Source organism: Prionailurus bengalensis, chromosome A2 (genome assembly GCF_016509475.1).
Source record: "Prionailurus bengalensis isolate Pbe53 chromosome A2, Fcat_Pben_1.1_paternal_pri, whole genome shotgun sequence".
NCBI classification, from domain to species: Eukaryota; Metazoa; Chordata; class Mammalia; order Carnivora; family Felidae; genus Prionailurus; species Prionailurus bengalensis.
The window spans coordinates 117,596,819-117,715,491 of NC_057348.1; the positions used below are offsets into that span (position 1 = coordinate 117,596,819).

General features: G+C 43.4%; 1 protein-coding gene across 4 annotated transcripts; it reads left to right on the forward strand.

Annotated features, from left to right (window-relative positions):
- The first annotated feature begins 1,340 nt into the window (after positions 1-1,340).
- SNX10 (sorting nexin 10) lies at positions 1,341-76,413 on the forward strand. Of its 4 annotated transcripts, XM_043589134.1 has the most exons (8): positions 1,426-1,629; positions 4,329-4,476; positions 44,133-44,179; positions 62,429-62,515; positions 66,107-66,207; positions 66,828-66,926; positions 74,341-74,553; positions 75,026-76,413. In XM_043589134.1, the coding sequence occupies exons 3-8, from the start codon at positions 44,156-44,158 to the stop codon at positions 75,105-75,107; spliced, it is 606 nt and encodes a 201-aa protein (XP_043445069.1). In that variant the 5' UTR covers positions 1,426-1,629; positions 4,329-4,476; positions 44,133-44,155; the 3' UTR covers positions 75,108-76,413. The 4 variants fall into 4 exon arrangements, with proteins under 4 accessions (XP_043445067.1, XP_043445068.1, XP_043445069.1 ...); XM_043589132.1 differs by lacking the exon at positions 4,329-4,476 and having other exon boundaries at positions 1,341-1,629; XM_043589133.1 differs by lacking the exon at positions 4,329-4,476 and having other exon boundaries at positions 1,403-1,675.
- The last annotated feature ends 42,260 nt before the right edge of the window (positions 76,414-118,673 follow it).

The following is a 118,673-nucleotide window of genomic DNA, read 5'->3' on the forward strand; positions in this document are numbered from 1 at the left end:
TGTGTATTATGACTTGGGTGCAGTTTTAAGAGATTAAATAGCAATATTAAAAACAAGACAACAGGCTGAAAATGGGCCCCACCTCACCAAACTAAGACTTCATTACAGTTTCAGGATCTTCCAGAAATGGACTCTTAAACCAGTCAATCAGGAATAACCTGGTCAGCACAGACTGGGTAATCTGCCTGATACACTCCTGCTAAACCCTCCAGGAAAATAACCTGGCCACAACCAACCTGCTTTTTCCTAGTATTACTTGTTCTGCTCCCTTCTGCCTATAAAATCTTTCATTGTCCAGCTCCTCAGAGCTCCTTTCTGTCTGCTACATGGGATGCTGCCAGATTCATGAATAGTTGAATAAAGCCAATTAAGATCTTTAAAATTTGATTCTGTTAAATTTTAACACCAGTAGCTTTAAGATTCAGAGCTTTAAGTTCAGGATCCAAGATGTTAAGACACTACCTTGTAGACTTGGAAGTTTTGTTATGCAAAGTTAGTTTAGGTGTGGAGGATAGACAGGCACAGTTTTTCCTTTTTTTTTTTTTAATGTTTATTTATTGTTGAGAGACAGAGAGACACAGAGGGTGAGCAGGGAAGGGGCAGAGAGAGGGAGACACAGAATCCGAAGCAGGCTCCAGGCTCTGAGCTGTAAGCACAGAGCCCAACGCAGGGCTCAAACTCACAAACTGCTAGATCATGACCTGAGCCCAAGTGGGTCGCCTAGCCAACTGAGCCACCCAGACGCCCCAAAGACAGGCACATTTTCAGGTGGGCCTGGAAAGGCCCTGAATGATAATCTGCTGCTGGCTGCGTCTAACGGGTAATTTCGTCCTGGGAAAATGAAGTATAAGGCTACGTTTATTATTCTGGCCTGTGGTCATCTAGGAGCTGCTTCAGCGAACCCTGGGGTATTCCGTGCAAACAGGTGGTTCAGGCGGAGCCCAAGATGTCATTGGGAAAGGATTCAGGTCCCTTGGCAGAAAAATTTCAAACATACAGCAAAGTTGAAAGAATTTTACAGCAAACACTCCATGTGCCCACCGCCTAGATTCTACCATGAACAATTTACCTTTCTTGTCGGTCACGCTATCTATCCCCTCTCTCCCCATTCATCAATCCTTCCATCACTAAGGGGGCAGGATTGGCAAACTCCAGGTGGCTTTCAGGTGGTGATTCCAAAGGATGCCGCTTGCACACCTTCAGCTTTAGAGCCCCGGCAAGCGCGGGTATTGCCTCCCCAACCGGGTTTGGCGGACTCGGGAAAGGGAACGCGGGCTCCGGGGCGCCGCGGCGCACCCGGGCGGCGGCACGGTTCGCTGCAGCCCAGCTGGCCGAGGGTGCGTCTCATCTTCCGCGGGCGGGAGGGCGGGGCTCCCTGACGGCGCCGGGCTGCACCTGGGCTGGGCGGTGCGGTGGCGCCCCGGGGCGGCGGAAGCGGGAGGCCCGGCGGCCCCACGAGGTCTGCGGGAGCTGAGCGCGGGCGCGGGCCGCTACGTGCGCGGGGCGCGCGGGGCTGCGCTCGGGTGCGCTCCTGGGCGCTCGCCGCCGCCGCCGCTGTGCCTTTGAGTCAGCAAACTCCGTCGCCTGCCAGCCAGCCCGCCGGCTTGGCCCTGCCCGGAGGAACCATCCGTAAGTGACAGGAGCCCTGCGGGGGAGGCCTCCTCGCGCCGCCGAGGTGGGGACCGCGGCCGTGGGCGAGCCGGCCACCCTTTTCTTTTCCTGAGGGGCCGATGCGCCCAGGTGCCGTTCCCTGCGGGCCGGGAAGAGCTTGGGTCTCCCGGGATTGGAGCGGGGAGCTGCCACCTTTCCAGCCGGGATGTGCAGGGGAGGAAGAAATGGTCGGCTTCTTTGCCAGGGGAGGGCATGGAGCGTATTACGTATCGATACAGGGGTTTATGGCTGAAGAGATACCCCGGCGAGAGGGTGGGGCGGAGATGGAATCCTGGATGCCCAAAAAAGTGCTGTAGCACCTTACTCCAGGCCGGGTTTGGGTGTTTTTTGTTTTTTGTTTTTTTAAACCCATGAAACGGTAGCTTTGAGTTTAGAAATTGGGAAGGATAGGTAGGGGTTTTCGTGGGATTGCGGGATTGAGGGAAGAGGCCCGAGAGAAAATCCACGTTGACTGGTGACCGGGTTTGGTACCACGGGAAAGCAACAGCCTGTTTTTCAGTTCTGATGCATCATACTTCTGTGAGATTATCGAGGGGAATGGTCACGGGGACGCAGGGCAGCGTGCTCTGCTTGAAAGGAAAGGCGTCTATTTCTGCAGGAAACGTTTTCTTGTAAGAATGATGGAATTAGAAATTTGAGCAGGAACGAGGCTTTCACGTGATCTCCTTCAAACCTTTCATTTTAAGGACGGGGAAACTAAGGCCCTGGGAGGGGAGTCCTTTAGCCGGATGGAAGCAGAAACAGGCCTAGATTCCAGTGGGCTTCTGACTCTGACCCTCGGGGGACGTGGAGGGGGGCAGGGGCGGGCTTGGAATGCAGAACTCCCTTTCCTTCCCCCCCACCCCCACCCCCACCCCCGCCCCGGGGGCGGGGGTGGGGGTGGGGGTGGGGGTGGGGGGCGGGTGAGCTGGGCTGCGGTGTAAGGTGGACGCCCGGGAGAGAGCCAGTGAGAACCCACCGGCTCCTCCATCCGTGTCCGGGAGGTACCAGGCACGTGAGGTGAGCACTCCTGCCATTTCTGCCATCACTTCCAGGGATGGCTGTTCCTAAGGCCATTTCTATTCTAAGGAATGGTAGATTTCAGGTTGATTACCGGGGGTGTTTTGGATAAAGGTACAAAAATAAAATACATTTAGAAGTAAATAGGGGAAGATGTGAAAAACGTGATTACAAGCACTGGCTTGTATTTAACTCATCGTCCTGTTTTCTTCTGCCGGAGTATTTCATTCTCAGTTCCCACCTTACCAGTTACCGGGTTCAGTGGTGAGCAAATTGGTGTTGAAAGAGTGGGGGCATGCTCAGGTGACAGTGCTCCACACCAGGGGTCTCTTGACTGGCACTCCACTTCTCTCCCCACCACTCTGGGCTGTGGTGAGAACTTCCTCTTATTTTACTTTAGGGGAAGGCCTCCTGGAGCATGGTATCCAAAAAATAGATCTGAATTGTCATTCTTTTCTAAATAAAAATGTATTCATTAACGGCTGCCGATTGTGTCCTAGACGCAGTTTTTCCGTGGCTTTGGAGCACTCTTAAGTATCTTCTTTCAGCCTTAGGGTCTCTGCTTTCATTTTAAAGGGTTCACTTTGTTAGTTAAACTAGTTTGTGAAATGGCCTCTTGTTTTTTTTTTTTTTTTTTTCCTCTTTTGGTGTCACTGCTGTGGTTTAACAACCAAGTTTGCAAAAGGCTTAGAACTGGTTGAGATGAGAGTCCAGCCTCTGTAGTCTTTCATTTCTAAGAGTGGCAAAGAAGGGCTTTTTGCCAAGTCAGGGCTGACTTCCATGGAGAATATCCCAAATTTTAGACTGTTAGCACCTACCTCTTTCTTTCTCTTGGTTAACGCAGTAACTATGAATCAGCATTTATGCTCTCTTAGCCCTGTTCAAATAAAAGATAGTACGGGGTAGTGGTTACAGATTATGGTCTCAGGCTCACCCACGTTGAAGTCTTGGCACAGTCATTTGCTAGCTGAGGTACTGTCAGTGGGGGCACTTAACCTGTCTGACTTATCCTTTATTCAGAAATTAAAACAAAAAAAGCAATGGTAATCCTTGCGTCCCAGAATTGTAAATAACAACAGCTGACATTTCTTGAGCATTTACTATGTGCTAGGCATTGTGAGAGACTTTTTATGTGACAGTCTCCTTAATCCTCACAACAAATTTACGAATCCGATCCTATTTACCTCTGGGGAAACTGTGCTCGCTTAGGCAGCACATATACCTCTGGGGAAACTAAGGCATCAAGGTATTTAAGACTTCCCTAAACTTCACAGCTCACAATTTTAACCACTCAGCAAATGTATCCCACCTTTCTATAATAGCTAATAATAATTTTGGGCTTCCTGTAGGCCAGGCCCTTTTTCAAATAATCTATGTATATATTAACAGTCCTTTCTACCCCTTCACACTTCTTTTTTTTTTTTTTTTTTAAGTTTTATTTAAGAGAGAGAGATAGAACACAAGCAGGGGAGGGGCAGAGAGAAGGAGAGACAGAACCCCAAGAAGGCTTCACACCATCAGCCCTATGTGGGCCCCAATGTGGGGCTCCAACTTGGAAACCACGAGATCATGGCCTGAGCTAAAACCAAGAGTCAGTCGGTCGCTTAACCAACTGCACCACCCAGGCACCCCACATCCTTCTTTTTTTTTGGTTATAGATGGAGAAACTGTGGTTCAGAGCCCAGGGCAGACAACTAGTAAATGATGGAGACAACATTTGACCTGGGCAGCCTGGCTCTGGAATGGGTGCTCTCACCCAGTCCCCCGTGAATGTATGTAAAGGGCTGAGCCAGGCCTCAATCAAAGGCAAGTCTTACTGGCACTTTCATTTATTCTTCCCTAAGTAACTACTTCCTCCTCCCAGTTATCTGCAGAGGAGATGCTTTTAGTTCTGCAAAGATTCAACTTTGCGTAAGGTTTTATGATTCTATATACGTTTATGGTATTCTCTGGTATTTTTAACAGTGTGTGGTAGGTCTCAGAGATCTTGATCCTAGGAATACAGAGATAGGCTTTTGGGGATCTGTGAACCCCCTGAAAATGTCTGATTTTATACTCATGTGCAAAAGTGCATTATTCTGGAGGAGAGAATCCACAGCTTACTTCCGATTCTTAAAGGGTCACCCATGGCGGAAAGAAAGGTTAGAAATGACTGTTCTATTCCCGACATCTCATTTTACAAATGGGGCAATGGAGACCCAGTGGAAAGGCAGAATAACTTAATCTGAACGACACCGCTAATTAGGAGTAGAAAGGGGACCAAAACTCGGGTTTCCTGGTCTCGTCTTCTTTCCATCGCACTCCCATGTTTCCCTTTGGAATAAGTGGTGTCAGGTGAATAAATTATGAGATGTCAAAAGACTCACTCCTCACCCGATAGGCTGCCACAGTGTGTGGGGCCCGCAAAGCTTCCTGGAAGTACCTATCAAAATACAGCATCTTTTGGCATATCGTGTTGTAAACTGAACCCCTTTACTGTGATTCAGGATGGGCATCAACAACTCTGAAAGGTATGAGCAGGAGCATAAAAATGGGGGAGAAGGTGAGGAAAGAGTCCTAACATGCACCGATTGAGTCGCAAGGAGGCCATTGAGGCCTCTTGGTAGAATTGTAGTGTTAGAAAATGTTTTGCTGAGACGTTTGTAAATTCAATCTAAATTCCGTGAAGTCTGAGAATTCTGTGTAGTCTGTGAGTCACTAGGAAGTAAGGCCACCTCCTGGCCAAAGGCTGATGCTCCAGTGACTAAGCAAGACTGAAAGGTCATGAGATCTTTATTAGTTTACGCCAGTCCTTTAACTTTGCTTCATTTTTACAAATTGATAAAGTTTACCTGGAAAAATAGATTTGTCCTAATAGGTAATACATTTTGAAATGTACCGTCCAGCCAGATTTCAAAATGTATCATGTAGGACCAGGGATGGGGAGTCCAGAAATGGTTCCATTGTGAAGACAGGAATTGAAAGTAACATAAAATCAACTACAGTTAAGTCTGTTGAGATGGTTGCCTCATACCATTCATAAAAGCACATTCCATTTAGAGTAAAGATTATATGTCAGAAACAAATTATAGACATTAAAATATACATACATGTGATGGTTTTCAAAAATAACTTTGGAGTAGGAAAGATCTTGCCAACTTTAATACTCAGAAGGCATAAAGGAAAATATTGATTTAACTTTATGAAACATTATACTAATATAAGAAAAAAGATGTAAACAAAGTTGAAAGGCAGATGACAGATTAGCAAAGTAAATAGTTGCAATATCTATAAAAGGCATGGAGTTTTCAAAGTCAATAGAGAAAAGAAAATAATCAATAAAAATACAGGTAAAGGTATTAACAGGTAATTCACACACACACACACACACACACACACACACACACACACAAATGTTTAACTTTGTTAATAATCAGATAAGTGATTTGTTGCCTTCCCTGTTCTTCCACTCTCCCACTGACCCCTCCATTTGGTGGCCCCTTGGCCTGTCCTGATCTTCTTTTATTATTTATTTATTTATTTATTTTATAAATTTTTTTAAATGTTTTTATTTTTGAGACAGAGAGAGACAGAGCATGAGCAGGGGAGGAGCAGAGAGAGGGACACACAGAATCAGAAGCAGGCTCCAGGCTCTGAGCTGGCAGCACAGAGCCTGACTCAGGGCTCGAACTCACGGACTGTGAGATCATGACCTGAGCCAAAGTCGGATGTCTAGCCAACTGAGCCACCCGGGTGCCCCCTGATCCTCTTTTATTTCTCCACACTCTCTCCGTATATCTGTGGTTTTCAAATGTTTTTGTGCATTAGAATTCTCTGGGAAATTTGTTAAAGCAGATTTCTGGGCCTTACTTTGAAATATTCTCATGCAGTAGGTCTGGGATGAGACCTGGGATTCTGTGTTTTGATTCCCACGTGATCCAGATGCAATGACAAACACTGGACAAGCTGGTTTAATTTGTTTCTGAGACTTTGAACCATTAATTCCTTGATGCAGATGGCTGGCTCTCTCGTGAGCCCCAGGATTATGTAGTTAACATCAAATCTGACTCCTTGGATGTGTCAGGGACATTTTAAGTGAACTTGCCCAACATTATTGACTCTCCCCTCCCCAGTTTTGCGGGGCCTGACACTCAAGCGGTGTGGGGTCCTCTTTACGAAAAAGAACGCAGCATTGTGAATGCAAAATGCAGTACAGGTCCGCAGAGGTGTCTGTGCAGATGCCGGCCCAGAAACTGGAGATTCTTTAACTTCTTGGTGATTCTTCCTCTGCTCCCCACTCTCACCCAACCCGTCCTCCTCCCTTGCCCATCTGAAGAAATCATTACTGCCGTCCGTCCATTCGTGTGTCCAGGCTAGCACCGGGAGCCATTTCTCCACCCCACCTCCCAGCCAGCTCAAGGTCTCGGTTCATTTTCCCATCTGTCTATGCTCCACCCCCTACCCCAGCTCCCCCCCTTAGCTCAGGCTGCTGCCACACACATTCATATCAGCGCTTGATCACACCTCTCGTTCCACTCGGCTCCCCTTGGATCCAGTTTCCTAAATCGGCCAGAGTAATCTTTTTAAGAACATACATTGAAACGTGTGGTCTCCTGGATTTGCCAGCCCCATGGTGTGGACTGGATTGTCCCTGCAGATGGCTGAGACTCCTGGCAGGGCCATGAATGTGGGGTGGGTGGGAGAGGGTGGGGCTGGGGTCACACTATACCAGCTTGACCTTTTTGGGGACTGGTTTCAAAGAAGTGGGGTGCATCTGGGGAGGCACGCCCGCATTGTTCACTAAGGCTTGTTGCTTTCCCTCCCAGTTTACCGCCTTTTCCTGTTAGAACTCCTGTGGAGTGCGAGCAAAGTCGGGGTGGATGTCCATTCTTTGCCTTTTGGTGCATTCCTGTGGTGATTAGATGTTATGTAGTAAAATCAGACTGTTTAATTCGTTTGGGGAAGAAAGGCACATTCTCTTCTAACCCAGGTGGCACCTGGGGGCCTCCTGTTCCTTAGAGAACTAATAAACCTCGGGGAGAACCCACCAGCCATAGTCCAGGGAATTCCACAGTTTTCCCAGGTTTTCTGCCAATTCCCTGGGGTGCAAGTGGGAGAAAGGCTCACCTGCTCTCTCTGTTTTACTTTGGTGTCAGCCCTGACATGCTGATAGAGCAGTCTGCCACCATGTGCTTTGCTGGGTCAGTGGACTTAACTAGGTTAGTGGGAGGTCAGCCGGTGGGGCCCCTGACCCGCCATCTTGTGTGTCCTTCCCTCTGCCTCTTAGTCCTTCCCTCCCTCCCTCCTCATTTTCCTCTGAACTCCAGTCTTTTCCCTCCATGACTCTGGATTCTTCCCAGGTCTTTCCTCAGACTTATAAACCCAAACAGTTCAAAGTGCAGAGCACAACAAGGGGCTTTGTATATTGGAGACTTGTGCTTCTTAGAAATTAGAAATATAAACACGTAAAGAAGAGAGTTTTCTATTAGGTGATAATTTTCTCCCCCCCCCCCTTTTTTTTTAATTAAAAGTTTTTTTTTGTTTGTTTGTTTTTGTTTTTGTTTTAATGTTTGAGAGACAGAGACAGAGCATGAGCTGGAGAGGGGCAGAGAGAGAGGGAGACACAGACTCTGAAGCAGGCTCCAGGCTCTGAACTGTCAGCACAGAGCCCTATGTGCGGCTTGAACCCATGAACCGCAAGATCATAACCTGAGCCGAAGTCAGATGCTTAACCGACTGAGCCACCCAGGCACCCCTCTTCCCCTTTCTTATTGACATAGCAGCTCTCCTTATTATAGAGTGGCATTTGGAAGAGCTGGGGAGAAGGGGGAAAAGGGGAGAAGGCAGTCGTCCTCGCAGCATTCCGGGGTCACCAGATGGGTTGGGGGATGGTGTTACCATAGCTCTGGGTTCTGGTATCTCAGCAGGAGACACAGAGACTTTTTGTCAGCGATCTATGGATGATCAGACTCTGAGAATCTGGGCTTCTGCTCAAACACGCATGAAAGCTCCTATGCCAGGAAATCAATGCAGTGATTTACAAGGAGGTGCAGACTAGATGCTGGTTTTTTCCTAGTCAGCTCATTTCCCTGACAGTTGAGAAACCTTGAAAAACTGACCTCTGTTTTGAGAACTTTGCTTAACCGAGTCGGTAAACAAACACACGTCAAAATGCCCTTGGATTACAGTCAGTGCTTTGGCAAGTAATTTAGGGAATAATAACTTTGGTATTTTACCCACTTGAAAAGGACTTTCTATGTGGCTTATCTTCGCCTTCTTGGATCAAAGTTGGGCATTGGACATCCCCGGGTAAATGATTTACTGCAGGCAATGGCCCAGGTATGCATTTCACACACGTGGGCTGAGTTTCAGAGCCGTATAAAGATCTAAGATTTTCTGCTTCTGTAAATATTACTGTTTCATCTGACAAAACAGATACTTGAAAAGAACATTTTTTTTTTTTAAAGGACATTTTTTAAAGGCACAGGTGCTCTGTGATATTGAGGGAGACTTCAGCATTTTTCCTCAGGGGTCTTGGAGAAGTCTAGGACCGTAATGAACAGGGACAGCAGCTGACACGGCAAATCCTTGGCATCATGTTTGTTCCTTCAGTCTTTGCAGCAGATCGACGAAGTAGGCAGGTGTCCTGTTTTTACAGATGAGGAAACTGAGGCACAGAAAGGTTATTTTCTCCTGGCAAAGGGCAGAATGAGAATTCACAGTCAGGCTGCTTGGCATTGAATAGCTCCACTGTTTTCCCATTCACTGTGTCCTTCCTACTCCTCTTAGGGGAAGTCAGAAGGGAAATCTTGCTCAAACATGAAATCTCCCTTCTTGCTTGTCCCTCATTTTAACTTGCGAGTTCTTCCTATCTGGACTGATGTCACTTTGGACAGATTTGAACTTGACCAGTAGGTCACAGTTCCTTGTGTTGCTCTTCTCACAAGTAACTGAAATTGCCTCCCTAGTTGCAGTTCTTTGCAACGGAGGCTGCGAGCTGTGGAAAGATTGTCATTTCCAGCGTGTTGTAATGCTTTTCCTTTTGAAAGAGAATTTATCACTGGTACTAAAGAGGGACATTTAGTGCTCACTTCTGTCTCTAATTTGCATCCCTGTACCCGTTTCTTATCTCACTCCCAACCTGTTCTCCAAAACAAGATTGTTTTGTGTGGATGTCCTACATCATCCCAGCTTGTTCCCACCCGACCTCATCTTTCTCTCTTAGCTCTCAAAACAGCGCCCTCCCCCCACCCCCACACCTTTCCAACTTCTTCATTCTGCCAGTGACCACAGTCTTTTTTCCGGTCACCTGATTGGTGAGTCATCACTGACTCCCTTTTCTCCATCATGCTCTTGTCCAAGTTTTTTTCATGATATATGTATTTTTAAATAGATTTTGTGTGTGTTTTTTAGAGCAGTTTTAGGTTCACAGCAGAATTCAGGGAAAGCACAGAGAGATTCTATATACTGTCTGCATCCCCTCCCCCATCATCACCCAGAGTCCACACTTGACATTAAGGTTCACTCACGGTGTTGTACTCTGTGGGTTTTGACACGAGTCAGACACGTGTCCACCATTAGAATATCCCACAGAATAGTTTCACTGCACCCAACACCCTCTGTGTTCTGCTTCTTGTTATTTTCTAGTGCTTTTCCATCCCCCCAGCCCACCTTGGGTCCATGATGTTTTCTGCTGGCTGGAGCATCCAAGCAGCCCCCTGATGAGGCTCATGGCCTTTAATTTCTCTCCCAGTCAATCCATCCTCCACCCCATCCTCGCATGAGTTGTTGCTATCATATCATGGCAATTTCCTCAGTCATCCCTGCCTTCCAGCAGGATCGAAGTTCAAATTCCTCCTCTTTTTTTAATATATAATCTAAAAAAATTTTTAAAATTTATTTTAGAGAGAGAGAGCAAGAGGCAGAGGGAGAGAGAGAGAGAATCCTAAACAGGCTGTACACTCAGCATAGAGCCCGACACAGGGCTTGATCTCATGACCTGAGGTGAAAGCAAAAGCTCAACCGACTTAGCCACCCCAGAGCCCCATCAAATCCTCCTCTTATCACGCAGGGACTTCCCCATCCTAGATGCCCTTTGGAGCCCTTCTAGACTTACCTCCTTGCAGTATTCTGCCCACACAGCTCTTCCACTCCTGGGGGGCTGGATTCCTGGCTCTCCAAACGTGGTACTGCTGCTTAATCACCTGGTCCCGTTTTCTGTGCTTGTCCTGATGCGAGCATCGAGGCCTCCTCACTCCCTGTCTTCTCTGTGAAGCCTCTGCCTCTCCATTCTTCCTGTGGCCTTGTTGTCAGTGCTATTTTGGGGGGAGACTGACACACAGTGAGTTCTGCATTACAAGCGGACTGTCTCATATCTGTGCCTGGGCATCTTTAGGCCGTGGAAGTGAGAAAGTGTTACTTAACCATTTAAAAAAATACCCGTCACCAGGACCAGACCTGTAACAATCAGACAGCAGAGGCTCAGTGATTACATATTGAATTGACTTGTCCTTGTCCCCCATAATGCTTAGAGGGTCCTTTATTGCCAGTGACACTAAAGAGGTCTGTCATGTGAATGCAGCACACCTCTCTCAGTATTCTTTCTTTCTGAGGAGAAAGTCACATCTAGATGTTTGGCTGCAGGCTTTCCCAGGTTCATATACAGACAGGACTCTGCCCCCAGCTCACCTCCTAAAGCATTTGAGACATTAATGAGCCAGTGTTATCGGTTGCTGTCTTTTAAGCATTTATTTCTAAGGAGATAGTGCAGGTGCCATGCTGGACATAGTGGGTCCCGTGTGGTGAGTAAGGAGGAGGCTGGTTACCTGGCTTTGGATCCTGGCTCCTTCACTTACTAGCTACACGACCTTGGGCGTGGTTTCCTTATTTGTAAAATGCAAGTAATGATACTTGGCCGTCTTGGGGATTAGATGAGATGATTCATCTTACAAGCTCTTCAGTATCTGACACATGGTTAGCAGTCTGCTATTTTTTATTTTGATTACAGTTTCTGATTATCAGTGGCATAACTGTAACATTATTCCTCATTCTCCTCTTTTACAGTCCAGTGGAGTTAGGTCAGGAGGAAAGACAGAAAACGACAGAGGAAGAGCTGGGTGGCTCAGATAGTCCCCTCTAGGCTGTTGCTGGCTGAAAGCTTTCTTTTCTTCCAAGGTGAATGATTAACGACCATGAGTGAGAAGGGTGAGGGCTGGGAGGAGAGGCAGGTGAAGTGTTTGTATGCCCCTCCTCTCAGCCCACGTGGTTAGGCCGCTTAGAAACTTGATGGTGGTGCAGACATGGAGAAAATTAGTTGGGAGTAATTCAGTCAAATTTAATTGACCCGATATTTATTGGGCACTTACTATATGCCAGGCACTCTGCTAAGTGCTGTTATAAAGCCTGAATGATTTGGACAAGGTCCCTGTCCTTGTGGGACCTTTGAGAGGACAGATAATAAACAACAAAATAGATTAGTAGATAAAACAATACAGATTGTGATAAATTCTAAAGAGAAAATAAAAGGGTAGAACATTACTGGGGGGAGTTTGCTTTAGTGGGTGATCAGGGGAGGCTCCTCTGAGGAGGTAGCATTGAAACCAAGAGCTGCAGGATGGGAAGGAGCCTCCATGGGGGTTAGGTGGGGAGGTCGGGGTGGGAGGGGCTTTAGAGGGAACAAGAGGCACAAAGGGACTGAGGTGGGAGTTTCAGAATTGACCTGTAGGGCAACTAGGCACCATGAGTGTGCAGAGTTGAGCCAAGGGGTTGGTCAGAGAACCAGAGCGCTGTGCTTTACAGGGGTTGTGCAGATATAGACTTTGTCCTCTGAAACAGTGGTTTTCAAAAATTGTCACCAGTACAGTTGAGGGAGCAGGCAGTGACCTTCTGGGGTGGGGTGTCGAGGGCTTGGTGATGAGGAAGTCTCGGGTCTGTGCGATTTGAAAAGAGCCCTCTGTGATTGGGATGTACCTCCTTCTCCCCTTTCCCAAATGGAGAAGCACTGTTCTTCAGGATCCACTCAGAAGCCGTGGGATCTGGGAACTTTTACGTCCCTTATTTTTCAATTAAATGTGTGAGGTTATATAGGCACACTATAGGACATGGAATTCTGTCAACTGGTGATAACATTGGCTTGGGCATTTGAGGATGAGTCACTGTTTAATTGGATTGCTGTGTGACCCACTTCAATACCTAACTGTTTTTGAATAGAAAAGTTACTTTTCACTTTCTTTTGAAATTATTTAGAAATGACTTTGGAGATGTCCTTTAAGATTCAATGCACGTGGATGTTGTCCTTGTGTTAGGAGAGGTGGTCGAGGGGAGAGGAGAGAAGAGCTTCTGGCATTTAGGAGCCTCAGTTTGAGTCTGCACCACAGAGTGTGGCTTTCAGTGGCCATTTATCCTCTCTGGGTATTGGTATCCTCTTGTGTGAAATGAGACACGTAAGTTGCCTGCCTCACCAACTGTCATGGGACAGTGCTTTTATAAACGTCAGAACGTCAGAAAATAAAAGTTAACTTTAAAAAGCTTAAATTCTGGGGGCACCTGGTGGCTCAGTTGGTTGAACATCTGACTTGATTTTGGCTCATCAGGTCACTATCCCAGGATCATGGGATCAAGCCTGCTTGATGCCTGCTTGGGATATTCTCTCTCTCTCTCTCTCTCTCTCTCTCTCTCTCTCTCAATCTTTCTCTCAATCTTTCTCTCTCTCCCCCTCCCTCCCTCCTCCTCTCCCTCTCCCCCTCCCCCCTGCTCATGCTCTCTTGCTCTCTCTCTCTCTCTCTTAAAAAAAACAAACAAAAACCCAAATAACTTAAATTCTGTTTGTGTACATTATGGTCAATAGGTCTTATGGCCCCGATATAATTTATGACATAGAAGGTAACTTTTCACTGCTTACAGATGATTGGTTTCTGGAATAATTTAAAGGAGAATATTTTTATAACTTTACACTAGGAGTAGGCTTTGTAAGTATGGGGCAAAACTTAAAAGCCATAAAGGAATTGACTGATAAAATTCATTACCTAAAAACAATTAGCACAGCAAAACCCCATAAGCGAAAAAAAAAAAAAAAGTTTACAAACCAGAAAAATACATTTGTATTTCATGTTATGTATTAAGGATTAATTTTCCTAATACATAGAGAACTCCTACAAATCAATAAGGAAAAGAACAAGAATACTATAGGAAAATGGTCAAAGGATATGAGCAAACAATTCATAGAAAATAACTTAGTGGCTCCTAAACACATAAAAATGCTGACCTCACAAATAATTTTTTAAATTCTAATTAAATTGCACTGAAATTTACAACATTTCACCTGTCTGGGATTCACAAAGAGAAAAACATTTTGAAAACCATCCGTGTTAGGGAGGCTGTGGGAAAACAGAACTCACATACTCGCTTGATGAATGTGTATTAGTTTCCTATAGAGGCTGTCTTGCTGGTATCTGTCAGAGTGGAAAATTCACATGGTCTTGCTTGACTCAGAAATTCCATGTGCAGAAATTTACCCTTCAGATAAATTCACGGGATTCACTGTTTCTAACAGCGAGAGTGCCTATCCATGCAAGCTGGTGAACACGAATTAGGGTACATTTGCACAATGGAGTTGTACACAGCCACAAAAAGAGAACAAGAATGGTCTATGAATATCTGTGGAGCAGTGTGTATTGTTAAGTACAGAGTGAAGTGTAGGAAGGGCCATATGTGAGTCTACGATTTACAGAAAAGGAAGTGGTGGGGTGTGGGGGAATCGTGTATGTACTTGCATATGCGTAAAATATCTCTGGAAGTTATATTAAAAATGATGAAGAGGTAGGGAAAAGAGGGAGAGTTTTTATTCTATACTCTTTCGTGTATTTTATATTTTGAAATAAGTTACATTTTAAAAATTAATAAATATGAAACAAAAAAATAGAACATAAAACTGTCGTTGAGGTAGGGATTGAACCTACGTATAGATTCAGCATTGTGTTTGATCCCCAGGTTATTAAACGTCTTTATGTGTTCACCACTATCACAGTTTGGGGTTGTGAAAAGGGAGGACACTCTTCAAAGAGCTGTTGGCCATTTTGGGGACACGAGACTAATGTACACCACAGTCAGAGGCCGGTGGAAGGACCATCTAATCAAACGTTCAGGGGCTGGTGCAGCTGATTTCTGATGGGGATTCGGTTCTCCACTAGTCAGGGGAACAGTGTGTTCAAAGTGTATATACAAAGCTTGTGGTAGAATAATGGCCCCCCAAAAGGTCCGTGTTCTCATCCCCACAAGCTGTGAATGTTTCCTTGTATTCAAGGGTGGATGTGATTAAATTAAGGCCCTGGAGATGAGATTATCCTGGGTTTTCTACGTGGGCCCAGTCGAATCACATGGATCCCTACAGGCAGAGAACTTTCTTGGCCGTGGTCAGGGGAGATGCTCCCCCAGAAGAAGGGTCAGAGAGATGATATGTTGCTGGCTTTGAAGATGGAGAAGAGGGCCAGGAGCCCAGGAATGCCGGCGGCCTCTAGAAGCTGGAAAAGGCAAGGGAGCAGTCTCTCCCTTAAAGCCTCCAGCCCTGTAGATGCCTTGATTTTAGCCGAGAGAGATCAGTGTTGGATTTCCGATCTACAGAGCTGTACAATAATAAGTTTGTGTTGTTTTAAGCCACGAAATTGATGGCAGTTTGTTATAGCAGCTATAGGAAATGCGTGCAAAGATGATGTAGAAATAGCCCCGAAGCTTTGCTCTCATGGGCTTTCGAGTCTAGGAGGGAAGAGAAGACAAGAATCTAGTCAATTACCATGCCAAGCAAACATGGAAAGTGGCATGAAGATTTGCAAGGAGCTGTCCACGAAGGAGCCAGGGAAGGCTCGGGGAAGAGGTGCAGGTGAGTTGTGCTGTGAGAGGCAGTGTGGCTTGCTGATTGGGAGGAGGGACTCTGGTGCGGATTGTGGGTTTGAATATTGGCTCTGCCTCTTCTTATTTATGGGGCCTGGAGAAAGTCAGTCTCTCTGTGCCTCAGTTTTCTCATCTGTAAAGTGGGGATACTTAATAACGCCTCTTCGAAAGGCTGTTGTGCAAAGTCAATAAGTTAACGTGTGTCGAGTGCTCGGAGTAGTTTCTGGCCATTCTAAGGGCTGTGGAGGTGTACGCTTTTGATATTTTGCCCTAACAGATGGGTAGGGCAGAGATAGGCAGAGAGATGTGATGGAGCATCTGGGGACACCGAGCCCACTGCTGGGGAGAGGAAGGCTCTCAGTTGAATGGTGGGATCGCCGGTGGGAAGAAGGAGCAGAAACTAAGACTGTTTCAGACCATAGAGCCAGATGATGGTGGCCTTGGAAGTTGGATGGAAGGACATCCACTTAGTGCCCTAGAGGTTTCAGCAGGTAGGATGACAATGAGTTCAGCGAGGGTGCTGATCAGGTTTCTCTAAGAGGGGAGGCAGGTGTGGTTTTTGAGCCCTGACTCCAGAGTCTTCTTCCCACTCACCTCTACTCCATCCCTTCACTCTGAGCAGCCTGACGTCTAACCAAGATGGTCACTCTTCATTCTCCTCTCTGCTACCAGGGCCACCCTGCAGGATTTGGATTCGGGGCCACCACCTAGTGTCTTGTCAGTACTGGATCACCAGGATTCCGTGTCTCTAGAGAACACTGTGGGATCTGTAGCTGGCTCTCATGTGTGTAGATGCTCAGAGTCACCTGCTTCTTCAAAGCCAGTTTTCAGCCTCTTCTGTGTCCCCACAGACAAAGGAGCAGAGACCTGAGCTGTGTGGCTTTAGCAAGTCCCCACAGGCTGATGGCTGGGCCCGGTGGTGAGCCTATCCCTGTTGCCTTTGAGAAGCCAGCTCTCTTCTGGCCATTTGGGGTCTGTGTCTTCTCAACATGTAGGGCTGGTTCTTGCACAGATGAGCCACCAGAACCTTCAGAGTTCTTGGAGAGAATGATCCTGAGGTGCAGCATTGTAAGCAGAAATGGGAATCTGGATTTTCCAGACCCGACTGCCTAGTCCTTGTGTCCTGTGTGTTCAACCTCTGCCTTTTGGAAATCCCTCTTTCCTCATAGCTGCTCAGATTCCTCTTGCTGACTCGGGGATGCCCAGGGCCTCTCAGGGAGCTGTCGCTGAAATACGGGATTCCCGCCTGGCCTTCCTCCCCATCCCCCCTCACCCCCCCAACTCTGTGCTCTTGGCTTATCTCATCCTTCTGCCCCTCCTCTCACTCCTGCTTTTGTCTCCTAAGAATTTACAAGCTGGAGTGTCAGTCTTCCAAGGCCTCTTCTCTACTACATTATCTGATAAGTGAGTGAACTTGTGCAAAGGGACAGGTAGGGGCTAATGAGTGGATTTATTATGATCATGTGAGGAAATGCCCAGGCCTGCCTGTCCTTGGATAAGTCATCACCTCCATTAGGTGTCTCTTCTTATCTGAGAAACAGACCATAATACTTGCCCCGCCTCAGAGGACTGTTGTGACTAGGATATCATTCATCCATTTGTTCATTCACTCATCCGTTCCATAGTGATCGAGTACCGACATCGTGGCTGATACTGTGCCAAGCAGCAGGTATAAATTAGTGATAGAACAGGTGCGATGCCTGCCCTACTCTTGTGGGGACAGATCACAAACAAGAGACAAAAGCATATGTATTCACAGCTTATGGGTACATGGTAATGCCCGTGACGGGGCCAAGCTGTGATTGGTTTTTTGTTTGTTTTTTTTTTTCATTTTTAATTTTTTTACATTTATTTATTTATTTTTGAGAGATGGAATGAGACAGAGCACAAGCGGGGGAGGAGCAGAGAGAGAAGGAGGCACAGAATCTGAAGCAGGCTCCAGGCTCCGAGCAAGCGGTCAGCACAAAGCCCGATGTGGGGCTTGAACCTACGAACCATGAGATCATGACCTGAGCTGAAGTTAGTTACTCAACCGACTGAGCCCCCCAGGCACCCTGGCCAAGCTGTGATTGTAAATGTCAGCCTTCAGTTTTACTAAGGTGGAGGCCTTCTAGTAACTCGGCAGTTTGGGCTCAAGGTCTCCTGGGTTTCTGGGTGATAGCGTGATGGGTTGGGAAATGTCTGAGAGTGCTTTGCTCTTCCTTTCCCTTAATCATGCCTTGGAGGTTCTCTTTCCTCTGCCGGGGCTTTCAGCTGGCATCTGGGCGGTGTTTGTATGGGTGCCTGGCCTTGCCAACTGCACTGCCTTCTCACTGCCTGGTAGGTGAGTGCACAGGTGTGCCCCCTGGACTCAGGGCTGCTTCCCAGTCCTGTGTGCAGGAAAGGAAAGAGGATCTTGGCTTCTGCAGCAAATGACAGAAGCTTTGGTCACTGTTGACTTCATGATAGTTGCCAGGAGGGGTCACTGGAGATTTAGGACTGTTGTGATAAAGAAGTTTGAGTTGCTTAAAATTAGATTCTGAGGAAGCTGCAGATGCCAATGGTCGTGCGTGAGTCTGGCTGTGGGTTACTTCATTCAGAGCAGAGGCTACACATAGTTCTTAAAACTGTCATGTTAGGGCTTGTACTGGGCCCTTGAGATCAGGATTGTAGTTTTTCATCCCTTCCTCTGCTGAGGAAACTGGCTTGGACTGAGTCTACTCCCAGGTAGTAGCACACTTGGGAACAGAACCTCTTTTTTTTTTTTTAATTTTTTTTAATGTTTATTTATTTTTGACAGAGAGAGAGAGTGAGCGAGTGCGCGCGCGCGCACACACACACACACACACACACACACACACACGAGCGAGCAGGGGAGGGGCAGAGAGGGAGGAAGACACAGAATCCGAAGCAGGCTCCAGGCTCCGAGCTGTCAGCACAGAGCCCAACGCGGGGCTTGAACCCACGAACCGTGAGATCATGACCTGAGCGGAAGACAGACACTTAACCGACTGAGCCACCCAGGCGCCCCTCTGTTTCTTCTTTTATACACCGTGCTGCATCTTGGGAAAGGGCCTAGTATTTATATTAAAAAGATACGTGAAGCACACATAGGAATCAAGATGTAGAAGTTAACTGGCAAAAGGAGGAAGAAGCTAGTTGTGTGTGTGTGTGTGTGCATGCGCACATGCACAGAAGAGGCGTGAAGAACCTCCATGCATGGGGCATTTTGGGGACCCTGCAGTTTCTCTCTCTCAGCCTTCATGTGTGGCTAACTAGAAAACCACTTAGCAGATACCTGATCATTTTTTTTTTATTGTAGTAAGAACATTTAATATGAGATCTACCCTCTTAACAGATTTTTAAGTATGCTACACAGTATTGTTTTAAAAAAAATTTTTTTTTAACATTTATTTATTTTTGAGAGACAGAGAGAGATAGAGCACAAGCAGGGGAGGGGCAGAGAGAGAGAGGGAGACACAGAATCCAAAGCAGGCTCCAGGCTCCGAGCTGCCAGCACAGAGCCCAACGTGGGGCTCGAACTCATGGACCGTGAGATCATGACCCGAGCTGAAGTCGGCCACTCAACCAACTGAGCCACCCAGGTGCCACTGACACGCAGTATTGTTAACGATAAGTACATATCACACAGCAGCTCTCTAGAATTGGTCCTTCTAGTAGATACTGGATGGTGTTAGAACTTGTACACTGGTGTTTTGTCTCCTCAGGGCTATTGGTTCCCTCACAGGCAGCACTTTTCCTTGACTAAGACATTGCATAACTGGGCTCTTCACGGTTGGTTGTTCTGCCAGGCCCGGAGAACCTGCTGTACCTGTGAGTCTCTGAAAAGAATATTCGGGGGAATTCTATACCTGTAATGATTGCGTGTTTTTTTCTCTTACATTTATTTACATTTTAGTCAGCATACAGTGCAGTATTGGCTTCAGGAGTAGACTTCGTTGATTCATCCCTTACGAACAACACTCAGTGCTCATCCCAACAAGTGCCCTCCTTAATGCCCATCAGCCATCTAGCCCATCTCTCACCTCCCTCCTTCCATCAACCCTCAGTTTGTTCTCTATCATTAAGAATCTTTTGTGATTTGTTTCTCTCTCTCTTTTTTTTCCTGACCCATGTGTTCATCTGTTTTGTTTCTTAAATTCCACATATGAATGAAATCATATGACGTTTGTCTTTCTCTGATTGACTTATTTCGCTTAGCATAATACATTCTAGCTTCATCCACGTCATTGCAAATGGCAAGATTTCATTCCTTTTGATGGATGAGTAATATTCCGTAGTATGTATGTACCACATCTTCTGTATCCATTCATCAGTCAGTGGACATTTGAGTTCTCTCTGTAGTTTGGCTATTGTTGATAATGCTGCTATAAGCATCAGGGTGTATTTTTGTATCCTTTGGGTAAATACCTAGTAATGTAGTTGCTGGATCACAGGGTAAGATTGCATGTTAAAAAAGGGTTAGATCATGTAGACCTATCATGAATTTGGGGCTCTGCTAAGCCAGTGGGACTAAGTTAACCTTTTCCCCCTTTTTCCTGAGCATTTATGTAACAAAACCCCCTCTCTGGATTGTCTCCACCTCTTCCATACTCTTAAAGCTCAGCGTTCACCTGTGATATAAAACTAAAAAACATTACAAAGTTAGAACTATCATCAGACTGATAATCGGATCCTGAGCCCTTAAAAAACCTGATTTTTTGACAGGTAGCAAATGTAATTTTCTCTTTAAAAAAGTTACTCCTTTTTTATCTTATTGGACTAAAATAGCTTGCTCTGGATGTGTTTTCGAGTCTCGTGAAGGACTTAATGCTTCTGCCATTTAACATTTTAATATTATGAATGGAGTATAATATGGGATGGTGCTATATGATTTGCTTAAAAGATTTTGCTCAAGGGTGCCTGGCTGGCTCAGTCGGTAAAGCACGCGACTCTTGATCTTGGGGTCGTGAGTTTGAGCCCCATGTTGGGCGTGGAGCCTACTTAAAAAAAAAGACAAAAAAATTTTACTCTCAAACCATTGGGATTTTCCTTGTGACAGTGCCTTACAAAGAAATGCTGAGATTCAATAACTGCTTTTTGTTTTGTATATAGTTTCCTTTATTTCCAGTTGCTTTTGGTTTCGTAGCTGAGTGTTAAGAAACTAGCCTATGAATGGGATGTGATTCTGCTTCAAGTATTTGAGAAAAAAAGATATTCAAGGAAGGGAATAGAATGCAGATTAGAATGGGGGGGGCAAGAAAACAGAGGGGACGCCTGGCTGGAGCATGAGACTCTTGATCTCAAGGTTGTGAGTTTGAGCCCCACATTGAGTAGAGAGATTACTTAAAAGCAAAATCTTTAAGAATTTAATTAAAGAAGTGTCAAAACAGAATTAAGCCATATGCAGTGGAAAGAGTTGACCAGAATCAGAAGCATGATTTATTATTATTATTATTTTAAATGTTTTTATTTATTTTTGAGAGAGAGAGAGAGAGCAAGCAGGGGTGGACAGAGAGAGGGAGACACAGAAACTGAAGCAGGCTTCAGGCTCCGAGCTGTCAGCACAGAGCCCGACATGGGGTTTGAACCCGTGGACCGTGAGGTCACAACCTGAGCTGAAGTCGGACGCTTAACCGACTGAGCCACCCTGATTTATTATTAATAATCTCTTAATTGGGTTGATGAAGAGTCCCATTTCCTGTACTGCCCTCTTTCAGATGGGAAGATAGAACCATGTCTCACCCCTGGGAGGTTTTGTGCTTGAGATCCTCCAGTTCTGCTTATTCTGGTTCTTCCAGTTATCTTGTCCCTCAGAATGGGCAGGTGGCATTGTGGTGCCCACACACGGACAAACACTGAACTGCCTGTGCTTGGTGCAGTGCCCAAGCGGCTGGCTGATTTCTAAATACTGTTTTTCCCCCACTTTTTTGCACAATCAGTGTAAATGTCTGTAGAGAACCCATTATGTGCATGGTACTGGGGTAGGAGGTCAGGGACCCTAAGTCAACAAGCACAGCGAGGAGCTGTGCTATCCCTGAGCTTACAGTTTGGTGGGGAGACAGACATTAATTCAGTATTGACACAAGTAAGGGTACAAATATCACTGTGATCAGAATTTCAGAGGAAGACAATGGTGCAAGGGAAGTAGGGGATTTGACTTTGCTGGAGGGAGTCGGTGCGAGTGGAACCGAGATCTGAAAAGTGAGTAGTGATTAACTAGGCAGGTGGGTTTGAATTCCAGTGTTGCCCCTGGACAAGTTGGTGACCTTGAGCAAGCTGCTTCACCTCTCTAAGCCTTGACCTCTTCATCTATAAAATGGGTGATTTTAGGAATTAAACGGGGCAGTGCACATAATATACTCAGCACAATGCCAGCACATAGTTGACGCTCAGAAATGGTAGCTATTTTTATTACTATCTGTGTTTTCTGCTCATTTGGAGACTCTGAAAAGGTACCTGTTTACATCTTTTTTTTATCCTGGTTATCAAGAGCCACTGAATACCTGAGGATACTTAACTTGAAAATGGAAGCCTAAAGGGAGATTTATTGCTGGTCTTCAACCAGGCCAACTGTCCTTGGCACCTAAGATGTGGGAAATTCGGCTCATACAGAGCTGTTGGTGTGAAATCACATTCATAAGGGGGCTGCCTGGGAAGCATTTGTAATAGACTAGGATTTTAAGACACAGTAGTGTTAAATCACATCTCCATTTCTATTTCTCGTGACAGTCAATCACGAATAGCTAGGCTAATGCGTGTTTTCTGTACCAGTGCCATATTCTGTTTGGCCGTTGATTTTTGCTGCAGTTTATAGTTTTACATGGATATTTTTTATAGCTAAAGGTGCAGTGGTCTTGTGCATCCTTTGTGAATGGCAAGTTTTGCTTTTCTCTCTCTGTTCTGGGACATATACATGCATATGCAGCCATCCAATTGAGCTTTTTATTGAAAATATACAATTTTTTGCATCTTTCGTTGTTCTTAGATTTTGAAGAAAAAGGTGCCAAGAATTCAGCCATTGGTCACACTTAACTTTTATTGCATACTTGGTAAACGCAGTAAGTCATTATGTGATTTAATTCTCATCCTACGAAACCGGCACTATTAAGAATCCTTTCTTGGGGCGCCTGGGTGGCGCAGTTGGTTAAGCGTCCGACTTCAGCCAGGTCACGATCTCACGGTCCGTGAGTTCGAGCCCCGCGTCGGGCTCTGGGCTGACGGCTCAGAGCCTGGAGCCTGTTTCCGATTCTGTGTCTCCCTCTCTCTCTGCCCCTCCCCCGTTCATGCTCTGTCTCTCTCTGTCCCAAAAATAAATAAACGTTGAAAAAAAAAAAAAAAGAATCCTTTCTTTGCCCCTATAAGAAAATGGAGGACCAGAGAAGTTAAGTAACTCAGCCAAGGTCACACAGCCATGAGTGGAATGGTTGGGATTTGAATCCAGGTGTGAATGGCTCTAAGTATGAGCACTAAACACTTCCATGCTGCCTTTTGAGCTGGTTATCGAGGATTGTTAAGCTGCTGTGTCAGCAAGCTAGGTATGTGCCAGAAGTTCGATCAGACTTATATGAGAATTAAGACAAAGGCTTAGAAAAAGGCCCGTGTCCTCTGAAGAGCATGGGGAAGCTTGTTGAATTCAGATTCACTTACTGAGTCGGTAGAAGTGGAGAATGTAGTGCTCTCCTTCTGGATTATTTTCCTGATTGTTATATTCCCTGGTTTTACAGTACAGATCTTAAGGAGCCCTAGTGTATATCAACCCAAAATTAAATATGTTTCAACCCAAAATTAAATAAGTATTAGGAGTTTATACTTAAAATGACCTTTTTACTTTTTCCTCATTCTTACCGTATCTGTATCACAATTCCTATGTTAATAGCTTTACTGCCTTAACTATTTGGGGACTGCTTCCCATCCATTTGGAAGCAAGGGAAGGATGAATTAGAGATAAATGATATATTCAGAAATGGGTGTAGACCAGGTGGGTGGAGTTGGAAAGATGTACCCCTGAGACTTTGGCCAGTTAAGCTGTTGGCTGTCAGTGCCTGATACTGGCCACAGACTTAGATGGAGCCTGTTCGGGCCGGGCCGGGCTGGCTTTCAAACCATGTGGATTTGCTCTACAGTTCCTGTTTTGTGTTTCTGCTAATGCGAATCTTGCTTCAAAAATTAACTGTTGGGGCCCCTGGGTGGCTCAGTCAGTTGAGTTGTACGACTCTTGATTTTGGCTCAGGTCATGATCCCAGGGTCGTGGGATCGAATCCCTTGTCGGGGCTCAGTCAGCATAGAGTCTGCTTAAGATTCTCTCTCTCCCTTTCTTTCTGCCCCTTTCCTGCTCACTTTCTTTCTCTCTCTTAATTAAAAAAATAATAATTATTTTTTGATGAAGTTTTGGGGTGATGGGGGGTTCGTGGGGTCCGAAGCCGACTGCCAAGAAAGAATTCTTGAAGACGTTGTTGGTGCAGAAAGGTGATTTTAGTAAAGCATGGGGACAGGACCCGTTGGCAGGAAGAGTTGCACTGGGGTTGTGTGTGTGTTTGGGGGGGGGGGGTGACTGTTTAATGGAGTTGGGGGAGATAAAGTCTGAGGGGGAGTTTCCCAAAGAGACTTCTACATGCAAAAGACTTACTGGAAGCCTAGCTATTTATTGTCAAGCTAAGGTTGTTTTTCCCTCCAGTAAAGCATGAACATTAAGACAGTAGGGAGTTCCTGGACTTTAGGCTATGATGGGATTGCCTTTTTCTGGCAAACTGGTGGAGACTCTTACCAGTTTAACCATTTGTTTTGTTGTCCTTTCCAGGTTTGGGGTAGCCTGGAGTGTCCAAGGAATATCATACATGTCCCACCTGGGCGGGGGCGGGGTGGGGGTGGGGGTCCTAGCTTGTGCTTTGCCCCTCAGCCTGCCTCAGGCTCCCTCATCATTTCTGATGGATCGGAACTGAATACAAATCTGGCCTGATGTGTCAGCTAAAGGAGGGAGAAATATCTTACACACTTCTGGAGAAAGTGGTGTGTTCACTTCTCCAGGCCGTGTTTCCTTTCCTAGTAATTGGGATCTTCTGATTCAGCAAAAGAGGAATAGAGATGCCCAGGGGCTCCGGTTTATTTTATATATTTATATATATTTACATAAATACTTTCAAATCACAAAATCTCATTTTTAACAATGAGAGTTCTTAACAATCCAGGAGTGTATAAACTAAAAAAAAAAAAAAAAAGTGCTTCCCTCCCCCTCCTCATACACCTCCATTGCATTCACTTTGGCACATATCCTGTGGAATCTTTTTCAGTGCATCACTGGGCATTTAAGTGTATACACATGTATGTTGTTAAAAAATTAAATTCAACGGGTCAGCATCTCATTTAGCAGGTAGAGAGATGCTCCAAGGAACTGTACAAAATGGAAGGTTTCTGTAGGAAGGAGGGTAGGGCAGGGAAGTTGTTAGCAAAAGAAAAGAAAAAAATTGCTTCAGGCAAAGCCATTGTCCCTTGGGAAGAGTGGGGGTATTACCTGCAGATTATTTTACCTTCTTTCTGTGGGGAGAGTGGAGGAGTAGGACCAAGAGGCCCTTGTAACAGATTATCTCATTAGTGCTGACCAGAAAATTCCTGACTGACCGGTTAAGACTACTTTCTGGGGGAGGTTTAAACTGCATTTAGGTTAGTCATTAAGCCCCCCCCCCCCCCCCCCCCCCCCCCCGGCGGGTGGCGTGGCCTTGTGTAAGTGACTCCATTTTGGGCCTATGGTTTTCTTTTTGACAATGTACACGCTTGAACAATGGAATCACACTACATATCATTCTGCAGTTTGTTGTTCCCACTTTGTGGATCGTGGATAATCCCCTATCTCAGCACTTACAGATCCCATCCCCTCTTTTGGAACAACTGCATGGTATGCCATGAATGCGCCTTACTTTATTCAATCTGTCCTTTACTAACGGGCATTCACGCTGTCTCCGTTTCTCCAGTTAATAAACATGGCTACAGCCTCACAGATGGGACTTTGCAACTGGTGCCAGTTTTTCTCAGAAATCCCTTCCTAGAAGTAGGGATGCTGGGTTGGAGGGTGTGTGAGCTCTAGACTTTGAAGTCAGTAACCCTGTATTCTGGTCAGGGTCAAGGTGTAAATCCTGGCCTGAGTTGCATGGAGTCCTGTCTTATGTGCCCCTGAAGCATGCAGAGCAGTGCCCAGCCCAGAACCACGTGACAGGGCTAGTTAATGGGCATGATGATTCTCCCAGCTAGCTTACGCTTTTCAAATTTGTGAAGGTAACGATTTAACCAGTGTTAAATCTGGGCTTTTGCTTCAATCCAGATATATTCACAAAGAACCTGACTCTGTCAAGTCTGCTCCTAGAACAAAGCCAGTCTGAGTTTTCTTTCCCACTCCCCAGCCACCTGCATTTGTTTGCCTTCTTAGTATTTTGTTAATCTTTGGACTTCACAAGACCACAAGATCAGTGTTGTTTGGAAAACACTCCCTTTGGCTTTGTTTGATTTGGTCAGTTTTGTGAAAATCAATAGTTCTGCTTTGGTCAGTTTTGTGAGCCCTTGCCTAGCCAGACTCCCTGGGCCAAGGCTCCTTTCCGGATGTACAACACACCCTCGAGGTCACAGATCCAGCATTGACAGTTTGCTGTCAAGGTTATGCTGGGGCAGGAAGTGAATCACGTAAAAGGAGTGAGCGAGGCCAGCTGATTGCTGGGCACCCTAGTGACTTCCTGGCCCTCTACTTCTCTATGTTCAGCAGCAACTTACGTTAAGGGGCTCAACAAGTGACTTTAATTTTATACCTGTAGTTAAAATTTTTTTTTTAATATTTATTTTTGAGAGAGACAGAGACAGAATGCGAGTGGGTTAGGGGCAGAGAAAGAGGGTGCACTTGTAGTTTATTTAGCAGGTTTTAACGTTGGGCTCTGATGGGCTTGGGGCAGGGGTTATTTCTGTCAGACGCATTGCTCACGTCACCCTGCCTCTGCTTTATCTCCCATTCCCTCCCTGCTTGGTATTCCCATGGCAGAGGGCACTGAGTGATCTGGTCCTGCCCCTTTCCCTTGGAGCCAGATGAGCCCTCCGGAATATTTACTTTCAGAGGTCAGAGAACGTTTCTTTGGGTTCTTTCACTTAGTATTTATGTCTCTCCCCTTGACCATGAGGGATGACCATGTTGGTCTCCCACGAGTTGGGAGGCCTTGAAGCTGTGGTCATTGTTTGATCTCCTGGATCCTCATGAAGGAGGGAACCAGAGTAGCACTTACAGATTCCAAGGTGACCATTTCCAGTGACTGACGAGATTAGGAATCTGTAGGTCCATAGGGACCTAAGGGCTTGCTTAGATGGCTTGCAAGGCTGCTTCCCTTTTCTTTCCCGAAGCAGTTTTAGGGTGAAAGGTTAGCTTTAAGGTCTGCCTTTTAATGTTTTTCTACTAAAGTTTTCCTACTATAAATTTATATTTTATTTATTTTTATTTTAGAGAGTGCGCGTGTGCACACGTGAGCAGGGAGGAGGAGCAAAGAAAGAGGGAGAGAATCTTATATATTTCTTAATGTTTATTTATTTTTGAGAGAGAGCAAGCATGAGTAGGTGAAGGACACAGAGAGAGGGAGACCGGATCCAAAGCAGATTCTGTGCTGACAGCAGATGGCCTGATGTGGGGTTCAAACTCACTAACAGGGAGATCATGACCTGAGCCAAAGTCGGACCCTTAACCGACTGAGCTACCTTGTCGCCCCAGGAGAGAGAGACTCTTTTACTTTTAAGTTTTTTTAAATGTTTTATTTATTTTTGAGAGAGAGACAGAGTACGAGCAGGGGAGGGGCAGAGAAAGAGGGAGATACAGAATCCGAAGCAGGCTCCAGGCTCCAAGCTGCCATGGCGCACAGAGCCCAATGTGAGGCTTGAACTTACGAACTTCGAGATCATGACCTGAGCCGAAGTCGGACACTTAACCAACTGAGCCACCCAGGCGCCCCCGGAAAGAGAGAGTCTTTTTTTTTTTTTTTTTAGTTAAAAAATTAAAAAAAAAATTTTTTTTTTTTAATTTTTGAGAGAGAGAGAGAGAGAGAAAGAGAGAGAGAGACAGAGTACGAATGAGGGAGGGGCAGAGAGGAAAACACAGAATCTGAGCCAAGCTCCAGGCTCTGAGCTGTCAGCACAGAGCCTGTTGTGGGGCTCGAACTCATGAACCGTGAGATCATGACCTGAGCCAAAGTTGGATGCTTAACTGACTGAGCTACCCAGGCACCCTTCTAATATAAATTTATATTTGACTGACTTATATATAACTTCACAGTAGTGAGGTGTGAAGATGGCAATTTATTGGCTCACGTTTGAAGTACTATGAAACAAAATTAGAGATTTTTAAAAATACGTGTGATCTTTTCAAACTAATACTGTGTCAAAAATAAATGCTTGCAGGTTAGGGTGCCGATGATTACTTCCATGGACCTTGGGGCCGGTTGTACCATCTAGTTAACCGTAGGACCTTGAACAACTTAGCTCTTCCTTTGCCTTTTAGCTCTTCCACCTTGATATTCAGGAGAACTAAATACCGTGGTTAAGAAAACAGAGTGAACACGTTCCTCTGACAGTTCACTACCTTGTGAAAGTATGGAGGCACTTTACGTATCAAACAAGACTGGCCATTGGCCCTGGACCAGGTAACAGGAAGCTTTGTGTCTGACACCGTCTTTTCTCTGGGGCCTTACTTTCTACTCCCCCTTGATCCCAGCCACAGCAACCCCCCCTTCCTGTTGCCAGATTTGACTCCCACCTTCTTGCCTTGCTGCGTGTAATCGTACGTTCCCTCCACCTGGAACCTCCCTCTGCCATCTTCCCTCCATCATGAAGGCAGTATGCCAAAAGGTTAAAGGGACGACCAACGCAGATATTGGAGCCAGACTGTCTGGGTTCAAATCCCAATTCTGTCACTCAGTAGCTTTATGACCTTTGACAAATTGTTAACTTCTTGGTGACTCTGTTTCCTTAACTGTTAATATGGGGATCACATCCGTACCTGCCTCATAGGACTTTTGTGAGGGTGTATGCGAAGTTCTTAGAATGGTGACTCTATCAGAAGCACTCTCTGTGTGTTGGCTGTTACTATTACCTTTTGAAGTCCAGCCTGTCGTGTAAGCCTGTGACCATTAGCCATGATGGGATTTGGGGCCTGCAGACCTCAGTTTGAATAGAAACCCTGCTATGTATGAATCTAAACCCTGCCACCGTAGATCATTATTTAACTCCTTTGACTCCTTTGACATTATTTAACTCCTCCTTTAGACTTTATATTTCTTAGCTTTCTTTGTACACGGCATGCATTTATTCTTTTATTTATTCATTGATTTGATCACTCAATCATTCTGTTCACTCATGCATGCTCCCTCTCTTTTGTTTATTCAAAAATCATTTACTGAGCATCTGCTAAGGGTGTTGGGCCCTGGGAATCTCCAGTATTTCAGCTAGGGTTCAGTAGAGAAATGACAAGATCCTGAGCTAGTCCATTGACCCTGGAGGCCAGGAGAAGGGAATGGACGTAGGAGGTATTCAGAGAGAGAGGGCTTGCTTACCAGTTGGATTTGGAAAGTAAGGGAAAGGAAGGAATCAAGGACAGTTTCTGGGACTCCCATTTGAGTCACTGTGTGGATGTTGATGTGATTCATTATTAAAATGGGCAACATAGGAGGTGGTAGAATAGGCTAGGCCACAGAAGTGCAGGGAAAAGGTGACATGTGACAGCCAGCTTGGATTAGACACAGTAAGTTAGAGGTGCCTACAGATGTCTGGATGGAGATGTCCACTAGGAGGTGGCCAGGCTGTCCTCAAAGGCAGTTCTGATTCTGGACTCCTTCGCATGTGATAAGGGAGTGTTAGCCAAAACAGAATGGGTAGAGAGTGGAAGGAAAGAGGGCTGCCAGTGGCCCGTTTGGGAACTGCCCTGATTAAAGTGGAGGGTGACAGTGAGTACGTGGCTTCTGCTGAGAAGCCGTGTGTGGTGCCTCACCAGGGAACCTTTTCATGTCCCCACCAGGAACATACTGTCCCTTGTGTACTTCAAGGCCAGCCCGGGAGGTATCAGTGCAGAACTGGGGAGAAGAAGGCCCATTCCCCCATGGGAGCCTCACCAGGGAGTGCTGTTTCCCAAGACCGCCTTGTCACTGGCTCCCTCTTGGCCTTTCAGGTTTCAGTTCAGACGTCACTTCCTCAGAGAAGCCTTTCCGAATCACCCGAATGTGAAGTAGTCCCCACCAAGTACCCGGCATCACGCTCGATTACATCATCCTGTTGTTTTCTTCATTAAGCTTGTTCATTACCTTGTCTATTTGTTTACATGTCATCTTCCCGTCCCTTCCCACTATGATGTAAGCGAAATGAGGGACCTGGTGTCTTGCTTGTTGTCCTATCTCTGACATCTGCAGCAGTGCCTGGTCCTTAATAGGTTGAATGAATTAGCCAGTGTTGCCCATCTACACTGGGATAAGAGGCGCTTGAGCTCGTTTGTTGGAGAAGGAAGCAGTTGGAGTTAGTAAGGCTGAGGGGTACTTGAACCGACGTCTTGGAGGAGGTAGGAGAAATAAGATCACAAAGACAGGGGGAAATGTGACCCTTTTTCTCTGAGACTGAGGGAAGTGGGTGAGTATGTGGGTAGATTTCAAGGGGGCAGAGACCAGGATGAAGAATGTAAACCTGATGGTCTTACTGTTTTGATGAAATGGGAAATAAGAGTTATCAGATGATGGGGTGGGGTAGCAAACTGGGAGGAGGTAGGTGGCTGGCGGTGAGGGGTGAAGGTCTGAAGCTGCTGGCATGAGTGGAAGATTCCTGAACCCTGGAGGAGCCCACTGAAGTTGGAACTCATAACCTGGTGATGGAGGCAGTCATAGAAACGATGGCATTTTTTTTTAGCGGTAGGTGAAATGGAGGTGACAGAGGTTAAGTTGATCCGTGTTTGGAGGTTGACATATAGAGTGTGTCAATGGAACAGGAAATGAGGGGTACTGGAGGGAGACTATACGAGGAAGTGAGGCCCAGAGGGAGAATAGGAAGGGTAGGATCAAAGTTCTTGTGGTTTTCATTCAAATGGAGGAGCAAATTGGATGAGAATGAGGAAGTGAGAAAGAAGGGTAATCAGAGGAGACTTTTAGTTTTACACTTCAAAGAGAAGTTCCTGGTTAGGATGTGATATGGTCACATGGTAAACACATTGTTGGTAAGAGGTTAGGTCACAGGAATCAATAGGCTAAGGCAAGACCAAGAGGTTTTAGGTCATTACCGTGAATGAGGTCCTCCTTGGAGGGATCAGGAAAAAATGGGAAAGCACAGGGAAGGTTCCTAAAAATGTAGAAAGGAGAAGCAGGAAACTGGCGAGAAGGAAGTCATTCCAGGAAGTGAGGAGGAGGGAGTTGGCCACATTCCTAGGTTCTAGGCACTTGTTGGTAGGTTATTGTCTGGAGACTATAGTGACCTGGGGAATTTGGTTTTCTCCTGGTCCTTAGAAATGGGAGTGCTGACTTGGGAGGGTCACAAGGGAAGGGAAGAGTGGTCAGGGCCCAGCCAGAATCATGCCGCTGAGGTGGGTGTGAATGTGGGGCACTTGCTGGATCTAGGAATGAAGTTCCGAGGCATAGTGGGAGGAAGGGTTGGAAGACGGGATGGCAGAGCAAGGATGGGGTCAGAGCCAAGTTGGGGTGAGAGAACCCTAGGGGTACATGATGCCCACAGGGCTTTCAGTTTGGCACACATGGTGTTTTGTAGGATGAGGGACACCGGGGCTATGAATAAAATGGGTCAAACTCAGAGTTTCAGGTAACACTTAAAAAATAGCTTTCTTGGGGCGCCTGGGTGGCGCAGTCGGTTAAGCGTCCGTCTTCAGCCAGGTCACGATCTCGCGGTCCGTGATTTCCAGCCCCGCGTCGGGCTCTGGGCTGATGGCTCAGAGCCTGGAGCCTGTTTCCGATTCTGTGTCTCCCTCTCTCTCTGCCCCTCCCCCGTTCATGCTCTGTCTCTCTCTGTCCCAAAAATAAATAAACGTTGAAAAAAAAATTAAAAAAAAAAATAGCTTTCTTGAAATATCCACATACTATACAATTTACCCAGCTGAGTGTACTATTCACTGGTTTCAGTTTATTTACAGATATTTACAACTATTTTAGGATGTTTTTATCACCTCGTTTCATTGCTCTTTAGCTGTCACTTCCCTGAACCCCTACACTCCACCCTTTCACTCTCCACACCCCCCACCGAGCCCTAAGCAACCAGTAATCTATTTTCTGTCCTTAGTTCCCTATTCGGCACTTTCATATGAATGAAATTGTATAACAGGTGGACTCTTGTGGACCTTTTCTAACCTGATGTTTTCAAGCTTCATCCAAGTTGCAGGTGTATCAATACTTCATTCCTTTTTATTGTCAAATAACATTCCATTGGATGGACATACCACATTTTGTTTATCCATTTGTCCATTGCTGGACGTTTGGGTTATTTCCACCTTTTGGCTATTATGAATAATGCTGATATTTATATAGTAGTTTCTCTGTGGACATACATTTTCATTTCTTTTGGGTATCCACCTAGGAGACTTGCTGGGTCAAATGATGAGCCTGTGTTTGGTGGTTTGAAAAATTGCCAGATTGTCTTCTGAGGTGGCTGTACTACTTTACAAATCTACCAGCAGTGTATGAGGGTTCCGGTTTCTCTATATCCTTAGCCAAATTTGTTATAATTGGACTTTGTGATTCTAGCCAGCCTAGTGGAGTGCAGTGATATCTCATTGTGGTTTTGATGTGCTCTCCCCTGATGGCTAATGATATTGAGCATCTTTTCATATGCTTTTGGCCATTTCTCTGTTTTCCTTGGAGGAATGTCTGTTGAGGATCCTTTGCCTGGTTTTGAATTATCAGCTGTCAGTTATCTCTATAAGTTGTCAGTGGTCTTTTTATTATTCTATTTATATGTGTAATGTAATACAACATCTGTATTTTATTTTTATTATTTTTCCAGCTTTACCAAAGCATAATTGACAAAATTGTAAATTACTTAGAGTGTTCGATGTGATTTGATGGTATGTATACATTGTGAAAGGATTCCCCCATCAAGTTACTTAACACATCCATCACCCTACCTATTGATATCCCTCCCCTTTTTTGGTGAGAGTTCTACTCTTTTAGAAAATTTCAATTATACAATACAGTGTATTATAGTCACCAAGTTATATATTAGATTCTTAAGGTTTTTTTATTACTGAATTGTATGAACTCTATATATTCTAGGTCAAGTTTCTTATCAGATACATGATTTGTAAATACTTTCTCCCATTTCATTTATTGTCTTTTCACTTTCTTGATGGTGTCCTTTGAAGAATAACAGTTTTGATTTTCATGAAGTCTAATTTATCTGGGTTTTGTTTTTTTGATGTTGTTGTTACTCATGCTTTTGGTATATATCGAAGAATCCTTTGCTAAATCCCACGTCATGAAGATTTACCTCTGTATTTTCTTGTAAGAGTTTCATAATTTTTGCTCTTACATTTAGGTCTTTGATCCATTTCAAGGTAATTTCTCTAGCTGGTATGAAGTATGGGTCCAGCTTTATTTTGCTTGTGGATATCCACTTGTCCTGGCACCATTTGTTGAAAAGACTGGTTTTCTTCCCCCATTGAATTGTTTTGGCAGCCTTGTTGAAAATCAGGTAACCATAAAAGTATGGATTTATTTCTGGACTGTTAATTCTGTTCTGTTTATCTGCTTATCTTTGTGCCACTCTCTTACATACTGTGGCTTTGTAGTAAGTTTTGAAATCAGGAAGTGAGAGTCTTGCTACTATGTTCTTCTTTTTCAGGGTTGTTTTGTCTATACTGGGTCCCTTGCAACTAGATAGGAGTTTTAGAATCAGCTTGTAATTTGCACAAAGTCAGCTGCGATTCCGATAAAGATTGCATTGAATCTACAGATCAGTTTGAGCAGAGTTCCTGTCCTAACAATAACAATGTTAAGTCTTCCTGTCCATAAACAGGTTTTTTTCCCCACTTATTTAGATCTTTAATTTCTTTAAATGATATCTGGTAATTTTTAGAGTATATGCTTTGTACTTTTTTGTTAAATTTAATTCTAGATATTTTATTCTTTTGATTGCATTTTTAAGGTGTATTTTAATGGGAAGTTGTGGTTGTACTTCTGTAAAGTCCCCTGACCAGGGGATGGGGCTAGAATAAGTGACGTTGAAAAAAATGCCTTCTAATTGTTGGTAGGAAAGAAGAGCAGGGTGTTTTCTGCTGTTCCTCAGGGGGCTGTGGTCTCAGCCTTTCACGATTCTGTGGCAGGGTGCTGAGGGATGCATCAACCTCCAAAGAACTCCACACCCCCAAGTACCAATGGTTTCCCCTCTTTTCCCTCTTCGTCAAGACTCTGCATGGTGATGGGGGTGGGGGAGGGGAGTGAGTAGCTGTAGATAGCTTTTGGTTAATAGGAATGCTGTCTGATTGGACAAATTCACACTAATGTTTAGATTACTAATACCCCATCCCCCACCCCAAGACTTACCTGCTCTTCCAGAAGAGGAAAAGAAGTAGCCCAGACACATCACTAGTTAAGAGAACCTTAATAGCATAAAAAAAGGAAGGAGACCATTTGGGAAATGTGAAAAACATTGTTGGGTTTGATCTGAGAGGGTAGGGTTGTTTTGGGGAGAGCAGATGTCACAAGTTAGGAAGTCTAGTGTTACCTGCCTGTCTGCTCTAGTGTCCCCATCTCTCTCCTACATCTGCGTTTTATGGCTTCTTTCCTTCAATTCTGTTTCTTCTGGTCATGTGTTGCTATTCCCCAGTGTTGTCCTTAGTGTATAGATGAGGGGAGGTAGAGTCAGGCCCACAGTGTACATGGCTATGTGTCCAGGTAAGACCTTAAGTCTAAGGTAGCACGTTTCCTAAATGCCACCAAAATAATTGAGGTTAAAATTCGATGTATTTTTTTCTTGTTCCTGGATTTTAGAACCCATATTTGGCCCACCATCATTTCATGACCATAAAAGGAACCCATATGTTGTGGAGATTACCAAATCAGTGGTTTCATTGTTTTTTTGTACCGTGCACCAGTATTTTTTCAGACTGCTAATACACCTTAAAAAGAAATGCCGTATTCTCTTTGATTTTTTCTTTTGTGATAAATGGTGGCAAACTTAAGCAGTAATTTTATCTGTGTTTCCAGCTTTCACTGAATTTCAGCTTTCTGCTTGTGTTTCCATTTTGGTTGGTGTTTTTAAGTTCTAAGGTCAGACTGAGGAAGAACTTGGGCTGGCTTTACAGGTGGTTCTGCACACGCTGCTGGTCCTCCTCGAAAGGGCACAGCTGCCCCACATCAGTCCATTTTTCATGTTTTGGTGCCAGCTTGTTTGTCTTTTTCTTTTTGATTGCCCAAGCTGGGCTCTCCCTCAGGCCACCTTGAGTAAAGGGGTGCATGGGTACCCAGGAGACGCTGGACCCTTAAGCTACTGGACACTCTGGATGCTGGCTCCAGGCAGCTGTGTGGATGTCAGCAGCTGAAGCCAGTGCCGTAATTCAGCTTTTCTGGTGACCACTTTCTTTGATATCTCATGAGATCTTTTATCTTCAGCATGGCTTCTGTTTCAGTGCAAGCTCTGGTCCCTCAGACCTCTGGCTGCGACGTTGTAATCCCTCCTGTTTCTCTTTCATCATTTCCCAGCTTCGGGTCCCAGAGTACTGCCAAGTCTCTCAGTGTTTCCTGGGCCAAATGTGGGCAGGAGCAGGTGCCCAGCCCTTGTTTACTTGCCAGGCTGTGTCTTGGGCACCTGACTAACCTGTGGATTGGCTTCTCTGGAGTCTGATACTTTACCATTGATGCCATCACCTGTGTCTAGGAAGGGTCCCCTCAGGTGATACAAAACGGGGCTACCTGTAGAGCTGTCCCTTCAGCAGGACCTTGGCCCAGAGCTTCCCCCCTAGAGGAGGCTGGGGGGGGGTATGGCCTCACCCCCAGACCTGCCCAATGCATCGCAAAGGACATAGGTGGTACTGAGAAATGGGTATGTGGAAAACTGGCACTAAGTTAAACTTTGAATTTAAAACAACCTCACTGATGGCATATCTTTATGAGCTGAAAGTAAGAAGTCAGTAATTTTTGATTTATGTAGAAAAATTGCTGAACATCATAGGAGGAAGTAAAACACAAAGTGAAATTAACTTAGCTGTTTTCTTGGAAATGGTAACATAAAAGTAATTGAGCACATTAAGTTTTACTTAAAAAAAATTTCGCAGTGTTTTCAGACTTCAGAAGTAACAAATGCATTGTAAACTTCCTGAAAAATACAGAAAAGAACAGAGTAAAAAGCCATTAGAATCCCACCACTCAGAAATGACCACTGTTAACTCCTTGTATGTAGGCTCTGGTTCTTAAATATTATTATTTTTTTTTTAATTTAATTATTTTTAATTAATATTATTATTTTTTTATTTGTTTTTGAGAGAGAGAGAGAGAGAGAGAGAGACAGAGCACGAGCAGAGGAGGGGCAGAGAGAGAGGGAGACACAGAATCCGAAAAGCTCTAGGCTCTCAACTGTCAGCACAGAGCCTGTCGCAGGGCTCGAACTCATAAACTGTGAGATCGTGATCTGAGCTGACCTCAGCTGAAGTCGGACGCTCAACCGACTGAGCCACCCAGGCGCCCCTGGTTCTTAAATAAATAAGTAAAGAAATAAAAACATACATAAAAAATTCACTTGGCGATACTGTTACAGAAGGGTGGGAGAGACACTGGTCCTTGTCTCATGGAGTCGAAGAAGGAATCTTTGCGGACAACAGAGAGCGAGCAAAGCCATAGAGTTTATTGGGGGGAAGTGCAAAGCTCTCAAGAGTGAGAGGGGTCCCAACTGGGTAGCCACCGAGGATTTTTGTCCCTGACTTTTTATTGGGACCCTATCAGAAAGTTTGTGAGACTTCACGCACGGCCCCTAGTGCGGGCAGGTCCGGAACACGTTTATCTCTTCCTCTTCTTCCCCAAACTCTGCCACCCCTGCTGCCTCCTTAGCCTCCCGCTCTCTGATGCAGTCTGCCTCCTTGGAGGTCCCGTATCTTTCCCTGCCTGGTGTCAACGCGTTCCCTATTCAGAACTTCTTGAACAGTCCTTACGTTTAATATTCTTCTATAACATAATTTGTAGTGGCACAAGCTGGTTGGTGTGTTATGAAGCGCTGCCATAATTCATTCTGTCTAATCTACCGATGGACATTTATGTTTCCATTTTATTTGATACACGTTTTAAAAACACTGCATTGTGAACGTTCTTTCATATAAAAGAATTTTTTTTTGCACACGTCTGATTGATTCTTTTAGGTTGAGTTCCCAGATGTGGAATGATTGAGTCAAAGAACACGAGCAATTTAAAAATTCTTTTGAAACATATGGCTTGTCTTTCAGGAATGTTGAAACAGCTCACATTCCTGCCAGCAGCGATCAGTCCCATTTCTCATGATCTTTGCCAGTGTAGATATTATCATTAAAAAAATTCTAATTTAATAGACACAAAGATGGTATCTTATTTTTTATTTGCATTTCTGTTTATAGCAAGGTTAAACATTTTAAATAAATCATTGACCTTTCTCCTAAAACTTTTTTTTAACGTTTATTTATTTTGTGAGAGAGAGAGAGAGAGAGAGAGAGAGAGAGAACGCACGAGTGAGGAAAGGGCAGACAGAGAGGGAGAGAGAATCCCAAGCAGCTTCTGCGCAGGGCTCCATCCCACGAAGCACGACATCATGACCTGAGCGGAGATCAAGAGTCAGACACTTAAGCGACTGGGCCACACAGGCACCCCTAAAACTTTTTAATTGTGGTAAGAACATGTAAAATTGGCCATCTTGTCCAATTTAAGTGTCCAGTCCAGTAGTATTATGTATATTCACATTGTTGTGTAACAACATCTCCGGGTCTGTTTCGTCTGGCCCAACTGAAACTCTGTACCCATTAAACAAGAACTCTCCATTTTCCCCTTCCTCAGCCCCCGGCACCCACCATCCCATCTTCTGTTTCTGTGAATTTGGCTAGTTTAGAAACCTTACTTACCTCATGTAGGTAAGTGGAATCGTAAAGTACCTGGTTTCTGTGTATGAGACTGATCACTTCATTTAGAATAGTGTCCTCAGGGCTCATCCATGTGGTAGCATGTGTCACAATTTCCTTCCTTTTAAAAGGTGAATAATGTTCCCTTCTGCATATATACCACATCTTGCTCATTCGTTTGTTGATGGACATTTGGGTGGCTTCCTCTTCTTGGCTGTAGGAATCATGCTTCTATGAAGGTGGGTGTGCAATTTTTTGAGATACTGCTTTCAGTTCTTTCGGATATGTACCCAGCAGTAGAATTGCTGGACTCTAGAGTAGTTCTATTTTTAATTTTTTGAGGAACCTCCATACTGGTTTCTACAGGAGCGCCGTTTTACATTCCCTCCAGCACGCAGGTTCCAGTTTCTCCATAGCCTCACCAATACTTGTTTTCTGTGTGTTTTTTTTTTTTTTTTTTTTTGTTACTAGCCTTCCTAATGGACGCGGGGTGATAACTCACTGCGGCGTTGATTTCCATTTCCCTAATGACTAGTGACACTGACTGTCTTTTCATATGTTTTTTGGCCATTTATATATCATCTTTGGAGAAATGTCTACTCAAGTCTTTTCCCCAGTTTTTAATCAGGGTATTTGTTTTCTGTTGTTGAGTTTGACCTTTATTGTTTTCGTTTTATGAATTGATTATTGGTAACCTTTACCCCATGTTTCTACAGAAATGCTCTTTGGTATGGATTTACAAGAGCTTTTCATAAATTAAGAAATATTAATTCTTTGTTATGTATTACAAATATTAACATTTGTCTTCATATTCCTTTTGAAATGTACACTACAGCAGGTTTAAATTTCATGTGGCCACGTCTGTCACTGTTTTCTAAAAATTTTGTCCTATTTTTATGTGTGTATGAGGGTGGAGGGGTGTTTACTGACAGTAATATTCGTACCAGTTCCTTTGGGTATCTTAGAGGACTCTGTGGGGCCTTCAGCACCCCAGGGCATCTCACAGGGCAGCACAGTGGCCACAGCATAAATTCCCTGGCATGGTGAGCCTTTCCCCTGCTAGGTGGTGAGCTGCTGAGACACAGGTGTAGACAGAACACGTCTCCCTCCTCTGTGCACACTGCAGAGGCCATAGGCACAGGACTGGGTGTAGGTGGGAGGAGGTTCTCTCGAAAGGTAAGGAAATAAGCTTTTTAGAATCCTGAATCAACACATGTCCTGGGTGCCCCTGAAAGCAACCACCCCCCTCTTCCCACCTTTTTAGCTACCGCTGAGACTGACACAGGCTGTTCAGCCAACTCCTCACATGGGCCCTCTCCTCCAGTGCTCACACCCCTTCAATACCAAGGCTTTTGTCTGACTTTCTTCTAAAAGCCCTCTCTGAAGGCAGAATCGTAACAGGAAAGGAACTGGGTGACTTACGCCTTTCGCTAAGCCCCCCCTGGAGTGGAGTCTCTTCAACATTAAAAAGTAATATGTTGGTATGAAGGCTCTAAGACTTGGGTGAAAATGCGTTGGAAGAAGCAGTGTCAGGGCACCTGGGAGGCTCAGTCGATTGAGCATCTGACTCTTGATTTCAGCGCAAGTCATGATCCCAGATCATGAGATCAAGCCCCACATTGTGTTCTGTGCTGAGTGTGGAGCCTGCTTAAGATTCTCTCTGTCTCTCTGCCCCTGTCCCCCACTTGCTTTCTCTCTCTCTCTCACACATTCTTTAAAAAAAAAAAAAAAAAAAAAAAAAGAAGCAGTTTCAAGGTGAAATGGTGAGACATAACAGAAAGGTGAGGTGGTATCTTTGTTACTTGTTTGCTTCCTCCATGCACAGCTTGTGGGCCTGTCTCCAGGCTCAAGCCCCAGCTCTTGGAACCTGAGCACACCTGCAGAAGGGAGAAGAGGTTAAGTGTATTTTGTTTGAGGGTTGACGACTGCTTCTAACATAGCAAAATAAATAAATAAATAAAAAGAAAGAAAGAAAGAAAGAAAGAAAGAAAGAAAGAAAGAAAGAAAAGAAAAAGAAAGCTATAAAAGTTGTTTCCTAATAAAAAATATACCCTTGTCCCATTACTGCTAGAAGAGCCCTGCCCACCATGAGGTTAATTAAAAATCTACCTGTACTTTCTGCTAGGAGCACATGAGATTTCTCTTGGCTTCTGGGTGGGAAATATGGAAAAACATAACTATTTGGTTTACGAAATTGTATATTGTTACAGTGAGTCAATGACTCTGTGTAGATCTTCGATAAAACCAGTTTTGTTCTGTTTAGAATGTCCTTGTGCCTTTGATATAAATTCTGACCTAGTTCATGATTAACAAATTTGTTGGGTTAATCAGCCTTTGACAAGAGATGGTAAGAAAACCCAAAACTATGATACTAAAAGCTCACTCCCCCCCCCCCCCCATCTTCATTTTAGAGAATGACGTAAACCATACTTGTGTTGCTTATTTCACCATGGGGAAAAGTACGTAATCCCTTCTCTTTCCGGCCCCGTATATGGTCTACAGACTCTCGGTCAGTAGTTTGCTTGTCAGAGAGGAGACTGCCCATGGGTATACAGACCAAGCTTAACATTGTGAAGTTTTTTTCCTGTTTATCTAAGAGAGGGCTTCAGTAAGGTATAGAATTGAAAACACAATACTTAATTTCTCCATAGGTAGGGTCTGCAAACTACTGCTGCCTGTTTTTGTAGATAAAAGTTTTGTTCAACATAGCTGTGTGCGTTGGATTACTTAGCATCTGGGTGCTTTTTTCACTACAAATTTTAGACTCGAATAGTTATAACAGAGACTGTTTGACATGAAAAACCTCAAATATATACTATCTGGCCCTTTACAGAAAAGATTTGCCACCCCTGCTCTATAGAATTCTATCTTGGTTCCAGACATTTTGTATGTTATAGAAGAACTATTCCAAGGTGGAAAATGGAGGCAGTTTTCTCCTGAAGTTTCTGGTTTTGGCAAATCATACTCTCAAGGCAGTGATAGAGTTGTGAAGATACATTTTGAGTCTCTGAGATGAGTCTCCCTGGCTGCCATGTTTCCCAGTAGGGGGACAATCCATATCTCTGTCATCTCTGTGTACCTAATTCTAGCCTGAACAAGTTTGAGAAGTCATCCCTGTTGTTCAGAATAGTGGGGACAGTTAATAATTCTCTCTAGGAAGGTAAGTAGGAAAGATCATGGATCTCAGTGGGTGATTATCCAGATGTGCAGTGGTTCCCCATCGGTGGTGGGGAGGTCCAGTGCTCCGAAGACAGTCTTGTTGATGGTCAGCTGGAGGCAGACTTCCACAGTTGTTGGAATGAAAATCTTCCAGTGAGGCAAGAATTCCCTACATACAGTATTAAGAAAGACACATGGGCTAGTCTGGGGAATTTAGAAATCTAAACAAACCTAATAATATTATAGCCCACCAGGCGGGTGTCGTGTTTTCAGAGGACAGCTTCTCATTAGCGGCTTTGGTTTGCTAAGTTATAGACAACTGACCTTTTATCTCAAACCATACTATTGTGCTAGCAGTTAATTTCCTTCTCTTCATTAGTAAATGCCATGGCAAGGTCTAGTACCAGCTGATAGTTTCTGTTATAAAGATACTGTCTCTTTGTAATTCAAATCTGCTATTTATTTCACATGAAAGAAAAATCTTCCATAATTTATGTTAGAGTCACTACTTCTGACAGAATTATGGTGTTTGTTTTAAACCATCATTATTTCAAAAAGTATAAAATGAATTTGTGTTAACTGTAAAAATTCAAACAATATGGAAGTATATAGAGTAAAAAATGAAAGTCCTACCCCCCCCCCCCCACCTCTTTCCCTATTAAAGGTTGACTGTGTGGTTCTCTGTGAAGTTCTGGAACTGGTTTAAACATTCAGTTTCCTACTTCTGTGCTACTTGGTATGTAGCATCTCGGGGTGGCTGGCACCCTATTGGGGTTGCAGAGTCCTTCCATCTGGGTGGGAAAAGCTGAAGCCCTTTAAGGAGAATTAAGACCCAAACTTTGACCCATTGGTTCATATGACACAGTCATGGGTGCAGCCTTGGGCAATGGAAAGAACAGGGTCGGGAAGCAGACTGGCTTGAGTTGAAAGTAGACTGGAATTCTGTCACTGGCTGTGTGACCTTGGACAACTTGTTCCCTCTGACCTTCTGTTTTCTTACTTGTAAGGTGAGGATACTCACATCTCCCTTACAGAAGATTACACATTTCCTTTGATTACACAGGAAAACACAGATACACTCTGTTGGAGAAATTAACTCAATTGGGGTCATATAGATAGCATATATAAATATTATGATGCAGATGAGGGTCATGATGGCAGGGGACTGTAATGGCGCAGAGAGCTGGGGCAAGGAGAGGGGAAGTGGTTTCTGAGCAGAATCCTGGAAAAGGACTGGAGCTTTGCAGGGGGGTTCTGGAAGGGGTGAAGGCATGAGAGTAGAAGACCCACCTGGGCGGAGACTCAGCTGTGTGGTGCATTGCAGGGTGTGTAGGAAACGAGACCCGTCCTGAGATGGATGCAACTCTTGGTGTAAGTTTTATCCAATGCAGGAACCCCTTCAATGACCCGGCCCTCTAGCTGCTCCTCCCAGCCTCCACCCCTTTGCACATGCCAGTCCCTCTGCTCAGAATGTTTCTCCTTTTGCATTCCACGCTAAACCACACCATCCTTTAGGTCTCAGCTCAAGTGCCATTTTCTCAGTAAAGCCTTCCCAGCTCCCCACTCCACCCCCTATTCTTGAAACAGGTGTCCTTTCCTTTCCTTTCCCTTCCACATTATGGTTATAAAGTCATCTTTTGAGCTTCTGGTGTATGCTGTAGTCCCCTGTGTGCCCCACTTCTAACCCAGCACATGGCACATAGTAGGAGTGCCATAAATATTTGCCGAGTAAATATGCCGAGTAAATTTGCCGAGTGAATAAATGAATTCCTACCCCTTCCACAGTTACGACCCCAGCCTGTCTTTTCTATCTGATCCCCGCAGACCCTTTCTGTATCGGTTTCCTATGGCTGCCAAAAGGAGTTACCATAAACTTTGTGGCTTAAAACAAGAGAAATTTATTCTTTTGTAATTCTGGAGGTCAGATGTCTGAAATCAATGTGTTGGCAGGACTGTGCTCCCTCTGGAGTCTCTAGGGGGACATTTTTCCCCTGCCTCTGGTGACTCTGGGTGTCTGCCCCTCTGCAATTTCTGCCTCCATCTTCGCACGTCTTCCCCTCTGTGTGCGGGTTTTCTCCTCTTCTGTCTCTCCTAAAACACTTGTCATTGTATTCGGAACCCACAATAATTCAGGATGATCACATCTGAGATTCTTCTTTATGTCTGCAAAGACCCTTTTTCTAGATAGGTCCTGGAGGTTAGGACCTGGGCATATCTTTTTGGCAGCAACAGTGCAACCTGGCCCACCCCCGCCATCCCTTTCTCACAGTGGAACTGGCCTGCCCACCTTCTCTTGACTGTCCATCATGCTTTTCTTCCTCCTTTGTGCATGCTGCTACCACCCCTGTTCCTTGGAGGTCCCTCTTCCTTCCGTGAATGCTGACATTCCTGTGTTCTCCATGGGTCCTCCTGTGTTTCCCAGGTGACAGGAACTGCCTTCCCTTTGGAAACTCTCCAGCCACTCATGTGCGGTCCACTCTCCTCCTGCAGCAGGTCCTTGCCTCTGCCTGCTGTGCGGCATCTTATCAGCAACATCATGTGGGTCTGGAGGCTGAAGCTAGGGTTCTCGCTTCCTTTTATTCCCTGCATCCCAAGGATGTTAGTAGAGGCTCAGGGGATTTTTGTGGATGGTAAAAAGTATCCCGAAAGTGGACCCAGACACCTATGGTCAAAATAAAGACAGACAGTGATGACACAGTCATAGCCACCTTTCCGTCGTAAGAATACATGTGCAGGGATACAGCTAGGGGATTTTAATTTTCTTTGACAGAGAGCAGGTGTCAGATTCAATGAGCTTATGTAATAAATGGGGTTTAAAATCCAGCAGACAACCCCAGGGACCTTCAGGGCCTGGAATCACCCATCAGGTTGGTTGTACTGACTGGAATCAAGGTGCTGACCTTTATCCCTCTTGGGGCCCACACCGTTTCTCGTCTGAACACTGAAGTGGTTCAGATGTCACAGGAATGACCCGTTCCTTGAATGTCTGGTTGCCGGTGAAGCCATCAGAGCTGTTCTCAGCAGTGACTCTCTCTGGGCATCTCCATTGTCTCCATTTCTCTGCCAGTGGGCATCCTCTGCCGGCCCCCCATGGCCACCCTGCTCCCCCACCTCCAGGCTCTGACTTACCAAGGCTTCACCTGTAGCTACACTCTGCCTGGCCTTCGGGTTTGAGCGCCTGTCAGCATCCAACTGCCTCAGACTTGCCGTGTCCTAAACATCAGTCTGATGTTCACCTTGGTCTGGTCAGCAGTGGATAGGAGGGAGGAGGAGCAGAGGTTCATCTTTCAGGGACTGAGTAGGCAGAGAGATTTTCTCTTGGAGGATTTTGGTGGGAGGCCATGAGAGACATTTCTGCTTCCAAATCACTGACTGTTGGTATCTTATTTTTCAGATTGATTGTATCCTGTGCTGAAGATGTTTCCAGAACAACAGAAAGAGGTATGTCATCACAAATCCAAAGATAAATAATCCATGCATTTTGACTCACCGCGGATTAGTTCTTCATTCAGTAACCATCAATCTGTGGTGAAGAGTCAAGATACTTCAGGGCATCCTAGAGGAGGGCTAACGACAGAACAAAACACCTGCCCTCCTGTCCTCACTGCCCCCGCTGCCCCCATTTCCCAGCACTGATGCGTCCTCAGTCCTCATTCCTTGGTTCCAGTGACTGAGCTGGCTCCTTGCTCACTTCCACCCACTGCTTATAAAAATATCTTTTTCCATGACTCAGATTTCTCCCAGGCTCTGACTATCACCCTCTGCTTTGAACAGGCTCCCTCTTGCTTTCTTGGTTTTCTACTCTCTTGCCTCATGAGTGAATCCCCCCACCTCTGGTAATGACCCAGGGGAACTGTCCGCCATTAGTTTCACTTTCACTTGGCTTGTTACCTCTCAGATCTCTTGGCTTGTTTTCACACAGTTCAGAGAACGCTGTTCTTTCCTGAACCCAGTCTCACCTCCCAGGCCTCCAGTCCTGGCTTCTTGAGCTTTATCTGACTGGGCGGAGGGTAGGGTAACCACCACCCCAACCCTTTGCTGAGTGGTCCTCTCTTCACAGTACCCATTTGTCCTACCCTGCCTACTCCTGTATCACACACTTTGTCACTGGGGGAGCCTAATGAGACTGAACAGTGGCAGAGGGACTTGTTAGGGAGTACACAACACACACACACACACACACACACACACACACACACACAGAGACACACACACACACACACACACACGGCCACATGGTCCTTAGTTTGCCTTGCCCAAGTTTAAAGCACTAAACAATCTGAGAAATCCATTTCAGAGAATCTTTCCAGAAGCTTCTTTGCTAGATCTCACATCCTTACTTTCAGCCCTGTCTTTCGGTTCATATTCTCATTACTCCAGCTCACTTCTACCCTTTAATTCCAGGCTGGGCTCCCACATTTTCTTTTTATTATTTTTTTACATTTTTTTTTTTAATTTTTTTTTTTTCAAAGTTTATTTTTGGGACAGAGAGAGACAGAGCATGAACGGGGGAGGGGCAGAGAGAGAGAGGGAAACACAGAATCAGAAACAGGCTCCAGGCTCTGAGCCATCGGCCCAGAGCCCGACGCGGGGCTCGAACTCACGGACCGCGAGATCGTGACCTGGCTGAAGTTGGACGCTTAACCGACTGCGCCACCCAGGCGCCCCTACATTTTTTTTTTTTGTCTCTCCTGTTTTGTTTTGTTTTTTTTTTTTTAATTAAAAAAAAATTTTTTTTTAATGTTTATTTATTTTTGAGACAGAGATAGAGCATGAACGGGGGAGGGGCAGAGAGAGAGGGAGACACAGAATCCGAAGCAGGCTCCAGGCCCTGGGCCATCAGCCCAGAGCCCGACATGGGGCTCGAACTCACCGACCGTGAGATCGTGACCTGAGCTGAAGTCGGACGCTTAACTGACTGAGCCACCCAGGTGCCCCTTGGCTCTCCTGTTTTCAAAGACAGTGTTTTTTAACTTTTGGGGTATAACATATAAATAGTAAAATGCATAAAATTCCTTAATCTTATGTGTACAACAGATTATCCCTTATGTGTACACCTGTGTAACCACACTCAGCTATAGATGGTTCCAGCACCCCAGACAGTGCTGTGTGGCCCTTCCCATCAGTCCCCTCTATCTTCCCCACAGAGGTAACCTCACATAATACCAGGACTTCTCTCTCGTCTCTATATTAAACAACACTGGGATCAGGCTGCTTGTTTCAGGAAATACCTTCTCAGTGAAGTTGGCCAAACTACAAGTCCCCACATGACTTCTCTCACTTCCGACACCAGTTACAATTTCAGGGATTCCCAAAACCATCCTCAGTTTTGATAGTTCGTAAGGTCACAGAATTCACTGAGAGAGCTATGATACTCACAGTTACGGTTTATTACAGGGAAAGGACACAAATTAGAACCAGCCAAATGAAGGGATGCAGAGGACAGAGTTGGGGAGGCATCCAGATGTGGAGCTCCTGCTCGTCTTCTCTGTATGGAGTTGCTGGAGTTACACTCCCACCATTGATGTGTGAGGATATGTGCAGAGGAGCTCAGCAGGGCATTTGGTGTCCAGTTTTTACTGGGGCTCCGTCACATACTCCCTGTGTGGTTTTTTTTTTTAATTTTTTTAATGTTTATTTTTGAGAGAAAGAGAGAGATAGAGCGTGAGTGGGAGAGAAGAGGGGGAGAGAGAGAGAGATACAGAATCTTCATGAAGCAGGCTCCAGGCTCTAAGCTGTCAGCACAGAGCCCGATGTGGGGCTCGAACCCACGAACCGTGAGATCATGACCCGAACTAAAGTCGGACGCTTAACCGACTGAGCCACCCGGGCGTCCTCCTGTGTGGCTGCCTTTTAGTCTCCACTCCTCCTGGGGTCAGGCTAATATCTTTAGTCTCCATTTCCTCCAGAGGTTGCAGCTGGTACAACCGAACTCCCATCATATGCACATTGTTGGACTGTCTGGTGGCCAAAGCCCAGGCAGGCAAAGGTACTCCTGTCAGGCAGGATGTTCCAGGGGCCTAGAGATCACCTCCCAGTAGCTGAGGGCAGAGGCCAGACCTCACTCTGGGTGAGGTGAACTCTTCACTACACCACCTGCATTGTCCTGACCACTGGGCAGGCAGTGCCGAGAGAGTGAGACTATGCGATTGATGGCACATTCCAAAGGCACATTTTAAACCTTGTTCTCTTAGGGGAGAAGGGTGCCTGGGTGGCTCAGCTGGTTAAGCTTTTTACTCTTGGTTTTGGTTCAGATCATGATATAATGGTTCATGGGATTGAGCCCCAAGCCTCGTGTTGGGCTCTGCACAGACATCCTGGAGTCTTCTTGGGATTTTCTCTCCTCCCTGTCTCTCTGCCCCTCCTCCACTTGTGTGCACCTGTGCTCTCTCTCAAAAAAAAAAAAAAAAAAGTTCTCGTAGGGGGGAAAACTGCCAATGAAAGCAACAAAGACTGTTTTTCCAATTAGAGGGTTTACTTAAAAATTTCTTAATTTAAAAAAAAAATTTTTTTTTAACGTTTATTTATTTTTGAGACGGAGAGAGACAGAGCATGAACGGGGGAGGGGCAGAGAGAGAGGGAGACACAGAATCCGAAGCAGGCTCCAGGCTCTGAGCCATCAGCCCAGAGCCCGACGCGGGGCTCGAACTCACGGACTGCGAGATCATGACCTGAGTTGAAGTTGGACGTTTAACCGACTGAGCCACCCAGGCGCCCCCAAAATTTCTTAATTTTTAATTTTCTAAATTTTTTTACTTGGCTTAAGCACTTGATTTTGATTACAAACGCATTTCAATTAATAAAAACTACAACACGAAAAATAATTTAACCACCTACATAAAGAAAGTGTTTTATTGATCTTGCAAAAGTCCTTTATTATAAATAATTATATAATATTATAACATTGGGGTGCCTGGGTGGCTCAGTCGGTTAAACATCTGACTTTGTCTGTGCTCTTAGCACAGAAGCTGCTTTGGATCCTCTGTCCCTCTCTCTTTCTGCCCCTACCCTGCTCATGCTCACTCTATCTCAAAAATAAATAAACATAATAATAATAATAATAATATTATTATTATTATAATATTAAGGAATTTTAAAGTAATTTCTTAAAGTTTATTTTTTTTTGAGAGAGACTGAGACAGTGTGTGCAAATAAAGGAAGGGCAGGGAGAGAGGGGGAGAAAACTCCCAGCAGGCTCTGCCCTGTCAGCATGGAACCTGATGTGGGGCTCAAACTCATGAAACCATGAGATCATGACCTGAGCTGAAACCAACAGGAGGACGTTTAATCAACTGAGCCACCCAGGCGCCCCATAAAATTAAGGAATTTTAAACTAGAAAGTCCTTCAACTGAAAAGGAAAAAAGTATGATAAGAAGAGAGAGATTTAATGTTTGGAAATTTATGTTAGCCTCTGTCAGCAACAACTAAGCATAGCCGGGCCAGGTTCTGGATGTATTGTAATGTAGTGTTGCTCAGACAGTCCACTGTTTCCCTGTGGCCAGAATGATCTCCTGGCTTCTAATGGCATTGCTCTTAAACAAAGTTAAAACTCCTAAATGTGTGACTAAGACCCTCTATAATTGGACCCTGCTTCTTTCTCCAAGCTCATCTTCTGTGCCTCCCTTTGCCCTGATGCACTTCTCACTTCTTATTTTGGAGCTTATTTTGCAGACTCGAATGCTCTGTGTCCTCTGGGCCCCTGGGCTTTCACAGATGTTTTCCCCACTGCTTGGATAATCTCTCCTCCCCCAGACTTCACTCCATGTTGAGTGGAGTGGCTAACTCCTCCTTATCCTCAGGCCTCCGCTTAGAAGTCAAGAAGAGGCTTTCCTAAAGCCTCAATTATAAAAAGGTATTTTTACCTCACCACCTAACCTGTAGTCGGTGTGGTCAGAAGTGGAGAAGGTTTTGGCTGAGCTTTTCAATATCCTAGTGCCTGGTTGTTGTTCAGTGGAAATAATTCATTTCCCACCTGACTGCATATGTAAGGGCTGAATGTAGTATCACTGATTGCTCTAGAATCTAGACCAAGGAATCAGTGTGTGTGTAAGCACTTTCCACTCAGTGCCCATAGCAGACATTCCTAATTAGTCTTGACATTGGCACATGAAGTGAGACCTATTTACTACCTTTGTTTAAACTTCAGATGGCCTAAGAGGGACATGTTGGTTCTACCTAACTGATAGAGCCAGCCTAGAAGTTTGGTAAAAAAAAATTTTTTTATAGATGTGGGGGGTGGGTAACCAAATCTAGTCTCTCTTGTTAAAATAGCTTTATTATTGTAATAAATCTAGAGAGAGGAGAACAGGGAGCGAGAGTTTCCCTTGTTAGTTAAACATATTCCATTTGCACATTGGTTTGGATTCCCAGGAGAACAGTATGCAAGCTGATGGATCTTCCCCATAAAAAGGCCCTGGCATTGGGCCATTGTAAAATTAAAATGAATTCAGATTCATTCATGCATGCAACTTTAATTTACAATTAAAATATTATGGTTACATATTTTAATAAGAATAATTAGGTGGACTCAACTGAATCAACTCTTCTGTTTAATGAGACAGAACCCAGTACCCTAATGAAAAGGCAGGTGGCTGTGTCAGGAAACGTGTTTCAGATTGTCTTTCGTGGAGTCAGGCATTTTTGTTCTTTTTCTATTCTAATGTCCAGAGTGAGCAGTTTGGCTTTTCTGCGTCACTAAAGGCCCTTGCTCTCTGCCACGTTGAGCTCCTCTTCTGTGATGTGTGGATAAACAGTTCCCTCCTGCCGCACAGTGTTTCATGACGTCCCACATTCTGGTCCCTCCAGGGCACTGGGTTTGTTCCTCTGCCCAGGGCTCACGTGGTGTAAATGGAACAGTCCTGCCTCTGTGATATGGCTGGAAGGGTGGGCCAAAACCCCTTTTGTGGGTGTAGGTGTTGGGGACGGGATGTATATCTCCTCTGCTCTCCTGGATCATGATGACTGAATTCTACCTTGAGAAATGTATACCTTTAGGATGAGGGTTTTTCTTCCAAATGTACATACTTGATACTGGGTAGAGCGGCAACTACCAGTATTGACACCTAGTGGCAATAAATCCTCAGCTCTGTGGCAGTGGATACCCTGAATGGAACGGATCCAAGTGGGCCCAGGAGAGTTCCAGGGACCATGAGGACCCTGCCGCCGAGGGAGGAGACAGGGCCCTACAGGGACAGATGCCAGGGATGTGCTGCTCTTTTGGATGTGTTGCCTCAAAACATTTACATGCTCAGGATATGCTTTTGCTGACTGATGGTAACCTCTTGGGCTCGCTCTAGGAAAGCATACTTTTGTTATTGGGAAACTGATTGGAAACTGACTGGGCTGGAACCAGTGAATGTCATTAAAGAATATCCCATAAGCAGGCCTTCCACCTGGGTCCTGTGATGCTGGGGACTTTGAAGGCAAGTGACAAGACAAGACAATGCTCTCCTACTCTGCCAAACAAAATTTTTTTCCCTTCTTTGCCTGTGTGGTGTGATATAATAATAGGAAAAACTGGATGTGAGGTAAGGGGGGATTTTTCTGTATATCCAAAACTGTGCTAAAATTAACACTTTTATTTACTGTTTTTTAAAAATTTTATGTTTTTATTATGTATTTTTGAGAGAGAGAGAGACAAGCATGAGTAGGGCAGGGGCAGAGAGAGAGGGAGACACAGTATCCGAAGCAGGCTCCAGGCTCTGAGCTGTCAGCACAGAGCCCGACGCGGGGCTTGAAGCCACAGACCACGAGATCCCAACCTGATCTTAAGTCGGATGCTTAACCGACTGAGCCACCCAGGTGCCCCTAAAATTAACACTTTTGAAGCAAATTACATTGAATTATATATGCTCAACATATAAAGGTTTCTAAAAGATCATGCAGTAAATAAAGCTAGATACAAAACAGTATTTATATTATGATCCCATTTGTGTTAAAATTAAATATATATACATACACATGCCAATTCTATATATATAATATAAAAATTATAAAAGTCCTCACTAAATAGACAAGAAGCGGGGTGTCCAACATGTAGGGGACTTTATTTTCATGGTGTATTCATCTGTGTTTGAAATTTTATGTATCTCTCTTTAATTACATACATGTTTTATTTTTATAGGAATGAAAAACTCTTATTTTTTAAGGTAGATAAGTATTAGGCTATTATGTTAATGGTGTCAATAAATGTTGAGTAAATGGTTAACATTTATAGGTCTCTGTTTCTGACTTGCTTTCACTTTCAGGTGCCACATTTGTTCCTTTTCATAAAGCAGTCATCTTAGGATGACCCCCCCCCCCTTCCTCTCTCCCTTCTTCCCTTTCACTTTCTCTGATTGTAACTTTTCATTGTGAAATTTTAAACATACACAAAGCAGAGAGGTACACAGGGTTCATTACGTTATTCTAAGGATTCAACAATTAGCACATTGTTCATTCATGACCAAGCTATCCCCCACCCATATTCATTTTTTCGTAGGACCAGGCAGTGAATTACTTTGAAACAAATTCTAGACGTTGTGTATTTTCATCTGTAAATATTTCAGTATACATTTCTAACAAATGACCCTTCTTAGGAACAAACCAGATTATTACACCTTAACTAATTAATTAGCATTAATTCTTTCATACCATCAAATCTTCAGTCAGTGTTCAAGTTTTTTGGATTCTGTTGGGGAGGGGAATGTATATATTTAGTTCTCATTATGATCCAAATAGGGACCACACATTGCATTTAGTTACTGTTTTGCTTACAGTCTGTTATTCTGCCTTTTTCCCCTTTTGTAATTTGTTGAAGAAACTACATCTTTTTGTTCAGTAGAGATTTTCACAAACTGGATTTTCCTGATTGTGTCCTGTGGTATAGTTTAATACAGGTTGGCAATTACTTCTTACTGCAAAAGATGAGTTTTTTCCCACTGCACTTTTCCTAATGTATTACAAGATACAAAAGGCAACTCTCCTTAATTTTGAACCCTACTTGTATAAAAAAGCTTGCAACATCACAAACTGTTATAAGTCATACAAAAGGCAGGTCTAAGTGAATCTTATCCATGGTTATTTCTCCTAAAGTAATAAAAGCTTTCTTAAAAATCATCATTCAAAACTGCCAGAGCATGGCATTTAAACACCCTCCAAGCTATAAAGTAGAAAGTAACATCCCTTGTAGTATTCCTTTAGGTGATTTGTCATAACTGTTATTAGGAAATAGGAAGCTCACTTGATGCATTCCTTCTGCCTTTCAAGCTCGTTATTTGTAAAGAATGTAGTGTGCAAAATGGGTTAAATATTAGTTTTGAGATTGTTATGTGAGAGTCCTGACAGAACACTGGTGAATAAGACATTGGTTAAATTCTACAAGTTAGAACAGTGCCTAGCACAGAGTCCCATGTTCTTTAGTTGAATGAATGAATGAATGAATGAAAATATGAATGAATCCTTAGTTTAAACACATAAGCATGTAAAACATACTTTGGAATAGGAAAAAAAAAAAGTCCTGAGAAAGTGAACACATAATGAAACAAGTTTTCATTTTTGTGATAGAAAATTCTCATCAAGGCTATGAAAAATTACTCTTCATTAGCACTTAGAGGTTCTGATTTATTAGCTTTTGACCCTACTTGTCTTTTTGTACTCTGAGTAAATATTCTTACAATTAGCACAAGGTTATGCTTCCTGTACTACAAAGCTAGGCTACAGTGAAAATTAAAAAAAAAAAAAACAACCCACACCTATCAAAATGGCTAACATAAACTATAGGGATAACACCCCCAGAAACTGGTAGGTGCTGTGATGTCACATTATGGCGGTGATTTGCATTTCCTAGTGGCTAATGATGTTATACCACTTTTCATGTCCTTGTTTGCCATCTGTATGTCCTTGATGAAAGGTCTCTGTGTGTGTTTTGCCTATTTGCTAATCGAATTCTTAATTTTTTTTTAACGTTGAATTTTGTTTTTGTTTTTTTAAGTTTATTTATTTATTTTGAGAAAGACCGAGAGAGCTTGTGTGGGGAGGGACAGAGAGAGAGGAGAGGAAGAATCCCAAGCAGGCTCCTTGTGGTCAGTACAGAGCCTGATGTGAGGCTCAGACTCAGGAACCTGAGATCATGACCTGAGCTGAAATCAGGAGTCAGACGCTTAACCTACTGAGCCACCCAGGTGCCACATAAATGTTGAGTTTTGAGAGTTCTTTATATGTTCTAGGTACAAGTCCTTTGAAGGATGTGTGATTTGCAGATATTTTCTTCTAGTCTGTCATTTGTCTTTTCAACTTCTTTTCATGGTCTTTTGCAGAGGAAAGGTTTTTTAGTTTTGGTGAGGTCCACTGTATAACCATTTCCTTATGTGTATTATCCTTTTGGTATCGAGTCGATGAACTCTTCATCTACGCCTAGGACCCAAAGATTTTCTCATATTTTTTCCTAACTGTTTTATGGTTTTGTGTTTACATTTATTTATTTATTTTTAATTTTTTTTAATGTTTATTTATTTTTGAGACAGAGAGAGACAGAGCATGAACGGGGGAGGGGCAGAGAGAGGGAGACACAGAATCCGAAATGGTCTCCAGGCTCTGAGCTGTCAGCACAGAGCCCGACGCAGGGCTCGAACCTACAGACCGTGAGATCATGACCTGAGCGAAGTCGGACGCTTAACCGACTGAGCCACCCAGGCGCCCCTGTGTTTACATTTAAATATATGATCCGTTTGAATTAATTTATGTAGAAGGCGCAAGGGTCAGGTCAAAGTTCATCTTGGGCCTGTCGATGTCTAATTGCTGCAGAGCCACTTGTTTAAAGGCTGTCTATACTTCATTGGATTGTTTTTTTATTAAAAAAAATTTTTTTTTTTGTTTATTTATTATTGAGAAACAGAGAGAGACAGAGCATGAGCAGGGGAGGGGCAGAGAGAAGGGGAGACACAGAATCTGAAGCAGGCCCCAGGCTCCGGGCTGTCAGCACAGAGCCTGATGCAGGGCTCAAATTCACAAACCGCAAGATCATGACCTGAGCTGAAGTCGGATGCTTAACCGACTGAGCCACCCAGGCGCCCCCCTTCATTGAATTGTTTTTACACGTTTGTCAAAAGTTCGTTGGACATCCCTGTATAGGTCTATTTCGGGGTTTTCTGTTCTGTTCTGTCGATCTGTGTACCTCTCCCAATACTGTACTGTCTTGATTACTGCAGCAGGGGGATTCTTTTCACTCTTTTGTACTTTTTCAAAATTGTTTTGGCTGTTCTAGGGTCTGTCCCTTTCCATGTAAATTTTAGAAGAATCTCATCTGTGTCTTCAGAAAATCTTACTGGGATTTATACAAGAATTGCATTAAACCCATAGATCAGTTTGGAGAGAACTGATCTCTTTACTGTGTTGAGTCTTTCAATACATGAACGCAGTACAGACATATACTTATGTAGACATATACAGAGAAGTGTAGACTTCTTTGATTTCTTTCAACTGCATCGTGTAATTTTCAGCATACAGAATCTACATTCTTTGTTTTTGAGTCATCTCTGTAATCAGTTGTTTGATTAATTTTCAAACATTTCATGAGGACTTACTATGTGCTACTACTGTGCTTGGGGCTAGAAATATAAAAATGGAATAGAAAGCCTTTGAGAAGAGCATGTCGTTTGAACTGATATTGGCTAAGAGCAACAAAGATAATTTTTTCCCTCCAAAATAATTACAGAGAAGATGGAAATCATCTGAGATTTATCATTGCCAAAAGTACCGCTAGATAGAATGTTTGAGAGCACAAGCTTTGAGCTTGAATATTGAAATGGCCAATAGCTCAGCCTGTTGGCTGTTTGGCTTTGGGCCAGTTGCTTAAGCTTTAGAAGCCTTACTTCCCTTATCTGTAAAATGGGACAGATAATTAGTTGACCGCTTCCTTAGAATTGTTGTAAAGATTAAAGAAAAACATATGTAAAAAGCTTGTCACAGTGCTCTATATAATACAGTTATTTTTATTGTTAATTTCATCTCCTATCAGGGCTAAGGAAGAGAAGACAAGGTAGACGAGTAAATAGACAAAGGTTGAACCTGGGGCAGTGGTGGTGGGGGACAGGATGCATTACAATCAAAGAGCGATTATTATAAGAGAACACAGGAATTAGATTTTCAAAGAGTCTAGCAGTCTCTCTTTCTTCAGAAGCCTTTTCCCACACGGAGAACAGTAGGGATCAGTTAGTTTAAATTTTTAATTCTACTCTGCCTGGCTTCTTCCTCCACACTAGATACAGTCATTAGGCCCAAGAAGTCATTAAAGTGTTTAATAAGGTTATTAAATTGACTGACTGCTGCTGCTGAAGCAATTTTCAGAGGAAATCCATATGATTGTAGGTGTGGAACTCGGAACTGTCCTCTGCGGCTGACAAGCTGTCAACATTCCTTTGAAGGATGGTGGGCAGCATCGTGAGGGATGCGTCTAATTAAGAGATTATAGGTGAACCTTGGCTTCCTGGGTGTGCTATTCATAGCTGGAAGTATGGCGAAACTTCACTAATTCCTACTAATTGCGGGGTGGGGGAGGGGAGGCCCATCTGAATTATAGAATATTTTAAAATAAATGTACTTTTATTACTTTCAAGTACATATTTTAACTCCAACTAGGCAAACAAATTGTCGTCTGGCACAGGTCTTCGGGGACCCAAGTTATTGAAGCTATCAGAATGATTTTCAATTATTTCTATGTAAATAGGTGCTTCTAGAGTTCTTTAGGGTGCTCGAAAACAGTTTGTTCTCATAGATCTTAAACATTGCTCGCGTAGCCATATGCTGTTAATTGGCACACCCTTAGAGGAAGGGGTTTGGTAAATTAAGATAAACTTTAGACCAGCTGCTAAATAACTTCTCATTAATTCACGGAGTCCAAGAACACAAGCGGATGAGGATTTTATTCCAGTTCAGGTTGGATCTTGTTTTTTTCCCGAAGGCAGTTCATTCATTCCTGCAGGCATTCATTTATTCATTAGGTGATATTAATGGAATGCATTGGCTGTGCCAGGCGCCCAGGTCGGCTGTGACGGCCTGGGCTACCCTGAAGGACCTCAGTGTCCTACAGAGGGGACCTACAGGTATCACAGCACAGTAAGCTGTGGCAAGTAGGGACAGTGCCCAGGATGTGCCCGGAGGTGTTAGGGGCTCGGAGGCGGGTCAGATGAATCAGACTGAGTGAACTGCAGGATTTCCAGAGACTGAGTTGCATTTTGAAAGAAGAATTGGAGTTAGCAGACCATGAAGGCTAGAGGAAGATGATGATGAAGAAAGCGGAAAGTACGGTAGGGATCGAAGTCCAGGCAGAGGGAACAGTATGTTCAAAGGCATGGAGGGCTGGACTGGCATGTCATGTAGGCGACCTTTGTTTTGCCTTTGGCCATGAGTAGAGTGAAAATCATGTTGTGCTACCTAAGGAGTCTGAACTTGATCTTGAAAATTATGGCGCAGGTTTTGAAGGACTTTTAGCAGGAAAGTGACATCCCCAGATGTGTGCGTTGGGGCCATTCTTGTCTTAGTGTGGGGGATGAACTGGGTGCAGGCGAAGTCTGGCATAATTGCGTTTCGGGCGGGGTTGCTGGAGATGAGATGGGGGAGCAGGATGGGGTGTGTGGCAATGGTATAGACTCTGTGCTCGTGAGACTTCTAGGCAAGAGGCTGGAGATGTGGAGAGACGCCCAGGCTGGGCTGGGGATGGAATCATCAGCTCCTGCTGGGTGCTCGAAAGCATATGTTTGCATGAGATCATCCTGGAAGTGCATCTGGGTGTGAAAGACAGCAGCTGGGGGTGGCTCTCAGGGCCCTAGCGATGTTTAAGAGAGTGAGAAGGGAAGAGCTCACCATCCACAAAAGAATAGGGATATTTAGCCCTCCTACCAAGTTAAAAATTTCCAAGATTGAAAAAATATTTGGAGTTTTAGCACCATAGTTGACTTTAAATGTGCATTTAAAATGCATTGCTGTTCCTGGGGGGCCCGAGTGGCTCAGTAGGCTAAGTGTCTGATCCTTGATTTGCCCTCAAGTCATGATCTCACGGTTCATGGGTTCAAGCCCCATGTTGGGTTCCGCTCGGATTCCCTCTCTCCCTCTCTCTCTGCACCCTCCCCACCCCGGTCAAAAATAAATAAACATTAATGCATTGCTGCTCTTACAAGACTTTTTTTTCCCCCAGCAAAGTTTTAGAATATGTATTCAACATGTCCTTCCCTATGTAAAGAGTAGACTTTAATAAGTAACAATAATAGCAGAGTCTGAGAATTCCAACCCATTGAGATGAAGAAAAGACTTTTTTACTGTAATTTTTCATTATGCTGTCCATCCCTTCTATAAATATTATGAGGCACTTGCTCTGAGCAAGTACTGTGAAATCCTTAGGTCAGTCTGAGTTTTGCTGAAAAATTACAGTGTTAGCGTGTTTGCTGCTGGGTTCTTAAATTAATAATTTTTTGTACTTTAAGAAACACATACAATTGGTTTAGCTTAATTTTTTATTTCCAGTGTCTGTGGGAAGGTCTCAATGCTTTGGGTTTATTATAAGCATTTTCCTTTCTGTGTAATAATACTTTACCTTCATGTAGTACTTAATGAAAAACTTCCCAGGGTTTCCACTGGTGTTTTATAATTTGATACTCGTAACAAATAGCTGGGATATTGTTCGAACAGGCATTATTCCCATTTTCCAGATGTGGAAACAGAGGCTCAGTGAATAAGTTCATAATTTAGAATGCAGTGAACCAGAATTTATCCCTAGTCTTGTGACCATAAATTCAGTGCTCTTTCCATGAAACGGGACATGTTACTCAAAGCTTACATGTTAACGGTTGGGCTGTAGCAAGCAAATAGTGGGGGGAAATAAAAGCCCCCCCTTTTTTCCCCAGAACTATTTGTCATTGCTACCATCATCGATTAATAGAATGTTGAGTGGTCAGGGGCGTTGTGACACTGTAGTGACTGTGGGTTTTATAGTTTTAGTTTAGATTTTTTTAATCACAAGTTTGTAGCACATTGACAAATGGATTTCCTTTTCTTTTCATTTTTGTGTAGTCTGTGTAGAGACCCACTATTTCAGTAACAGGTGCATATCTTCTGCTATTAATATAGAACACTGAAGGGCACGTGGGTGGCTGAGTCAGCTAAGTGTCCGACTTCAGCTCAGGTCACGGTCTCACAGTTTGTGGATATGAGCCCCACAGCAGGCTCTCTGCTGTCAGTGCAGAGCCTGCTTTGATCCTCTGTCCGCCCCCCCCCTCTGCCCCTCCCTAGCTAGTGTGCATAGCGTGCTCTCTCTCTCTCTCTTTCTCAAAAATAAACATTTGAAAAAAAATACAGAACATTGAGCTGTTGGAAATATTTAATTCCCCTTTTGGTATATTCAAGAACTTCGGCCTCTCCAGTGGAAAAGTGGAGTTGCCAGCACCCTGTGAGTGCTCATGGCCCACATGTGACCTGATGACTGGGTGCCTTCTGGCTGTAGGGTGGTGGTGGGATGGAGTGGGGGCATGCACAATAACCTTGCCTGCTGTTATCAATGTCCTGCCTTGCTCAGTGTAGGCATAGTGGTGATCAAGGCCCACACTGCTTTTAGGGGTTTTCATTAAAACATGAAGACGTTTTAATTTTTTTTTTTAATTTACATCCAAGTTAGTTAGCGTATAGTGCAACAATGATTTCAGGGGTAGATTCCTTAATGCCCCTTACCCATTTAGCCCATCCCCCCCTCCCACAACCCCTCCAGTAAACCCTCTGTCTGTTCTCCATATTTAAGAGTCTCTTATGCTTTGTCCCCCTCCCTGTTTTTATATTATCTTTGCTTCCCTTCCCTTATGTTCTTCTGTTTGGTGTCTTAAAGTTCTCCTATGAGTGAGGTCGTATGATATTTGTCTTTCGCTGACTAATTTCGCTTAGCATAATACCCTCTAGGTCCATCCATGTAGTTGCGAATGGCAAGATTTCATTCTTTTTGATCGCTGAGTAATACCCCATTGTATATAGATAGATAGATAGATAGATAGATAGATAGATAGATAGATAAATAGATACCACCTCTTCTTTATCCATTCATCCATCGATGGACATTTGGGCTCTTTCCATACTTTGGCTATTGTCAATAGTGCTGCTATAAACATGGGGGTGCATGTGCCCCTTCGAAACAGCACACCTGTATCCCTTGGATAAATACCTACTAGTGCAATTACTGGGTCATAGGGTAGTTCTATTTTTAATTTATTGAGGAACCTCCATACTGTTTTCCAGAGTGGCTGCACCAGTTTGCATTCCCACCAGCAGTGCAAGAGAGATCCTTTCTCCGCATCCTCGCCAACATCTGTTGTTGCCTGAGTTGTTAATGTTAGCCATTCTGACAGCTGTCAGGGTGGTATCTCATTGTGGTTTGGACTTGTATTTCCCTGATGATGAGTGATGTGGAGCATTTTTTCATGTGTTGGTCGGCCACTGAAAATGTTTTAATTTCCTTTTAAACCAGAAAAATAAAATGAACTTTCAGGTCAAATGAAAGGTTTTAATATATAATATTAATATATTCCTCTTTATGTCAGTGTGGTTATAAAGTATGATTTTTGATTTTTTTTTTTTTTTTTTGGTGTATGTGGCAGAAAGGTCTCATGAAGGCAAAAGTCCCCAAGGCCCATGAAAGCCAGAATGCAGCCCTAAGTGTGTGTGGGGGGGAGGGGGGAGGTGCATGGTTTGGAAAGATAAATGTGGTCTGCTTTGGATTCTGGTCTTCTCTTCCTAACCTATTTTCCCTTCTGTTCATTGATTCATTGATGATTAGTCCATTAAGAGCTCTGGGTGTGTGAAAAGTACTGCAGGGAAATGAGTTACACACACACACACACACACTCACAGGAGACGGAAATGACAGTTAGACTAAGGGCAGGGTGCCTGGGTTTGTTTCAGTTTCCATCTCTGAACAGTTTCTCTTACAATTTAGAATGTACTTTTGAGAGGCGCCTGGGTGGCTCAGTTGGTTAAGTGTCTGACTCTTGATTTCAGTTTGGGTCATGAGCTCACGGTTGGTGAGTTTGCAACTCACGTCAGGCTCTGTGCTGACAGCATGAAGCCTGCTTGGGATTGTCTCCCTCACTCTCTGCCTCTCCCCCACTTGCTCTCTCTCTTAAAATAAATAAAAATAAACTTTAAAAAAGGGGGTTTGAGAAATAATGGCCAAAAGAGCATCACTATGTTGTCTTATTTTTATTATCTGTCTTCTAAATGACTTAATACATAAAGAAAAGCTTTTAAAGTAAGACTTTTGGGAAGATTAACTCATAATCCCTGTATCCTTTGGGCAGGCAGTGGGGCAGAAGTCTCAAATTCAAGAACAAAGTGTATGTTGCCTTAGAAGGTGAAATTTGAGGGGCACCTGGGTGGCTCAGTCGTTTGGGCGTCCCACTTCGGCTCAGGTCATGATCTTGCGGTCTGGACTGTGGGTTCAAGCCCCGGGTCGGGCTCTGTGCTGACAGCTCAGAGCCTGGAGCTGCTTTGGATTCTGCGTGTCCCTCTCTCTCTCCTCTTCCCCTGCTTGCACTCTCTCTCTCTGTGTCTCTCAAAAATGAATAAACGTTAACAAAAAATTTTAAAAAAGGTGAAACTTCATAGGTGTCAAAAGGGAATGTGAGCGGTTTTTCTTCGCCTTTTTAAAAAATGCCCTGGGCTGAAAAATGATCATTTTATGATCTGTGTAACAGAATAGAGGTACTCTGTCCAGAAAACACCATCATCTCTCTTCTGCTTCTGCTCTACAAACATTCAGAGCCTGCCTCTCAGATGTGCCAGCACAAAGCAGTAACAGAAGCCTAAGATTTCAGCTTTGATGCCCACCCTTTTTAGATAAAAAGTTGAAATATTTAAAATAAAATTAAATTTGGGGCACTTGGGTGGCACAGTCAGTTAAGCATCCAGCTTCGGCTCAGGTTATGATCTCACAGTCCGTGGGATGGAGCCCCACATTGGGCTTTGTGCTAACAGCATAGAGCTGCTTAGGATTCTCTCCCTTTCTCTCTGCCCCTCCCCACCTCACTCGTGTTTTCTCTCTCAAAATAAATACATAAACTTAAGAAAATTAAAAAAATAAATTGAATTGGGGTGCCTGGCTGGTTCAGTCGGTAGAGCATGCAACTCTTGATCTTGGGGTTGTGAGTTTGAGCTCTATGTTGGGTATAGAGATTATCTAAAAATAAGATCTTTAGAAAGAATTTGGGGCACCTGGCTGGCTGAATTGGAGCGTGCAACTCTTAATCTTCGGGTTGTGGGTTTGAGCCCCACATTCAGTGTAGAGCTTACTTAAAAATGAAATCTTTAAAAATAAGTAATAAGATTTAAAAATTCAGTTAGCAAATTTGTGATCACCAAGTGAATAAATTAATACTTTCAGGGGGCACCTGGGTGGCGCAGTCGGTTAAGCGTCCGACTTCAGCCAGGTCACGATCTCGCGGTCCGTGAGTTCGGGCCCCGCGTCAGGCTCTGGGCTGATGGCTCAGAGCCTGGAGCCTGTTTCCGATTCTGTGTCTCCCTCTCTCTCTGCCCCTCCCCCATTCATGCTCTGTCTCTCTCTGTCCCAAAAATAAATAAACGTTGAAAAAAAAAATTAAAAAAAAAAACTTTCAGATTTATCATGCCAAACATAATAATCATTTGTTGTATATGATGTCATATTTTTATACTAAGAATATTTAGTAAAGAGCACTTTTTGGAAAGCATTGTGTTTTAAATTTTACCCTGTATTTCCAATTTTTGTTATCTTTTGAAAGGAACAAGATTGTCTACTAGGTATTTTTTTTAACATCTCTTTTTACTTATAACATGAGGTTATTAAGAAGGGGAAATTATTTACTATATGGGAAAGTGTATTTAAAAAAATAGAAAAGTATTGGGTAAAAGGGGTTCATCTTTCTTTTTTTTTTTTTTTTTAAGGGGTTCATCTTTCTAAGTTATTGCTACTTATTCTCATGAAGGTGGGGTACGTAGAAAGTCATTTTCATCTTCCGTTGCTTGCTTATCACATGTCCTTTGCCACTCTTTTATTTTCTTCTAGGAAGTGATTTATCAGGTAGGGCCTATAGTTTTTTTATTTCACTTATTTGTTTTTATTTATATTTGGGGGGAGCGCAAGAGGGGGAGGGGCAGAGAGAGGGGTACAGAGGATCTGAAGCGGGCTCTATACTGACAGGCTGACAGCAGTGAGCCTGAATTTGAGGGCTCAAACTCACGAACTGCGAGATCATGACCTGAGCCGAAGTCAGACGCTCAACTGACTGAGTCACCCAGGTGCCCCAGGGCCTATGGTTTTAACGGAGGGAGATGAAAAAAGTAAGAAATGGCTGCTGTAAAGAAAGTGAAAAAAAAGAAAGAAAAGTAAGATTTGAGAAAAATCTGAACATATTTCACGATTCAAAATGACACATCAGTTACTTTCTTACGGTCTTCATTAACCTGTAAGACTCCCTAGAAGGACCCCCAGGTTGGATTTACACCATTTTAAAAATTCCATTTGTGGCAGAAATGCTCTTGGACTTCCCATAGTGCCTGATTCATTAGCTTTACTTCTTGTTTTTTAAAGAATGAACAACCACGCTCATTTCAGTTTTGTTCCAGTACTGTGTGCTTCTCTCTTCTTTCCAGCCCTGCTTGCGATTCTGAAACATATTCCTTTGTTTATGATGCCTTTACAGGAATTTGTAAGCGTCTGGGTTCGAGATCCTCGGATTCAGAAGGAGGACTTTTGGCATTCTTATATTGACTATGAGATATGTATTCATGTAAGTATTCAGTCAATAGTCTGCAGAAATCATGGCAGTTTTTAGGTATCATGCATTTGATGGGACACACTGTTATACTTCAAATTGATATTTGTAAAAATGTTCCTATCTCAAATAACTGACTTTGGATGATTATAACTAATGCCTGTGTCTCAAATGGAGTAGAAAGTTGGTTCCTTAAGTTGGAAAATTACTCATTAGAATTGCTTATTGTACCTTTGCTAATACTAATATTTTAAAGTTTATTGCCTTCATGTATGAATATGTGAATACATCTAAAATTCACAGTTAAAGTGTATTTATAGCTCATTAATGGTATTTCTTTATGATCTGTTATAGCATATTTCTGGGTAATAGATTGCCTGATAAATCTTAGGTTTTAAGAGGATATAGAGCTTTCTGGGAAACTGATGTGCAGTGGTTATATATGTAGAATAAGAAAGTGGAAAATAAATATGTGCAATTATTTTGCCTTAGTCTAGATTCGTAATTAACATACGTAAATAACTAGAAACGATGTACTTTATTTGGAAGTAATACTTTATCATAATCTCGAGCATTTTTGTGTGGTGTATGGCCTTCTGTAATCATCTTGAACAAGGGTCAGCAAACTTTTTTTGTAAACACTGAGGTAGTAAATGTCTTCATCTTTGGAGTGTACATTCTGTCTCAAAACTACTCAATTCCACTATTGTAGGGCGAAAGCAGTCCTAAACAATACACAAATGAATAGATGTAAGTGTATTCCAATAAAACTTTATTTGCAAAGCTAAGTGGCAGGCTGGATGTGGCCCACAGGCTATAGTTTACTGGACCTGATCGTGAAGATAGGTTCCTTTTCCCATCTGATTTAGTTCAGACTTCTCTTGGGAGCATAGACTCAGATTTTATCTGTGACTGTATGTAATGTGAAGTAAAATCTAGCCACCTTTAATCTTCCCATTGTAAATAGTTAAATTGATAGGTTAGACACCCAGGCATCAGCCATAAAACTTTTTTTTCTCTCCTTTCTTCCCTTTTTTTTCTTTCAAAGTTCTCCAACTTAGAAAATAAAAACTCAGAACTGCTTTTTTTTTTTTTTTTTTTAGAACTGCTTTTTTTGATGATTGTGTTGAAAACCACTGCCAGGGTATACCTTGTATTTCGATTTTGTTTTGGTTTTACTCATAAAATCCCACCAGATATGCGTTCTGTGTGGAAAATTATGAGTATGTAAGAGTAAGCATTTGGAAATGAAACGTAATTCTTTAGTTGCCTTTTTAACTTCTGAAAAATTTGTGTGTCCTTATCACACTTCATGGGAGACATGAAATTTAATTATCCTCAGAGAGTTAATGAAAGCGTAGATTTTTTTTCTCTGCTACATAAGTTGCATTAGGTGAATTCAGAAATGTCTGTCTCAAGCCAGAAATGATAGATTCCACAAATATTATTTGGTGGTGTTCTGGCATGTCTCTGAAATGCTAATACGTTGACAATGACTAAATCTTCTTGGCTTGGGAGATAACAGAATAAGCAAACAGATTTAGAGGAACTTAAAAATTAGTGATCTCAGCATAGTCTGGTCTTAACTATCCATACCTGTTTATGATTAGGAATGAGGTGGGGGGCTGGGTGGGGGGACTAGGGAGCTCTAGTCAGCCTCATTTAGGTGCTGTACCCATAGGGCTTTGCAGTAGAGAAGCCGGTAGTTAACCCATTTAAATGAACCTCAAGAGAAATGATACCAGGTGACTGTGGAATCTCAGCATTTATTTAGAATTGTAAACTAGTGAACTGTATATGCTCTCCTAACCTTGTCCTGCAAATGAAGGACTTACGGATGGACCTTTGTCTGGCATAGGTACCAGGTGGATCTCCAACTGACACCCACATTATTGACATCCACGATAATCCAGAACAGAGAAATGAAAGGGAGTTGAAATTGGTTCAGTCCTACCTGAGGTGTCAGGAGTCCCTGCAGTGGCCTGGTCCTCTAGAGGACACCTGCCCAGGCCTTGTTAGGACACTCGTCCTGGTGTGAACGGTCTGCTGACTCTGTCCCCAGGGGTCACTTTAGAGTGAGGCTGTAGTAGGCTTTGAAATTCACATACAGAATGTTACTGTGCTCCAGACTCCATCTTGTGTGTTTTGCTGCCGTGTTGTCAAAGGTGACAGGCTTTAGACCAGTAGCTCCTTTGGGGGGCAGATCTCTTCATCTGTTTGCATTCTGAGGTTTCCTGAACTTTATCAAGTTTAGGAGAACCAGGAGCTGTGCCATACCTTTCATGGGGGTGGGGGTGGGGGTGGTTTAAGAACTCAGGCACATAGTCACTCACGTTCGCCAAGGGAAACAACTGCTGGGTGCTTAGGTGCTAAGTGGTAGGATAATCCTGATTTTTGAAAGAATAAAAATCTTGGGGACCCAAAACACTCTCATTTGGCAAGGTAAAGATCATGAAATAGAAGTTTGAAATAAATGTAGAGAACAGAAATCTTACGAAACCATTAGTCAGGTATCTGCCAGTCTCTTGTTTTACACAGAGGAGAAAGGAGAAACATGTATTCACTGGTCTTGGGTTTACCCCGAGGAGAAGCATTGCTGTTCTGCTCAGGATGGGGACTCTGTAGGTGGCTTTTCCAAGTCTGCCTTAGGGTAGCTGGAAGCAAACCGACATCTCCTATCTAATAACAGTATTAATAGATGACATTTGTCAGGTACTTACCATCAATCCTTACGACCACCCAGTAAAATAGGTGTGTACTACTTCATCCCCCCATTTTACCACTCAGCAAACTGGAGTTTAAGTGACTTGCCATATGGCAGGGCCAGAACTGGCACGTGGGTTCCCCATGGGTATAATTGTCCCTGCGCACCACAAGCCTCTCTCTACCTTGGATCGCACTCTCTTGCACATCTAGTAGAGAAGGAGAATGCTCTTCTCTTGTTTAAAAGTGATAACAGGGGGCGCCTGGCTGGCTCAGTCAGTAGAGCGTGAGACTCTTGAGTTCAGGGTTGTGAGTTCAAGCCCCGCTCCGGGTGTGGAGCCTACTTAAAATAAACATTAAAAAAAAAAAAAAGTGATTTCAGGATGCCTGAAAACCACCAAACCTGGCGGTTTGTGTGATCTGTACTCATGGCCGTATCAAGGATATGATGGCTTCTCGTGGTGTCCTGTCAAGGGCCATAAGAAGGTGTCTCTAATTCCCAAAGGCTTCTCCAGCCTCGTGGGTGGACGGTGTTAAAATGGAAGGGATGACCCCGAGTTTTTATTGGCCATTTAGACTGCAGGATTTGTTTAATTTTTATGATTCATCTTTGAAAGCAGTACTAATAGGTGAGCAGGAGGCTACCTCAGGACTCAGGGGACGGCAGGGTCAGGCTTTGCCCCAGGACAACACTGCGCGTTGATGTCATCCCGGCTGTTTTTCTGGGATGTAATAGATAGTGGTGGGCTTTGTGCAAGATGGGAATCTGGCAAAAGTGCAACTGTGCTTTCGGTTTCTTTAAATCCTATGCAAATGAACATGGGCACATTTGGTGAGTTCGAGATGGAGGAAAAAACATTTTTTCCTTAAATGGGGCTTGTATTTTTCTTTTTCTTCAAACAGACCAATAGCATGTGTTTTACAATGAAAACATCCTGTGTGCGAAGAAGATACAGAGAATTTGTGTGGCTGAGGCAGAGACTCCAAAGTAATGCGTTGCTGGTGTAAGTGATTTAAATAAGTGATATTGGGGAGGCTTTATTATTATATTCAATATTTTAAAATTCGTCATGCATTAAGATACAGAAAACATGAAGGATTTGATAGGCTTCTTGATTGCCATCTATAGCTTTAGTTAGTTTTGTGGCTGCTACATCTGAATACAAAATTTATCGCTTGCATTTCACTAACCTGTTGAGTATTGACCATGAAAGCCCTCAAAAATTTTTAAAAATGGGTCTTTGGGGCGCCTGGGTGGCGCAGTAGGTTAAGCGTCCGACTTCAGCCAGGTCACGATCTCGCGGTCCGTGAGTTCGAGCCCCGCGTCGGGCTCTGGGCTGATGGCTCAGAGCCTGGAGCCTGTTTCTGATTCTGTGTCTCCCTCTCTCTCTGCCCCTCTCCCGTTCATGCTCTGTCTCTCTCTGTCCCAAAAATAAAAATAAACGTTGAAAAAAAAATGGGTTTTTCTTTAAGTTAATTAATTATCCTATACCCTTATTATATATACCCTATAATATATACAACTATATGATAATTATAACATAATTTGCTTTCGCTTGGAGAAATTTGTCACTAACCCACCTTGATTTGATTATTAAAAAAATTTTTTTTTCTTTTTCCTAAGGCAACTGCCAGAACTTCCATCTAAAAACCTGTTTTTCAACATGAATAATCGCCAGCATGTAGATCAGCGTCGTCAGGGTTTGGAAGATTTCCTCAGAAAGTAAGTGTGCAGAAACTCTTGCGGCCATACAGGAGTTGTAAGCAAAGTGCTTTGCAAAAGTTGAGTGTCCTATAATTATGTGGGGGAGAAGAATATCACTGTTCCAAATATTAATAATAATCTAGAGCCTAGCTCAGTAGTTCATTTCCTATATTAGAGCGCCATCTTGTGGCTGACATCTTATCGTGCACATCTGGGACCACATCTTCTAGAAGGAAAACAATGAGCTAATTGAGTCTGGTAATGAATAAATCTGTGGTCCTTGAAGCTGTAAAGCAGAGCCAAATTACTAAGGAGTTCAGCTGACAAAAGTAAAATGTGCGAGGAAGCAAACGTGCTTTATTAAAAAGGTGCTACTTAAAAACTATCTTTATTTACAACATTTCGGATCGACAGACCAAAATCCGTTCTCCAGTGCATTGGCTGCTAAGTGATACTGTTCTGGGCTCTTCTAAAGGAAGACTTTAACTCTCCTCTTTGGAGGGAATGTTTATAAGGGAGTATTTATTGGTGGTTGAATAGTCCCGGTGGGTTATTAACTCTGGATTGCTTGGTGATGGTAGGCAGTACAGTTAAAGCGACTTGAATTCTCACCGCTATAATTTCTTTATCTCTCCAGTCCAGAATGCTAGAATACCCATCCTGTGAGACAGCACATTGGTTTGCACACAGACGCTGAGGCCAGACTGTCTGGGTTCAAATCTTGGCTCTGCTACTTATGAGCTGAGGGGCTGGGAGCATTTTCTACCTCCTGTGTGCTTTTGTTTTTTTCCATCTATAAAATGGGGTTAATAATAGTATGTACTTCATATAGTTGTTGAGAGGATGAAGTGAGTTAATGAATAGAAAGCACTCACAATAGTGTGACATGTCATGTGTGGTATTGGCTGTTATTGTTTTGATCCACTTAGACATGAAACAGCTTTGAGCTAGTTTTTTAAACTTCCCATTTTATAGATAAGGAAATAGGCTGAGTCATAGGACTGCTGGTTAGTGGCAGGGCCCAGCTTCCTAAGCTGTCTTTCTTTTTCTCCTGACTTCAGGGTCTGCAGTAATCTCCTTTTGAGTTCATTCACTCCATGGGACCTTAGAGCCAGCCTGAAATAATATACTGCCTTCTCCCCATATGGCTCACTCATAAAGGGTTTGGATATTAAGTATGCACATGAATATTAATATTTATTTCCATTAAGTTGATATAGTGTCTTTCCTTGGAAGGGGTCATGGAGACATACAGAAATATCCGCGATTATAAATTGAAGGAGGGCCAGAAAGGAAAAAGAACAGAGGAATAAAAATGACAAGAGACCATAAGAACCCATTAACCAAGCCGAGTCCTCAGAAAACATTACAGTGGTATTCTTTTGGGTATCACAGGCATGACGGAACAAAGGCCTGGTCAACTTTTTTCTGCCCGTTTCCTTTGGAGACCGCTCTGCTTTTAATTGTTGTCTGTATGAGACCCAGGTGGCTGATGGCATCTCCCTTAAGATGTGGCCCCAGTTGTCCAAGTTGGCCGAATGGCCCGTCAGTGCAGATGCTGTTCAGGAAGCTGCAGACTGGCCATTGGCAGTGGGGCCTGGGTGGGGACAGCCAAATCCTGCAGTCCCTGTCAGCACTGGGAGGCCGCTTGTCTTCTGTAGAGAAGTCTCCTTTTTGGAGGTCAAAGAACAGCATGTGTCTCTGTCTTTACATTGAGTTAAGCTCAGGGCATGTGTTTTTGACCAGGAATCACTTCGCTGCTTTGAATACGACCGTTTTTCCACAGTTGATCTGCCAAATTAATGACTGAACGAATGTCATTTGGCTGCAGTGCGCTTAGGCTTGTGCTTGGTTATTTTTACATACTGTGTCGTTTGGCTGTTTGCGGATTGAATTTGATGCAGACGTCATAGCAGCAAGTATCCTGGATCAGGAGCTTGAAGAGCTGGGTTCCAGGTCTCCTATAAGTCGCAACTCCTAATTTTTTTCTGGCCATCCGACCTTGGAAGAGTCACTTAATTCTTGTGTGCCTTTGTTGTAAAGGGTATGATGATGTAGCACATTCACTGCTGCCCTAGTTGGTTGTGTCGTTAAGATGATGCATTGGTAAGGACTCTGGAAACCTATTTAGTAAGTGACTGCTTTGGACTGCGCACAATGGACACCAATCCTCATCCACTTGAAGCTTCCATTCTAGTGGGAAAGTCCTATGTACTTACCAGGGGATGGCTAGGTTCATTAAAATTGGGTCTGGGTTACCATCCAGAAGTCAAATCAGAGAAGAGACAGCAAGTTCGCTTGTGGTGTCTGTTCCACTGTGGTGTGTGAACATTAGTCTCCAAGCTGGTGAGTTTCACATTCAAAGTGAAGCTGGTGCTTCTACCTGGTTTGAACCTGAAGGAAGCAACGAGTCTATAATACCACACGGCCGGATTCACCCCCGACCTAAATGGCCTAAATACCGTGGCCCCTTCAGGTCCTCCTCACCCTCCGTTCTGTGCCCCTCGGATTCGGATGCGTAGCTTTGTCCAGTCTGTGTAGAAGTAGCAACCTTCCAGCTCTTTTCCCCTGGGATCCCCTGAGCCCAAGTCCATTTTGGGAAGCGGGATGTGACTTGCGACTCGGCGGTCTCAGTGCCATCTCAGCGCCGTGTCCTGACCCCAGCTTGACATCCCCTGAGGCTCCATGATGTACCTGCTAAGTAGTGGTCACTGTCAGTGGCCTGTATCTTGTTTTTTGTGTAGTACTTCTAGGAACTTGAGAGGGAAGATACCACAGCACTCAAATGTGATATATACTTGTGCTGTAGATTTATCGCACGTATTTCTTTTGATAATTTTATTTTTTTAAACTACATCCAAATTCGCATAAAGTGCAACAGTGATTTCAGGAGTAGATTCCTTAGTGCCCCTTACCCATTTAGCCCATCCCCCCTCCCACAACCCCTCCAGAAACCCTGTGTTTGTGCTCCATATTTAAGAGTCTCTTGGGGCGCCTGGGTGGCGCAGTCGGTTAAGCGTCCGACTTCAGCCAGGTCACGATCTCGCGGCCGGTGAGTTCGAGCCCCGCGTCAGGCTCTGGGCTGATGGCTCAGAGCCTGGAGCCTGCTTCCGATTCTGTGTCTCCCTCTCTCTCTGCCCCTCCCCCGTTCATGCTCTGTCTCTCTCTGTCCCAAAAATAAATAAATGTTGAAAAAAAAATTAAAAAAAAAAAAGAGTCTCTTATGTTTTGTCCCCCTCCCTGTTTTGATCATTGCATGTATTTTTTAAATCTGGTTTTTATGTAAGTTTTGAAGTTATGAACCAAGAAGAGTATATATGTTCAAACCCTTTAAAACCAAATTGCTGCTGTCTCTGTACATATGTGTGTATACTATATATATATTCATCTTAAGGTGGAATAATGCTTTTTTATTAAAAAATTTACGTTTATTTTTGAGAGAGGGAGAGAGGCAGACACAGAATCCGAAGCAGACTCCAGGCTCCGAGCTGTCAGCACAGAGCCCGACGCAGGGCTCAAACCCATGAACCGTGAGATCATGACCTGAGCCGAAGTCAGTTGCTTAACCCACTGAGCCACCCAGGCGCCTCAGTAATACATCTTTAATAACAAAGTACGCATCCAGGCCAGTCTTCATAAAGGAATTGGAAAGTTGTTCCTTTGACTAGGTGCCAAAGAATAATAATTTATACTGTTTATTGAACACTTGCTATGTGTCTAGCTTTTTGCATGTTTTAGCTCAGGTCCTACGATAATATTAGGAATTGGGTATCATCTCACTTTTATAAACAAGGAAGTTAGAGGAAAGGTGGAGGCATATTCATTCTAGGATCTGGCAGGTTTATAATTAGTAGAACTCTTACATGTAGTTAAATTTGGTCAGTATGAGTGTGAGATTTTTCAAATACATTCATTTTCCCTCAATCTTGGCTATACTCTCCCGTTTGGATTTGCCCTCCCTAGCTAATTATAAATTGTAAGTCACTTCTGCTAATAGTTATGGGAAAAGAAAGTTATGGACTAAAATGATAAACTGTGTTGGTAAGTCCCTAACTATAAACATGGCAGTCCTACTAATTTTTTGTTTGATTCATATCATGAATGGGAGCCAGCTTTCCTTTTTTGCTGAATTCATCCCATTAATATAACTACGTGTGCCTTACAGTGTAGACTTTTTATTACAGCTTTGTATTTCTTAAAAATTTAAGGAATATTAGTTTTTGTGAAAGGATACCATGGAAACACAAACACACACACACACACACACACACACACACACACACACACATACACACACACACACACACACAATATAAGTCTTTGTGTTCAATAGAGGGCACCATAGCACAGATCATGAATGTCTTCGGAGAAGATTTGTAGGTTGTTTTTTTTTTTTCCCTCATGGTAAGAGGTAAACAGGCTGACTTAAATTCTTTCTCCCCTACATCCAACTGCGAATCTTCCACACTATACACATGTGTATATATCATTATATTGGGTTCAGTAGACAGGGCATCCTTAGTTAGGATTAAATGGTTTTGCATAGCTATATATTGTTCCCAACTGAACTGGTATATAATACACCTAATAAAATCAGGTTGAGGAAAACCAGGTTTTCAACTGTGTCCAATTCAAGGGAAAAACAAGATTTGCTTTGTTTAGTTTAAATTTGTTATGGGGAAAGGAATAACGTTTGACTCATGTTGTAAATATCTTTTCAGAAATCCCTCTAAAATTCTAGAGGCTATTTGTTGCTCCTTTTGTAAAGGCTTGAAAATTGTATACATTTGTTTTTATGGAGGCTTATAAAGATGACATTTTATTGACCATTTTACAAAATACTCTTTATATTAAGTTTGAAGTTAATTTCTGCTGTTAGATTTGTTTGTGGAAAGTGTGGCACAAATATGACTAAGGTAAAAATAGGATTTAATACTATGATGATGGCAGTCACAACGTTCTCTGAAATACAGTAAACCAGGTGTTACTTAAAATGAACTGGTTACGCTCACTGAACCAGATGGGAAAATGCTTTCAAAATTTTGTATTTTTAATTGTGAAATGAATTATCTGAGTAAAAAAAAAAAATCATAAGTACATTAAAAAATTATTTTGCTTCTTTAAAGGCCATACCCATGGAGTATGGTAGCATAAATTTAGCCAGCCAGCGGGCATTCAGATGTACTGTCTTTGAACTCCAGGCCTGTGTGGTGTTCAGATCTTGCCTCCCCAGCCACATTCTCCCACTTGAGAATTGTGAGCTGGGTGTGTGCGGGCTCCCTCTCGCTTTTCACGGGCATGTCCTCCAGGTGGCAGTAGCGAGCAGAAGAGAAAACACTGGGAAATAATGAGTCTAATGTACAGTAAAATTGGAAATTGAATTATAGCTCAAGAAAAAGGACAGTAGCCTTGAGGTCCCGATCAACCTGGACTCTGATCACTTTTGTTTGCTGTACCCGTGTGTTAGGTTACCAGCAAGTTAATAACAGCGCGTGAGCAGTTCAAGGCTCAGTAGAATTGCTTTAGACGTGAAATAAAGCTAAAATGAATTTGTGTCCAATATCATTGGCATTAGTGCTCATTACTTTTGTGGTGTAATGCCTCGAACCATCTAAAATCAATTTTAAGGATTACCCATTATTTTATAAAGAAAATAAAACACATTTCCAACAGAAATAAAGCAGTAAGTATAATCTTGTGAGCAGTTACTTGTACCCTGGCTGGCAGAAAAACCACTGACAGACAGAAGGGCGCAGGAAACACTCCGTGCAAACTTTACAGTGGATGCAAGTTCATATTAATGGGCTGTTGCCACATAAATCTTCTCTTGATTTCAAGTATTTAAAACAAGAGTGGTAAACATTTGTAAATGTAGAAAATAAATCTCAAAGAGTAGTAAAAGGGATTTACTACTTTACTACTTGTACTTGGTAAATTAATCTTTACCATGTGACACGCTCATCTTCTGGGAGAAGCCAGGGCAGAAGACATGGAGGGAAGGGAAGTATTTAGCTGCTTTGCTTGAGAGTTTTGCCCTTTCAAAACGCACAAAGCTTTTCATTTTCCTTTTCGTAGGGCCAGTAAAGAATATTTTCCCAGGCTACATTTGGTAAGCCTGTCGAAGCTGCATTTTGGTTGTGATACTGTACGTGTTGAGACTTTTGCCTCTGTTTTATTTTGAAGAAAAGGAAATCTTGTAATGACCTTGGATTTTAAGTAAATTAATATGCATGGCCAGAAGAGATTCACTTTTCCTAATTATTTGTGTAAAAATGCAGACTATAAGGCAAGGTTCATTTGGCCTGACATACATAATCTGTTTTTCTTAGAGCTCTCTATGAAAAATCCCATGTTGGGCAAAATTATGCTCAGGTTTTAGTATTTTAGTTTTGTCCCTTCCATCTGGTCTGAGTGCCTTGTATTATATCTTTATTGTATTATATCTTGTATTATATCTTTGTATTATATCTTTATTGAACTATTTGTAGAGACTAAATTATCATACATCAAGATCTTTCCTGAAAATATGAAACGGGTTTTTATTTAAAAATAAGGGTGTACTCTGACTTCATTTCCCCTCCCAAGACATGCATTTCAGAAAGAAAACCCACATTCAGTAATAATATGAATTTGAGCATGGATGGATTTGTTAGAGTCGTTTTTAATTTTCCGTGTAGTTCTGATGCACTGGTTGAAATCTGTACTCGTTGTAAACTTTGACTTTGAATATGGGAAGGCTAGTATGTACTTACCACAGAATAATCATGGTTTAAGTATAGATATGGTAAAATTAGCTGGGAGCAATTTTATTTGATGGCTTATTTTAATAACATGGATACACAGTGCTACTGCAGAGTATGGAGAAATTTCTCGCCAATTTTAGGTATTCAAAACAAAGCCACCTCTCAACTTAGCTCTTGTAAACATGTACATAAGTATACTTGTAAAGTTTTAAAATGTAAAACATGCTGAGAAACGTATTGACTTTTTAATATAATTTTTAATGGCAGTGGAAAGTTTTGATGTTTGATGACAGCCTAGCCAATAAAGATCACAGAACAGACATGCTGGTTGGCAGTAAAAAAATTTTTTTAAGTAGACTAAATTTCTAGGACTATCAGCAGAATCTTTCCGTAATTAATCCACACGGTCATAACAGATGGTTAAATTGAAGAAACGTCCTTGAAGTTATTCTTTTAACAGATGTTGTTAACTATTAGCTTCGTGGTTTTACTCACCTAAATTTCCAAATAATTGAATAAAAGTTAACATATGCTTTCATCCTTTTAATAGGCAGAGTCTGTAATTGATGCAAAGTTTGCCATAGTAGAGAAATTATTGCGGTGGCACATTTCTAACGTTTCTCCTCTCTCCTACCCTCGAACTGTCCACCCCTGTTCACCGAGGATGTCTCCTTGTTTCTTTTGCCCAGGGTCCTACAGAACGCGCTTCTGCTCTCGGACAGCTGCCTTCACCTCTTCCTGCAGAGCCATTTGAATTCGGAAGACATTGAGGCCTGCGTCTCTGGGCAGACGAAGTACTCGGTAGAAGACGCAATTCACAAGTTTGCCTTGATGAACAGACGTTTCCCTGAAGAAGACGAAGAAGGAAAAAAAGAAAATGATATAGATTATGACTCAGAAAGGTATCGCCTTGCATTTTCGAGTTAACGTGTATGCGTCTGTATGATACAGAGCGCACGTGTGCGTGCGCATATACACATACGTGTGTGTATATGCATACGCACCTCACTGTTTTGTTGATGTAATACTAAGATAATGAAAAAATTAATTGACTGAGATTTTATTGAGCTGTGACAGCTCATCATAGTAGTCTTCACACACACCTCCACACTGAATTAATGAACGCAGTAGAAATTCAATTATCTGCATTCTGATTATGTGACTTTCATTTAGTCAGACTTGAATTATTCGCGTTTAAATTATCTAGCTAAAAAAATATCCAACTGCACTCCAAATGGCTAATTAAAAGTCCAAATTTCCTGTCTCTCTTTGTGACTGGAGATAATTAAAGTTCTCCTCTGTTACTCAGGCTTTGAGTGTGTTGTGAAAACCAATTTCCTCTTTTTATTATTTCCCCCCTCTCTTCTTTTCCAGTTCATCCTCTGGGCTCGGACATAGTAGCGATGACAGCAGTTCACACGGATGTAAAATGAACACAGCCCCGCAGGAATCCTGAACAAGAATTCTGATGTTGCCATCTTAGGAACAGTGAATTACGTCCAGTCGTGGAGAAGCAAGCTCACTAACAATAGCTTCTTACCTAAAGCTCCCTGTCATGATAGTAGGTATTTAATCAAAGACGTTGGGTTGTTTATTAGTGGTATTTTTATGTTGTTCTTATTTTGGATGAGCTCCTGTAAAAAGCTAAAGGCCCGCGAATGCAACTCTCCTTTTTAGGCAAACATTATCGGTAAAACTAGATCCTGCCCTGAACTGAAATGCCACGTACATTTAGAAGCACCGAGTTGGTTTTACTGAATTTGAAAAGATAGGTAAATAGGCAGCATTGAAAAGCCAGAGAGCGCCTTCCTTCTCATGTCAGTGGGACAGCGTCAGCATAAACCCAGCTTGTGTGATCTTAGCCAGTATGAAGACTGACGGCATCGACCGGACGGCCTCTTTCAGACATGTGGCTGATGTTTTGTGGGCACCTCCCCTGCACTGGCAAAACACTTCGCTTTGGGTGTTTGAAATATTTTAAGAAGCTTCGCCTTTCCAGTATTTTATTTCACACGTAGATGGAACATGTACCTTATGACTAGAGACATGGTAAAATAATGTTTACGTCTTACGTGAAAACAGAAATCGTGCTCGTAATTTGGCTCATACTTGCAATATATAGATTCAGAAATACATTGGCATTGTTCACATGCAGCTTTAACACCTGGTTTCTGGAAACAGGTACTGTGGTTTCATTACCGGCGTGTAATTAGAATTCCAGGTTGACTGTTTTCTGACTAAATGTGCAATTTCTTATCGCTAGATAACTTTCAGTGTCAGTGGTGGTTACTTGTTACTTATCTTTAAGTTACGAGTGGGATCTCATAAAAAGTAATACATTTAATGTTTTCAATAAACATTCCCATCATTTAGAAAAGAATGTCAACTTGCTAATTTAAGAATTACTCATTTTTCAAGAGCCTTTCTTTCAAGGCATCTGCCTGAGGACTGGCGCAATTTAATAAAATGTCTTCTTTGTTAGTGGCCCAAAGATAAAATGTCTTAGATAAACTACATTGAACTTCAAATTTCAGATGAGGCAGCGTTTTCTTGAGATAATTATCCAAGTTTCTTCTCTGTTGAATGGTGTGAAGTGTCTCTTAAACTACCAGGAAGACACTTTCACGTAACTGCGATAACTTGTTGCTTTAATTAAATGTTACCTCACCTCATTTTAACTGGGAGTTTAAGAGTGACTGTATTATTAAAAAGCCTTTGAAGTGCTCGTAACTAAGAACAGAAAATAAATTAAATTTAGAACAGGAATGATTCCCTTAAGTTTTCCTTTTTTGTTTTTGTTTGGTCTAAAACATTATCGAACTTTTGTAAATATTTTTACTTAATGTATCTTGGATCTTGTTATTTTATCATCTAAGACTCATTTTAACACGGGGGCGGAAAAGATGGAGCAATTTCTTTTTATCTCGCTAACCTGTGAAGTTTGCCATCTAGTCGTTTAAGAGCGATCCCCAGCTTGTTTGGCAATATGTGTCTGAATTCACATTATTTCTGTTTTACAGCAGTTCTCAACAGCATGTAATGTGCCACCAATTGTCATATTTTTAGATGATGTAACATAGCCATTAAAGTTGATATTAAGTAAATGCCTAATACTGTGGTATGTAACCTTCACAAGATCATCGTTTTCACATTAAACGTGAAAAAAATCAAGTTCAGTTTGTTGGATCACTTATTTTATAGAAGAGAATACATTTTCTTTTTGACTTCCACCTAATTTCAGGGTGTTTTTGAGCAAGCAGTAAATTTTAATGAGAAACTTTGGTAAGATTTGGTTTACTGCTCAGTACAGTTGTACACATTTGAGGTTTTTAGCCTTGGGTTTGGTTGTTTTGTAAGCACTGGCTTCTCATTTTCTGCAGCTGAGATATTTAGGTAAACTTCAGCCCCCAGTGGCCTTCTTGCTATGTTCAAGTCTCTTATTTTTCTCTGGCGTAATTTTATAAAGCTTTCTTTGGGAAAAGAAAGTAGTTACTAAGTAACTAAATTAAATCGATGTTTATTTAAAACTATTTTTAATGTAATCTTGGATGCTTTATGATTTACATACAGCAGAACTGTATTTCCCTGGCTAGTTCTTAAAGGGTAAATGATTCACCTATAAAGCCAGTTTGTGTGTTTTGTTTGAGAACTGGTTTTATATATAACCCGGAGGTGTCAACAAGGAAAGTCAACAACCTGTTACTTAGGGCTTCTTTAAAGTCTCACTTGGAAGAAAGTGACTTAGATTCTAGTTAAAATTACAAGTTTTAAAAATTACCAAGGAAAAGCAGAAATGTTTATCTTTAAATAGTTATGTCCCTTAAGATATTAAATATCTTGCAGGAGCTTTTCAAGCCTAATGCACATTTTATTGAATAATTAAATACAAACAAGTGATATGCAATAACCTTACTGTAGTAAGGTAAAAGAATAAAATTTCTTTTATGGCTATTGAGAACATAAACATATTCATTTAGCCTCGCCACAATTACAGTTATATCCAACAGTAAATTGAATGTTGTTTTGAACTCCGTTTTTTTGGTGCCTTAAGGATTCATCATTATGGAGCTACTGTGGTACAAATAAGGTTTTTAGTATTTCAGCTATAAATGGAAGACAGTTTTTTTTCACAAAAGGCCTCTACAGTTTTAAGACAAATATAACACAACAAAAGCTTATTCTCTTTCTAAATAGTTGCCCTCTTAATACTTAAATTGCTTAGTTGGTGTCCTGTAAATCCAAGGTAGCATCTTTTCAGTGGAGGAAAACCATTAATTTCAACACAATTTTCTGTTTTTGTTTGGAATATAGACCTTCTCTTCCTTTATTATATAGACACATTTTCAAGTACAAAACGCCGTCTGAAATTAATTACTGCAATTTGACATTCAAAGCATAGATACAATTTTCTTTGCAAATAAAGGTCATAAGAAATACATTTTAATAGAGGGAATTCGAAAATTTTAGAAGAATGTAGGTAAGCAACATTTTAAAATTTAAAAATATTTACTAAGGATTTTGACTCTGTTCTTTGCCGTATGCATCTCACAAACGAGTCACCATTGTCCCTTTAAGTCAGACACAATTGCTGTTCACTCTTGTTGGAAACTTTTCTGGATCATTGTTACGAACACTGCCTTGGACAGTCATTTATTTCAGCTGCGCCAACTCTGGTAATGATCATTTTCTCTTTCTCCAAAATTCCAAAGACTTCTTTTCAAACGATACAGAAGAAAAGAGGGGAAAAAATTCAGCCACGGTTTTCTGCTGAAAGTAAACTCTGGTCTAAAGACACTATGCAAATGGCTTATGCCAAAGAGGCACACACCCTTTCTCTCCCCCACGAGAAGTGTAGACTCATCCCCAAACCCCACACCGCTTGTCTTTGCTGCTGCAGAGGCACAGCACGGGCATAACTTGTGGTTGTGTTTTTGTTAGTTTCTTACCTCTGGGTCTTCTTTATAGCTTTGCCCCCACCCCACTGGCGGTGGCGCTCCCGCCGCTGCACCCTCGGCCGCCCGTTGGCTGCGGCGCCTTGGCGGCCCGCGCACACTCCCCCGCGCCGCGTCCCGCACACGCGCGCTCCCGCCTCCTCCCGCCCGGGCGCTCCGCCGGCGGCGGCTGCGGCGGCGACTGGGTGGCAGGTAGCGAGCCAGCCGGCCTCGGTCCGGTAACCCATGGCAACCGCCCTGGTAACCCATAGCAACTGCGCTGCGGAAAGAGAGAGAGAGAGAGAGAGAGAGAAAAAAAAAAGAAAACCCGGGTGGAGGGGGGCGGTGGGTGGCGAGTGGGAACAACGGCCGCAAAAAGACAGCGATTTACAGCACAAACCTGCAGCGCCCTCTCCCCTGCCCCACCTGCTGCCAACGTGGGCACCACGAGGCCCCCTTCCCAATGGGAAAATGACGACTCTGGCTGCTTGGAAAACAATAATAAAACATAAAAATGCAGAGGGGCCTCGGAGGGTGGGTTTGGTGTCGGAGGGGCGGGGGGAGCTTTGAATAGCGACGTCCCCACCGCGGGCCTCCGGGCTCAGTGGTCTCCTGGGGCCCCGCTGGGTTTGGGAGCGCGCGTGGAGCCGCAACCCCGTCGCTCCGGTGGGTTTGGGGATGGTTGGGTCGGGGTCTGCCGCGCCGGAGCCGGAGCCGGGGGAGGCGGCGGCGGCGGCGGCGGCGGCGCTGCCCCGTCTAGACCCGAGTCTTTGTTCTGCAAGATGCTCGCGGCGCTGCGGCCCCCGGCCCCGCCGGCCGGCCGGAGAGAGGGCGACGACGTGCCGCCCGGCCTGGAGGCGACGAGGCCTGGGGCCGGGCGGGGGCGGGGGGGGGGGGGCGGCGGTCCGGCGAGCGCCCCGGGGTCGCGGCGAGGCTGGGGCGAAGCCGGTGCGCTCCGAATGTCTGCGCACGCACCGCACCCGTTAGTTAACCCCTTTCCTCTCCAGTCTCCCCAGGACCTTAAAACCTGCCTAGCGGACGCGCCGTCGCCTTAAACTCGCCTCCTCCCGTTTGGAGAGGGAGGGGACGGTCGCGCCTGGTGGCGGGACTGGGCCTCGGGATAGAAGCGAGTGCCTCCGGGTCCAGAAACGGCCCTGGGTCAGAGTTTAATGTCTCTGTGTGCGGGGGTGGGGGTAGCGGGGTAGTTTAGGAACACGGATCCTCCACCGCTTTAGGCTGCGGGCCCAGAAGCGGGGCGGGGTGGGGGGTGTTCTTCGCCTGGAAAAAAGAGGCGCGCGCAGATGGCATACCCGGTGCAAGGCCGTCGGAGGACAGAGGGGGGCGCTGCGGGGCCAGGGCGGCGGAGAGAACACGCAGCCTCGGGTCTGGCTAGTTGTCCGCGTGGTGGAGTGAGCGGCGTTAGGGGCTCCAGGTCGGAGGAACCTGCGCCCCATGTTGATTTCACTTTGTGCTTGGTGGCATCGTCTGCTCGCTAGTGTATTCGCAGAACCCCCAGCCCTCGATGAGATGATGCAGGAAATACAACCAGGGACTGGGTCCTTTCAGTACAGAGCACCTAGGCACATAAAAGGCCATTTCACAAGGACATGTACCGGAGTGAAGACCGGCTGCCCTAGGAAGCTGGAAGTCCACAGTCTACGTCTAGTTCAAACGAGTTGTGATTCCAAGCTCATTTTGATGCTTTAGAAAGGAAAACGTTTGACCTGGACGATTTTTTAACTCCTTTGAGATCTTAATCCTCAGTTATTTTCCCTCTGTAGATGTGTCCCAGTTACAAACCCAAATAGCAAAGCCATCAGCAACATCTTTTTTTATGGCAAAGATCTACACACGTATAACACGCATTCGTTTGTACCATGTATGTTCCTGAAGAAGTGATTAGATCAACCGTGTTTTATATATCTAACTTTTGCTGGTAGACAAAAGGGAATCTGGCTATGTAAAGAATGCTATTTTAATCCTTTCATCAAGAAAAGACTCTCCCAAATATATATTTTTGCCGCCACGGATCCTCGGGAAACTTGGTTCATTTTCACAAATGTGCGCGTTCTGGGTTCCACTGCCTACTGGGCACCTGCTACAGAGAGACCCTGTGAACCTTTAGAGGTGAAAGGTAGCTCCTTGCACGCCTGGGGATCCATTCAGTACCACCCCAGCCCTCTGCATAGTGGTGTACTGGGAGCCCTGTGCTTTAATTTAATTTTTTTTTTTAACAAAAGCAATTACAGAAAAGTGCAAATTTAACGTGTGACATTTAACATTTTGCCGTGGCAGGCAGCCTCCACTTAAATGGGGCCTTTCTGCAGAACAACAGGAGCCAAAAGGCCTTGTGTCATGGAGTAATGTAAGACACAATCTGGGCTGCAAACGCACAATGAATCGGGAAGGATTTATGTAATTAATTGACCAGTCTTAACCTGTTATCGTGATGTAAGGAATTTGGAACTCATTAATTTGGGCTCTGACAGATTTCATATTAGAGCTGGCAAATATGGATTGAACCTCTTATTCTTGTAGCAGCTGGAATTTCCATGACAGTGAGGATTAGTGAGGAAGACCTATTGCTGGAGTCAAACTGCCTCTTTGTAATCAGTAGCCCTGCTCTGCATTAAAGGGATAATGGAAAAAAAAAAAAAAAAAAAAAAAAAAGGAAGAAGCGTATTACCTGGCTGAAGAAGCCGAAGGGGCTTCACTCTGCTGGTCTGTGTGTTAAGCTCAGGCATTTGCAGTGGAGCGAAAACATTAATTGCAATCATAAAGTTAGGTGGTTCCCTAAGCACCTTGAGAGAATGAGAAGGTAAGGGGTCTTAGGGTCGGGTTTGGTATTGTTGTCCAAGTTAAAAGGAGTTAAAAGACGGAGCCTTTGAATTTCCTCTATGTGAGCACAGGGACTGTATGAAGAAGGATCTAGAAGTCTTCTGAGGGGCAAATTGTGTTTCTTGTAATGTCATATCCACAAATGAGTAATTCAGAGCCTTGAAGGAGAGGCTGGCTTTCTCAGGAGTCACTCACTGTCTCCCGGTCAGAGCTCTTTCCCGGACCTCACGAAACCCAGAACTCACGTAATGAGCCTTCCATTGATAATCTAATCTCTGTCCTCTTCACAGCATATGATGTTTAATGAATCACCCATTTGGAAATGTCTGAAATGTCTGATTTCTTTTTTGAGATTTTAAGAAAACCCAGTAAAAACCTTACTTTCATTACCCCCTGCCCTTGACAATCAGAAAATTGCTAGGCTGAAAAAAGGGTCTCAAGATTAAACTAAATGCCTTTTCTTTTCCTTCCTTTCGCAATAGTTTTCCCCTATTGCTGTTCTATGTGATAAGGTTAATATAACAACTGCCGTAAGGATCATTAATACAGGAAGATAAGCAAAGTTGCACGTTTAAAACATTTTCAGGGTATCATTTGCCTCCTTCTGCTGATAAAGAAGCCTTTGGTAACAAATGCAGAATGCAGGCACCGAACATTTAACTGTTTAGACAGACAGCCCAACTGGCCTTTCCTAATCCATTATTATTCATAAATACTCTTCAAATTTGCACCCTGACTGCTCTTGAAATGTGTTCTTTAATTTGTGTATTACCTGTAAAATGTTTTCATTCAAACATAACTTAAATTTTAATATAATAGATACTGTTATAATAGAAATCTTCACACCCCAAAACCCAAAAAACAAAACAAAAAAAACCTTCCCTTCCTTTTTTGTGCTGTCTGGATTCCAACTGAATTCCAAAGTAAGACTTTTCCTTTTAGGTGGTGATGATGGGATTTGATCTCGCAACGAAGTACTTGGTGCAAAGATTTGTTTTGTGATTATCTTGTTAACAAGTGATTTCTTCAGCTTTGGTTCCGTTTAAATGAATGCATAAAGATAAACACTAGAAATTGCCATCGAAATATTAATGTTATCTTTCACACTGAGAGCAACGAGAGAGCTAGGAGTTGTTATTAGTATTATTATTTCGGTGGGAAGGCTGTGAAGATAAACAGTTGATATCAGCAAGAGTTGGATAACTAATATAAACCATGACAAGGGCGATTAATAGTGTATATAAACACACTTCAGATTTGTATACATGATCTCAGCTCTCACCTACGGATTTCTTTGTGTTTTTTTTTTAGAGGGGTAATTTGTTAAGTTGGCAATTACAAGGTTATCAACTCATGTGCTGTGTGTACTGTTTACATATTGGAAGTATGGAACGGACATATTGAAGCATGATTTGTCTGAGAGAATGTTGACTGGAAGGAAGTCTGATGAATTGAGTTCTGACTCTGCCATTAGCACATACCCAAAGGTAGCTCCCAACCCCTCTCCACTGCAGTTTCCTCATCACTGCAGTAAGAAAATTGGATACAGAATGTCTTTAAAGGTGTTAATAAGTGTTACTAAAAAAGGAAGGAAGGAAGGAAGGAAGGAAGGAAGGAAGGAAGGGGGTTGGGAAGGAAGGAAGGAAGAAAAGAAAAAGAAAGAGAAAAAGAAAGAAAGAAAGAAAAGAAGGAAGGAAAGGGGTTAAGTTGAAGGTTTCCATGGTCAGTTACATTTCAGACACATTGAGTTAAACAAAAGCTAACATTAATTTTTCTGCAGGACTTGTCAGTGCCTTTCATATGTTAATATGCACTGTGAGTGTCTTAAGTGTACGTGTGTGTGGGAGGGCGTGGGGGGGGCTTCTCTATGCAGCTTCCTTAAACTGATTTGAAGAAGAGAATCTAAAATTCCATGATATTTGATTCTGTAATACTTTGGATCTCTTCCCAGAATGAATGCACTTGCATTCACCCCAGGTGTCCCTGAGGTGTGGTGTGTGAGGAAAGTGTGAATATCACTAAGTAAAAAGGATTCCCCTTCAGAGAGCAAGTTCTATAAAGAGGCAGGGAATATGGTAACAAGTTTAAATCTTGGTTTCACTGCTTACAAGGCAAGTGGGAATAGGTCACTCAACCTTATGGAATTCGTTCCTTCATTTATAGCGTGAGGATAATAATACAACGAGAGGCTGGGTGTGAATTGCTGATGAAGTCACTGCGGGTTCCCTTGGTTCAGAAGGGTCTTTTCTTTTCCCCTCCCAATGCCTCATAGCTTGGCTAATTCCTACTAGTTATTCAGGACTCATGATACGTCTCCTATGCGCTGATGGCTGAGGTCTACTCTGAGGGCATCCACTACAAGTCAGGTGCCCTTTCGTGGTGTTTCTGTAGCAAGACCCACGTATCCCCTCGTGACTTTCTGGTAGCACTTCTCCCCCTGCTCTTCATGATTGGTCACCCGCCTGTCTGTTCCTCTGTTCAGGCAGAAGCTCCTGGACGGTGAGGAACGCATTTCATTTCTGCCTCCCATCCCCCTGCCACCCAGCACCAACCTACAGTTTAATACGGAGCACGTTCTGGAGTCGATGATGCCATGTGGTGGGCAAAAGGCCTGTGGACCCTCTTAAGGCTCCATTTCCTGTGGCAGAACCAGCAAAAATAGAAGAGCTTAGAGAATGCATCATGTAATGCAGAGATGTTTACCTCCTTGAACTTGGAGACTTTGGTCATCCTGACGGTGCATGAGAACCCTCATGCACAGTGCCTTGTTTCCCAGTTCTCTTTTGCAGTAGGCCTTGCGATGGTAATATAATTGTCCACTCGTGAGGTCTGCCTGGCGGGTCAATAAATGCCTGACTCGACATTACTTTTTTCGTTGATCAAAGAGACCACTCAATGAAACATTTTGATGAAATATTTCTTTTGGCCAACTCGGTTCTGACAAGACGCTGTGCCTAGTGCAGTGTGTCAACAATAGAGTGACATCCAAAACAGAGTTGATGATCGAGTTGAAATATTTGACTCTATGGGGCGCCTGGGTGGCTCAGTCGGTGAAGTGTCCGACTTCGGCTCAGGTCATGATCTCATGATCCGTGAGTTCGAGCCCCGCGTTGGGCTCTGTGCTGACAGCTCGGAGCCTGGAGCCTGTTTCGGATTCTGTGTCTCCCTCTCTCTCTGACCCTCCCCCGTTCATGCTCTGTCTCTCCCTATCTCAAAAATAAACGCTAAAAAAAAATAAATTAATTAAAAAAAGAAATATTTGACTCTGTGGACAGGTGAGCCTTTTCTCCAAATGTCTGCGGCTCTTGTCATATAACCCTACATAAAGCTGAAGCCCAGACGGAGTTTTAAAGTTTTACTAAATTCTCCTAAAACAAACACCAAAGGAATCTCATTTTAGCCCCCTACACTTTCTCTTTCTCTCTCTGTCTCTCCACACACACACACACACACACACACACGCACGCACCCCTCACATTCCTAGTCAGTTTCTTTCAAACTTCTGGCAACTTGGGCGTCTGTCGAGACTTCCAAATCCCAGCCCACACTGGCTCTCGTCTTTCTCCCCTTCTTTTCGAACCTGCCCTATCCATTCCTTGCTCTTGTGTAAGTTGGTGAAGACAATCTCTGATCCTCCCGGTTCCTACCCACACTACCACTGACTCCAGCCTGCACAGCCAGCCCTGGGGGGAGGGGGCTGGGGTGTATGTGTGTGGATGTGGGGGTGCGGGGGGGGGCAGAGGGCGGGAGCAGGCTGGCTATACTCGCCAGGTAATTCCCCCCCCCCCCCACCCCATCGCAGAAGTGAGCAGAGGAAACCCACAGTCTCACACTGCCAGGACAGCTTTCCTGAGACTCCCAATTTTTTTAGGTTCAATAACAACAAAGGGTAGTTCGCACCCCATTTCTATGTTCCTCTCTGTAGGTCTATCTATCAGTTTCATCCTCTGACCTTCAGGGGAATTCACCTAAAGCCACAAGTGTGAAAATCAACCTTATTTCTAAGGCCCATTGGGGAAAGAGCCTGTGTCCTTTGGTAAGGGGTAACAACTCCTTTTAGAAAATTAATTTTAGGGGCACTTGAGTGGCTCAGTCAAATTTAGCATCCCACTCTTGGTTTCGGCCCCGGTCATGATCTCACGGTTCATAAGTTCAAGCCCCCGCGTCGGGCTTTGCGCTGACAGTGTGAAGCCTGCTTGGGATTCTCTCTCTCTCACCCTCTCTGCCTCTCCCCTGCTCATTCTCTCTCTCTCAAAATAAATAAAAAACATTAAAAATTATTTTAAAAGAAAATTATTTTCAATCCGTGTGCCTCATGCTACACGTGAAGCCCAGTCTATGGCCAAATCCCTCAGGCTCCAGGGAAATGTGTAAGAAAGAAGACTGGAGGGAGTTGGGGGGGGGTGCGGCCCTGGAGCGTGTATGTCCTTGAAGTACAGAAATTCAGAAATCCTGCAAGTGGTGTTGGACTGTGCCAGATCCGGGGAGGGGAAGGCCAAACAGGTCCACGGGTTGGATGCAACCTACGGGATGGTTTCGAATACAACCATATTTTATGCAAAAAAAAAAAAAAAAAAAAAAATTAAACTTTTTCTTCACCTTTCATTCTCTCGTTGACATGTTCTCAACATCACTCTTTCATCCTAAGTTTTGCTGTAAGAATCTATGGTTCTTTTCGGAATCAAATTGGCCCATAACTGTAGCAAACGGTAGACCTGCAAAGTCAAACATGACATTTTTGTAAGGGTTTTGACAGTGAGCTGTGTCGTGGGCGATTTAAGGTCGTCTCAGAGCAATCTAGGTATCTGGGGGGCTTGTGGAGCCTGACCTGCAGAGGAGCAGAAAATGTACCCGTAGTAAACATGTATTGAGCTGTAGCACCCTTCTGACCACGAAGAGAACCAGAAAGCAGTAAGGGGATGGTGAAGGCAGGCGAATTATCCTGTCTGTTAGAGGAAAGCAGGCTGCTTCGAAATAGAACGTGAGTAAATGAGGAGCTGGAGTTGGGTGGAGAACACTAATTATAAGAGAGAGAGCCCAAAGTGCAATGGCTCCAATGAGTCAGAGATCAATTTCTCTTCCAGCCACTCTCCAACACAGACCAGCAAGCCCGGCTCCAGGAAGTCATTCAGGGACCCAGGCTGGTGGAGTAGCTCTGTCACCCTCCACACGTGCTTTCCAAGGTTGCCCCGTTCCTTCCTGTTTCTAGCCAGTCCGATGGAAAGGCTAGAACAACTGGGGTAAGAACAACTGGGGCGAGCACCTGTTAATTAATTAATTATGTTTTATTTTAATTTATTTGGATTCATCGGCCAATAGGAATTTCCAAACACACCCACAGGTAAGGATAATGTAGTATAATACCCCCCCCCCCCCCCCCCCCCGGCCGTGCCCGTCACTCTGTGATTAAGAAGCTATCTGAAAGTGGCAGCCGTCACCACACCCGTCGCTTGGCAAGAACTCAGTGACCCGGCCACATCTAGCTGTAAACAAAGCCGGGGCAGTCTCCAGTAGGCGGCTGTGTGCCCAGGAAAGTGGAGGAAAGTGCGTCACTTGAGGCCACAGGATTTGAGGGGTGTCCTTGAGAAAGGCCACAGAGATCGAAGTTAAGTTAGTCAAGGAAAGACTAAGGACATTTCCGCACTGCGGTGAAATCCAAATGATGACAACCGTGTACTGCTGATACCTTGCGAAAGGCCGAGTGTGAGTCTTCCGCCCTTGAGATTTTAGCAAGTGCAACATTTGCTGAACAAAAACAGAACAGCAAAACGAAGCGGCTTAGAGAGGCACCACCGAATCTTGCTTTTCTCTCACCTGCGTAAAATTAGCTGAGATAATGATTTTAGAGGAGAGTCAATATATATGTAAATTATGAAGATGGTTTATTTGCTTCTTGCCCCATCGGCGTTAAAAGGTGTGTGTGTGTGTTTGAGACTTTATGTACCCTCGTGTAATAAAAAGAGAACAAGACAGCACAGAATTTCAAAGGAGCACAAGAAGAACTAGTTGAAACTAGCGTCATGAATCAATTCGTGTCAAGAAACATTTACTGAACTTGTACTATATTCAAGGATTGTCCTGGGTCTTGGGGATACCATGGTAACAAACAAATAGCCCTTGTTCTCAGGGGCTCTCGATCGGAGGGCAGATACACATGGAAGCATCTGACCGTAATACGGGATAGAATGAACTAGGTGCCCCAGTCGAGGGTAGCAGGCAAACATTGCGCTACGTGCCTACTGCGCATTGTCTTCCTGCAAGCACCTTGATTTTCCTCGGGGGGCATCTCTCTTCGCTCTCGGTTCACGGTGGAGCTGATTCAACCTCCCTACCTAGAGGGGGCTGCCACCAGCCTGGCCAATCAGAGCAACGGTATTTCCCTGGCCCAAGTGATTGGTTCAGGGGTGGGCACATGACTCTACCAGGACCAGTGACTTTTGTGCAATTTATGGAGGAAAGAAACTCTCTTTCGCCTTCTGGAGTGGCTGGGTGAGGGTGTAAGCCCGGAACTCTGGGATGCCGTCTTGCCACCGTAAGGGGAGCCTGCCTGAGAATGAGGAGAGTGAGGCCACGCGAAACAGAACAGAGCTGGGAGACAAGAGAGTGGGCCCTGATGACGTCATGTAAATATCTTAAGTACTTCCCACCTCACGCACGGCAGGAAGCACACCATTCGCTGATTTATTCATTCATTAACGCACTTGCTCACTTTCCTGATATTGGTGCATTTAATCCCTGTAGCATTAATATGAGTAGGTACCATTATCCCCATTGAATAGATGAACCTGCTGCTCATTGATGGAGGAGATATAATTGAACACAGGTCTGTTTATAAACCCTTAATCATTTCCCTCTGTGATTTCCCCAGACACAGCTCTTAAGAAGAAAATAGGTCTTATTGACCAATGAATTCCCTTAGCACCCAGAATAGTGCATTTGCTTCAGAGGTCCTCCTGATACATTTATTGACTCAGGAGGTGCAGGAGGAAGAGGAGGAGAGGGTGAATGACTTCGGGGTGTGGGTACAGGAAGAGATGGTGTGTTTAGGAGTGCCAGCGTGGGGTTGGAATCAGGAGAGAGGTCAGATGTGGAAATTCAGAAATCGTCTGAGAGGAGAATCGCAGAGGTCACCTCTGCACAGATGTCTAGCCAGTGAGGCCTGCCTTGACCCCCCAAGTTGCAATCTCGTCTCAACTCCTGGACCCGGCCGCTCCCCTATCCTTCTCTGCTTTCTATTCTCCACAGCGCTCGCCACCTGTATCTCTTTTCCTTATCTATTTGTTTTTATCCGTTTTCTCTGCACCCACCCAACAGTATAAACTTTATTTGTGCAGGGAGATCGCTGGTGTGCGCTGTGCTATCCCATGGGACTAGACTGGGGTGTGGTATGTTGGAGACGCATAAGAAATAAATTGTTGAATGAATAAACGAAAGAACAGAAGCGGATGAGATTGCTCACTGCTGGCGGAAATTGAGAGGAGGGGACGGAAGTCCAAGGAAGAGGAAATCTTGGAAGAGACGGAGAAAGTCTGTGAGGCCGAAGGCCAATCAATAATGAGCGATTCCCGAGCATAATGAAGGCAGAGGGTTTCAAGAAGGCAGGAGAGAGCAGCAGGGCCAAATGTTGCTGGGAGGTAAAAAAGGGCCACTTCCATTACACTTGGAGTGAATTCTCTTTGTAATGTTGCTCAGCAGCTACCTGTGGTAGCACCCGGGGCTCGGTTGATCGTGAGAAGAGGAGTTCCAGTCCCATCATTTATTAGTGATGTGAATCTCTGAACATCAGAGCCTTGCTTTCTTTACCTGTAAAGTGAGTACAATACCGATCCTATCTCCAAGCATGATTGTGAAGGTGAGTGGAATTACTCCGTGTGAAATGCATATATATGGGTGAATTATTAATATTATTACTGATGTGCAGTGAGTAGAATGAATATATACAAAGAAGGTCATGAGAATTTCTATAACCATTATTATTTTTTTAAATTTATTTTTGAGAGAGAGAGAGAGCGAGCGCGAGCGAGCAGGGGAGGGGCAGAGAGGGAGACACAGAATCCGAAGCAGGCTCCACAGAGCTGCCAGCACAGAGCCTGACGCAGGGCTAGAACTCCTGAACTGTGAGATCATGACCTGAGCCGAAGTCAGACACTTACCCGACTGAGCCATCCAGGTGCCCCATTTCTATAACCATCATTATTTGGGACTAATCGGTTTCAAGACAAAGCAAAATGCATGGTGAGTCCCGCTGTCGTTTTTCAACCATCATGCATATTCATTTGAAAGGTAGTACATTGTATTTATGAATTTGAATTTGGGGCATTTTCTTCGTCATGCCTGTTTCCGGTTTTCCATGCCCCTTCTTGCTCGGGCTGCTTATGCAAATACACAACCCCAAGCCAAGAGGCAACATTTCAGTTCTCTGTCAATTGGGCTGGAGAGCTGCACGCTACCATTCTCTCCCCCTGCCCCCTCCCAGGGCGTATTGTTTCCCACCCTCTGTGGCCGGGAGGTTGAATATCTCATGTCTTTCCAGAAAATCACTGATTATATTTATGCATTAGCTTTTGACATGGTAGGCTTTGAGTTAGATTTAGTCCCGGTGGCTGAAGGTTCAACGTTTTCTCAATATTTTCCTCCAAAACCACAACCATAGTTGGCAGCAAAGAAGATGAGGGATGAATAGGCTTCCATGTTGCTTGGTTATAGATATGGAGATGCTGGCCGAAATTTGCAAGCATTTGCATATATACAATTGTCTGTCTGATGTTTGCTTCCATGCTTGCTCTCCTCCTCTGCCCCCTGTTCTCTTTGTGCAGTGAATTACTAATACAAATACAGATAATGCAATTTCTGATCCCAGCCTGCACAGCAGACGCACATTTTGGAAGGTATCTGGGGAAAACGGATAGGCTCTCCTGATCTTGTTGCTTTATCCAGACAAGGAAACGAAGAGGAGAAAGTAATTACAGGGACTTGTCTTTGAAGGCAGAGTGAGTGGCGCTGACAGGGTTTCTTTTCAGAGCATCTTGTAGAGATGCTATTTTCTTGTTAATACCAGTAGGTATTTCCCTGGAAATAGAGTTTACTTATTAAAATGTGTGTTCCGCAGATGGGACGCTGTCCACAGGAAGCCGAACAAGTTCTGTCCTCGGGGCTTCAGAACAGAGTGGGTCTAGGGGCGGGTGAAATTTGTCCCCAGGACAGCACAAATCCCGGGGGAAGGAAGAAAGTAGATTCACCCCTGAAACCATCTTTTGGCAAATCACTGCTCCTGCTCCCGCACACTCGGGAGCTACGAGTTTCTTGATGCAGCCGCGTGACTTTGTCGGGTAACTGGAGGTGGTATGGTTCAGGATCCCAGAGCAGGTGGCAGGGATATCGGGAATGCTCAGCTTGCCTGACCTCAGAATACGTGCCCATTAGCTATTAGAAAAATCCCCTGAAAGAAAGAGCTGAAAAGCAGCTTTCATTGGAAATATTTTAGGGTAACAACATTTTCGTAGACTTATCCCCGCGAGTGAACCCAAAGTCAATACTCTGGTAAGTGAGCAACTAAAATGAGGCCCGTGTTTTCTTAAATAAACAACCAAATGAATCAATAACGAAGTTCTAGTCGTCAGTGTGCTATATAATGTATGGCAGAACACGGCCACCTCCTGTTCCAAAAATGTGTTATCAACTCCATACTTCTTTTTAAATAATCTTTGATTTTACCTATCGTTGACCTTTTCTCATATGTCATGTATTAAACACAAATTCTGTTTGTGTGAACAGGTTTCTAAACAACCCAAGTTTGTGCTGACGGCTGTATGAAAAGAGCAAATATCTGCTTTTTATTTCGTGTAAATATGTGCATGCTGTAAACCAGACGGGATGAAAGACACTAAGATTTTGTCTTTCACCGCTCAGGAAGGGACAGCTAATCTATATCAGAAATAATTTTATTTTATTTTTTTATTAAAAAAAATTTTTTTTTTCAACGTTTATTTATTTTTGGGACAGAGAGAGACAGAGCATGAACGGGGGAGGGGCAGAGAGAGAGGGAGACACAGAATCGGAAACAGGCTCCAGGCTCTGAGCCATCAGCCCAGAGCCCGACGCGGGGCTCGAAGTCACGGACCGCGAGATCGTGACCTGGCTGAAGTCGGATGCTTAACCGACTGCGCCACCCAGGCGCCCCTATCAGAAATAATTTTAGATGTAGAACTGCAGTGTGAAAAATATAGACCCCCCCCACCCACCACTGGTTGAAATGGCACTAGTAGAAAAAAAAAATTCAGCTGAAAAGGGTTATGAAATGTTTATTTTGTCATATAACTTGAAATATGTTGGGAACAGAATTTTTAAAAGAGAGAAATGGTCTAGAAAACTGTTCTAACAGCTATTACTCTATTGGAAATTAGTTCAGTGGTATTATAACATTTTAAGTAGACATATATGAAATGATCGAACTTTACAGTAGACCGGGGTTAAGTAAAACACATTGATAGTATTATTTTAGATCGAGTAGGTTCATTCCTTGAAATTGCTGGTGTTAAGGAGCTCATTGGGCACTTGCTGGGTGTTTGCTTTTTTTTCCGTTCTTTGATGGCACAGCCTTTATAGCTCATGATGAGGTAGGTCGAGGTACACTCTTCCCACAGCAGTTTTGTGGTGGAGAGTAAATGAAAGAAAATTTCTCTTAAAAATGAAAACAGTGTTTATCCTCACGGTGCTGTTGGACTATACACTGTGGAGATTTAAGCGAGTGTGTGGAATTCATCTGGAGATATAATGGATACCAATCTGAGTATGAAATATTAATCATGTACCATATTGCTTCTGTTTGGATTCGTGCTGTCTGCCATTTTAGATGGGGTTGTGGACGGATTTCACCCCTGACTCATTTCCTGTTTCCTGATGCCTACGGTGCAGTATTGCTGGGATATGTCAGCCGAGGAGCTACCTCTTACGGGAATGACTTATCCCCACATTCCTTTACACAATGAAGAATTAACTGTTCAGGTACAGCCATCTGCCTTATACAACATATTTTATAACACAGAAGGAGAATTTTAATAAGACCTCCAACGGGTCTGCTGCCATTTTCAGAGGGAAAGTCTCCTACAAAGGAAGTGCATGGAAACGCTCAAGAGAAAGCCGTTGAAAACACCCCCAGTGAGAGGAACGGGTGTCATCCCATTTTATTGTCTACCTGTCACCACAGCCCTCGCATGATTCTGACAGGCTGCTCTTTTCCCTTGTAGCCGGTGCTGCTTAATGTCATTTTCTTGGTTGAACATCTTTATTTCTGACTTGTTACAAACCATTAACTAGTTTCCAGGTTTCAGTGTCCTGGATACTTTTGACTAGTAAGTCATTTGGCATAACAAGGTTTCCCTTTATCTTCTTGCTAAAGAAAATCTCTACATGAAATGATCAATGTTCCAATTTTTATGAAACCTAGCAGATAGGAAGTGCCTGTCATCGGATGCAAGGCGTCTTTTCTGAAAGCATATTCTACTTCATGTAATGGAACTTGACAGACACACTAGGTAACCGCTACTCTGTTTGTAGAAAGCTTCAAGCCGTTTAGGTGAACAGCAGAGAATTTTACAAATACACTTCGCTCGTGATGATTTCACATAAACATAACAATACTGGTTTTAATTAGATTTCGTGGATGAAATGTCTTTCAACGTAAAATTCTTTGAATATATTTTTGTAAAACATTCGATAGTTTAACAGTTGTCAATCTCTATAAACACACTTTAAGAGGGTTTGTTACATGTAGCGTTGCTAAAATGAAGACTGCCTGCTTTGAGTGTTGGTATTAAAAATAATACATGCAGGGGCGCCTGGGTGGCTCTGTCAGTTGAGCATCGGACTTCAGCTCAGCTCATGGTCTCAATGGGTTTGTGAGTTCGAGCCCCGCGTCAGGCTTGCTGCTGTCAGCGTGGAGCCTGCTTCAGATCTGCTGTCCCCCTCTCTCTCTGCCCCTTCCTTACTCACGCTCTCTCTCTCCCTCTCAAAAACAAATAAACATTTTTATTTTTTATTTTATTTTTAACATCTCTATTTTTGAGAGACAGAGAGAGACAGAGTGTGAGAGGGGGAGGGGCAGAGAGAGAGGGAGACACAGAATCCGAAGCAGGCTCCAGGCTCCGAGCTGTCAGCCCAGAGCCCGACGTGGGGCTCGACCCCACGAACCGTGAGATCATGACCTGAGCCGAAGTCTGATGCTTAACCGACTGAACCACCCAGGTGTCCCACGAATAAACATTTTTAAAAAATACATACAAATGTGTGGCCTGGTGGCATATTGTTAAGCATTAGGAACAACTTAGACTTTAGTTTGCTTTTGCATAAAGCTACTCAGGAATTAAAACTTTAGATGAACTTTTCCTAAATTACTTCATATTATTAACATTTTAAAACTATACTTTTAAGAAAATGTACTTAAATATTATGTACAAATCTATTAATGCAATGTTGTTGTCAGATCCTAAATAGGGACATTCATTTATTCTAGCCTTATGCACTTAATGGATTAAGGAGATTTTATTTTATTTTTGTAAGTAAGCTCTACACCCAATGTAGGCCTTGAACTCATGACCCTGAGATCAAGAGCCACATGTTCTACTGAAAAATCAGTCACTGACCTAGCAATTCCACTTCTAGGTCTCCATCTAAATGAAATAGTTGAGCAAGTGCATAAGCATATATGTTCAGTGTATGTGGCACTGTTTTTTCATTGTGAAAAATTGGAGACAGATTAACAATCTTTAATGAGGGAATGGATAGATGGACCATGGCACCTCTATAAAATGGAGCCCTATACTGTTGTTTAAAATACGAGCTACAAATGTACGTTGTGATACGGGGCAAGTCTTTGATATATTGTTGAGTGAAAAAAGCAAATCGCAGCACAGTAATGTAGAGTGTGATGCCATTTTTGAGGGCAGGGGGAACTCTTCCTCCCTATCTCCTCTGTCTTTATCTATTTATTTATTTAATTTATTTTTTAATGTTTATTTTTGAGAGAGAGAGACAGAGACAGAGAGTGAGCCGGGGAGGAGCAGAGAGAGAGAGACACACACACAGAATCCGAAGGAGGCTCCAGGCTCTGAGCTGTTAGCATAGAGCCCAATGTGGGGCTCGAAATCGTGAATCACAAGATCATGACCTGAGCTGAAGTGGTCCGCTTAATTGAGCCACCCAGGCGCCCATCTTCTCTGTCTTTAAATGAGCACAGAACAGTCTGGGAGGTTACTCATCAGACAACCTCTATGTGTAAAAGCATAGGGGAAATAAGAAGAAAGCCCTGATCTTTTGCTTTATATGCTTTCATATTCCTTGAATTTAGATTACCTGATGTTTTAAGATGCTATGAGTTCCCTTGGCAATCTAATTAAATAATTGACAAAGGAAATCTGATGTCATAGAAAGGATAGGACGGAAAGAGGTAAATGTAGCTACTTGAACTTTCTAACAAAGAAGCATGGCTTCCTTTTATCCAGTTAGCTCTGGCACTTAGAGCGTTTGTGTCTCCCCATGGACTTTAACGGAACCTCAAAATCTGGGTGCACATGCTGTCAGCCCTGGGTGTACGTCTTCCCAGGCAGTGGCACTGGTCCTCAGTCGGTTTCTTCGTGCCGTATTTCAAATCGGCTCATAAATTATTAATAGTACATGTGTAGGTCAGAAACACACTAACCCTGACAATCATCCCATAATATTCTCTCTTTAGCATCAGAAGAGAAGAGAAGGGAGAAATCAATATGCAACATCAGAGGTACATTTCACATAGATATGGTATATGCACTTAGAAAAAAAGAGTCAGATCTTTACAAAAACCTGTCAGCCTGGCATTAATCTTGTGTTATGAATAATGTGGCTATCTATGAATCTTTAATATTTTTTCAATGATGAAATTGTATGGTATGCTCTACCAAAGCAAATTTGATAAAATGTGAGAATGGTTTGATCAATGAAGATGTTGCTATACACGAATAAAAAAAATTGAAACCCAGCTCATCAAAGCAGAAAAAGCTATACTTTGACCTCAGAGTAAATTTTCAGCCCCAGTAAATTTAGTTCCACCATTATCCGTAATGCCCAGATATTATTCTTTAAACAACTGATAAAATAATTGTTTGGTTAAAACCACCAGCTCCCTGGAAACTAAGCTCTGGTAATATACTACCAGCTACTAATATGGGGCTGTCTCCTGGCTTATGATAAAATCCATATTTGAAAACTCCTAACAAACACACAGATTAATGTTTCATATATAAGAGAGAGCAGTGCTTGAGAAGGATTGTGAATCCAACGGCTTGTTAGAAATACTGTTACATTCCATTTTTTTGCCCATGAAGTAATCCTGGAATAATTTGCTCCAGGTTTAATTTTCAATGAAAGTAAGAAAAGTAGATCAAGAACTTTGCTTATGAAATTTGCCTAACGAAGAAATTTTCATCAGTGCTTGTTGAACTGAAGATGAAAATATAGTTTGTTTCTACAGATTCGAGGGGAATTAACATGTATCTGATTGTTAATATTTGATTCTTGTTTAATTATTTATGATATCAAGGAATGAATCTGTCAAGTAAATAATGAAATGCGTACATGCAGCATATGTAATTAGGTTAGGTGCATAAATCCAAAGTGTTCACTTTATAGTTGTCAGTGTAAAATTTATTAATAATGAGAACTGTTAAGTGAAGAAAATTCTTAACACAGTCTACCTCATTAGTGTGGATTATGGCAATTGTTGGTCAAAGGAGAGGAGGCAAGGGATAAAGAGGAGAAATATGGCTTCATTTTCTTAGTTGTGCCTCAATTGTTGAAAATATTAGTGAATTGGAGCTCCTTTTCCTTTCTGCTGCTTACAAATGTACAATATGGGGGCGCCTGGGTGGCTCCGTCGGTTAAGTGTCCCACTTGGGCTCAGGTCATGCTCTCAAGGCTCGTGAGTTTGAGCCGCGTGTCAGGTTCTGTGCTGACAGCTCAGAGCCTGGAGCCTGCTTAGGATTCTGTGTCTCCCTCGCTCTCTGCCCTCACCAAGCCCCCTCAAACATAAATAAACGTAAAAAAAAAAGAAATGTACGATATGAACAAATGAGTTGTAGGTTTGAGTGAATGCCGCCAATGGAATAATTCTATTATTCCATTCTGGAATAATTCCAAACAATTATTGAAGGGGGAAAATTCAGCTGACCTTGAGAAGTAAAAACCTACTTTCATGATTGAACTGAAAGACTCTATTCTTAAAATTTGGCTTCAAACTCACCGTGAGGGTGACGTGATGGCCAGCGATGCCTTGTAGCTGTGCTCTTCTGTTTGTCCCTTCTTGTGCCGAATGGGAGTGTGGGGGAGAAGCACCTTGTCAGGGACGCTTCTCGCACCCTGGGTTGGCCTGGACTGCTGGGACGTGTCATGAAAACAGGGATCTGAGGAGACCTGAGGTACCTGTGGGTCAGGATGTAGGTAGTGCTGGGCTGGTGGGGAGGACACCCAGAGGATAGAACCTACACCCTGCCCTCTCGGGGACCTGGCTGAGCGGGTGCCACCTATAAAGACTTTGACCTGATGACCTGGTTAGACTGAGTTCTGTCCTTAACGTCAATCATTAATGGCATTGTGTGGTGTAAAGGACACGTAACCAGAAAACAAGATGATGGGACCCTACTCTGCCACCGACTAGCCCGGCAACTTCCAAAAAGTTCTCCAAACGCAAGGGCCCTCCTGTTCTTCACTTACCAAATTAGAGGGCTGTCGTTCTGGATTTCGTGGTCTACGATTCACAGAGATGAGGTCGAAATACATCTGTTTTTGTGCAAGCAGTTCCACGAGCTTCTTGAAAAAAAAAATGGGGGAAAGAGGTAGTATTATTATACGGACATTCATCATCTGACTGGGTATTGTTAGAGAGGCGGTTATACATTTATTAGAAGATGGAAGATATCATCACAAAAGGAAGCCCATGTATTATTTTAGTAAATGATATGAATCTCACTGTAGCCGCCACTAAAGCATTTCTTGCCTCACACATATGGAAGTTAGAATTGGAAGGCCTATTTAGGGTAAGGCGGTGGCATTACAAAACAAAGAATATTAGGTTGCCATTTGCTACCTGCCCTGATTAAAATGAGAGGAATGGTTATTTAATAATTGTATCCTCAAAAGCTTCTGTGGTTTACAGGTTTTCAAAAGGGTAATACTCTGGTGGCAAATAGTCCAGTTACCAGATTATTTGCAAAACCAAAGGAATTATTTGTATCCTCCTGACCTCAATTCTCAGATGTCGACAACCTAAAAAATTTAGGGCAGAAATGGCTTAATTCAGCCAAGTGTTAATGTTACTGAAGGAAAACCCCTATGTGGAGTACCTAGCATGGCTACTTATTTAGGAGAAAACAATGCAAAAGAGCAAACATGATTCTGCCACCCGTGAAGAAAATTATCGGTTGAATTTAGCCAATCGGCTATTGATGCAATTAAAATATACCATTTAAAAATATTATTTAAAAGTTTATTTATTCATGTTGAGAGAGAGGGAGAGAGCGAGAATCCCAAGCGTGGAGCCCGACTCGGGGCTTGAACTCACAAACCGTGAGATCACGACCTGAGCCAAAATCAAGAGTCAGAGGCTTAACTGACTGAGCCACTCAGGAGCCCCTAATATATACCATTTTTAACACATTTTGTAGAAAGGACAACTACAAGAATAATCTAAGTGTGACTGTTTCTAACTTTCAAATAAACCATCATAATTTGCATGAAAGAGATGTTGTCACTTGCCCACCCAACCAAACCTCCCTGCTTGCTTGGGGTTCACCCCTTTCCTCACCCAGTCTAGAATATTGAGAAAAACAAGTTATTTTCTTAAGCCGGTAAATTTGGTATGGTCTGCATGCAGAAGAGATGACTGGCTAAAATTTGCCGTTTGTTCTGATGTTATCTGTCCTATCCCTTGCCTGCTCTCCCAATATAACCCAGGGATAAATCCCGGTTAGTCACCAGTGATGATGATCTCCTCTCCCTTGCCAGTAAAAGTTTGGAGATGTGATCCAATTCCGGCTAATGACATATGAAAAAAGATCTTCTGAGATGCGTCTGGTGTAATTTTCCTAACTCTTCAGAAGAAATGAAAGGTTAGAACAGTCCCACTTTTTTGGCTGGTCTTTAGCATGTCTTGAGGTGATGCCTGGAACTTTGGTAGCCATTTTGAGACCCCGAGGAGAACCAGCTAAGGACAATGTCAACAAGCTGAGGATGGTGTGGGTCCTTGACAACACTAAACATTATGGAGACACTGAATTAATCGGCCTCAGCACCTGCCACTTTGAGACTTCCTATGTGAGATGCTACATTTTCCTTGCTACTTGAACTAGTAGGGACAGCTTTTCTATTACTTACATTAAAGTTGTCCTAGTAAAGGGGCGCCTGGGTGGCTCAGTCGGATGAGCGTCCGACTTCGGCTCAGGTCATGATCTCACAGTCCGTGAGTTCCAGCCCCGCGTCGGGCTCTGTGCTGACGGCTCAGAGCCTGGAGCCTGTTTCAGATTCTGTGTCTCCCTCTCTCTCTGACCCTCCCCCGTTCATGCTCTGTCTCTCTCTGTCTCAAAAATAAATAAACGTTAAAAAAAAATTAAAAAAAAAAGTTGTCCTAGTAAGAACAAGAAGTGCAAGAAACTTTATCATATCTAAAAGAACATCCTTAAGTTGGGAGTGAGGTTTATACCTTCTGCTGGTAATATTTATAACCTATTTGATTTGTTTGCTTGAGGATATTTAAGGCTTACGCTATTTGGGCATGTACATTACTTTTAGAATACTGGGTGTCAATAAACTCAAAACATAGGCTAAATATTACTGAGAACAAATACTAGGCAACAAAAGTTTCTGTCATTAAATGTGAGGAAGGGGAAAGGATTTGGGGAGGAGGTCGTATTTAATCTGCACCTGAAAAGGGCAGTGGTATTTGAATAGTTGGAGATGGGGTTCGAGGGCTTTCTAGATAGCATGGGCAATGAACATACTAAAGTGTCTGTCATGGGAGAGAAAATGCAAGAGTACGATTTAGGGGTATATGATGTAGACAGATAAGGCGAGAGCTGCTTAGGTACCGATTGTGGCATGTCTTGAATGCCTTGCTAATGCATGAGGGCTTCTTTTCCTCAGTGGCGGGAAATATTAGAGATACTTGAGCTGTTCACCATACTTGATTCTGGATGGATTGTTAAAGCACATGGTATGTATTTTATGTAGTGTTTTTTTTGCACATTTTAATGAGAAGTGTGGATTTTGTTGTTTATTTATTTTGAGAGAGAGAGAGAGTGAGCGTGTAAGTGGGGGAGGGGCAGAGAGGAAGAGGGCGACAGAATCCCAAGCAGGCTCTGCGCTGCCAGCACAGAGCCCAACGCGGGGCTTGATCCCATGAACCGTGAGATCATGAGCTGAACCGACATCAAGAGTCAGACGATTAACCGCCTGAGCCACCCAGGCACCCCCAAAAGTGTGCGTGGTTTTAATGAAACAATAAAAATCAATTTTCCATCCTAATGTGGATTCTATATTTTAAAGCATCTGCCAAAGGAAACTACTAAGTGCCTGGTTACGTAGCCATCGTTTTTGAAAATGTCCCAAACCAGATACGCATTCTCTAAAGACACTACTTGAAGGCTAGTAAGCAACATTTCAAAGGGGGTCAAGCTCAGACACCTGCGTGTGTGTGTGTGTGTGTGTGTGTGCGGGACAGTTAGATGGAGGGTCTGATGCTGAGAGGGAAGAGACGCCTTGCCTGTGTAGACAGAGGAATGTCTTGAAGGAAAAAAGGGGGTTGGGGAAAAGCTGCCTAGTGCCTTGACACTGAATGAGGTTGGAGGTGAGTGTCCGGGAGGAGAATCTGGAAAGGCGAGGTCTCATTTGAAGCGCCTGGTGCAGACACTTCAGTCATTTTACTTCATTTTGCCGATGAAGACAGGGAAAGAGACCAGGGAAGAGACCTGACCAAATTTCTGGGGGGGGGGGGGGGTTCCCTTCTTTACTTCTTTATATTTTCTCTGGTTCCCAAACAGGCTTAACTTAAATATACCCCTGAATGAACATGAGGCAGCGTGATTTCACTGCTGGTAGACATGGGAATAGAATGAGGCTTGCCTAAACTTTAGCTCTCTCATTGTGTACTGATGAAGGGACTCCATTTTAGGAAGGCTCCATCTCTGCGTTTTTCTGCTAGAAACGATCTACTCATGTTCCACATTTTGCTTCTGAGTCAGCTCAAAAAGCTACGTTCCCAATTCAAGGGGGGAAGCAAGACAGTTAATCCTTCTCCGAGTTTTGTCATAGGCTTCACAACATGGAAGAAGAGAGAGCCAGATCGCTGACATGTCCCAGGACATTAGCTTCAAACAAACCTCGACCTCAATACCCCTACCTTCCATCGGTTAGGGAATAGCCCCTACTGTTCACCTGACACTAGCCTTTGATTGGCCGCTGCCCTGGATTCCTGAAGGAACACATACCCCAGACCCCTTTCCAGTATAAATTGGAAAAAGTGACAACGAGATTCACCCTCCTTCCCTTCCAGAGTTTCCCAGACACTCTGCTGTGCTCTGTCACTCACGCTATTCAATAAACTCTGCTTTCACTTTCTTTGGCTTGCATTGGAATTCTAGCCTGCGTGAAGCCAAGGACCCTCTTGGCTGGTCCTGTGGGACCCCCCTCCCCCCCTCCCTCCCTCCCCGGGGCCTTGGACTCCCTCTGCCCGCATTACTGCATCCTGCAGATCTGTCTCCACAAAAAGTAGTTTCGCTGGCTGGCACCCCCAAGGTTACCAGGTGGTAGACACTATCAAACTACACACAGCGCCAAGATATCATCCAACAGAAGAAACGGGAATCCCTTCTGTGTGTCCCTGTTTTAAGCACTTCCCAGAGCCCCCTAGCAGATGTCCCCTCCCATGACATTGGCCGGGACTGGTCACGTGTTCGTTTCTGAACCAAGCCCGGGACAAAGGAACGGGTTGACTGGAACAGATTTAGGACTTACTCCCGGGCCACAAGGGAGAGGACCCTGTGGGAGGGGGTTGGGGAGTCGAGAGGAGGGCGCCCAGCACAGCAGTGCCAGCGGGGCCCCGTAAAATGAACATTGCCGAGTGGTTGAGAGCAGACTTGCTGGCAGACAGGCCTGCTTCCCAACCCCTGCTCCATCCCTTCCTGCTGGGTTACTCTGGGCCCCTGGTAAGGCTTCCATAAGCCTGGGTTTCTAGGAGAGCGGTAGCGTTGTTGTGGCAAAGATAAAGTCATCTAGATAAAGGAGTGGGGATATATTTTGCGCATAAAAAGCTATCAGCAGATGTTAACTATTGCTGTTGATGTGATTAATAAAAATGACCTAACTCCTGCCCTAGAGGAGCTCCCAAGGAGTCCTCATGGAATAAGTGGAACTGTCACAAGGCGAGAGGTGACTTCTTGCCAGGGAGCGAGCCCTCCTCTCGTTCTACGTGCCAAAGGAAGGAGGGAGGCTCTGTAAGGGCTGTTTTTCCTTCCGCCCCAGACCTGCCTCTATTGCCATCTGGATTGGGAGAGGGGCTCTGCAGGGTGACGCGGCATCGTCCTGGGGGGCAGGTGCACCCTAAGGCCTGAGGAGCAGGGAGCAGCACGCTCGCTTCCCTGCTTGCTCAGTAGGCGCAAATGGGCGGTAGGGATGCTTTCGTCCAAATTAATCACCAGGCAGGGCGGCAGGGGACCAGTGGGGTCCAACCTCTTCCTTCAGGGTTCAAGGTTGCGAATCCCACGCACCGAGTACTCTGTTTTCCCGGCATTTCCATACATTAATTAGATGACAGTTAAGAGGCAGGGCATTTGCTTCACACTCACGAGCACATCTCAGTCGATCAGCAGTTCTCAGCCGCCCCCACCCCCATGTCTCTCCCGAAACCGGCCTCCCCCGCGGCCCTCAAAGCCCGCGCCGGGCGGGGGGTCCGGGGTCCCGGCGGCGCGCGGGGGCGCGGGAGGAGGCGCCGGCCCTGCCGCGGGCGGTTCGTCAGGTCGGGCGGCGGCGGCTCCCGGGGCCTCCGCCCGCAGCCGGCGGCAGAGCGGAGGCAGGCGGCTGAGACGGGCGAGCCATTTGCATTCGCCGGCAGTCATTTTTATACGCGGAGGTAATGAAGTTGTCAGCGGCGCCCGGAGTGTGCCAGAGCCTGATATTCAAATAGACCTGCCCGACTCGCCCAGCCTCCCGCCCCCGCCCCCCGCCGGGCTGCGAGTCCCCGGATGAGCGCGCGCCGCCCGCCCCCTCCCCGACGGCCGCGGGCGCTTTGTTTGCAGGGGCGCCGCTTCCCCGCGCCCCGCGCCCGCGCGGGCCGGCGCCCCGCCCTCGCCCTCTTCCCTTTCTCTCCCCGCGCCTTTGTCTCCGCCTCCCTCCCGCTTTGTGTCTCTGGAAGGCTCAGCCTCAGATACCAGCGACCCCACCCGGCTGGCCGCCGGTGGCCCCGCAGACCCCGAGACGCACGTCCCCGCTGCCCTGCGGACAGCACCCAGGGGGACGAAATTCGTGGCAGTGAGGCCACCACCCTCACACTTGGCACCCTTCCCTTCCCCCGGCAGCTCCCCCTGTTCCCCTTATCTCCATCTCTGAGAAGGAGGACCTAAATGCTGTCATTATCACTTTGGCTTGCAGTGGCTTTCTCCCCTTGCTGAATGCATGTTTGTGGTCATTTTTCTGATTACAAAACCAAAACATAGCCACCCACTCAGACTGCTAAGAAAAGGCTGTAGGTGCGGCAGCACTGGTAAGGAAACGACATGGAAAGACAGACACATACCTGCTTTGACATAGGTAGTTGCTGGTGAACCTTGAAGCTCGTGAGACTCATTTTCCTGGGCTTCTGGAGCTGTGCTGGCCACTGGAGCAGCCACTGGCCACATGTGGCTAGTGAGCACTTGAGATGTGGCTAGTCTAAATTGAGATGTGCTGTAAGTGCAAAATACGGGCTCTATGAAAAAAGGAATGCAAACTCCCCATCATTTACAAATATTGATTGGTTATTGACATGCCGTTTTGGTATTTTGTGTGAAATAAAATATTAAAATCTGTCAAGTCTGTTCCTTTTTGCCTTTAAAAAAAAACGAGACTGCAAAGAACACTTAAAATGGCATACAAGGCTTGCACTGTATTTCTGTTGGGCAGTGCTGGTCTAGAGACTTAAGACCCAAGCAGCCTGCCTCTAGCCGTGACCTCTTAACCTGACTCTGCAGGTGCTTTGGAGCAGGGCAGGGAGAGAGGGAAGGTTCTGGGATCTCAAGTGTCAAACGCCCAGGAAAATAATTAGAAAATAGTTGGGGTTATATTGAAACACTGAGTAGAGGCTGAGGCTTAGACTGCACGGACCAACAACTATCCCTTTCCCTTTGTTCACCGTAAAGAGAGACCCCTGTTCCCGCTCCAGCCATGCCACAATTCCATGGGCCAACTGTCTGTGTGTGAAGTTGGGCCTCTAGGAGCGTTTTGTGCCTTTTAGGAGTTATTTGTCGCACACTAAACTTGCTGACATGCCGTTTAGAAGAGTGAATACTGTGTATGCACTGTAACGACTATTTCATAAGTATTTCTGGTGTACATTGTTCCTCGGCATGCACAGGCTGCGGAGTAAGGGCTCCCCGAGTATGCATTGACACGATGCGCTGCAAATGATCCAGGCATGAGGGCGTCCCTGAGTGTGCATTGACTCCACGCACGGCCATGGCTCCTACAGGGCTTTTATGGTGCAGCTTGCCAATGATCCGTGCATTAAAGACTCCCCAAATACACATTGACACGACAGACTGGAGTTGTTTGGGTCTACCATGGCAATGATCCGGGGATAATGGCGGTGTCTTATGCACTTTCCTTGAGATGAGAGTGTTCCTGGTCCTAGCGGCAGAACCAGAACTGCCCCAGTTAAGTCCCCCTGTGACTCCTGGTGCAGAGTGCATGGGTCTTTGACCTCCTGCCACTGTGGCATTACTAACATTTGTTGATGTTTTCACTAATGCAATTGAGTTAGCTTCCCCCCCGCCTCCCCCAAATGTACTTTTGTAAGTCAATACCTGGATTGGGGGGCCACGTACTGATGATTTCATCTGGTTGATGATGAACTGAAGACGTGGGAAAGGCCGTGTTTAAAGTGCAAAAGTGGTTTAGAGAGAATAAGTCTGAGAGATGCACATGAGTTTCAGAGTTAACATGGAATAAATAACTTCAGTCCTGAGAAAAATCTAGTTGCGAAACCGAAATAGATAAAATAAGAAGGTGGTAAGGAGATGGAAGACAGTTTTAGAAAATCACAAAAGTGATATATTTTATAGTAAAATAATTCAAACACTGCCAAAGACTATGAACTAAAAAAATGAAATTCTCCTGTTTCCTTCTGGCGTCTGTACCATCCGTTGTTATAATCTCTGTTAATATTTTTTTATATTCTTTTAGTAATTTTTATACATATGCAAATGTAGGCATCTGTTGTTTTTAATAACATAGCGAACGTCTCCCCCCCCCCCCCCCCGCCCCCCAGCTTATTTAATCTATTGCATCCTTTGTGGTGATTGCATGAAATTCCAGGGTATGGATGTAACAAATTTTAAATTTATGTTATTCCAACCATTGCTGCAATGAATATACTTACACACTTGCAGATTTGTGCAAACATGTTCATGGAGTAAATTTTTAGCAGTGAGATGCTGGGACAAAGAGATGTACATTTAAAATGTTGAGACATATTGCCAAGTTGGTCACTAGAATGATTATGCTGTCTTATACTCCAACTAACATACGTGTGCCTACTTTCCCACGCCAGGCCAATATGATGGTTTATCATGGGGGACACTTCTGATGTGTGTGAGTGAATTTTCCCACCATGTTTTCTGCACAACTTTATGGTGAGAACCCAGCCCTGGGGCGGGGCGGGGGGGGTGGGGCGCGCTGTGATAAATGCAGTGAAGTCCGGAAGTCAGCTTACAAAGTAGGAAGTCCTGTTAGTAGAGATAAAAAGCGATTGCTCTACAAAACACACTGAGATCGGTTGAATTTCATAATAGCCTATCAATCTGGGACAATTGGAATTAAGTCATGTTAATTCATCATTCATCAAATATTTGCTAAGAAGTTATAAGCGACTTCTCCACTGGATGGTAAGCCCCTTGAGAGCAAAAGCTTTGTCTTTTCACCTTTGTGGCTTCTACAGATTTATGGAGTTGGGTCTGGCCTAAGGTTGTTTTTATTGTTATTATTGTTTATTGGCTTGTTTTAATTTGGCCATTTATTGTCCACTACATACCTGGGTATACTTGGCTCTCCCTGAGGCTGGGCATTCAAGATGGCTGACATTTAATTCCTCTTCCAGCAGCTCAGAGTAGGAGAGACAGGGGAATGGAAACCAGTCTGAAAATTCACATAATACGGGCAAAGTGAACAATGAGCAACTAACTCTGACGGAGTAAATAGTTTCCTCAAAGTTTATTTGACCTGGGTCTTGGAAGATGATTAGGGAACCGTTTCCATAGCAACAGGGAGGAACCTCTAGACAGAAGAAACCACAATAGGAGGGTGAAGCTTTGTGGGAATGCTGGTGTGAATGGCTCACAGAGAGGAAAGGGAGCAGAAAGGGAAGCACAGCCTACTTAGGAGGAGGCACTGAGTCAGGCATTCTCAGGCATTTGGGAGCATAAAGAGAATGAGGTATAAAGAGGGAGTGGGATTTTCACTTAGACTCTAAATCTGAATTGCACTGGGGCATTCAAAAGCCATGGAAATCCTGTACCTTTAAAGTGCCTCGGTCTTAAGATGGAACATATGAGCTACGTACTTTCTAATATTTTATCATTTCTAAAATTCTATGGTCTTTGAGCTACAGGACTTGAACTTGCCTGCAAGGACTTTGTCTTTTGTTCTGTGTGCCAAGGAGCACTGTGTGATATCTCAGGGTGTTCCTTTAAGATGATAGGAAGTGTCTCGTTATAATTTGCTGCAACTGACTACCAACGCCACTTGCTGTGATCTCAAAACTACATACACTTTTTTTTCACCTCCCCACCCCCAAAAAAGATACTAATGAGAATGAAGAAGAACACAAAACAACAGCCGGCAGTATACATCTTTTGATAATTACTCTGCACATGCAGCTAAATCCTATCTTTACCGGAGTTTGAAAAGACACTGCTTACATCGTTTCTCTGAAGTATATTGCAGAGTTGGATGTCAGGTGTCCTGTTTCTTGGATTCACATGCTGAATAAATTTCATAGGATTTGATAAGCATGCCATCCATGTCCTCGTCGGTGGCGGGGGGGAAAACATTTGGACTGAGGGAATGTCTAAAGACAGAGAGAGCCCTGTGGCCTATTGATTAGAGACCTCCCTCCAAGCTGACACCAGTCGTCTTTGAGAATTATGAGCCAGCTCATTTTGCTTAAAAGAATGAGAGACTTGGTTTAAGTCTGTGCTGACTTCCAGATGAACTTTACGTAATTCCCCCAATTTTTAGGCTCAGGGATTTCCATGTTGTATTTGAGTCTGTCTAGAAGCAAACAAAACAAGCACAAGCAGACCTCCCATAGGACCAAACATGTGGCACAATAACATCTCTTGTGACCAGTGACTAGCCTCAGATTAGAGAGTTTGATGACATGATTGAATTACTGAAGAAGGATGTCCTGTCAGTCCTACCAGTCCCTGTTCAGAGTCTTGAATTTTACAAATGAAAGCGAGAGGCCTGAGAGGCTCTGCTGAAACCTCACAGAGTCAAGCCACCTGCCCCCACACGTTGATATTGGGGATTTCCAACATAGTTTCCCATGAGATCACCTCCTATGTGAAATTCTTGGCAATGACCTCCAAGAGGGACTCCTGACAAAACCAAATTTGATATTTTCATTGGCATGGAACAAAGCCTGGGCCATGAGAATAAATTTCTAATTTTCTCAGATATTGAACAGAAGTGCAAGGTTGTTGAGAGAATTCTTACTACGTAGGTGAATAAGATGATCTGGCAATCCCAGACATCATTAGGACTCTGGGGACATGCAATCCTTGTTCAGACAGCAGTCTTTCCTCAGTGATTTTCTCCTAGATTCAAGGAGGAAAGGAAAAAGTTGTTTTGAAAGGATAAACATTGTGAAAGGACGTGCCCCTTAACAGGTATGAGGAATCGCAACTAGCAGAGCATGACATCTAATCAATCATTGGGTGTCTGGAAGCTTACGTATTTTTACACCAGCGGAGACAAGAAGGTCCAAAAGTACCTGTCCGGGGGCCATGAGCAACACATGAAGGTAATGCTAGTTGTTAGGGTCTGACTGGTAAGACATCACCCTAGAATTTTTTCATGGCCATTTGCCAAGATTATTAATACTAACTTCACAGTAGTTATATAGTTGATATTTCTGGAGCTCTGTTGTGATTGTGAAGTTCAACTCCTTCTTGAGAAAGCTTGGGAAAGAACAAAAGTGTATCATCTAGAATTGATGTCCCCAAATTTTTATGTGTTTGTGATCTAGCAAAGTAACTAGACCCTATCTAGGTGGTCAATACAAACTAATCAAATGATGAGTGAAGAAAGAATAACTCAATGTTAGATAAAATATAAAAAGATAACCGATTGTTTTTATCTAGTCTGATAATACCTATGTATGAAGAGAGAAATGACTGCAAGCCTAAATATGTAGGTGGTAGGATCTAATTACTTGTCACTAAAAGTTGAAAGAAAAGAGAAAACAATTAGAAAAAATGGTCATTTTCTAAGGCCATCACATCTTTTGAAAAACCCAATTATAGGAAGATCTCTCAAAGTAGGCCGCATTTATATCTAGACATGTCATCAATTGACTCGAAGTCTTGAGTTTCTATTCCAACAAGGTAGATTTGAAAACACCACACATAGCTAGTGAACTGTACTAGTATCTCAACACTTAAAGCCTGTGAAGATCCTAACACTGAAGTTAAAACTGAGGAGGGAAAAAGAGCCAACAGAAACTTGCAAAGTCATTCCAAATATATGAAAAAAAACCCAGAGTGTCATGATGGAGCAGGAAAGTTCCAATAAAGAATCCAAATTTTTTAGTTCAACTTAGGAGACATAATATGGCATCTTCAGTAAATGAAATTCGGACTATATGCTGAAGACTGAATTCCTGTAATGGTCATTTAACTGCAGAGGACAGAGCTCATACTTCACATCATAGAAATGTGGAGAATACAGTGTCATACCCAGAATTGGTTTCCTGGTATAAAATGTAAGACGTCTTGAGGATAAAACTTAGACAATAAGTTTTATTTAGCGCCAGCATTTTAACATCTTAAAGGATCTTAACATCTAAAGGATTTTAAGAGGCCACCAAAGCTAGGAGACAGAGAAAGCAATTCTTCAATGGCCAGTGGAGCTGCTTTAGGAAGCACTGGATCTTCATCTCTTCCTAAATTCAAGATCGTCTCTCAGTGTACTTTTTCCGCAGGTTAAAATGTACTGTGATTGGAGATGCTTTCAAAGTGAGATTAACAGGCGAGACACATCAAGACGCTTGTTAAAAATTAAAGGCAAATTCCTTTACCCCTGAAATAAAACCTTCCTGGGTGATTCTTAAGCACATCCAACTTTGAGACCTCCTACGGTTAAGGTTGCAAGGGTGTGATCTAAAGTTATTGCCCGGTTCCTTCAATATTGGAAGTTATGTGCTGGAGGAAATCGGTATGGTTAAACAAATGTTTCATTTAAAAAATAAAAACAGCCTTATTATTTTTCTTGGTGGAAAAATGGTATATGTCCATTGTAACAAATCAGACAATGTTGGAAAATATAAAGAAGAAAGTATTTAAACACTCTCTTTAGATTAGTGATGTTAACTCTTTGAAAATTATGTTCGTTGCAAATGTTTTTCTGTTTGTCATTTTCCTTCTTTTTTAATTACAAGGGTTTTACATTTTTTATGAAATAAAATTTATCATGTTTTCCTCTTTTCATTTCTGGCCTTTGACTCATGATAAGAAAGACTGCCATTTTTCCTGGATAACAAAAATCTTTGTTCTTTTTTCCCTTATTACTTCTACAGTTCCAATTTTTACATTTGTTGTAATTTTGTTGATCCCTCTGGAATTTAACTCAGTATAAAGAACGAGGCTGGGATCCAACTCTATTTATTTTTTTCCAAATGGCTAGCTAGTTTTTTCAAGATCATTTCTTGAATAATTTATCTTATTCCCACTGATATAAAATGCTACTTTTATTATGTACTAAATGTCCATATATACTTTCTAGGCTCTACCACGGTCATTTGATTGCTCTGTGCATTTCTATGCCAGGACCACACGTTTTAATATCTCATTACTATTCATCTTCAGAGTTTTCCTGGCGATTTTCGAATGTTTAGTCTTCCAGAGAGATTTTGGAATCATTTTTCAAAGGTTCAGAGAGGATCCTTTTGGGATTTTCATTAGAATTGTATTTTATGTATAGATTAAATCTGGGGTTGGGGGGAGAGCTGGTTACTTCACAATTCCGAGTCTCAAGTGACAATGTCCCTGTGTGTGAGTGGGTATCACAGATTTTGCCTGTTTCTCTCAGTGTTTGTTTCTGGGTATTTTTGTGGGTTTTGTTGGTTTCACGATTAATCATATGGTTCTCAGGTATATGCTTAGACAGGCTACCCTCTGACATAGATTGTAAACTCAGAGCTGCAGTGAGGTGTTTTAGGGAGTTGGTGTGTAATAGAAACCTACCAAGTGGATCTTTGATATAACTTCCAGGTTGCCAAGAGGCTTAGGTAGATTCTCCTGTCTAAGCTTCTTTTCCCCATCTATAAAATAGAAAACCTGGCAGGAATTTGTAAGCATCGATAATGATAAATGAATCACTTAATACAGGTCTTAGCACTTAGTGAGTCCTCAGATAATGGGAGCTATTTGAGGGCCGGGTTAAGGAGTTCATTTCAAAATTCTTCACAAGACTGAGATTCCTTGAAGCTTTCAGAAACAAATCCATATCCAGCAGATTTTTAACAAATGCTTTTAATAAAATCATTGTTCTAACACTCTGCCCTCCCAACACCCCCCTTCCCATGATAGCATATTTGATGTGAATAAGAGATCTCATCCAATGACTGACTGGTTCTGAGCAAGCTCATTGCTGAACGGTTTGGTCCCAGTCGCATCGCAATGGGAGGCCTGGTTTTTTCTTCTTACGCTGTTAATTAATGATCGCTTGGGGAATTGGGGGAGGGGCCTCAATGTGTTAATGGCTTAGAAAAATACATCTGAGGTACACAGACCATTTGCAGTACCCAGTTAAGAATGATTTGCCACATGTAGGAGAGCTTAAAGAAGGCTTTCACAAGCATGGGCATTCAGCTAAACCAATAGTTAGCCCCACATTCTTAATGGCATAATCACCAACATAGCCAATTCAGCATAATGGCCTGTTAATACTGAAACAATTACTTTGGATAATAAAATAACACTTTTAATTTGCTTGACACCAAATTCGACCTATGTGGATCATCTGATGGTGAGGTGAGGGGAAAGGGAGTCTGTTGAGTTCTAAATACATTATAAAGCGATAACACTTAATGTACATAATGTAGTTCAGGACTGAGATGCTTTAAATGGCCTAGTGGAAAAATAAAACAACTACCAGGATATACTATTGCTTTGGAATTTACCCAATACTTCATAATTTACACACTGACTTCCACAAGTTTCTTTAGGAAGAGATGGTTAAAACTTGAAGTTGCTGTACTTTGATTAAATATGTTCATTTTAAACACCTACTGTGGGAAGTCTACACGAGATACAATCAGCATATTTTTGTTGTCAAAAATAATACTGTGTTCTAGAAGGAAAATGTCAGCTAAATTCATTGCTTCACTTTTTTTAATATCTATTTTCCAGCCATTACGAATTGTTTTATTCTGTGTGTTTTTTTTAACTGAAGTATGTATTTTTAAGTTTTATTTATTTAAATAATCTCTACACCCAAAGTGGGGCTCGAACTCACAATCTCGAGATGGAGCATTGCCCACTCTTCCGACTGAGCCAGCCAGGTGTCCCTAATTGAATTGTTTAAATTTCATCAGTGTTTTCAAATTCTTTTGGGAAGTAGGTGAGCCTTAAATCCTAAAAAATGGAAACACCTCTCTCTATATACCTCCTAAGTGGGTGACGAAGGCAGCATCTCTGTTTTGGTCTCATGGCTCATTGTTGTGGGCAAGGACTCTTGGAAAGTGAAGAGCTGGGACCAAGCTTATGAGGCATATGCCATATATATCAGGGATCCAGCCTCTTTCAGTTGCCTGATTTCAAAGTAACATTTCTAATGCATAGCTAATTGAAACTGGACAATTAATTCTTTTTGCTATGTCTCCTATTAAAAGACAAATGCTCCCGGAAAGCATTACTAGTTATTCGTCCTTTACACCTTAGTGAGAATGAATTTATAACATTTTCTTAAAATAAGTTAAGGGGATATTAATTAGTATGTTAAGAAAAACATTGATGCTAGCTAAAAACGTCTACCAAATTATAATTAGAAACAAGATAGTTTATAGAGTCCTTTCTTGATAGCAGATTTTGGTGTGTTAGAGATGGGGATTATACTGGATATATGTTACTCTTGTGTTCTATTTAGCATTATATCTATTTTTCCAATGACTGTATACTATTCCAGCGAATAACTTCACCAGAATTATTGTGCCATTCTTCTACTGTTAGACAATTGCATCTATCCTATTGGTTTATAATGTGAAAGATGCTTTTAGGTCTGGGAACTACCTTTTTATAAACGTCTTTGCTTCCTCATTTTCCTTTGGATTTTTTAATGTTGGGCTTTCCTTCTCTGAGATGTACCTGTACATACAAACACTAATCCTTGTCAACTGGCCTCCTTGCCTTTGCAAGATTAGCGGGCTGCAGGTTCAATGTCCTACATCACTGCTGTTCAACGTGTGGTCTGTGGACCAATGCATGTCTGTGAACTGTTTGCTGCTGGTCTGCAACGAGACAAATACATAAACTGAGAGGAAGTGTCTAGATCTCAAAATGACATAGTGGTTTGACATTGCTACACCATCCAAGAAATGGTCAGAAGATTATCTTATAGGATATTGTGCAGGCTGGGTTCTGACTCTTATGTGGTGGGAATCTCTAAGCATATGAGAACTCTGCATCGGTCCATGGCAAACCGGACAAAACAAATAAGCAAACAAACCAGTTCTTCACTTTGGACAGGCTGAGAATCAGAGTGGAGAATGCCAGCACACAGGATCTTGAAAGCTGCATAAACCCTCACAGAGGGGAGGACAACAGTCGGAAGACAGACTTGGTTTAAATCCCAGTTCTGCCTCCTGTTTAGCAGTTACTAAAATTACTAAAATTCTCTGTGCCTTGGTTTTCCCCATCTGTAAAAATAAGAATAAGGGTAGAATTAACTTCGTAATACGATCCTACAGACAAAGGACTTTGCACATTGCCTGGCATGCATTAAGTGCTTAATAAATGGAAGCCACCATCATTATGTCACTAAACAGCACACCAAGCAGAAGTCTGGGAAGGATTCCTTTATGCATTATTATTGCAAAACATACAGCTCTCGAGTGAACTCCCCCTTTCCGTACGCCTAACGGTGATCCAGCAGCTCTCGTGTTTATCTTCTACAGAGGGTGGGGTCACATCCCTTACAGGACAGCCTGGCTCAGAGCTGACAGACCAGGAAATCGGAGACCCTTCAGAATACTCACTCACCTCTGCTCCTTTCCGCGCTGTCACGGACTCATCAAAAGCTCTGAGTGCTTATCTCACGAATGCCAGATGTCCCTCTGTTTGGGATTGTCCTGAATTTTACTGCCTTGTCCTGTTTGCAATCCCCACAGGGCACACAATGGCCCTGTGTTGGTCTGAGACCAGGTAGCAGCCATGTATCAGTGCCAGCACACCAGGATCCTGGGGGTCTCTAGTCCTGCTCCTACTGTTGACCCACTCACTACTTTGCAGGCTTAATGTAGCACTAGCACCAAAAGAGTGTCAGAGTTGAGGTTGAAGATCTGGATTTTTATCCCGACTCTGCCACTTATGATCTCTGAGCGCCAGCGTCCTCATCTGCAAAATGGGGCCGTAACACTAATCTCGCCATGCCGCTGTGGTGACTGAATGAGACAGCCCTTGAAACGTGTCCTGATGGATAATAAATGCAACTTTCCTCCCCTCCTTCCAAGGTTAGGTGACTTCTCTTTCCCCACTTTGTGCTGTGCTAAGTGTATAAGGCATCACACGAAGTGAATTTCCTACCAGAACATATGTTTATAAAGGCAAGGATTTGTCTGTTTTATTTATTGGTCTGCCCCCAAGTTTTAGAACAATGCCTGGGGCTAGTGGATGTTCAATTAGCACATGCTGAACAAATTAATTAAAGTGAATTATATAGTCATGCTTTTCTGCCATCTCCTTTAGGATACTTTCAGCCCTGAGCAGCAGAAAACCCTGACTCAACTTGCTAAACCAGTAAGGACATCTATTATTTCATACAACCAGAAGTTTGAAAGGTTGGCGTGTTTGATGGCTGGCTAACATCATGCCTGGCCCAACTCCTTCTCATCTTTCTGTTCTGTCATTTTCAGGTTAGCTGACGTCACAGTCATGAACAGTTGCCTGTGGTTCCAGGCACCATATCTGGACACAGGGGCGTCCAACAGAAATGGAGGGAGCCTCTCTCTTCCTTGCATATCCTTTCACACAGAAGCCCAGAATCCCTGCAGTTGACATTTGCTCACTTGCACACCTAAATCAATCACTGGCTTGGACCAGGTTAGGATTAATCCTGAGTTTCGTGTGGGAGGGGTAGATACCCTAACAGATTCTGGCCATGCCACAAAAGAAGACCAGAGGGCAGCCAACTGTGTGGGATACACCTAGTCTTTGGAGGCTTAGGGAAATAAAAGGAATTATTAAGCAAAAATTATTTAAACAAGTGCCCAAACAAGCGTTTATGTTATATGCAAATTAAGGGCTGGGATAATAAGTGAAGAGAGAACTGCGTTTTGAGAGTTGGAGGAATGTACTCTACCCAGCTTCTTGACTCAAGTACAAATACGTTTGTATTTGGTTGCCAACTGGCTGTGTCAAAGAGGGTGCTTAAATGCAAGATGAAGTAGAATAAGATATATTTTCCAGTGTTGCAATATCTCATGGATTAGGTTAGAGACTGGGAACCACTGTCCTCGCTGCAGTAGAATCTCACTAATGCATCCTCAATTAATTCAAAACATGACCTAGTTCCCTTGGCCAGGCTAGTATTTACTCTGGCATTTTCAAGGGAGCAGTGGTTTGCAATAGTCCAAGTAGAAGTATAGGGAATGTGTTAAATTATTTTTACTATTCTGGCCTAAGAAACCCCGTATGCAAATAATCATTATTTGTTTGTTTAAGCAGGTCCTTGGAGTCTATACTTGGCACACTTAATGGCTTGTGGTTGAAGGCACAATATGCGTTTGGAATGAACCAAACCTGTACTTTCTAAAACACTTTGTAATGCAAATTCTCTTAATTTGGCCACTGCCTTCCCTGCAGCTAGGTTGGATTCGGGAGGTTTTCTTGTGTCTTCAAAGTACCTCGGGCACTGAGGGGTAATCAGACTACCGGAAGTCGATTCTTATTTCTGCGGCTGCTACTGTGAACGTTGCTTTGAATCAGCTGTAGGTCCACACTTAGTGGAAGCTGTTTAGGGCACAGAAGCCAAGTGTAAAACACGGGTCAGCCAGACCACCCGTATACAAGTGCCAGTTTGACAGCTTGTTATCTGTGTGACGGCAGGTGAGTTCTATTATCTCTCCGTGTCTTGGTTTCCCCCCTTTTAAAATGGGAATAATAGTACCTACCTAACAGTCTTGTGATGAATACATGAGTCAGTATATATAAAGTTCTTATAACAGTGCTTGGTTTACAGAAAGTATTATAAATATGTTTGCTACTTATTGTCATATATTGACTATGTGAATGAATTCAGGACGACTACATCAAATCTTATCTATTGTGATTTAAAGGACATTTGACCAATTATAAGTCACTTTCTTTCTGGGTCCCTTGAAATGCAACATTTTCCTCCGTGCATGGGCAAATTTTGTCCAATGTGTCTCTCATAGGGCAGTCATATTATGGCTGGGTGATATTGGTTGCAACTGATTTTTCATAAAATTAACCACTCAAGTGCCTCTCAAGCAGTTTGCAATGATTTTACTCCCATGTATAGAGACGGGAATTCTCACTTTGGCCTCCCACTGAGCTGGACATAGTCAACATTGAATACACGCTTCCAGAATTGCACTAAGATAAAAATTACTGTTTAGGCTCGAACCTAGTTGGCTTACTTTCATCATCTGCTTAGAGATTATCATTACTTTGCCAGAGAGCCAGAAAAATAATTCATTGAATAGCAACCTGGTTTAAAGTAAAATTCTTCTGCATGAATTATCCTGATAGGGGTTAGAGTGTGTATGAATTTGCCAATGAATTGAGTCATCCTGTTTGTCTTCATGGATCTGGGACTTTAATGTCCCGCTAAGGCTGTTGATCTAATAGGGGCATCTAAGTCACATGTTATTATTCATATAGTTCTGAGTGATCTGAAGCTTACGGGTGTTGGAGAGATGCTTTGTATCCTGTATTCAAGCTGAGAATAAATGGAAAACAATTGACTTCTTGTCATTTCTGGAATTCTTTCTACCCGTCTACACAGCAAAGCATTGTCTCATCTTAGGTTTTAATTCAGTCTGCAAGAGGAAATCAGTCACACACACCACCCCATTTATGTCTTCCCACACGGAACTTTCTGAGAAAAGCCAGGAGCTTCGGGTCTTAGGAAGATACTGAGTTAGAGGTTCAGCCCACCTGGCTCTCTGGCTGTCTATGAATCAATCCTTTCATTGACCCTTTCCAGGGTGAATCTGAAAGCAGAATCTCCTCAAAGTTCTGCTCCCAAGTAATAGTGGCCCCAAAGTCTGATTCAATATTCTTATCTGTTGTAGACTTTTCATGCTTTCTTATGGTACTTATCACAAAATTAGTTGTCCTTGTGTTTCTTTTCCTGAATATTTGCAGGGATGAATCAGAACTTTTTTATAATATGTGAGCAGCCCAGGGGAAAATGCAATTATTTTAAGAGCTAGCCAGGAATTCCTTTCAGGGAGGAGGCCGTCTACCACCTTAATGGGAGCTTTTGGCTAAGAAGATGAGGCCTCTGGAGATAGCCTGAACAGTCTGGAGCTAGACTAGGAGAGAGAAAATTGCTCTGTGGAAGAAGTTTACAGGAATTTGTGAATGGTGGAGAGCAGAGGAGAAAGAAGAGGGGAGAGAGACTAAGTAAGGGAGAAAGAAGACGGCGGCATACGATGGACCTGATGAAAGACTTTTAAGGACATAGAAAGTCTGTTGCGCACAAATACTATTCCACACGAATACTGTTTTTCTGTGGTGTTTTGACAGAAATCAAATGAAAGGGGTTACCTTCAGAATCTAAATTGGCATGAGGCAGCCATAAGATGTGAGAGATAGCGAGGTCAAGAATCCAGCCCAGAGAAGTCACTGGAGCTCTAGAGAAGTGAGTATAAAAATATAGGTTCTCCGGGATTCTCAGAAATCTGGGGGAGAGCATCAGACTTCCCACAGGATGTGGGGTGAACACTTGAGCCAGTTTTTAACTTAAATCTCAGAGGACAGAGTGACCTCAGCTGAACGCCTTGTTACATCTCTACCAGGGACAAAAGTGGTTTTCAGTGACAGCATTTTTGCAATACTGCTATAGAGATGAATGAAACCTTAAAGTACATTGTATGACTTATGGGTCTCATAAAAAGAAAAGCATATCAGTGGCATTTTAAAAAGTTATTTTAAAGGATTTCCTTATCCTAATGGATAGAGATTGTCTTTGGATAATATAAATATTCCAAATGTTTAATGAAGTTATCAGAGACCATGTAGACCATTAATTAGAGTTCTGTAATTAGAATTACAGTTATAGAAGCTTCCTACCGCAAAATAGAGGGCAATATTTCAATATTTCAGGTTTACTGTGCTGTTAGAACACAGTACCTGATGCATTTTCATATACCATGGCTTTAATAATTCTCTCTAAATAACCATTGATAGATATTTAATGGTTTTTTAATTAATGTCGGGGTAAAACGCATTTGTATTTGTTTCTCTCCAAGGGAACAGTCTGTCTGCTTCCTGAGCACAGAGACACCCAAACCATTGATGACACAGAATCCAATCAGAAAAGCAGCATAAAGATGAAAGGTCTTACCAATGAGAAGTGAACTTGCTAAAGTACACCTTTCAATGAATTTGGACAAAACTGAAAAATGTTGTTGATATCAGATCCTTAGGCTGATTACTGAAGTGTTCGATTTTTCAGTATGTCAATTCATCACTGTCTCCCTGGTTATATTTAACACTTTCTCCTGTTTCCAGCGTGTCTGCTGAGACAGGCAATTGCTGTCACATGGTATCTGCCTCTCAGGAAGGTCAGTAGACTCTTTGGGGGGCCGCGGTTTCTGTCCCCCAGCCGCCTCGATTCTTTCTCAGGTAGCGCTAACAGCAGGTGGAGCCTCAGTGTCTTGCGGGATCTAAAATATTAATAAGATCAGGGCTTTTATCCTTCAAACACGTTAGCCTTTCCTTTTAGAGCCTCTGCAAAAATGTCTGATCTGTTAATTTATAACACTGGCTCTCCAGGAAGACCTGCCACCACTTAGAGATACCGAATCCCCACTTTGTACCAGGGGCCTTCCTTTTCGTTTTGTGCAAGTGCTCGTTCACCTTTTAAATCACTCATTTTTCAGAGACACTTGAATGAGTCTAATTCCATGTTGAGATGAGAGGCCTTGGGGTGCGTTTTGATAAATAGTTGATGGGAATGCTGGCCCTGGGGGTCATTCTTATTTGCCAAATTAGGGATGGCGTCTCTGAGGCGGGCTTGACTTTCTGGAAGAAGCAGTGTTTATAAATGCACGCAGTACTCAGGTGCAGGGTTTGCTCTCCTTTCCAGAACACGGTGGTGATCCACGGTTTTATTTTTAGAAGCACTGATTAAATTGCAGAGCACCGCTGTGTGGTACCAATTAAAATCACCATTGTGTGTTCAATGGTGGGGTGTTTTTTTTTTTTATTTGTGGAAAGCAAAATTCTCTTTTTGCATATATGCTGCAGAAAATATATATATGGTGTGCAGTTCAGGTCTTGTTAAGAGACAGTGAT

Coding starts and splice junctions, on each gene's coding strand:
- SNX10 (XM_043589132.1), top strand. CDS start 44,156: ATGTTTCCAGAACAACAGAAAGAG. Junction 62,516..66,106: donor ACTATGAGATATGTATTCAT/GTAAGTATTCAG, acceptor TTCTTCAAACAG/ACCAATAGCATGTGTTTTAC. Junction 66,927..74,340: donor TTGGAAGATTTCCTCAGAAA/GTAAGTGTGCAG, acceptor TCTTTTGCCCAG/GGTCCTACAGAACGCGCTTC.